This window comes from Puntigrus tetrazona, chromosome 21, assembly GCF_018831695.1.
Source record: "Puntigrus tetrazona isolate hp1 chromosome 21, ASM1883169v1, whole genome shotgun sequence".
In the NCBI taxonomy this organism is placed as follows: domain Eukaryota; kingdom Metazoa; phylum Chordata; class Actinopteri; order Cypriniformes; family Cyprinidae; genus Puntigrus; species Puntigrus tetrazona.
This window is the reverse complement of record NC_056719.1, coordinates 5,432,738-5,537,797: the sequence shown is the minus strand read 5'-3', so window position 1 is coordinate 5,537,797 and position 105,060 is coordinate 5,432,738. Positions and strand designations below refer to the sequence as shown.

The 105,060-nt window shown below is 37.6% G+C and overlaps 13 protein-coding genes across 24 annotated transcripts; 4 read left to right on the top strand and 9 right to left on the bottom strand.

The window, feature by feature from the left end:
• Positions 1–7,594: 7,594 nt before the first annotated feature.
• Positions 7,595–13,218, bottom strand: rtn2b (reticulon 2b). Its single transcript, XM_043220917.1, has 7 exons — positions 13,103–13,218; positions 10,555–10,762; positions 10,026–10,164; positions 9,508–9,577; positions 9,288–9,334; positions 9,155–9,213; positions 7,595–8,332 (listed from the first exon to the last, which is right to left on the bottom strand). Exons 1-7 carry the CDS (start codon positions 13,113–13,115, stop codon positions 8,236–8,238), a joined length of 633 nt encoding a protein of 210 aa, XP_043076852.1. The 5' UTR covers positions 13,116–13,218; the 3' UTR covers positions 7,595–8,235.
• Positions 13,219–14,675: 1,457 nt separating this feature from the next.
• Positions 14,676–21,126, top strand: ppm1nb (protein phosphatase, Mg2+/Mn2+ dependent, 1Nb (putative)). The gene is made up of 6 exons (XM_043220718.1): positions 14,676–15,397; positions 16,869–17,440; positions 18,711–18,828; positions 19,002–19,116; positions 19,849–19,912; positions 20,092–21,126. The coding sequence occupies exons 1-6, from the start codon at positions 14,986–14,988 to the stop codon at positions 20,116–20,118; spliced, it is 1,308 nt and encodes a 435-aa protein (XP_043076653.1). The 5' UTR covers positions 14,676–14,985; the 3' UTR covers positions 20,119–21,126.
• kcnk12l (potassium channel, subfamily K, member 12 like) lies at positions 20,255–25,842 on the bottom strand. The gene is made up of 3 exons (XM_043220717.1): positions 25,329–25,842; positions 24,158–24,951; positions 20,255–23,680 (listed from the first exon to the last, which is right to left on the bottom strand). Exons 2-3 carry the CDS (start codon positions 24,501–24,503, stop codon positions 22,671–22,673), a joined length of 1,356 nt encoding a protein of 451 aa, XP_043076652.1. The 5' UTR covers positions 24,504–24,951; positions 25,329–25,842; the 3' UTR covers positions 20,255–22,670.
• A 3,562-nt stretch (positions 25,843–29,404) lies between these two features.
• sdhaf1 (succinate dehydrogenase complex assembly factor 1) lies at positions 29,405–31,252 on the bottom strand. The gene is made up of 2 exons (XM_043221725.1): positions 31,110–31,252; positions 29,405–30,213 (listed from the first exon to the last, which is right to left on the bottom strand). Exon 2 carries the CDS (start codon positions 30,180–30,182, stop codon positions 29,916–29,918), a length of 267 nt encoding a protein of 88 aa, XP_043077660.1. The 5' UTR covers positions 30,183–30,213; positions 31,110–31,252; the 3' UTR covers positions 29,405–29,915.
• A 112-nt stretch (positions 31,253–31,364) lies between these two features.
• On the bottom strand, positions 31,365–36,695 carry qpctlb (glutaminyl-peptide cyclotransferase-like b). Of its 3 annotated transcripts, none has more exons than XM_043220934.1 (8): positions 36,430–36,694; positions 35,830–36,042; positions 34,817–34,963; positions 34,422–34,715; positions 33,749–33,910; positions 33,358–33,457; positions 32,715–32,831; positions 31,365–32,609 (listed from the first exon to the last, which is right to left on the bottom strand). In XM_043220934.1, exons 1-8 carry the CDS (start codon positions 36,571–36,573, stop codon positions 32,464–32,466), a joined length of 1,323 nt encoding a protein of 440 aa, XP_043076869.1. In that variant the 5' UTR covers positions 36,574–36,694; the 3' UTR covers positions 31,365–32,463. The 3 variants fall into 3 exon arrangements, 2 of the variants coding, with proteins under 2 accessions (XP_043076869.1, XP_043076870.1); XM_043220935.1 differs by having other exon boundaries at positions 35,830–36,076; positions 36,430–36,693; XR_006247443.1 differs by having other exon boundaries at positions 32,574–32,609; positions 32,715–32,826; positions 36,430–36,695.
• Positions 36,696–37,863: 1,168 nt separating this feature from the next.
• Positions 37,864–40,404, top strand: LOC122326961 (meiosis initiator protein-like). Its single transcript, XM_043222187.1, has 9 exons — positions 37,864–37,945; positions 38,053–38,154; positions 38,257–38,475; positions 38,569–38,668; positions 38,750–38,967; positions 39,369–39,451; positions 39,753–39,985; positions 40,096–40,185; positions 40,260–40,404. The coding sequence occupies exons 1-9, from the start codon at positions 37,864–37,866 to the stop codon at positions 40,402–40,404; spliced, it is 1,272 nt and encodes a 423-aa protein (XP_043078122.1).
• LOC122326433 lies at positions 38,205–47,920 on the bottom strand. 4 transcript variants are annotated; one of them, XM_043221311.1, is made up of 11 exons: positions 46,533–47,920; positions 46,357–46,460; positions 46,121–46,233; positions 45,119–45,414; positions 44,108–44,656; positions 43,053–43,215; positions 42,748–42,901; positions 42,502–42,642; positions 41,895–42,015; positions 41,456–41,537; positions 38,205–41,354 (listed from the first exon to the last, which is right to left on the bottom strand). In XM_043221311.1, the coding sequence occupies exons 1-11, from the start codon at positions 46,616–46,618 to the stop codon at positions 41,208–41,210; spliced, it is 1,956 nt and encodes a 651-aa protein (XP_043077246.1). In that variant the 5' UTR covers positions 46,619–47,920; the 3' UTR covers positions 38,205–41,207. The 4 variants fall into 4 exon arrangements, with proteins under 4 accessions (XP_043077246.1, XP_043077247.1, XP_043077250.1 ...); XM_043221312.1 differs by having other exon boundaries at positions 41,456–41,534; XM_043221315.1 differs by lacking the exon at positions 46,357–46,460.
• Positions 47,921–48,035: 115 nt separating this feature from the next.
• On the bottom strand, positions 48,036–55,311 carry itpkca (inositol-trisphosphate 3-kinase Ca). Of its 3 annotated transcripts, none has more exons than XM_043221318.1 (8): positions 54,607–55,311; positions 53,396–53,515; positions 52,260–52,359; positions 51,548–51,761; positions 50,093–50,297; positions 49,856–49,957; positions 49,353–49,424; positions 48,036–49,245 (listed from the first exon to the last, which is right to left on the bottom strand). In XM_043221318.1, the coding sequence occupies exons 1-8, from the start codon at positions 54,955–54,957 to the stop codon at positions 49,039–49,041; spliced, it is 1,371 nt and encodes a 456-aa protein (XP_043077253.1). In that variant the 5' UTR covers positions 54,958–55,311; the 3' UTR covers positions 48,036–49,038. The 3 variants fall into 3 exon arrangements, with proteins under 3 accessions (XP_043077253.1, XP_043077254.1, XP_043077255.1); XM_043221319.1 differs by having other exon boundaries at positions 53,396–53,512; XM_043221320.1 differs by lacking the exon at positions 53,396–53,515 and having other exon boundaries at positions 54,607–55,310.
• Positions 55,312–56,016: 705 nt separating this feature from the next.
• ccdc61 (coiled-coil domain containing 61) lies at positions 56,017–62,564 on the bottom strand. 2 transcript variants are annotated; one of them, XM_043221317.1, is made up of 13 exons: positions 62,263–62,564; positions 61,542–61,706; positions 61,362–61,444; positions 60,527–60,687; positions 60,290–60,442; positions 59,595–59,796; positions 59,407–59,489; positions 59,100–59,323; positions 58,938–59,016; positions 58,450–58,656; positions 56,809–56,842; positions 56,662–56,728; positions 56,017–56,573 (listed from the first exon to the last, which is right to left on the bottom strand). In XM_043221317.1, exons 2-13 carry the CDS (start codon positions 61,687–61,689, stop codon positions 56,479–56,481), a joined length of 1,536 nt encoding a protein of 511 aa, XP_043077252.1. In that variant the 5' UTR covers positions 61,690–61,706; positions 62,263–62,564; the 3' UTR covers positions 56,017–56,478. The 2 variants fall into 2 exon arrangements, with proteins under 2 accessions (XP_043077252.1, XP_043077251.1); XM_043221316.1 differs by having other exon boundaries at positions 62,384–62,564.
• An 824-nt stretch (positions 62,565–63,388) lies between these two features.
• Positions 63,389–71,284, bottom strand: lifrb (LIF receptor subunit alpha b). Its single transcript, XM_043221227.1, has 18 exons — positions 70,767–71,284; positions 69,040–69,163; positions 68,235–68,419; positions 68,004–68,154; positions 67,655–67,909; positions 67,366–67,492; positions 66,877–67,001; positions 66,647–66,786; positions 66,383–66,536; positions 65,961–66,022; positions 65,653–65,863; positions 65,387–65,578; positions 65,152–65,253; positions 64,891–65,058; positions 64,676–64,783; positions 64,456–64,549; positions 64,306–64,369; positions 63,389–63,991 (listed from the first exon to the last, which is right to left on the bottom strand). The coding sequence occupies exons 2-18, from the start codon at positions 69,098–69,100 to the stop codon at positions 63,554–63,556; spliced, it is 2,637 nt and encodes an 878-aa protein (XP_043077162.1). The 5' UTR covers positions 69,101–69,163; positions 70,767–71,284; the 3' UTR covers positions 63,389–63,553.
• A 126-nt stretch (positions 71,285–71,410) lies between these two features.
• Positions 71,411–94,687, bottom strand: rictorb (RPTOR independent companion of MTOR, complex 2b). Of its 3 annotated transcripts, XM_043221223.1 has the most exons (39): positions 94,604–94,687; positions 94,431–94,478; positions 92,610–92,707; positions 91,361–91,425; positions 90,762–90,893; positions 90,294–90,357; positions 89,733–89,859; positions 89,487–89,656; positions 88,379–88,446; positions 86,606–86,673; positions 86,295–86,377; positions 85,567–85,654; positions 85,364–85,454; positions 85,172–85,238; positions 84,822–84,902; positions 84,631–84,731; positions 84,355–84,517; positions 84,178–84,279; positions 83,422–83,468; positions 83,198–83,333; positions 82,852–83,051; positions 82,634–82,760; positions 82,374–82,538; positions 82,020–82,096; positions 81,420–81,498; positions 81,161–81,270; positions 80,960–81,047; positions 80,786–80,878; positions 80,499–80,605; positions 79,630–79,901; positions 77,652–78,687; positions 77,095–77,166; positions 76,285–76,462; positions 75,613–75,697; positions 75,321–75,524; positions 75,020–75,172; positions 74,784–74,907; positions 74,456–74,594; positions 71,411–74,230 (listed from the first exon to the last, which is right to left on the bottom strand). In XM_043221223.1, the coding sequence occupies exons 1-39, from the start codon at positions 94,665–94,667 to the stop codon at positions 74,156–74,158; spliced, it is 5,247 nt and encodes a 1,748-aa protein (XP_043077158.1). In that variant the 5' UTR covers positions 94,668–94,687; the 3' UTR covers positions 71,411–74,155. The 3 variants fall into 3 exon arrangements, with proteins under 3 accessions (XP_043077158.1, XP_043077159.1, XP_043077160.1); XM_043221224.1 differs by lacking the exon at positions 77,095–77,166; XM_043221225.1 differs by lacking the exons at positions 92,610–92,707; positions 94,431–94,478; positions 94,604–94,687 and adding an exon at positions 91,597–91,615.
• Positions 94,688–95,619: 932 nt separating this feature from the next.
• Positions 95,620–99,411, top strand: ftsj1 (FtsJ RNA 2'-O-methyltransferase 1). Its single transcript, XM_043220719.1, has 11 exons — positions 95,620–95,767; positions 95,920–96,060; positions 96,193–96,262; positions 96,387–96,486; positions 96,939–97,017; positions 97,112–97,164; positions 98,102–98,155; positions 98,296–98,398; positions 98,495–98,578; positions 98,696–98,799; positions 98,887–99,411. Exons 2-11 carry the CDS (start codon positions 95,940–95,942, stop codon positions 99,085–99,087), a joined length of 969 nt encoding a protein of 322 aa, XP_043076654.1. The 5' UTR covers positions 95,620–95,767; positions 95,920–95,939; the 3' UTR covers positions 99,088–99,411.
• Positions 99,412–99,545: 134 nt separating this feature from the next.
• LOC122326052 lies at positions 99,546–103,753 on the top strand. 2 transcript variants are annotated; one of them, XM_043220720.1, is made up of 8 exons: positions 99,546–100,052; positions 100,140–100,169; positions 102,039–102,305; positions 102,398–102,508; positions 102,745–102,772; positions 102,848–102,867; positions 103,009–103,061; positions 103,259–103,753. In XM_043220720.1, the coding sequence occupies exons 1-8, from the start codon at positions 100,031–100,033 to the stop codon at positions 103,373–103,375; spliced, it is 648 nt and encodes a 215-aa protein (XP_043076655.1). In that variant the 5' UTR covers positions 99,546–100,030; the 3' UTR covers positions 103,376–103,753. The 2 variants fall into 2 exon arrangements, with proteins under 2 accessions (XP_043076655.1, XP_043076656.1); XM_043220721.1 differs by lacking the exon at positions 100,140–100,169.
• The last annotated feature ends 1,307 nt before the right edge of the window (positions 103,754–105,060 follow it).

Here is a 105,060-nt window from a genome sequence, read left to right as displayed (position 1 = left end):
ATCTGCTGGGCAACTGGATGGGCAAGGCCATTACACAGCGGGCTTTTAATGAGGTGGTGGCCACCAGGGAGCAATCTATACTATTCTGGCCCCATCGTTCGGGGAAATGTCAGCCAGTGGACCCCCAAACACTCAATGAGAGCATTGTTTATTGCACCGGTGAGTCACCTTTCTGGAATGCATCCACCATCGCTATATAAAAATATGTCAGTTCCACAGTAAAGTGTAAGGTTGGACTCATCCAGGATTAATCCATTTAGACTAATAAAGGTACGCGTCTAAGTCCAAATGTATTACTGAGCATGCAATAACATAACAGACTTCTCATCACTTAATACAAACCAGAGACATGCCATGCTTTAATATACACACTCTTCTGCCGTTTCTTGACAGAGCTTGTATATCCTTTCGAGTTTTATCTCCTGATCTCTTGTTTGTGTGTCTGACCTGCGGTGGATCTGATATTTCACCACATTAAGAAGCCATCTGAGGGATTTGAGGTGCTGAGGTCTATAATTTTCACGTGAGAGATTTCGTGTTTGTTCTGGACGAGCAAATGTTCTCTCGTTCCAGCAAAGGTCTCGGTTTTGCAAGACTCTAGACACAATGTGGAATGCTGCATAAATATTTTTCCAATAGTATCTTCGGAGAACGAAACCTTTGGGAGCTTTATAATATGTAGATATTGAGCTCCTCTCTACTTTCCAGCAAGCATGAAACATTTTTTGGTTAACTGCAATGTAAAGCAATAACTTAAACAAGTGTTCACACAAGAATTTAAATTATTAGATAATTTATTCACTGTCATCATGCCAGTTCATTGTTTATCACAACAACATCCAATTTGTGAACAAATCTTTCTTTTGAGTTGGATCATTATGAGTAAATTGGTCCGAAATTTTTCTTTATTGATTGTTGAGTCCACATTTTCTCACACTAAGATAACTGGCAGCTTCAGAAGACCTAGTATTAAGCCATATAAACTGCATTTACGATCCTTTTAAAACAGTGGTTCTCAGCCTTTTTGGCTCAAAAAGCCCCAAGGGAAAATATTTCATCCAGTTATTTCTGCTATAATTATGACAAACTGTTAATTCGTCTTTTTTTTCAATAAACAGAAATAAACAGTAAATAATATTCATTTATTTAATGTATTTATTAGCATTTTAATTAGTTATAATTATTTTTTATGGATCAATAAAAATATTACTATTAATTTTATTAATAATATATTGATCTGAATAGCTTTGTCATATTGTGCCCCCTTTTTTGAGAACCACTGTTTTAAGGTGCTTTTCTGTCCTTTTTGGATCTTTAAAGCATTAGTCTTTCATTTTAATTAATTTACATTTTTTGAGTGAACTAACTCTTTAAACTGTACAGACCACTTTAAGTTTACATATAGGGTCTGCTTTACATTATCCTACTAATCCAGAATATCTCTGTGAATTCCAAAAACCAGCAGGGAATGCTGGAAAATTTCTTCTAGTTGCTTGTGAAAAGTCATTTGTCATTTTAGATTAACGCGGGCCATCGCTGGCGTAATGCTGAAGTATAAAGTAGGGCCATAAAGTGTCTCTTAACACAGCAAAGCACATCCAGAATTTCTGTCCTGCAACTGTTATCAGGAGACCGGTTAAGTTTATTACAACTGGAACAATCTGTAATGTCCCAAACCCTGACTGTCTGTCTGCATCTCTCCTTCTCTTGTATTCTGAACCTACCTTCAATGCTGACTCGTAATGGAGATGCAGTCAACGGCAGCCATATTGGACACCTGCCACGCTTTACGGCCATTAAACTATTAAGTCAGGCTGGCCCCAGAGTGACCGTCCAGTGCAGATTTACAACCCCATAGAAGACAAGGGAGAAGAGGATAGGAGGACAGTGGGGGATGGTTAGCATAGTCCAACATTACAGATTTATGACGATAGAGCAGGAGGTGGGCCTCCTCCTCTTCTTCTCTTCTCTCCTTCAGAGCTGAAAGTCACCTCGTTGTCTTTAAAAGACAGAGCTGACGTAAGGAACAGGAATAGCTGAGGTAACTCTGAGCTCAGGTTAGGACTGGGATACAGTGTTCTTAGGCAAATTGTCAAACAAAGGAATATCAAACGTGTCTCGTAACTGGTGTAATGACTCTGTGGTAGTCTGAATTGTGAGAAACAATGTCAGAATTTAGATATAAACACACAGAATAAAAAATTCTATTAGCATACCTCTTAGAAAATTGCAATTACCTTTTTCTATAGGAAAGTAAACTGTTTGTAAAGCAATTTGGGCAAGAACCCATTGCGTTTATGTACATGATAGTAGGGCCTACATTAAAATAGTGATGTCAGTTTACAATAAAAAGGCAAAAACAACCTTGTTTTTGTACTGGTAAAATAACTAAAATTAATGCTATTGTGTTTTAGCCCTAGTATGCTGGTTGGGTAATCATGTCGGTTCTTTGCTAGTTTATGCTAATCATGTGCTGCCAAAGGCCGAGCATAAACCAACAAAGATCCAGCATAATTAACCAACTTAAACTAGCACCCCGGCTTCAAAACATACCTAACCAGCATATGCTGTTTTTTTTCAACAAAAAATGTCAGCACAACAACACATTGGTTACAAATGGATAGTGGACGTGCCCGCTTTTACGTTAAAAATAACGTGGCTAGAAGCAAGCTATATCAGAATTATCCAGTAGATGGCGATGCGTGCTGAATCACTCACTTGTCTAATGCAAACAACAGTCGTTCAAAAACAATCAGTTGTTCAGAGACGCACAGCGATTCATTCTGCTGTGGTTTTGCTGTGATCAAATTGAGCTCACGGGTCAGAACAGACACTAGCATGATCTTCCACGACACCGGAAGTGATAACAGCCCATGAAGCGAAGACACCTGAGAGCCAAGCAACTACCCCGCGATGCTAATGGATGGCTTTCTCCAGGTACATTATACTTCGTTGATACGGTTTTACAAAGACTTCATCAATCACATCTACATTGGGCCCATTTCAGTGGACAGTGAAATAACATTCCTCTTTTTTGCTGACTCATATTTTTTGCTGTCTAATAAGATATCAGATGAAGATAGATGAAAAGATATGCCGAGCCATTCATTCATCCATTGATTTGCGTCAGTATATGGGACACTGAGGTTCATCATAACTTCCTAAAGAGATTATAAAGAGGAGCCAGACAGCTGCAGCAGAACTTAAAATCATCCTCATATATCTCACGTCTAGATAAAAAACAGCTGTTTATAAAGCCTGTCACCATTAAGTGCCTGTTGTCTTTTGGCAATAAAAATGCAATAATGGAGAGACACAATAATTCTGCTTATGGCTGTGAGTGTGTTATTATTAAAGTGTAAAGTGTTTCTCAAGCTGCTGGGTTGAGAGTCGAAAAGTGATGGAATGACTCTCATGAACAAGTTCTTTTATTTAGTCAACGTAAATGATTCACCAAACAGACTCATTCTCACTCAGAATGCTCTTGTCTACTTATTCCCTGTAAAAAGAACACATTTATAAATGTATGTTCAGTAGTCTATAAGAGATGACACTACTGTATTTAATTGTGGTGCTTCTAATTAGGCTTTATTAGGTTTCACTGTCATTCATAAATCATCTCCTGTGGCCTCTTGGGATAGTAAAGTGTTCTTTGGATGCACACTTCAGAATTAATGGGACATGTGGAAGCTTTTTGTGTACAGTTTTCTGAATATGCTGTATTTGGACATATTTCTCTTTTCACATACTGGATTTTGCCCTCTATAGAGTAGGGGAGGTATGCAGTTACAGAGGCAGCCATGAAGGACATTGACCTGTGTTTTTCAGACCTATATACCAAGATAGTTTGAAACTTGCTTCCTGTGGCTTACATGTGTAGTCAAGTGTCCAAGATGTCTCACCCAATGAATCATTCCTATCCTTCACCGAGAGATATTTCAAAACGAAACATCTCACTGTTTCCTAAGTTCCTCTTGACAGTGCGGAATTAAAGATTCAGACACGTAACATACTGTAGTGGTATAGTAAAAACAATATTAAGAGTTTAAACATTGACGTCTGGCTGCAAGGCCGACAAATTATTTATTTAAACAGAAAGAAATACTCTTATGAAATAATTATTCATGTAGTGCAAAAAGGAACAGAATCACTTGAACGGCATAATCAAACTAGAAAATAGAATTGTACAAACAGAAAAACACAATGTTATATCTGAGGAAAAAAACGAAGCAAAACCACTGCAGTGACTTGGCTGTATACGAATCAATACAAAATGTTGTTCTTTACAATATAACATGTCTTTCTTATCCAGATACCCTTGTGATTTCTTCTCTGTTAAACCAAGTTATGTCGGGCACTGACCTTATTGGATTGAAACTGTGAGACTGTTTCACCCAACTTCTCTTCCTTTCTAATCATTATTTATGAGTTTTTTCTCTGTTCCATTCTGGCCGTTAGAAGAGAGAGGCCTTCTTTTTTTCTTCTCATTTTTTTTTTTTATACAGGATCCCAAAAATAGCATACATTTTTCTTTGTTAGTGAATGTCGAGGCAATTCAGGCCCAGACACCAAGCTTGTGGAGGATACATCTGGTGTTATAAAGGAGAGTATGTGTATGCAAGTGTTTTGTTAACACCGGAGGGATCAAGGTGCCCTACGGAGGGGGATGGTCACATGAACGATTGATTCTGCTCAATGTCTCAATACGTCATCCCCTTTCTCTCTCTCTCTCTTCCCTGCTCTCTCTTTCTCTCAATTGTTCTGCTATTTCTCCATTTGTCCATCCATTCCCTAAAGATTGCACAGGCCTCTCCAGTTGTTTTTTTCTGACTATTTTCACAGCTTCCTCAGCAATCTGGATTGCGTATCTGTGATCTGACCTTTAGCTCAATTATGCCAGACCACCTAATGGGACATCTTGAAGTAAAGATAGATCAATAAAGTCACAACAAAATATATTTCTAGCACTGTGAATGGAAAAAAAATGGGAACGTGACAGCTGCTCCATACAGCCGCAGTATGATTGAGACATTAGTGAACCTACTGTATCCCTGCTGATAGCTACATAATCCCAACACTATTCAGCCTGTAGCGTTCCGGACGGATGTATCCGCAGGGACAGCTGAAATAGTCCGAGACATTCCCTGTTTACAGTGCCTTCCCTTCTTGTTCCGGATAGCCAACCATAGCCATCTCGACTCACTCCTTGAATAATTTCCCTCTCTCAGGAACAAAGAGATTCTCTCTCAGTCTGTCCCAGTGATTATCTAGGGCCATTGTGGCATTTCAGCTCAGTGAATGAGATCATTCAAGCAGCTTTCACAAAGCCAAAAGAACTGCGAGAAACAGCCTAACTCTTAATTGAAAAGGCTCGCTATACAATTACAAGTCAAGGAGGTCAGTAGTTTGAGAAGTATGAAAACCTCTATTTGCGTTTCATGTCCCCCGTCTAAGTGAGATGGGTGCTGTAAATGTACAAGAGCTCTCTGCGAAAGAGCGCACGTCAATATAGAGAGAAAACAACATTGGAGTGTATGATCAATGAACGGGCATTTGTAGCGAAGCGAGGATCCATTTAGACAATCAATAATATTAAACAATGCAATGAATGATTGTTGTTATTATGAAGTGAATTAGTTATGTCATTCATTTCATTTCACCCATTGTGGTAAAAATATGCCCAAATCTGAGTTTCCTGACCTATAAAAAGAGATTTCTGTGACTCACCTTGCAATGATCTCTCCATGACGCAGTTCTTGCTGTGAAAGCACTTTCTCTAAAACTCAATTACCGCTTCTTTGCCAGACAGCCTCATGTAAGACTAGTGAGAATGACCAGCACTCAAATGTAGTGCACTACTTCCACTTCTTTCCCATAATGCCGCTGGGCAAATCCTGCTGTGAGATCATGTTCTATCAATTGAGAATACAAAGCTTAGTGTAGTTTAATGGGCTCAAGGTGTGTATCCGTGTCTGATTCAGCTGGAAACTTGTGTTGTTTGGGTCTGATGGCTGCTGATGAATTGCACGGACAATCGATTCTTCATTTCACGTCTCTTTAAGGCATTTTGAGTTATTTTCTGTTTAGTTATTTATTTCGTTTCGTTGCAGATGTTTCTGGTCAAGTGCGAGAAGTAGAGCTCATTCATGCTGACGTACTTGAGATAGTATTTCCCTCCGTCGCTTTCATACAACCGCAATCCCAAAATGTGTTGGCAGAATCATCTGTGAGGATGTCATCATGGACAAAATTACAGCTTATTATCCTTCTTATTTCTTTGCTTTATGATCGGGGGGTTGAAAAAAAAATGGATCCTGTTTGTGAAGAAAGAATTTACGTTTTGGGGGCAATTTTAAATCTTCACTCACATTAGGATTGTGTGAGAATATTGCTTGTCAAACAATTATAGTAAATTACAAGCTTTAGCTTTGTGTTTTCCCTATTGTTCCATATATTATATCTATTTACTAAGCCAAGTGTATTTAAGGATTCAGTATCAGTAAGATGAAGAGTAAAAAAAATGCAACTGATAAATTGCTCAACAAGAAGGATGGCTTGATGATGTAAAAAAAAAAAAAAAAAAAAAAAGTTTTGAGGGAGTCTGTTCGTTTATATTTATGTGCTTTTATATCTTGCACAATTAACATCTTTGCCCCTAGGTTATCTGACTGCAGATCATTTTTTTTAAAATTATGGTCAGGTCATGATATTATATATTTTTTCCAATTAAAAAGGTGTTTTGGAGTTCTGGAGTTCATTTACATGATTATAGTTGCATAATTAGCAGATATTATTGAAAAATAGATGCCAAATCTTTTCCATTCCACATATAATATAAATATACACACAGTTTTTTTTTTTACAAAAATATGTAGATAAAACTACAAACAGTCATAAAAAAGTAATAGACAATAAGACATAGACAATTCAGCTGTGACCCAGCAAGACACAGCATTTAATAAATTTGAGTAGCTTAATAAAGTGAACCTTCTAAAATGAACATTTTCCTCGTCTCCTCATTATAGATTTCCCACTACTGCCATATAACAAACAGTGACACACAGGGGCAGTTTAAAGCAGAAGTAAATCTGAAGTAGGTTATTTAAAACAGCAATGAATACAAAATGTTCCTCTGAGTGCCACTGTTCTTGTCAGTGGAGCATTGCTGTTTTTCCTTGCATCCCAGAGTGTCCTGCAGTGCGTATGAAACTGTCTTCCCGTACTGTGCGAGATGTTCTTTTCGTGCTTTCTAAACAGTCCCCTCCATAAATTTTAAAGCAGTGTCATTTTATGGATGGTACAGATACTCCTTTAAGACTGCATAGACAATTACCAGATTTTGTTTATCGCCATTCTGGCATGGAAGTATTTGAACATCAAAAGGCATCCTATATTTGTTTCTGTTCAGCATTAGAATGTCATCTGCAAACAGTATGTAACTGAACGTTTTGAAATCGCCGTTCCTGGGACTCTTCTCGAAGGAGTCTGCATCCCTGGCAGCTGCTTGTTTACCACAGAAGAAGCGTTTCTGTGTAAGGCCGAATATATATGATGTGATGTTTTGTATTTTGTCAGATACGACAAAAGAGGCAAATAAAATTGAAAACAAGTGTTTACTGGGGGTCATGTTGCACAAAAGACGTACAAAGCCAGGCAGGCAAAACATGACAAAGTGACTTATAAATTAGTTTTGAATTGCTCTGTAATTTGAAACATTAAGTATTAAATAATAAAACCCAAATTATATGCACAGCCCCACTGGGAATTGTCATTTCAAAACAAATTTACTTGACAGAGTTTCTGCAACATGCTGTCCTGACCCAGATCTGCTGTGATTGTACGGTCTCATTATACCCTCTAGTGGACTAAAATGTACTAGCAACTGTAACTAGGTTCAACTTTTTCTATGAAAATCAGTAGAAAAAAAGCCTCGTCAGGCAAAATGAACCAATAATTATAAATAATACACAGCCGTTTGACAGTTTGAGTTAAATGAACACATTAGACGTACACCTAGACTTCTCTTGACTGAAGAAGCCCGTTTAATTCTTTTCAGAAGACCTATTGAAGAATCTCCTAGCACCGTAAGAAACGTACTGTAAAACATAACGCTCATTCATAACCCCCAAACCCCCGACCCTGCTGAACTCACAGGGCTACAGCTGCAGCGTAAGACTTTGTTTGTTCAGTGTACTCCACATTACTTCTCCTCACCCCCATCTCTCTCCCTCCTCTTCATTTAGTCTTCTGTTTATGTTTTGCTGTGGGGGCAGGGGAAGGTGCTGGGGCTGGGGCTGGTGGAGGTTTGGCCAGTGAAATCACAAGATCAACTCTAGAAAACAGAAGTGGAGAGCATATGGTAAATTCAAGAGAGTTTAACGTAGTTGTTTTTGTTAACTGAAGCCATAACGAAGGTGGTTTGACTATCATTTGTGTCTTTGCGTAAAGAAATTAAACATTTAAAGGAAGGTATCACCCATTCTGGCTACTGAAGATGTAGATGTGTTCGTTTCTTCATTGGAACAAATTTGGATGCATTTAGAATTATGTCACTAATAGATCCCTTGCGGTGAATGGGTGCCGCCATAATGAGAGTCCAAGCAAGCTCTATGACTCAAGTTCATCTTGTGTAGGGAATAGGTGTGTAATAAATCCATCATAATGATGTTTTTAGCTTCAAAATGTTGTTTCCAGCTAAAATATGACTTTGCTATTTATAATATTGCTTTGTATGCTGAAAGTAATTACTTAGTAATTACTAATTAGGAGATAAATATGTACAGTTCAAACACCATTTACTAGTGAAAACAGTCCAAAACGGTTCTGGACAAATATGATTTTAAAGAGATTTTAATGTCCAACAGGAGTGGACATGCAACTTTTCACTTCACAAGACATTAATTGATTGACTGGAGTCTGGATTATTATAATGTTTTTATCAGCAGTTTGGACTCTCGTTCTTACGGCACCCATTCACCCACTACAGAGGATCCATTGCTGAGCAAATCATGTAATGCTACTTTTTTCCAAATCTTGGATGGCCTTCAGCAATTTTTCATTTTTGGGTGAACTACTCCTTTAAGATATAGGCTTTTTTTTTCCTGGCTCGCTTTGAATCGTTTTCATTATGTCTCATATCGGAATGAAGACTTACATTTCGGTGCCTTTTTCTACAAGTGTTTTGACTGCTTTGACAATCTTGTCGATCCTTTCCTGATAAAAATGGAAACAAAAAAAAATAAGTGCTGATTTTAAAGTAGCCTATATGGTTATATGTGCACACTTACCTGTTGAAGTCTGTACAACAATGGCAAAGAGAAGGCACATATCACACCTGTTCAAAGGTGATAAATTACTACGCATTAATATTTATCACAAAAAACAGTAATACTTGATAAGGCATGATCCATGCACTCCGACACTGTTTAGTTACTGACATTAGGTCAAAATTGTGTCAGCTGCGATATGAATCCATAATTAATCAATTTTTCAACAGGATATGCTTACCACTCATCAACAGCGTGAGACCGTTGGCTTGGATCCCCACATAAGTCAACAGATACAGGAACACAACAAACTACACAAACAAATAAAATACAATCATTCAGATGGAAGCATTATGGTTTTTTACTTTAGATTTTCTAATCATATTTACATTTAGATTTCTGTATTCAAAGAGCTTGAAGGCTTGAACAGTGCATTGAAGGTAGCCTATATATATTTTTTTATAGGTATTTGTGTTTCGTGGGAATTTGAATCCCTGTCTAGCACCCTGCTGTACCAAGAACATTATGTTCTTATCATAATAAAGGTTTCCAAACACGAATTTCTTTACTTTCACACGTGCTTATTCTCACAGAACCTTTGCCTTTGGGAATGAAAGCACATGGTAATAGTTCATATCAGGACTAATTACGTAAGTGAGTAGTATCCCCTGATGTGGTGAAAGTAGGCCATAAATCGCAGTGAAAGCGTGAAAACCGCTCGGTGTAACTGAGGTGAGATATTTAAGACGCGTGTGAGACCTTCGCTGAGTCCATGATGCTATCGATGAAGAACAGCCTCTTCAACTCGGTGACAGCCGTAGCAATCAGCAGAACGATTTGTTCCGCTACGCGAACTGTGTCCTCATCTGTCAGCGTACCGTCCTCATCCAAATATGACCTTTTTAATAAAGAAAAGTGGACCAGCTGAGAAAGATTACATGTATTAATCCAGACTTATTTGAGTTGCTTTCCCCTGCCAAATCATTCAGTATTTGTTTTAAATCTGCACATCTGTTATGCATCTCAAGTATTCATATTTTAACCCGTGATCAGCTTGATATGTGAGCGAACTCAACTCATCCGTTGAAACCAACACGCAGATAGTGGAAACTGTAAATATAACGCAAACGAGCGTTTTCATAGCACACCACAACTGCACTCGTTTCGTCCTTGAATGAATTTTAAACGTAGACTTCTGCTGCTGCTCCATGTACCGTAAACAGCAGAATTATTTGCTTCTTTAAGGTTAAATCAGTGTAAAAACGTATTTGTTTTATAGCATACGCACTGAAAAGGATGAGATCCATCATTGAGGCGGACCAGCGTCATGGCTTTGTAGAGCAAGCACACAGGGAGAGTGAAGGCCATGATGCCTAAACCAAGGTTGGAGAGGACCGTGATGGCACTGAGCTGGAACAAACAAGCCAAACCCACAACCAAACCTGTAAACACCAGCCCGGTGGTCCCCACATCTCTCCAGTATAACAGATCCAACACTAGAGAGGGGAAGAAAAATTGATGCGTGAAATGTCAGGGAAATAAACAATAAATGCAATGACCATGCAGCACTGCTTTGAAGTCGGTCTTAAAGAGGGATGCAGGGGGGCATGTGTGGTGGAGTATTTGGGTGGTCAGATATGCACAGGGTGTCTGGGTTTTTTTTTGTGGTCAAACAGACTATCAAATTTCGAATGTAGATTTTCTTCCGATCTCTGATTTAATCTACAAACTAGGAATAGTTCACCCAAAAAATGAAAATTGTGTCATCGTTTACTCAACCTCGAGTAGTTCCAAATCTGTATGATTCTCTTTGTCCTGCAACACAAAGGAATATATTTTGGGGGGAAAAAATTGTAACCAGGCTGTTTTGGGTCAGCATTGATGTCCATAGTATTTTTTTTTCCTACTATAAAAAGTAAATGGTGACCCAAATAAGTTAATGGTGGTTACAAACGTTTTTCAAATTATTATCTTTTGTGAGATATTCATACACATTTGTAACTCCTCGAGGGTGAGTAAATGATGATAGAATTATGGGTGAGCTATTCTTTAAGCTGAATTAATTAGTATAATAACATATCATAATTTTGTGTCTTTTCTAGTCTAAATTTAAATTCAGTTATTTTGGAAAATGAATAACTTTAAATTCAGAATGAAAAAAATAGCCTATGCCTCACTCTGGGCTTTTAATTTGATAAATGAAGTCCATTTGCATATAAATGTTGTTTTCTTATATTGTTATGTCCAAGCACTATGTTATGATAATGATACATTAATTATTGATTTTCCTTTGCCCCATTAATTTTGTGCCAACCTATTTAAATAATGTGACATCATTCATAAGAAGAAGACAGCAAATAAGTTTCTCTTTTTCCTTAATGTGTATTCTGGTTATTTATCATGTTTGACAAAGGGAAAAAATATAAGAGCGAAATTGATGTGATATTTGAATATGCAAATATCTGCAAACTTTATTTAGTTTAGTAAATTTTAGTTAGCTTTGGCAAAGAGTTGTCATCTCCCATTTGTTGAGAGTCATGCAAATAACCTGGATGTATTTAGAAATCATTATCCAATTATTATTTATTTATAATTGGCTATTTTAATTTCTAACTTTGTGTAGAATTGCTATACCAGTAATAGAAGGGGCAGAGTACAAATTGAGTATCTAAAAACAAAATATTTTGTATTGAACTGTCATTATTTTTGTTTTGAATATCGGGCAATGTGAAGTAGGGTTAAAACTATTGAACAGCAAAATCAGAGGACTGAGGAAGACTCAGTGGAATATAAAAACAACACTGCAAAAAGACAGAAAAGAAAAGGTGGAATTCAAATGCACTGAAACGGCCTTAAAGCGGTCAAGGACTTGAAATTTAGTTTTAAAACTTCAATTTAGCCAGAGGTTTTAGCATTAATTATAAGCACAAGCAAGAAGATGTGATCTTCAAGGCCATCTTTGCCAGAAACACTCGATGAAACCACATTATCCAACAAAGCCTAGTCACATTATACAAACGTGTATATATCTATAAACACATTCAACAGCTAATCTGCACCAAAAGTGAATCCAAAGAATTTGCGCGTTATTTTGTACAATTGCTGTAATTTAGCGCAAGTGTTACATACGAGACAAACATATGACATAAATGGACAAGAAGCCTTCATGTCAGAGAGTGCATGGACACAAACACAGTGTAACAGCTAATGGCAGTGTGCATTTACACGCCCCTTCCCCTGTGAAGCCAATAGACCCCAACAGCTGTTGATTCTGATTATCCTCCAAACGCAGGTGCAAATCTGTGCTGTGGCACACACTGGTGCAAAGCTGAACGAGTCGTTATCAGATCAATCCAAACCCTCTGAAATCTTCTCTGCGTAAAATCTTCCGTGCGGCCTTCGCTCCTGCTAAAACACTTTATTGCAGTCAAACATGGCTGGGTCAGATTGAATCTCTCCGGGGAGACGTCTGCCAGCACTGCCAAAATAAGACTGAGCGAAGATCTCGCCTCCTTCATTCAGACTTCAATGCCTTCTTCTTTTTTGCCTCAAAATCCTAGAGTCATGCATCGGTCGGATCCTGTAGGCAGTCCATCCATCAGATTCCCATCGGCCTGCCAAGCTCCCATTGAGAAGTCCAATGTGATGTGCTGAGCAGTCAGCAGTATTACTATACCTCTAGTGTACACCGCACAATCTGATCTCCTAACAACCCCCCCGCCCCCCTCAACACCTCACTTAGTTTCTGCCAACCTGCTATTCACGTACCGGCACATTACACGTGTAAACAATATAGCCCAGGAGAGCTGGATCCCAGCGCAGTGGAAGACTCTCACCTTTGCTGGCCATTTCTGCTGCTTCCACACCAAACCCCCTCTCCTCCCAGCACTCCACGAACCCTCTGGGCTTTTTTTGGCCATCCTGGCGTTGTCAGCGGGAAGGGGTTGGTCTGACCTAATAATATCTCAACCACTTGGACACCCCATCTTTATAAACACACACACACACACAGCTATCCTCCCTCATGGCCCGTTCAGAGCTTAAGGAACCTGAGACGTCAGCATGTGCCTGTGTGTAGTCAAGTCTTCATCTCGAGGGAGATGGCTAACCTTAGATACGAGCAAATTATTCAGACGTTCCTCAAAGAGTGCTGTGCTTTATCTTCTCGCATGCTGTGAAAAGTGCTGGCCTTTAACACCCAGATGAAGATGAATGTGTGTGTGTGTGTGTGTGTGTGTGCTGGTATTCACTACATTATGGGGACCAAACGTGTCCACAAATTTAGTAATGCCAATGAAAAAAATGTAAGTTACCCTGAAGAAGCAAGCTTATAAATCATACAGAATGAAGTGTTTTAAAAATGTAAAAACGTAGAAAGTTTCATGTGAGGTGTAGGTTTATGTGTAGGGTTAGGGTAAGGTGATAGAAAATACAGAATAAAACCAGTATGGCTATGGAATGTCCCCATAATGATAGGAATACAAGTGTGTGTGTGTATTTGTGTGTTTGTGTGTGTACAAATATATGTACAGTTCTGTACTAATATAAATGATAATTTCAGTATATAAAAAAATGCATTTGAAAAATGTAAAATTTATGATAATAATAAGCATAATAGTAAGTAGAATGTATTACTAGTAATACAAATTATATAAAAACTTATATTTAAAAAAAGTATTGATGAGTATTGATTTTAAGTCTAAACTTCATTATTATTTTTGTAATCATGATAATAATATGATTGTTATTATCAATTTATTTCAGGCTGCTTGGCCCAGCAAATGAGTCAGTACTACAAGCATCTGATGTAATGATCATTCTGCCATCAAACACATTTATTCATGAGCCATTTTTGTTTGCGTCATTCCACAGACTTGCAAAAAAGAGTTAAAAAGACAAAAATAGCCCGTTATGTAATAATGTTTATGAATGCGTTTTTGATTTACATAATCCACTAATCTGTCTGAATCAACCTCTGTTAGAGTCTCCCAAACTCATATTTAAATATGCCATTCATGAATTCCGCTGTAGGCGAACCATGTTCTTTAATATGGATCACTGAATCTCTTTCACATAACATTTTTAAGGAGAGCGTACTTTGTGCCTTCTTTCTCAGCGATTCTCTTTTACTGGGCTGCTGTGAAAACCTGTCATGCACATTAATCTCTGCATGTTAGGTAATCCAAAATTATCAAACGTTCAGCAGAGATGATTAACAGAGGGAGTTCAAGAAGAGAAACTGAGGGAGGGAGGCAGAGAGAGAGGCATTGAACATGTGAAAGAGAGAGAGCCACTCTGCAAAAGGATTGCATGTCGGTGTGTACAACAAGAGGGAGGACCCTGCGAGATGATTGGTGCACAGAAATAGCTCAGCCAATCAGAGCGATGACAGGAAAATAAGGGGCTCAGACAGAGAGAAAGCTTAGAGAGAGGGAATATCACTGACATATAGAGGAGGAAGGCAACAAAAGTGGATCAAATTGGAAAGAGTCACTATGACTACAGATAGATTAGATCTCAGTGAGATGTCTAGCAATGGATAGAGAGACGAAAACGAAAATCAACCGTTCTACATCAGATCATTTGAGGATGCTTCAAGGTGCAGAATCAACCTCTCGGGAGATAATGCTGTGAAGGCCCTGAGCAACCAAAGCCAGCAAGCTATAGCACAGGGTGGAGGCCGTGAACGCATTTGAACGAGCAAAAGAAAAAAAAAATCATGAGGACATCCAGGAAAGGAAGCGTGGAAATGCCTGCTTTTGTAAGGCAGCTGGTGAAGGAGACCGAGAAAAGGGTCACCTCCTTTTTTAAAGGGGGACGAGGGGGAGGTGCAGGGGAGCTGTCTGAAAGTGAAGAGGGAGGAGAGGAGGAAGGGGTCATCCCTAGCCCCTACCTGGACCGACCGGTTCTGGACAAGCACATGCAAGAGGGCTGTGCCTCCTGGGGGCTTACCTACGCCCTGGCCAGCATGCAGGGTTGGAGAGCGCACATGGAAGATTTCCACAACTGCTTCCCTCAGCTGGGAGGGGAACTGGCCCACTGGGGGTTCTTCGCGGTGTATGATGGGCACGCAGGGAGCGCGGTGGCCCAACACTGCTCCCGAAATCTGCTGGACCACATCCTGGGCACAGGTGAGCAACAAGCTGTCCTACAAACAGCAGGGCTTCTTGCATCTTTTTGGCTTGTACTCGGTGTTGGGAAGGTTTTGGAAATGTAATAGGTAACAGATTACAAATTACCCCGTTTAATATGTAAGTAAAAGTACAACTATTTCAGTTACTGTAAGTAATGTAACCGATTACATTCTCAAACATTCAAAGCAGGCAGGGTTAACCTTACAGTTGTATTCAACACTAATTACAGTCAGACGTCTCTATCCTTCCTTTAATTAAGATTATAATAATTTAATTAAATAATGACATGATTTCAGCCCCTTTTTACTTTGTGATTGTTCTAAGGTTAACAAGACATAGTTTAATAGCTATGATACTGCTTTCAAAACTGAATCTTTGCAAAGATATGACAGGAAACTGGTATCTAATAATACAACTAATAACTAACGAAATAAAACAGTTATCAAATAAGCATGTGTTTTATTCTGTGTATTAAACATTTTAATGCAATTTGGGGAAAAAAACAATCAAATCTGTAAATATTCAGATGTAATGCCCTTTGTCGTTGTTAACATTTTCATAAGTAATTATTTTCATAACTAATTTAATTACACATTTCTTAATTTCTTCACATTTGTAACAGATTACAGTTTAATTTTATTTTGTAATTAAATTACAGAATTTTGTTGCATGTAACTAGTTACTCAACATTGTTCATACTACACTGTAAAAAGAAATCTGTACAATTTTAGCTTTACGGTTTTAAGTCAAATTTACAGTTAAATACTGTAATATCATTAACTTAATATACCAGCCTATTCAAATACTGAAATCAGGTGATGATGAGAAAGTTACATAATGAACCAAAGCCCAGTACAAGCTTTTAAATATAAACATATATAAAGTAGGTACTAAGTCTCATTCACACTGAACACAATCATGGTTCATTAAACTGAAATCAACAACATGTAACATACAACCCTAATAAACATAACTAAGAAGAAACATAGTTATTTCAAAGAATAAACAACACTGTGCGAATGTCAGTTTATGTTTTTTTTTTCCCTGTAAATTTTACATTAATTTACCAGCCTTTTATTTTACAGTTTTTTACCATCACAGTAAATTTTACAGCGTACATCAGTAACAAACATAATAACTGAGTGGCTTTTGATGAGAAACAGAAATTATCTCACGTGGGAATGCGTCTTGATCTCTTTAGATTAGATCCAAGAGGATCACATCAGATTGGATTAATTTGTAGACCTACTGTACATCCAAAGCCAATTGGCAACAATATTACCCAATTAAGTCGTGATCTAACAAGGTAACTGTGGTGTACAACACGTTCCTAAAGCAATTAGAAGTCGCATAATGGTTGATCCTTGCAATCTTCTCTAATGAAGCCTTTAGGCTTGTCTTTGCGATTTGTTTGAAGTCACCAAAAGGCCTTGTCGGTTACTTAGTGACGCAAGCTATTCTCCCTCAGGAAAGATCCGAGCAGATGAGGATGTTGTAAGGGTCACTGAGGGCATCAAGGAGGGCTTCTTTCTCATGGACAAGCACCTTCATGCCATGGCCTGCCGTGAGGGTTGGGAACGCGGAGGGACGACTGTCATTGCCACCGCTATCACTCCACACCACATCTACTTCGTGAACTGCGGGGACTCTCGGGCGGTCTTGTGCCGCGCTGGACGGGTGGCCTTCTCGACGGAAGACCACAAGCCCTTCAGCCCCAGCGAGAGGGAGAGGATAGAGAGCGCTGGAGGATCGGTGACTCTGCAGCGCGTCAACGGCTCGCTGGCGGTCTCCCGAGCGTTGGGGGACTTCAGTTACAAGACAGCCGAGTGGCGGCCGGTCACCGAACAGATGGTATCGCCAGAGCCGGAAGTGTCTGCTGTGGAGCGCTCTCCAGCAGATGAGTTTCTGGTTCTGGCCTGCGATGGTGTGTGGGACACTGTCACTAATGAAGAGCTCTGTGCCTTCATACACAGCCGACTGCGTGTCTGCACAGACCTGAGAGAGGTCTGCTCCCAGGTCATAGACCTTTGCCTCTATAAGGTTAGTACAAGCAGAAGATTTTTTTGGGACATTTCTGAATGTCATAGATTTCCAAAGTACTAATGACAGACTCATTCAGACACAAGGCCATATAGAATTTTTTATCTTTTTTTACTAGTGGGACCAATGCAACCTTTTTACCAAAGACTGAACAAAATTAAACAAGTAATTTTTGGTTGATTGTAATACATTACATACCTTTTTTTTGACATTATCAATATGAATTTGTTTTGACACATTTTAACTCTCACAGTTCTTGTCATATTTTATGACCATTTTTTAAATGCCATGGCAGCTTTCGTTGGCCAATGCCCACCCATGATGCCACTTAACCAATATATCAAGCAACCAATCACAGTTTGTTTTGTTCAGTGTCACGTTTGGTGATGGAAATGTTGCCACAATAACAGACTGGTGTATTCTAAGGATTCAAACTTTAAATATTTCACATAAATCTAATGTTTAAGCTTTAAAGAACACGACGCACATGTCTCCTGGAAATCCTGTAGAATTCAGCCAATTGGATGGCAACTTCGAAAAGTGTTTCCACTTTTGTGTCTCATATTTTTTTTATAAAGAAAAATATATTAATACACATTCCTGTGATGCAAAGCCGAAATTTCCACATCCACTACACTCCAGTCTTTATTGTCACACGCTTCTTCTGAAATCAAATATAAAATCCATTTTAGAATTTAAATCTTAAATATGAACTGTCTTGGCTGTGGCATCTAGAGCTGATTTCAGCCAGACTGTTACGTTACGTAAGAGAAATACAGAATGGCCTTTAGGCTGCAGAAAAGGATGTGCTGACCTGAAAATGTCAACATCTTTCTCTCTGCAGTAAGCCAGATCTCTGCTCTGTCAGGACTGCACTTTCGACCACCATCTCAAAGTGAGGCTGTATTCAGCCACTAAGCTGCATCGGGATAAACTACTTTTAGCCTTGGTGTGAGGAGATTACAGCGTTCTGCCTAGCATTGTGCCACGTAGGGATAGACAACCAACAACATCCCTTAGAAATGAAGGATAAGTTCTGTGTTCGCGTCACCGATTACAATCTACTTAATCATCAACGTGAGGTAGTTGTCCTTAGAACAAAAGCCTCAAGACCGGCTGATAGCATCACGCTAGTGCCTGCCTATCTGAAGAAACATCAGAGGAAAACGATTCTGCCGATTTTAGCTATTAAATCATTGAGCAGACACGTAATTTGCACATCTAACTTTGGCTTCCTTTCTTTTTTGTTTCATCTGCATGTATCTAACAGGGGAGCCTTGATAACATCAGCATCATTCTAGTATGTTTTCCCGGCGCCCCCCAGCTGTCACCTGAAGCACTGCACCAGGAGGCTGAGCTGGAGGACTTTCTGGAGTCCAAAGTAGCTGGTAAACCATCTGATTAAATGTGGCTTCTTTTGATGTTGCTCTTTAGATTTACATGACTAAAGATCGCAATCCTTGCAATCATGTTGAGTCATATAATGGTTAAAGTAAACGGTCCTCTAGTGGCCTGCTTAAGGATTTAAATCATAGTCACGCATGTTTTTTTTTCTTGACAGAGATATTTGAGGAGCTGAGCGCAAGAGGTGATGAGCCTGATCTGCTGTCAGTTCTGACAGTGCTGGCTTCTACAGTGATTCCTGGACTTCCACCAGGGGGCGGCCTTCAGAGCAAGTAAGTTCATGTCCAACACCATGCATTAAAGCTGCTCAAAATAGCAGTCAATTATGCCAGAGAGGTGTGAAAACCAATTTCACACACTGTGACATGAACATTTTTAGGCACAGCTGTTGCATGAAATAGATAAATCATAGTTCCAGTGCTTTAAAGTGATTTATACAAATATTAAATTTGATTAGCATTTTTATTCATCTTTATGTCAGTTTTATGTTAATGTTGTTGTTGCTGTTCTTTTATAATTTCATTTTTTTTATAATTGATACTGGTAGATATTTAATTATTAGTAGGATTGATTGATTTATTTATTGCTATATATTTAATATAATACTTTTAAGCATTTATAGTATTACAATATTTTATTAATAATATATATATATATATATATATATATATATATATATATATATATATATATAATATACCAGTTTTTCTGACTGGCTTTACAGACCAACAATTTATAAATTAAAATAGTCTTTTGAAATGTTTAATTGCATAATTATTAATAAAATACAGGGTTTTTTCAAATATTGAGTTAATATATTCTTCTATAATGTCCAGGTACACTAGGTACATGTAGCTTTTCTCAGATTCAAGTGTCTGCTTGGTACAAGCACTTTCTCTAAAGCACCAGTCAGCTCTACAAGTAGAGCTCAAACGATATGTAGCTGTTTGCCAAAAGAACAGATGACTGAACTTTTAAATATCATATTTTCTTGACATTTACAGGCGGAACTGTATTATTTCAGCCTACTATCAGCAGAAAGAGGCAAGGCGATGTAGATTAGCCCAGGTAAGCTTCTGCACAGAACTATCCGTTTTATATATAGAAAATATATAATCAACAAAATTGCACACACCGTACGACACAGTCAGATTTTAATTTGTGAACTACCCATATACTTTTTGCTTAACCGTTTTTGTCGTTTATGCACATTAACTTTATTTTCCCTGTCATTTGTATCTTTTCAGGAACTCAGTCCTACAGATGCCAACTAGAGTCTATCTTACGTACACACTTAATGGATGTGCTAGACTGAGAAAGACGTAATCAGTTTACTGTATTTTCAAATCAAAAAATGAAAAAGATCTTTTTGGACAGCAAAAAAAAAACAAAAAACATTTTACTTCCTTCTTTTTGTATGTTTCACGAATGACAAAACTTACAAAAAGCAATGCTGTGCCACAATGCAGGACAATAATGACTGTATATAATTTTGACTCTTTAGATTGTGATACGTTCAGTATTTTCCTTACCAAATGTATTAAGTGAGTCTTACAATCAATAATACTCAGGTAATGTGTTCAAGCAGTGACGGCAAACCTTTGAGATTCTCTTCAGGCTTGGCATATAATGAGGTTTTTAAATGAATACGATAAAAAAAAGACAGAACTCTTTGAAGAACAAGATAACGCTGGTGCAGTAAAGGAATAGTTCACCCAAAAATGAAATACTTGCCTTTAATGCTTAGTTCTTTTTGAAGCATGACATGGCATTGTTTGTTTAGAAAAAATAAAATATTTTTTGTGTTTGATAATAATAATAAAACATCAGTAAAAATATAAAAAAACCAGCATACGGATCTGGAAAAACATGAGAGGGTTTTCGTTTTTGTGTCAACTATTCCTTTAGGAATGAAAGAAATGCTAAAATATCTAAAAAGCCAATTCTATTAATACAAGCACTTTTACATGTTGGTTTATACATGCTCATAATCTGGTCACACTCACAGAGTTCAACTTTTCCTGTTCTCGAGTAGTTGTTTCCTGTAATGCGCTCTACTCTGTTTGCATGATCTGTACTGTGTTGCCTTACTGACCTCTTCGAAATTATGCCAATCTATAAGCGTGTGATATTTACCGAGATATTTCCTAATGACTAGCAAATTAACTGATGCAGTGCTGTATCATGTCGTGTAATGATCTTTGTGCACATTTTACAGATCTTGTGCAATATTTGTGCTAACATAAAGGTTCGAGGTTGAGTAATAAAAATAGACAGATCAAGCGATTGGTGAGATTTCAGTTTATTCAAATCCGTCCTGCTACTTAAAGACACTTTATGGCCTTTATGTAATTATAGACATGCATTTTGTGAGTGTGTTTTAGCTTTTATTTCCGCAACGCCGTCAAGCGGTACCACTGTCGTCCGAAAGGGGGCAGTAGAGACCCGCTTTCCTTATTTAACACCGTCTGCCGTTTGCAAACCCTGCATTTATGTCACACTCAGAAATATTTAAAAGCTCTATTAATGACGACGGGCGGCTGTTACGTGGATATAAAGGACGCGAGTATAGCTATTACATCTGATACACGTAAATCCTGACACCAAAATAAATAACAAAGAAGTTATATTTGTGTTTACAGCATACAGAATCTATACACATGGTTTGTTTCTTTAAGGAGCGATGATACTATCACATTACAAGTCTATTTGTATGCATTTTAGATCATTTGTTCCTTAAGACCATCAACACTGGCGGCAGCTTGATAGAAACGATTAAACAATGAATATTACTGACCATTTCCCTTTGATTTGACACTTGTATTTCTTCCTCCCGAGACTGTCTCTCTGTAAGTGCCATGGCTACATCTGCCTGGCTCTTGAAAATCAGTCCGTTTTTTTTGAAGAGCCGTTAAAGGATCTCTCCACAGGCGCAGTGTGATTGCTCACCACACCGGCCAATCACTTCAGCACCAAAGTGACTCTGAGAAGTGATGTTACCATTAAAATCACATGGTTTGTTTATAATGGTGTAAAAAAAGAGGAAAGAAAACACTGAGAGCCATCTTCTCTTCAGAGCGAAGTCATTCATAAATGCTAGCATTCACCGTCCTTGTGCTCTACAGAGGTAAACTGTCTGATTTAACTTGATCTAATTTGCTCTGCGCTGCGTGTTACAATAGCGTATGTACAGTTTACATCTTTATTGCATGCAATAAATGCTGAAACCCCTGCTAACTTTTCCAGAGTACTGAACTGAGTCACGGCTGGGAAAAATTCAGAACTGAAGAACAGGCTGTTGTTTAGTTAGCGAGTGTGAGTCTTAATTAAACTATCCAAACAGTTGAATGGGAATTTGGTTTGCAATGAATTTATGAGAGGTTGAATGAAAGAGAGGACACTGCACTTGATTGTCGGTACAGCGAACTCATTTTTGGGAAAAGTCTTAATACAACCCCCTACTTGAAACCTTTGAGATTTCTGTCCCTCCGTTAAAAGTGACCAAAAGTTTTCAGTGAGTGAACACTATCCATGAGAATCGAGTGAATAAATCCGAGTCTCCTGAAGTGATACGATCGCTTTTATTTAATGAGCAGGTTTACTCATGAACAAATTTAAACTTTGCTTATCTAGTTAAAAATGTGTTGTATACATTTCTTTGAATTCCGATTCATTTTGAATCCCATTTGCTACCGCAGATTTAAATGCAAGTCAAATTCAGGAATTCTAAAGCCCTTCTCAGTTCAGTTCTGAATAGAACACAACCCTCTATAAAGTCATCTTTCTGATAATGTGCAATATCCAGTGCCATCTTTGTATAATCGAGCTACCTGTCGACACTTGTCTCCTGAAGGCGGTTATTCATGATAGCAAAGGCACCCACTCCACCGGAGAAGCCGTTCTGGCGAACGTGGCTCTGTCTTGGATTACCGTGAGCGGTCTCTGAGAGTTGCTTCTGTAGAATGGCCAGAGAAACCTTGTTGGCCATAAAGTCATTGACTGAGATCATTTCTCCAGACAGTCTGCGCCCTGTCAGATAACCTCCATCTGGTCCTAAGCCAGCATCAGTCTCACTATCACAAACTGTTTCCACTGATGCATTAGTGAAGCGCTTTCCTGTTGCTTCGTTCGTCGGCGCAGGGTGCACAGCATTGCGTTTTTGAGCCCTCTGCCGGGAATGTCCTGGCGGAGGGTGGTGGTTGTGCCTCTGGTTGGGAATTCGTGGAAAGCAGCAGCAACAGCAGGCCCGACCTCGTCTTCTGTACGGACGGCCGCGACAGGGACACTGAGCCTTGCTGCAGTCCAGTTTCCCGAGGATCCAGTTGAGCGTCTGCTTGATAATGATGGAAATGACATTGAACAGGGAATAAATGCAACACACACCCATGAGGATGAAGAGGCAGTTGCCGAGACGGTAGGCCTCTTGAGCTTTATAGCTTTCCCGTTGGCTGCTCACCACATCCCCAAAGCCTATGGTGCTGAAGGCCACAAAGCAGAAGTACAAGGACTCGAAGTAGTCCCAGTCCTCCATGGCAGAGTACAACGCAGATGCACTGCATGCAATCAGCAGGGCTGCGATGCCCAGAATAAGCATTACGTAGTAGACTGATGGTTTCCAGCCCTCCAGACTGTCGTCCTCGCTCCTGGCCTCCTCTCCTCCCACGCCGGAGCGGCGTAGTTGGCGCTCGTGACACCAACGCATGATGTAGGCCAACATCGTGATGATGCGCTCCAGGAAGAGGTTGAAGAAGAGGATTGTTGCTGCGCAGCCAAGGAGTCCATAGAATATGAGAAAGATCTTACCTGCAACGGTGACAGGAGTGGTCATGCCAAAGCCTGGGAGGAGAAAAGAAACCCGTTTTGCTGATGTATTTCTAATGAATTCATTTCTATTAAAAAACATCATGTCACTCCAAACTGCTATGGTTTTATGTCTTCTGTGCAACACAAAGAAAATTTTTTAATCTACTTTTTTATTGAAGATTTTCGGTATCCTTTTTGATCAAATTATTTAAAAATGCTCTGTTATCATTTACTGTATTTGCCCTCACATGGCTTTTAACGATTTTTTAAATCATTTTAACTTTTGTGATGCATAAAAAAACGTGCATTCAAACTAACAATTCCATGGTCTCCCATTTGATTCCCAGCAAATGTATGAATAGCAGAAATATATATAATTGCAATACCATTTAAGGCACTTTATTTACTCAGTGTAAAATATGACTTCTGTAAATTCTCTTTTTTTGGCGTATTTATTTACATTTACACTTACACAAATATGAATGCATATATGATGTTGTATGAACTCACCAATAGTAGAGACCACTGTAGCAACAAAGTAGAAGGCTCCTGAGAAATCCCAGCGAGGTCTAAGTTTGTCCACACGGATCCCTGCCGCAAAGGCTTCCTCATATTGCTTTAGCAGGACATGTAGAGATTTCAGGTTTATGCTGTTTTGCTCTGTGAAGTTGGCCAGCTGTTGATCCCAGCGCCGGTGAGCCTGCACCTCAGAGGGATGCTCGAGTGCGGAGAACACCACCGCCCCACACAGCAGGTAGAGAAGGATGAAGGCCGCCAACAAGCCAAAACGGGCATTGTCTTCATTCAGGTGAAGTGGGAGGCAACAGCTGTTGCTGACACCTCTTCCACGTGGCATGACTTGATCACCAGCAGGGGATGACAAGAACAGGCAAACATAGACGGCCACTAACACAGGACACTCACAATAATAAACACAACCATGCACTAGGGCTTTAGAAGACGTATAGAGTCACATGAAAGCTCTATGTTGCCCTTGATTTCAGATACGGTTCAAAAATGAAGGTCAAGAGTTTCCCGGGCAAAGTTCTTCATGTCATTAACATTCTTCTGGACTCATAACCGCATCGCTTTCTCTAATGGCACCATCGTAAAAAGCAAGGTTATCAGGTAAAATGACACATGGTCCAGGAAATAAGACCTCCAGATACACCTTTTGGGTTAGCAGGTAACAGTAGGCAGGCAAGTGCAAGATTGTTATCTTTTCCCATCTCGCTGTCCAAGTATAGCTGGTGCCGCACCAGTCGGTAATAATGCGGTGGTCTTTATGTGAAACCATCCTTGAGCTGATTCAAAACAAAACAAAACAAACAACACACATTGCTACTTTAGTCAAAAGAATTAAATATAATGTATTTAAGCTGCAAGTGCAGTGCATTAGTATCATAAAAGATCACTAGATCTTATGCAGAAGTTAGCATGCACACGTTACTACAAAACAGAACGTTGTTTTATTACACACATGTTATACGTTTTTATTTCTGTTTGTTTTACAGCATTATTATTAAGACAAATTCCAAAAAAAAATGGATTAGATCACCGATTACTATCAACACACATGGTTGGCTATTATTAGAAAGCGTCATTCACATTTCCCTAAATTTAGGTGATAATGAATGATTTATCACAAACAAACTTTTAGAGTGGTGAAAAGGTTACCTACCTGATTTAACATTTAATATTTGATGAAGAGCGCCGTTGATGTCACTTTAGTACTGCAGACCATATTGCTTTGTTAATGGAGCGAGTTAAAAGAAGCAAAAGTGCTGAAAACATTTAGTTAAACTTAATAGGCGCCGTTTATTCCTGGCAAGCGTGAATCCTTGGCAGTGCGTGATTGAACGATGCAGCTGAGTAGTGTGTGTGTGTGTGTGTGTGTGTGTAAGAGAGAGAGAGAGAGAGAGAGAGAGAGAGAGAGAGAGAGAGAGAGAGAGCGCGAGCGAGAGAGAGAGTAATGTATCGAGCAACTGAGCAATCTATACAGATATTAGTTACTTATTTTTATACATTGCACTGATTCAAATCCTTAGAATCCCATAAAAATTATTTTAATTCATTCGGTGTTTTGAATTATGAACCACTACATTTTTTTTATCGATTAAAAATAACGTACTATTTTTATACTACCAGCTAACTATTTTATGAATATTTGTTTGGTTTACTATTGTCTTTTTTTGTGGGGAAAAAAGTATAGATGAATAGGCATACAGGCCTATTATATAAGGTCAAGCGATGAGAGCAGTAAAAATTTATTTGCTTTTTAAATGATTCACTAGAAAATTCATTTATAAACGAAACACTTTTTTTTGGTAAAAAAAAAAAAAATTAAATAAGGTCTAATCGTCCTTATTACCTAGCAAGGCTGTCTAGGTAGGCAGCTTTCTAGGTTTTAAACACTCTTAAAGTGCCCATATTGATTGATAGCTTGAAGCCTTGAACCTTACAATCTTCAGAGAGCCAACATAGACATTAAAATGCGAACTCAATTTACATTTATTTTCGAGAGTTGCTGATGGAAAGCCATTTTTACTGCAATACATTTTATGAAAACACCAGTGGCCTATTGGCATTTTCATGCAAATTATAGCGACTGTTGTAATTTCGTATGGGCTGTCACGATAAATACCTAAACACTCACAAATCACCCCCTACCCCATTATAATCATCTCTCTCTCAAAATGCAACTTCAAGGACATCCAGCAAGTACAATTTAAAAGCTTTAAACAACTGGCAGACCACCATTTGCCTGTTGCTTCGCTGACATTAAAATATTGCTTTGTTTGATGTTGACAGACAAAAATATAGCCACGGTACTCTCTTTCTATTGTGAGATGCGCTTAGATGGCTGAGACGATATTGCTTTGTTCTCTCTGACCAGCCCACCCTTGCCTTTCATCTTGGTTGCCAGCTCACAAGACTGTATTCCCCCATCATTAGAGTACCGGTCATTGCTTGTAAGTGCCCAGGTGCGGCGGTAGACAGACGGGCGCTATATCAAAAGAGTGTGCGGTATTTTATTCATAAACTTTGTCCTCATCAGAAGACAAGTGTTTTGGCAACTGCCGCCGTGAAACCCGAAAAGACGGCGAAAGCCATGTCTTGCGTTTCTATTATTCCGAACACAGCAGCGTTAATCATGGGTTCGGGCTCCGAGTGCTACACTGTCTTTAAAGTCATCAAGAGATCTGAGAAGTGTGATCTGCATAATGTAATTCATCACAGGTGCTGGGCGATGAATATAGTGATCGCTCCAAAAGCTCATTACGGAGTCCGTCTCTTTCCTCGTATTTCTCCTCTCTTTTCTCTTCATCCACCTGAGCGCCCGCTTTGTCTTTCTTTGTTGTCGACGTGTTAAAATCAGCGCTCTCCAAACCGGCCTGCTGTAAACGAACGCGACGTCGTTCAACGTTATATGTGTATGACGCACTTTAATCACACAAGACTGGACATGATTGGATACGAGCACTTTTATTTCAGGTTTGAAATCTAAGATTAAAATCTTATAGTTTAAACATAGGTGAAAATATGTATAAAAAAAAAGTACATGAAAAACAAGGCAGGCGTGTTGAATTATTCACGATTATTAAGAAAACATGATCGGTGTATTATGTCAGCATACAAAAAAGGCTTACAGAAATGATAAGGAGATGTATATTTTGGTCAGTGGCTGGCGTCTAGTGCCTGAACTCTTGAGGCAAACAGCAGCACGTTCTTCTCAACCTCGGCATTGAGCTCTCGCTGAGAAGCCCTGGGATTCTTCTTCACATAGTCAGCTATGCTCTGGATACATTCCCTCTGGAAGCAGAACATCGTACGTCACAAACGTTTGTCTGAAAGGTTTTCTGTGGTACTTTCTGTAACTGGAATTCTAATTTAATGGTTTAGGGTTTAATGGATTGACTGGTTTGAGTGCGATGTAGCATTCACAACACGTTTGTCAGCGAATTATTTCTGTAACATTAACGTGAAAAGACAATATAAATTCAGTATAGTGTAACTGTGAAGTATATATAGAGGTGAAAACATTAAAAGGTGAAAGTATAGGGTTATGGTTAGGATACATTTTTTGTTTGTTTGTTTTAAAGACATTTTATGCTCAGTATGATGACATTTTTTGGATCAAAAATGATATTACTACAATTTAAAAAAGAATCATTGCTAATAGGTTAATAAAAATAATAACTGTTATTTTATTTTTTAAAAATGGAGTTTATTCCTGTGATGGCAAAGCTAAATTTAGCAGCCATTACTGTTCAGTGATTCTTCCAACATTATTATTATGAAGTGCGTAAAAAAAAATTTAATCACATTTTAGTGTGATCATTTTTTCATGGTCTTTTGATGAATAGATCAAAAGCAGCACTGGTAATAAATCTCAGTGACAAACCTTTGTTTTCTATAATAAAGAAATAAAATATTGGTTCCAAAACGTCTGAACGGTACATATTTGTAAACGATCAAATAATTTACATTTATTCATCGCTCATTTCATTATTTAAACTTAACCTACTATTTTCTGAAAAGTCCTTGAAAAAATAACAATTTTATTTACAAAGTTTGTGAAGAATTGTGAAATGTTCTATTAATAGACTTAATAGATATAATTAATAGATATATGTAAACAAACAAATGTATATATCCACTTATAAACACATTTTACTAATATATCTTAAACTTAAACATACTTTCAATAACGTTCATGTTCATTATGCACTTTAAAGACTACATTTGTCAACTCTTACAATGTCTGTCTTATAACTACTATTACAATTGTATCGTATGCATTAGATATTGTTAGTATGAGTTTATATATAGTCGAGCATCTCGTTCCCATAGTACAGATAACTCTGTGAATCAGCTGGAATGGTGTTTTGGTTTTTAGAAATGTATTTTTCCTAGGGCTGCTCTACATTCAAACGCCACCGTGCTGTGCAAACGCAATACTTTTTGTAAAGTCGACAAAAAAACAGCAGGTCTTACCTTGTAAGCGTCTACCTGGCTTTGCCCGGACAGTCTGTCCAGAAGCTCCCGGGCCACCTGCATCCCAGTGAGGGCAGCGAGCAGCTCCTTACACTGAACACTGTCCGTCTTCAGCCAGCCCAGGAGAGCCAGCTGCAACCCCGCACACAGGCTGTTAGACCGCGGCGCAACTACAACCACGGGTGGTGCTACGCTTCTGCTTTCGTACTTATTAATTCATATTTCACAAAGCAAATTAGGTTTCATAATAATAATAATAAATAAAAAACAGGAATTGAACCTGTTTGACACCAACCTTCTGAATCAACTGGGCATCCGTCATCCCGTTGGCCTCCGCCATATTCGTTGTAGAATAAATTGAACGCGTGTAACTATCGTGCGAGATTATTGTTATTAACAAGCAAACTATGAATTTAAACGCTCATTTTCGTTGTTTGCTTTTGACACAGCACTGGCAAGGTCTTCCTGTTTACATAGCTTGTTCTTCCTCCCAGGAAGTAAGCGTTTATTTCGCACTAGCGCCCGCTTCTGGACGGGCAAGTCATGCCTTGAAGATTTTTTTCCCTTCAGTTAACATAAAACTGAATACAGTTTCAATACAACAAAAAACATAACTAATTATAACTAATAACTAAACCTAATAAAGATTCCTTCTGGATATGAGAGAGGATGTGGGATGTGTAAAACAATCGAACAAAATATGAAAATGAGTACATCTGGATGAAAATAATTTTGGGTATAAATAAAAAATCAGTTTTCTAATGTTTTTTTTTTCCTTTTACTTTTTCAACTTTTTTTAGTGTACATTAATGTATTTTATATGTATGAGCAATCATGTGCAAGCACTAAGACAAGTCCCAAGCTTTATTACACATTATTTTGACGTCATAATATTTCTTATAATTTTACCACAGTGTGAACCCATAGACAGAGTACAACTGGTAACGTAATTTTAACAGGAGAGCACTATAGTAAAAAAAAAAAAAAGTTAAATAAGCAGACATACTTGTCACTTGAAAAACTACAAAAAATGAGAACACTCATATAGCAGCCAAAAAATATAGGTCTGTCAGTAAATGTACACAAATAACATTTAAAACTTCAATGGGTTTATCTTACTTAGCTTCAACTCCCAAAACACTTCAAGTTTCCCTGAGGAGAGAGAAAGTCTCATTGATGAGCCATGGAGGTGATTTCCCAGAAAACAATGTGCATTTATCAGCTTTTGTTCTTTGACACATGTGTGAATACAGTAATGATTATACTGTTGCTATGAACCGTCCTCTTTAGACTTGCTGAATGTTCCAAGTTGTTTAGTGTTCACATCTTTGAGCAGTTCGAGTTGGCGTTGGCCTCGCCGATAAAGATATTCTATATGCATCACGTCGGATTTCTTGATGGCAGCATTGCCACGGAATTCATCGCGTATTCTCGGTACGAAGCCCGGCTTGTCCTGAGCGGCGCGCAGAAACTGCCTGTACAGGGATAAGACCTGTTTCTGGAGCTTGCTATGGCGTGCCATAGTGTGCAGGATCATAAACAGCAGTCTTGACAGCGATTTCCTCAGCCTGCGACCAAACATATAGCGCTTTGAATTATGTTTCATAAGAACTTAAATGAAAGATTATTAAAAACTAAAGAATTAAAAATCATAACAAATTAAATTAAGAAAATAAACTGTTTGTTCCAAGCTAATTTAAGAATCTACAGACAAAGCCGCTATTTCTTCAGCACTAGAAACTTTTTATAATGTTAAGCTTTATCTATTTGCCTCTGTAGATTTCAGTGTTTTTTTTTCTCATGCACCGAGACAGAATCTCCACAGACCAGTTTTATCCTCATTGATATTCTGAAGGTTCTACATATCATTCAAATGATTTATGATGGAAAATAAGTTTTACCTTTTACAAAATGTATTTTCGTATTTATTGTATTTTTGGAGGCTGACTGTATTTCTTTGGGCAATAGAAAGTTATTCAATGTCAACAATCAACAGGTTTTGAACTTGGTCTTATTCAATGTTTTTCTCTGTTGTTGTTTTGTTTAGTTTTTCTAGTATATATATATATATATATATATATATATATATATATATATATATATATATATATATATATAAAGCATATTTAATTCGATGATTCCTGACTTGCATAGTTAACATAATATTTCAGAAAATGTCAGATACAAAGCAACTGGCTAAATGTACTTGTTTAATAAACTGTGGAAGTATTACTTAAAATGTAAGGTGACTAAAATGGCATCTAAAGTATATGTATACATTGTTAAGATTTTATCTAAATCCTAAACGGTCGCGTTGTGAGAGGCGCATTTTACAAAAACACGCATTTTCTGTGTAGGTTTCGGCAAACGTGAAATCTGCAGCAAACCACACTTCTGGACCACTTACACAAATTGAAAGAAATAAGAAAAGACTGAGAGAAAAAAAATGACAGCAACCCCCTACCTGGTTATTTACGGCAAGTAATGTCATTGGTAATTGTTATAACTGCCAGACTCATGGTAGCCGTTGATTATTTCTTGTAAGTTATAAAACGCCTCGACAGTGACAGCAGTCATATAGACTGTGCCTGTAGTTCTCGACTTGACCTGAGCTGCGTGTTTTCTGACCGGAGGGCTGACGTCATGAAACGCTGCCGGCGCCGGACACACTGCCACCTGGTGTCCAGGATGTATAGCGACACAACAACACGAGGCCGGCGAGATTTCATGTTCCTTCTTTATTTAGACATCGAATATAAGACCCGTCCATACCATATCTACAACTGAAAAATTCTGAAAATCAATGAATAAAACAGACGCGTTCACATATTCGAATCTTTTTTCACTAGTCTTTTTTCTTGAGTCTTTCAAGGTCAAGTTTAAGTCTCAAGTCTACAGTACGTCCTTTTGTTAGAGTCCATGTTCTGATTTAAACACTTTTTACATGCTGTGGTTTAGTTTGTTTAGCACAATTTACACATTTTAAATGACAAATTACATACTTTATTCTGAAAGTATACCGGGTTTCACATGACAAAGGACATCTTTTATGCAACTTACTGTATTCACTACAAGAGATATGTTGTTTTTCTGTAATGCCCACTGAGAAATTAGTATTCATTTTTTTATCTAAAAAAAATGTTGCTTCTTTTCTGAGACAATAATAATAATAATAATAATTTTGTAGATCTAAATAGTTTCTCATTTGGAAAAGTCTGAAGTCATTTGCTTACCAGTCTAGTCAAGTAAGAATTTTTTGCCATTTAAGTGTGCATTTCATTCTCTGTAAAAAAAAAAAAAAAAAAATCATATTATCTAGACTAACATGTGATTGAACATTTAGCTACTAGAGATTACAGACTGCTTACTTGAGAAAATTATTGCGAGATTAAATAGAGGTTTATCAGAACTGTTGTAGCATTATAGAGCTTGACTGTGGTGCATAGTTTAATAATCTCTTACATAGCATCAGGTTCACATCCATTCCTGAGCTTGAAGTATCTACTTTGCATTCTATTGATTTTATTGCACAGTTATTATATATACGACTAAACATATGTAAACCTTTTTTTGGCACAGATAATATTATTTTGTCTATACAGTGCAGTACTAAATAGCACAATTATCTGAAGGCACGATACCGATTGACTAACATGTCCAACGGTAAGCATATGTCAGGATATAGAATGGCAGCCTGAGAGTATACAGTACGTTATGTATCTCTGAGAACAGTCACTGATATTAGATATCCTAAAGCAGTGCAGCTGAGGTATAGACCGATCCACAATGGATGTGGTTGGATGTAATATTATAGCATCCTAGAGCCGTAGATACTCAGCCAGGAAGACCACAAGGACTTTGGTGAGATTCTCCACAGTGTGACTGTGAACCTTGTCCCCTGTGTCCTCCAATGTGTGCAGGAAAGAAGGGAATGGTGTAGCGATTATGTGCAGCACTGGAACTCCTGCAGTCAAAGAAGAAACAAAGAACAAATCCGAAAAAGATTAATAATGGCGATATGCGTGTATGCATAGATATTAGTGCTTGTCAAAGCGATATATGGTCTTACCTCTCTCAAGGAAAGGAGTGTGATCATCTTCAACTGGACCCATATTCACATTCTTCATGAAATATGTCTGCTCTTTGGGATGGGAAGACAGGAGCCCCAAATTATGAAGTCTCTTCTCTTGGAAAAAGCAGAAATATAAATCGGGGAATCAGAGGGTGGATATAAACTGCCTATCACTGGGTCTATGTTTAGGTCTATGGGATTCATTATCATCTTAAATCGTGTTAAATATCGCTAATTAATCAGTGAACTTCACTGATATTGTTTTCTTTATCTTTTAATCAGTCAATCAGTCAGTTATTTCTTCACAAAGTCAGAATACTGAAGCTTTAACCTCCACTGACGTCCAACAAAAAAAACAACACAAATAACATAATAATTACAATTTATTAACCATAAGCTGTCAAATTGGCTAGGGAGTTCATATGTGATTTTCGATCGCATTTGGCAGGTGTTCATTTCAAGCACCGCATATAGACATAGATAACTCAATACATGGCACTTCCCTTTACAGTAAGTAGTTTACAGTGTGTCTACTCTAAATTAAGCCACTGCAGATCAAACATTAGTTTTAAGAGTCTTTATGGCCATGAATGATTAACCAGGATGCCTTAGTATTAATGGAAAGTCAAATCAGTCTCACCAGCAGCGATAAGGCGGTCAAACCAGCGCGCTGTGTTCTTAAAGTGATTCACAAACATGGGATCAGGAGCACCAATAAGGTCCAAAAGAACGAGGAGATCCTGCAAATATCACAAATTTATGATTCAGAAATACTTAAAGGGACAGTTTAACCAAAAATAGTAGAATATAACCACTGTAGAATATAATAGACATTCTGAAGTATGCTTTGGTTTATACAATGTAAGTAATTTTTGGACCCCATTTATTTTCAACGTACGGGCTTAATATGTGTTTCACAAACAAAAAGCCAAAGAGACATGAGGTTAGTAAATGATGACAATTTACATTTTTGGGTGAACTCTCTCTTTAAAAGCTCATCAACGCACACATACACAAGGATCCCGACTTACCACAGCATTCAGCAGTGTGGTTTGTTCAGAACCCGGTGGGTGAGGAATGTGAGACATGGAGTCTGCAAGGTGGCGTGAACCATATAGCGAGTCTGTCTGAGACCACTGCTCGAAAGCTTCTCCTCCATCGAAGAACACTAACTGCAGGGTCACCCTGGACATCTTCATTAAAAAAAGAACGTGAACAGTCAACCAAATGCCCCAAAAATCAATCATTCCAATCCTAGAGCTGTTGCTGTGGGATTCTGTTTACTAAGGATGTAGATTCACTTCAAACATTGGCAATCTTCTTACCACCTGGCCTGCACTGGAAGATACTTCGTTCTGTGCAAAAAAAAAAATCAATTGCGCGCCCCCAAGGATGAGAAAATCAAGAAATCTGGTATTCTGCAGCTGCTACAGTATGTAGGTTGTGAGGATCTTCTCTTCTTATCTAAACCCCTTCCAGTCATGCAGCGTTTTGTAGCTCTTGGCTCTATAACAATTTAAACAACAGAACTGACTTCTACAGCACTGCGGCTATTCACAAGTCTGAAAAAAGCTTAAATGACCTCCTCAGAGACATGAACCAGTCTCTTCATCTCAGAACAGCGTGTATTTTTGAGGCGGTGGTGCTATATATCTCCAAACTTGGTAAACGAACGACCTCGGAAGCTGTAACACTTTGTCTTACCAGCTGCTTGTGCTTTTTGAGGTGTGGATCCAAAGCGGTGACCAGTTCCAGCATCATAGCACAAGGCACGGCCGAATCACTGGCGCCCACAAACACCTTCTTTGGTTCACTAGGATCTGAAGGTATAAACTTGGAGTCATAGTGACAAGCCAGTAGCAGTCGGCGAGGAGCCATTGGGTCCAACACGGCCAGGACATTAGAGAAGCTAACAGGGCCACGAGGGGTTTCGGAGATGAAGGAGTCCACCTCTACAGACCAGCCCGCCGAAAGAGAATCCAGACGAGAAAAGATGTGCTGGGATCACAGAATAAATCAGATTATAGCATATATAGCAAGATCTGAGATTTAAGTGGACTAAAATCCAGGCTGACGGGGCCAAAACGAATGTGTCTCACTTTTCGAACGGACCGACTGCCACGGCTTCCTGGCTGGCGTTCAGTGAGAATGGGACGCAGATGGGAATACCATAGTCTTTCCCAATTCACCTGGGAGATGAGCCACTTCACTTGGGCAACAGTGGGTTTACCTGGCTGGTGATTCAGCTATTAAAGGATGAAGGTACATGTGGAAGGTGAATGATAAGGGAAAATGTCGTTAGTTGTATGCAAATGTAATATAAAATTGCAACAAAATTAAAAAGCTGGGTTTTGGACTGTGGTAACCAAATAAAGTTTATCTATATTCTTAAAAAGTAAAGGTTTCAAATAAGAGTTTAGAGATGCTATAGAAAAAGCTTTTTGGGTTCCTGAGAACAGTGATATTTTCACCAGCTAAATAATGGTACAACATCTGTTATTTCTGTCCCAGTTTATTCTGTTTCTTCGATCAGATCTCTGTGTGGAGCACTGGCTGTGGTTAGACTACTTCAGCAAACAAAAACCTCACTGGATTATTACAATTAATGGCAAAATGATGTTTGGACATGTAAACTTATACTACTGACATACTACAGAAGACTAAAGATAGAAATAACTGACTTAAAATCATATTTTAGCTGGTGAAAATATTAGTGTTTTTATAATATTAGCCACCACTGCAAAAATAATTCTTAAAATAACCTTTTTTTTTCATTTGTGTGATGAAAATTCTACTAATCTAAAATGCTTGTTTTTAAAGAATAAAATAAATAAATTCAGTTTCGTGGAATAAAAAGGTTCCATGGATATGAAATGTTTTTTTTTATTTTATTTTTTTTATGAAACCTAATGAAAATCCTTAGTTTTAATAGTATAAGTTAATTATTAGCTAATATAACTGTGGACCATCAAAAAAGGTGGTAGCTGGTCAAAAAACTCAGCTTTAAAAAAGGCTGTTATGTTCTAAAAAAAAAAAAAAAAAAAAAAACAGTTACAAATAGACTGAAAAGGAAATAAAAGAGATTAAAACTGAATGCCAGTAGACGTCTTACCTTGTCTTTGAATAGGTCAGGGGGTTTAGGAGACAAATCATACTCTATGGTTTGGTGGTTAGATAGTGACACTGCCAGTGTTAATGTCATCGCCACCATCACGCACAAGCACAGCAGCAGCAGGCGCAGGCGGCACATGCGCGCGTGGTCACAGCGCGCGACGGAACAGTTCCACCTGACAGTCGCCGCTTTGTACCGTATGCTGTTCATCTTCTGTTTACAAAGAGGTGTCAATTTAGGATTAAACCTGCATGGAACGGAAATGTAACAAGCAGTTAAAAATCACAAAGCTGACTTAATTAGACAAAACAAACTAAACTGCGATTAGTCACTGTTGCGATTTGGTGCATTTAGACTGGATCTAATTTATTTTTATTTTTTTTCAGTTCATGCATGCATGCAGTTGTAATAACTGATAAACTAAAACACTTGATACGTGCCATAAAATAATACAATTACCACACCGATGCATAATGCATAGCGCCTGCTTGATTCGCGCAAACGGCGAAATTAAATGGCGAAGCACTTAACTTGTTAGTGCCCGCAAAAGAAGCACAGCCTAAAAAAGCAAAGCAGGTTGTGCCTGTAAGACACGCTCACCAGCAGCAGTCCGGGACTGGCACAGGCACTCCGCCGCTCTGTCAGATAAATGAACAGAAACGAGCAGCTCATAGTGCTGATCGACGAGAGCACTGAGTCTGGGGAACATTCATCACGAACGCCGCTCTGTTTCGTCCTTGACATGCATCTTGACGATGCAGCCTGTAAATAATCGTATTCTCAGTTCTGCAGTCGATGTTATTGAGACAGAGCAGGACAGCGATCTGCGCAGCTCGCTCTGGCGGGTCCCTTCTGTACTTACTTACTTTCGGCGGTATTACAGGACAATAAATATGACATATTTCACATTCGCATGCATTTGAACACAATCCTATATGCATGATGCTATGCGTATTCGACGTTTAATAATAAGCTTAGCATATTGAAATATCTATTAATTGTTTATTTTGGCAGACAACTATTCTATTTATTTTTTATTATTAACTTTCGCTCAGGTTTGAGTAATTTATACAGTCCACCCCTAGTGTCAGCTATAAAGAATGACAAAAAAAATAATTTTGAACAAGTTAAGGTAATATTTTGAGGTAACTCGCAGGGGTTTAACATAATTATTATGTATATGGATCAAATAACTCGACGGGGATCTTCCTTTAGGAGACAGCCACGCCTCCACATCGCATCATTGGTTGGGAAATGTTGCTATGTCATTCTGGTCCTCTTGATTTTCAAACACAGAGCTACGGAGACATCGTTTTAAAATCATACAAAATCTGAATACAAATTAATTGGTTGAAACTGAAAAAATTGAATAGTAACTAAAAATACATAAGTTTTAAAGTGTAATAAAAAAAAAAGTGCACGAACACCCCAGTAACCAATTGTCACGAGGTCTGTGTAAAGGACCTACCAGGGAAACCCGATGCTCCTTGTTATCCAATCCGCGTAAGCGCTGCAGCTGATTGGCTCTTCTCTTGACCAATGTCAGATTTAAGTTGGAGGAAATTTAATTTACCTTAATAGCCGCAGTATATTGTGCGTTACATAGAGAGTAATTGAGGTAAGCCAACCATCCATGCACAAGTAAATATGCATGCATTAAAAAATTAAAATAAAAGCGACATATCAGATATCGAAAAAGAACTCGAAGCTGTTTACACACAGCACAAATTACGACCCATTACAAAATATTTTAAAATAATTGAATAGTGCGCGAAATGAACGCACTGATAATCAGTCAGCTGTGTTAAAAATGTATTTTAAATTATATTGTTAACAGTGTTTATAATACGTGTGTTGTATAATGTGTGTTTCTCTGGGTATTAAAATAAACACACATAAAATAAATGTTATTTGCTACATAGTATGTATAATGCATATACTTATATCATAACTATATATTATAATTTACATATATATTATAATTTTTTTAAACCAACATAATTGATGTATTCACAGGTGACCCTGATAAGCATAATGCAGTGCTTTGAGTTAAACCAGAGTCACGTCCATAGTCTGAAGAATCACCCTGACCTGCTATCTGAAAACAATGAGAGAAGTCTGCTGCTTTATTATTTAGGCTTAATCCAAATTTTGTATGCATATGTTTTGAAAGGGACATGTGATATATATACTAAAATCTACGGCCTGTGTTTGTGTCTGCAGAATCAGAGCCAGAAATTGAAGACACTCCATTATCTTGCACACCGCCACAGTTCCTTAAAGTCAAGAACATGTACACCTATGGTCGCATAGACAAATACACAGGTGAAGTTTTGGTATTTAAAGAATTAAAAGAAAAAAATCTCACATTGTATAAAACGGTATTTATTTTCACTTACACTACTGCGTACATACATTCACAAACAGTACGATTAAGTGACAAAAAGGGGGACCCACAGAGCAAAAACTCTGAGAGGTTTATCGTAAATGCCGTGGAGGAGCAAGAACACAAGCTTGTGTGTGACAGACAGAGCAGTTTGTCAGAAGTTCAAACTGCAGAGGAGAAGGACTCGTGGCCTGTTGATGACAGCGAGCCATCACAAAGCTCTATAGACTCCAACTCCACAACTTCCTCTTTCAATACAGGTGAAAAAAAATCTTGCCTTTTTTGGGGGTTAGATATCAATTAAATCCATATTCCGAAACTTAAAGGATACTCAGGGTTATTTTTGTTATCAGGGAGCACTGAGGCTGAATCTAGTTGTAGTTTCTGTGAAGACCAGACAGGAAGTGAAGATGGAAGCCCAGGGCGAAATATACAGGATACGCCTCCATCCAGGTTTGTATATTGAATATTTGTTTTATGATTATGAACAGAGAAATGACAGCTTGAGAGGTAGCTGTTTTACTATGTCTTCAGATCAGGAATTCTTCTGAAAGACCCCATGCTTGGAGCTTTTCCGGCTGCATGGAAAAAGCATTTTCCTTTCAGCCCAACGCTGCCAAAAACGCCAGTAGTGCCTTTGCGTCCAACTCTTCGGGAAGCAGAGAGCCTGACCCTCAACCCATCTCTGATCTTATCACCATCTCAAGGCCTGAGCCGTTCTCTCCATCCAGAAGGACGAGAGGCGCTACAAAGTAAAAATAACTATGCATACTGTATATTATTTGCTTAATTCGATGCTAATTATAGACTAGCAAGTATACTACAATCTCATTAAAAAGGTACAAAAGCTGTCACTTTAAAAAGTACACCTTTGTACCTAATTTACTCTTTGGTGAGTTACATATTAGTACATCAAGTGTACATATTTGCACCAAATTGGTACATATCAGTGCCTTTTAAAATGGTACCACCTCATTGACAACTTTTGTACCTGTTTTCTGATCATGTATGTATTAAATAGATGCATTAGTTGTTTTATGAATAATGTATTATTTAAAACTTAGGAGGTTAGGCAAAATCAGCTTGGAGCCAAATGTGCACCGTGTGAAATTACAAACAACTGCTGACTGAACAATATTTTTTACCCTAACAGCATTATTCGAGGACGTGTGGGTCACCCCAGAATCTACCGTCTTAAAAAGCCCCAGTTTGCCGGGCGGCTTTTCAAATGAATCAGTAGGCCATATTTTTGGATTCTTTTTTTACCTGCATATACAGATCCCAATGAAAATCCGAGATTAACCCTCAGAGACCCAAATTTGCAACCCTAAATACCAACCAACATTTAAATTCTGTCTAAAAATGGTTTCATTAAGACATTTTGAATATATAATACATCGTGAAAATGCTTGGGTCTTTGAGGGTTAAACTGTTTTACAAAACAAACAAAGTATAAGCATTTTGGCTAATTGACTTTTGGACCCCTATTGTATATTAGATTCGAGCAATTTTAATGATCTCTTCTCCAAATTGGCAGATTGTCATGAGTGCTGGAAGCGGCAGCAATCTGTCCTTCAAGAGCGAGGAAGAGAACAACAGCTACGAAGATGAGACCCCAAACCAACTGGCTCCTCTGAAGAGAGCAAGAAAAGTCTGTTCACACAGGCGTACTTCAAGAAGAGGACATGTTGCGACAAAGCCAAACCCCAAGAAGAAATGTGTGAACGGCTTCATTATGTTTTGCCGAATTAACAGAAAATTATATATCAGGTGTGTATGAGTATTATTTCATATTTTCTTTCGATGATGAAACAGCTATTAGACCCATTTAAATATATTCAAATATATAATGGCAGACTTCTGATGTTATTTCGGAACAGATCCTATCCTGGCATCCCGTCCACTACGGTCACCAAAGAGTTAGCCAGTCTGTGGCACATCTTGCCCAAGAAGGAGAGACGTTTGTACTGGTAGGTATTCTCCAACCTTCATTCAGACTTGTCTGTTGCAATGAAACTTTACATAAACCTCTCTCTGCTTTTAGCTTGAAAGCCTGGAGCTTCAGTTGCCAGCAGAACCGCAATGTACGCGCTCAAAAACACGAGGCAGAAATGAAGGCAGAACGCTTTGTGCCCAGTCCACTGCACATGTTACTGGCCTATAGAGACAAGTACGCAGCTGTCAAATGAAGGTCTTCACATCTCGAATACATACTGCACTGAGAACACGCTTGAAAGAGAAGCAAACCACATAGACTATTAGTGTTTAAACCACTGCACTGTATAGTTCAATACAGTTTTATTAAGGTTAATCACTGTTGTGATTTAACACAATTGCATCTCAGGGATTTTAAAATAACTAATTTATTGTGTTTTAAGTATATTTTTTATTGTTCTACTGTTTTTTAACATCATAGAGCATATTTACATTTTAGAGTTTACAGCATTTTTCACTGTGACTTTACATTGTTAGATTAAACTTTTGGATTTTTATGACTTATTTATAACAAATGGCAACTGTTATCTATCTTCATATATTTATATATTTATTATAATGTTAATATTAAGCTTTCTATCAGTTTTTTTTATATAGTCTTAAATTATTCAGTACAAGCCTTGGAGGACCCCTAACATGTTTCCCAAGAGAATTACCAACCTCATGAAAGTTGTTCTGGTTTGTGCTGTGCTGTTAATAAACCTTAAATGAGTTCAGTTTGTTTGGGTTTTCAAGCTGCACCAGTTAAAGGTTCGAAAGAACTCAAACATTGTCATTTGCAGGCTGCTTCATGCGTTACTACGTAACCTCCGCCCCTAAACGCGTTTGTTCATTACATAGTTTGGATAAATTTGACAAAACGTTCAGTCAGCAATAGCTTCATGTATCACGTCTTTACACGTTTACATCCGTTCTGCAGACTTTTACCTCCCAAATCAGCGCAAAAAAAGAAAAAAAGCAGATATCCAGACTTGTAGACTTTGCTCGCAACCCTGCATTACTCCATCTCTCCAGGTGTCGTGTTTAAAATTTTGCTGATTTTGTGTAGCTGGGCAACTGCACAAAGGGACTCTTCTCTTAGATGCTGGTTGCTAATGCGAAGCTTCAACACCTCTGCCAGAAGAGCCACCTTGTCTCTCTTCTCCTGAATCAAAGGGCAAAGTAACACATGGTGCTCGTGAGCGTTGCTTGTCCTCTATGAGAGCATACAGTACACTCATTTATTAACTGCTAAATGAGCCTCACCTTCAGCAGATCACTGCTCAGTCGCCTAAGCATCCCTTCCAGGTGAGAGAGTTGGTCAGGAAAGTCAATAAATATATCACTGCTAAAAATAACCATGCAAGGCAATTAACATTCATGTACACTCTTAAAAATAAAGGTCAAAGATAAACCATTTTAGTTTCACATATGTCCTTTCAGTGAACGGTTCTTTTCAGTATCCTGAACATATTTTTTAATAATCTAAAGAGTGTTTTTTTACATTTAAATAAACTTGAAATCAAACGGTTCCTCGTGTAGTTCTCTATGGAACTATAGACGCTAATAAAGAAACTATTTTTAACAGTGTATGTTTTAAGGTGCGCTATTACTCATAACTCAAATAATGAACTTCGCAACAGTTTCAAAATTAAAATGTTCAATCTAAAACAGTATTAAAATGATACAAATGTGTCCAGCTCACTCCATATCTTCTCCACTGCAGTAGGCACTGGATTGGTGGATCTTGTAGGTTCCATTGGATGGTGTGTCTGGTCTGCTTGATACGGGACTCATTTCTGACAAAAGGGTTGCCATCCTTTGTGCTGGAAATATATAGAAACCACGGCATTATCCATTTTTACTATTAAGTCATTGAATGAAACTAATTGTAAAGACAGGTATTTAACGTATATCATTGTATGCAGTTATAAGTGAATGTATTAGTCATTAAATTATTCCTTCATTAATTTTAAATTATTTAATCATAAATGAACCACCGTTGAAAATTTCTGATTCATTCAGGAATGAAGCACCACAGCTGTGTGCTGCTCGGAGGCACGTTATTCTGGTTTATACAATATTTGCTAAAAGAAAAAAAGAGCAAACATCTAGCAATTTGGTATCTAAAAAATCAGTATTAAAATGTATTGCTTTCTGAACTGTTGCATTCAAATAATATTACAATTTAGCTACAGTATATTGCAGATGCTGCTTATACATTCAAAATTGTGTCTTTTGTCAAAATCATTGGGACCACAGTATACTGTATATTCAGTCTTAAATCAACATATTTGTCCAATGATACTTGCTCTCATATTCTTGGGCTGCTTGAACTAAACTATTCCAGTCTAGATCACAAGCTGCGTCTGGCAGGGGCAAGAGTTCAGGATCAGCATGTTGATCTCCGTCCCAAAGGTCAGATTCAGCTTGCTCAGGCAATGCTACGCATTCTAGGAAAAGACAACCAGTGAGTGCCGAAGTGAACTAGAAACATCCAGAGGAAATACCAGTTAAAATGCGATTGATAATTGCCTCGTAGAATGAATAACTCTTGCCTGTTTGATGTGTTTGCTGGTGGAGATGGATGGGTGTGAGCTGGGGAGACTCTGGGTATGATTGGTGAGCTTGACCGAATAACGGCGAACTTGCGCATGAACTTGACATTTGCGAACCGCTGCAAAGCCTTGCCTCTTTTTGTTGAGGAGATGACTAGAAAGAGACAATCAACGCATTGCAACAAGGCAACACTGTTCACATACCAATACTCAGCAAAACAATACCTGCTTTTTCACATTATTGTCCTAAGCTGTCAGGTTGTTTAGGGTCATACGGTTAAATTTGAGAAGAATAAATCACATACTGAATCGCCCCGAGCGCTGTCCTCTGTGTCATCCATCACAATGAGTTTTTTCAGTTCCTCCACCACTGAGCTCTTGCGAACGGGCCGCGGGGAACATGCTGCTCGCAGTGATGCAATCACCCGAGGCTGACCAAACACATTCCTTGAGCTCACATCCACCTGACTGAAAAATGTATGTTAAACCACCGCAAAACAAGCTACTAACAAACTTAAGTTTCATTTGATTTATCAGTTTTTGACACATCACAAAAATGCAGCTCAAGATAAAATTAATTTTTAAATAACTTTTTTAAAGCTTAAATAAAGTTAAGCTCTCTTGGTCTTGCATTTTGTTTTGCTATCCATTCCATGAGCAGAATGATACATAGTGTTGCTTTGAACAAAATAAATATATATCTTGACACTAAATGCTTCAGATAACCAATCAGAATCAATTATTCCAGTGAGATGCACAGAAACCTAACAAAATGAACAAAAGGATACTGATTTGTGCTTGTGGAAACAGCAATTTGAAAGGGACAGTTCACTAAAAAATGAAAATTCTGTCATTAATTACTCACCCTCATATCACTCCAACCCATAAGACCTTTGTCCATTGTCTTTGGAACACAAATGATAATATTTATGATAAAATCTGAAAGCTTTCTGATTGTTAAAATCATCCATGTGGCATCGGTTTTTCAACAGTAATGTTATGAAGGTGCGAGAAAACTTTTAATAAAATTAGTTGGAGGTTGAAAGGTTGAAAGGTTGAAACACTGATGTCACATGGACTATTTTAACAATGTCCTTACTACCTTTCTGGGTCTTAAACGTGTCAGTTACATTGTTGTCTATGAAGTGTTTCCTAAATATATCTTAATTTGTGTTCTGATGAACATCTTATGGGTTTAAAACAACATGAGAGTAATTAATAACAGAATTTTCATTTTTGGGGTAAACTATCTCTTTAAATGCATTTTACTACTATTATTATTTGCAACAAGACAGTAAGCTAGTATTATAATAAATAGCACATTAAAAATAATAAGAACATCCTTTAGAGACCTGCCTACCTTTTTACACGGTTGTGTTCATTGTTTCTGACGTCACTGGTTTCTCTATGTTGTGTGTACGGTGTCTTCTTTTGTTTTGGGTTGCAGTCATGTTTAGCTTGGCTGGCTTTAAGTTGACCTGACCGGTCAGGGTCACCTTGAGATAAGTTAATGTCAGTGTCAACACTCCAGGTAAATCTCTCATGACTTCCCTTTTCCAGTTCTGGACAAAGGGTCGCAGGCTGGTTTGCTATAAACTGGCGTTCAGGGAACAGATGTAATGTGTTAATAGAGAGACGATCCTTGGTAGAAATTTCCTCAGTGAACAAATTCTGACTCTGACTCCAGACAGGCTGGTCGTTTCTGAGAGATCTCCTATTGGGTTCCTGCAGACTGAACAAACTGCAGTCCTGGCGCTTGATGAGATGTTCCTCTCTCGGCTGGAGGTGGCTGAAGAGCTCTTTGTCAGGTGGATTTGAGGTCGGCGAAGTTTGCGAAACCACAGCTCTCATCAAAGGCGGCTTTTCCACCACAAAAGTTTTAACTTTTTGTGGTTTGGAACACAAAGGGCTGACAGAAATAAAACACAAAGACCACAGACACACGCATATCGTAGACACATAAAAACAAAGAATGAGGTAAGCAGTCCATATATTGCAAAAGGAGATACACTGTAAGCACAAAGATAGACACATTTTAAAATCATAAAAGTAATTTCATTCCATTTTGAATGTCCTTTTTTCTTTGTGATGTTGGTAATTTCCAGCAATACAGCAAATCAGACTCAGAACGTCTGGGACGGATAAAATGATTGAATTTAGGGTCAGGGAACTCTAATGCGATGTGGTGGGAATGTCCCACTTTTTACTGATGCCCCACCCCTCCCCGTGGGATCTCATGGGTGGGAGAGAAAGGAGGGGCACAATAATATTACAAGTACTGAATCCTGGCTCACAAGCAATTGTGGGCCATCATAGAAATTCAACATAAATTGCACATACTGTTCAGCATGATGTGATCTATGCATCTCACCTGGCTTCAAGGACAGCTGTTTTGGAGCACGGAAGAGGCAAAGAGAGAGCAAAGAACTCCTTCAAGTTGTTCGTAGAAGAAGATCCTTTTAAAGACGTTTTTGTGGACTGTGCAGCTTCACAGTGTTTTGATCGTGGGATTTTTGGACTGTAGAAGCCCGGCTGTGTCAGCGGGTGCAGCTTACGACCGCTCCTGGGGGACTCAGCAATGTTCTTGGCATCTCTACCATTCAAGCAGAAGTCATTAGCATAGGGTGAAAAAGCACTTGATTCTCTATTTGGCTGGAGGAAATGCGCCTACAAAACAAAAAGAATGATAAATCGTCATGGTTAAATGCCCTGAATTAACTGATTGTTACTTATCTTTTATCCTTTAGTTGTCAAGAGCCAAAAGCAATGGTAAGCAGTAACAGTAATTTCTCTTCATGTAAGTTTTTCAAGCAGGACATTTTTTGCCACATTTTAATTTTTATGAGAATTTCTACATTCCTATGCCCAAATGACTTAATACACAGCATTTCAGAAAAACACAATTTCTTGTTTATTTTCAACACCTTTTCAACAACTAAACTTTGCCCCATGGCCTATTCAAATTATTTAATTGATTATGTCAATAAAAGTGCTGATTGCCTAGAAAACACTAAAACAAAGGGATATTTACCAGTGCCTAGCATTTCGTAGCAAATCCAGGTATATAGAATTAATGACTGCTGCAATAATATCAGTCCTCGATTTTTCTAAACTGAACTGAATCAATAAAGCATGACTTGACGAATTAAATTGGCTATGCTTCGTGCTTAACTGGGGGAAGGGGTGGCCAAATCTTTGGGGAAGTGTTAATAAAATTCATTATTTTCAATCAATCAATTGCATTGCATGATTTATTTGTGTTTTTAACTAATCCAATATTAACACTTAATTAAGTTCTAATCTACAAAAGAGTACAGTAGACATAAGACTCATCTTTTTAAACAGATATTATGAGAAAGGAATACAATCTTACTCTTGGCAGGCTGTTGTAAGGCACTCTCTGCTGGTCCTGTAAACCCTCCCTTTGGCCTCTTCTTTCCCTGCCAAGCAATGAGCGAGTGGCTGTTACCATATGCCATTCTCCTTCTGAAATGTATGATGAAATTGCAGAGGCAAATCACACTAATTGAAACGCAATACAGACTAAACGCTATCACAAAAACGTATGTCAACAACAGCACGCAAAACCTGCTATCAGACCCGTCTTGCCTTTAGTTCTGGAGGGGTTTAATCTCGTCAGCTCCACTTGCTCACTTGAAGGCCAGTCTAAACTGTCTTGCATGGGAGAGCTACACCGAGAACGATCGTAGAAACTAAAAAAGATGGTCATTTTTACCAGGTCAAAGTGTAATGGTTATCATATATCGTAAAAGAACGCATCTTACCTCACAGGGCTAGAATGGCTGATGTGTAGAGCTGGTGTCTGTGGAGGAGTTGTAGCATAATCCAGGTCCCAGAACCATGCGGCCATCTTTCCCGGATTCCAAGTTTTTCTGAATGTCCCTACACATGAAACTAAGATATATGCAGCAGCAGCCAAGATGATAGCATACAAATCTTCCTTCCTGATGCGTTTAAGTCATCTGAAATGTTTCTGTGGCTGTGGAAGACCAAATGATGGTACAGACTGCTCCGATTCAACCGAGCTTGAGGAGGAAGCAGGGGAAGAGCTGTGTGGGCTCTTCAGCAGCTGAATGGAACAGAGGATGGGATTGTGTTGTCTGGTCTGTTGGCTGTTGTTAGTACTGTGCTTGTTTGCTCCAGGCAACATGATGCTGTTATGTGAACTGCAATAAACTGAAAATAAAAGATTCACTTTCTGTATGGCGGCTTACAGAACTTTAGCTAAAAATCCTTCTGCTCAATCTCAACCGCGTGTTTCAATGGCAATTTAATTGCAAGTTTTAATCAAACGTCTTAAAAACTTATTTCATGAATGAATTCAGGCCCTTGTCGGTTATTCACATTTGAAAGAAATGTTTTTAAAAAAAATGGCTCTTTCATCAAAATATCCTGTTGCTTAATCGTACCAAGTTTTGTGAAGTTTGGATGATGCTTTCAAAAGATAGATATTTAGTCACTATAGTTTGGTATATATTACCAAAATATATTACTCAAAAATATATGGGTTAAACCATAGGACTACTTAAAAATCTGATCAGTTTATATTCTTTACAAATTAGCCTACTTTCTTTAATGTGCAAAACATAAAATATATTTTTTGTCAAAGGCCAATGTGTTTTGGAAGCCACCCCCACCGTTATAAATTAAATTAAATTATCGTAAATTATCTTTATTTGCTAATTTATTTGTAAATCGTTTTCAATAAAATTCCTACTGAATATTGTGTGTACAGTAGTGTTGGAAATCTTGCTACATTAGTCCAAAGATGGATTTAGTTTATACTTATTTCATTTGATTTTAAACAGCCAGTGTGCTATCATTCTGATAAAAAAAAAAAAATGCACATACGAATCTCACCTTAGGTTAAAAGATAATGTCCTGGATTGCTTTTGAGCTCGTTACGTGTAATCAAACTACCACAAAGGTAAAACTAAACCAACTGTAAGCGTTTACCTTGAAATATTAATTTACAAAATCATTCTGATTGTACATTATTGACTTGACTTGACTTTCTCCTCGTTCCTCCCAAACATCTGGAATATTTGAAAAATGGGTACAAAATGGTGCATGAAAAAAAAAAAAATGCATGTGTACAGCAGCACACTGTAATTAGGACATCAGTATATTTGCGATGGTTCTACTCACTTAAATGTAGGGGGCTCCAGAGGCGCACGAAACCACATAATTTTGACAAGCTCTCCTTAACATATAGCCCCATTTATACCTTTGTATGGTTTTGAATAAAGGGGCGAAAAACAATCCCATCATGTTCATATTTATTGTGCTGACAGTCAAACACCTTTACAAAAATAACAAGATAATGTAGGTAACGTCACAGAACCCATAAACCAGAACTTCAAAACTACAGCCAGGACAACAAAGCTCCCAACATAGCGATCACAAGTGATTTACTATTATACAGTACAAAACCTCAATGAAGTGATTTCTAATTAACAGTGCAAACAGTGAATTTGTGCATAAGGAGAACTGGCTCAAATATCCCACAAAAAAACCCGGCAGTCAGTAGTATATTTGCTATTGACGGGCTACTTAGCAGTTCGTGCTTGCATGCAAAAACCACACAACATGGGAATGTAAAGCATTAAGAGTTTAACGCACTGTGCTTGATGTGAATTAATATAGTGCTTGACCCAAAACAGAACACATTTTCCAAATTTTGTTGTTATTAAAACGAGTTCTTTGTTGTTCTGTGATTTGATCCAGCTTCAGTTTATGGGACCGTTAACAGTGTGCACTTCAATTCAGTTCATCCCCAAAAGACATTTGGTCACAAATATTGGGTAAAATACAGGAAAAATATCTGGCAACTATCACAGAAAGACTACAAAGGTCTAGATTTTCATTAGTATTCAAAAGCATGGCTGTTTTTGCATCCTTAACACATCAAAACAACACAACTGTAATGATTTTCATCTGCGGGGTTAATGTTCATAAAACTAAGCTAATCTTTCACTCATCAACCCCCAAGAGCAAACCGCTTAAATAAAAATCTATTTACAGTGTAAAAATACGTACAGCTTTTCGAAAGTAGTGAAAACGTCAACACAGAGAGGGGGCTACAGCAGGTAAATGCACAGGCTTAGATGTTCATCAGTAGCACTTGTAGTAAAAGTCGAGGCCAGTCAGTCCATCCCATCAGTTCATTCTCTCCTACCTTCGTCTATTCTCCATGAAGGAAAAAAAAAAATAGAGGGAAATCAAAGAGTCCGTTCAGAAAACGACGATTCTGAAGATCCACGATGCCTTTCATTTCTCCGGAAGCATGTTGGTCAGAATGTCAATAAAATTGTCCAGGCCCCAGAGGTAGCCGTCCTCTCGGTTGCCCTCCACCCACGGGCTGCGGTGGTCCAGGGTCAGAGGGGGCGGCATAGGCACAGTCTTTCCAAAGTCTATCATCCAGATTCCGGCCTTGCCGGTCACATCATGGACAAATAATAAGGAGCTGCCCACCACCTGCAGGGAAACACAGCAAGATCTTTCTTATCAGAGCCTGCTTTTAAACGTCAGCAGTGCAGAATGAAGAACAAAGTGGGTCTGGAAAACAAAGACGCATCTCACACCTCATGTGCTTTGAAGAAATCTGATTTTTCCAGCACAGCTCGTAGTTCCTTCAGGCGCTGTTGGTAGCTTCTCTGCGTAAACAGGAAGAGCCAAACAATTAACTTGTTTACATAATGGTTAAACGGATTAATGGTTAAACGAGGCACAGGCAGATGAGACATTATTTCAAATCAAGCAGCCATTATTAAAACTAGATTCTAAAGGTTTTTCATTCGTACTTCATAAAAAAATATTTAATTTTTATTATATGCACAAATATAATTTTTTTTTTTTAATAAGAAAAACCAACATCAAACAAGTATGTTATTCTAAAGAAGATTCATTATTTCAATATCTAAAAACATTAACCATTTAAATTTTAATTACATTATATCATAAAAACTATTATATATTGCTCAATTGAAACAAATTTGTGCTGATATTTTAATTGTTTCATTACTGACAGACAGCAATAAATGAATAAATAATATACAGTATTTGCTGAATATTGCACACTTCTAACCAAAATTAGCATGTTGCTGTCCACAAAGTCCTCCAGGGCTTGGATGACCTCATCTTTGTACTTTGTTCTCTTGAAGTTGGTGTTACAAGTGCCATCTGATTTCTAAAAAAAACAGATATCAAACGTGTCAAAACATTATATAGAAGGCCAAAAATAGATCAAATAAGACACTGATTTCTAATCAGTGTTAGATAAAGAGGTCTGTGTAAATTCGGAGGGTTCCTGAATCATGTCTACCTTGATGCCCTCGATGCGAAAGCCCAGTGTTGCTGTCGAGCTGAGGGTTTCTCTCCACTGCATGTATCTGGTTTTGAGCACCGCCTGCTGGACCCGTTCCTCCTCATCGGGGGCGTCTGGGTCCACCGCTATCATTTTTTCGTACATGTCTTTACGTGGCTGAGGGCTCTCGCGGGCCTTCCTCAATTCTTCCTCAAGGTAAGTCCTGAAAGCATTTATACAGCTCAACATTACCAAGGGAATGACTATTTATTATGAAAACATTATCAAACTGGCATAACAGGACCAGTCCATTACGACGTGAATAGAGCTGTTGGCATTAGTGATCATATTTCCTCCACTGTTGTTTGGACGCTGCCGTCTAACTGTATTAGTTTTAGCCACAGATGCCACACCCATAGAAAGCCCAGAGTCCAGATATTGACAGCAATGAATGATGAAAGGTACAAGCTGCAGTCTGAATGCCTGACTGAAGCACAATTTCCGAAGTACACCAGCACAAGATTTTATCAGTTGATATCAGTGTTGATAAAGATAATAAGTGCACAGATATTTTACTGATATGCTGTCAATTATTTTCATGTTAAAGATGATAAATGTTGTATATTACAATTTAATACTACATTATTTATGAAAAAAAGGATTGCCGTTTAAGATTTCATGTGTGTTTTTGATGGTGGCAAAGGTAAGATACCTGTTAAAAATAACGAAATGTGCACGAACAATTAAATATATAATACATCTACAGATGCTGATAAGTTAAACAAATCTAGAATTATCTGCTGATAGCTTATGAGGAAGAGTATGTTTTGTAATTAAATAGCTATAAGTAAAACTACGACTCCCAATTTGTTTTCCCAGTATTAATCCTTGTTATTGTTTAATTTCAGAATACAAATAGAGATTAATCATTTCTAGAGATGCGCCATATTTTTCAGCTGTCAAAAGCATGAATTTTTATTATTTGTTTATACTGTGCACATAACATGATACGGTAAATATATCATCAGTGAGGAGGAGTCTGTGGCCAAAATTACGCTCGAGTAGCATCATGGAAAATTTATCATGACAAGTTTAAACTAAACTATCAGAACAACCTGAACAGTATAGCTCAGTTACACAATTTTGCCTAAATTGTCCAGTTTTCTGCTAAATGAAATTGTTATATTCATTTTTTGTCAAAAAAAACATTACTAATGGCTTTTACACGTAATCACATGTAAAGACTACTGTGCCATGACTAAAACTTATTTTTGGCATGTCAGTGCATTAATTTAGCAACACACGACAAAAAAACAAAAATAGATTGCGGTCGGTCACTTTGCATGCTGGTTAGATTGTCGCTTCCTTTTCGAATAGAGTTTCTTGGCTAAAATTAGCTGCAATTTGTACCAGTTTTACCAGTTGCCAAAAAAAGCACCGAATTGCTGTATTCACAAATCGCGACATCCTCACCGGCTCCCCATTTTGCAGTCCATGATGCAGGGAGAGTCAAAGTCAGCGAGGAGGTCGTCCATGAGGTTGTAATCCTGCTCGTCACGCTGAGTCACGCCATAGTACCCGGGAACGAAGGGCCGCAGCGAGTCACTCATGAGCTGCAGAAAACACTGCTGCTCGCTCTCGCAGTACTTCTTCAGCAGCCTTCCGTCACTCCCTGTCTGAAAGTTTCCTAAAAGAACACACAAAAACACGCAGAGTCACAAACATTAGCTTTATATCCATTTCACGTGACTTTACAACAAGGCTTAAATGTGACCCTGGACCAGAAATATAATTAAATTAAGGTGTATTGTACAACATCTGTAAGCTGAATGAATAAGCTTTCCATTGATGCGTGTTTGTTCGGATAGAAATACAATCATTTGAAAATATGGAATCTGAGGGTACAAAAAACCCCCAAATGTTGATATTTAAGAACTCTAAAAAATATATTTAATCGAACATGATCTTTACTTAAGATGCTAATGATTATTGGCATAAAAAATATCATTTTGACCCATGCAATATATTTTTGGCTATTGCTACTAAAAAAAAAAAAAATGTGCTGCTCAATTGCAGGGTCACAAAGGTAAAAATATTATCCTTTCAGACGTTTAGGAGGAAAAAAACAAAAAACAAAAAAAAAAAACACAAAAGTATCATTAAAAACAAAGATGAAGACGCAAACCTGCATGGCCGACTACCTGCACCCAGGGTGAGCGCTTTTTCACCGTCACTGGAAGTGGAGACCAGTTCACCATATTCTTTGACTTCTTCCACTGATCAGTCTTCGAAGAGAAGATATCAAAGAAACAAACAAATGAATAAGACTCACATGTCATTTAACACCCTACGACTACAAGCCACCACACACACACACACACACACACACACACACACACACACACACACACACACACACACACACACACACACACACACACACACACACACACACACACACACACACACACACACACACACACACACACACACACACAGGGTTTACAGGGTTTGTTACTAAAGACTTTCCTCGTCTGTTCTCATTCTCCTATACAGTGAGCCGCACTGGGGCACTGAGTGCATTTAGTCAACCTCGGACTCCAACGGACAACTCCCTCTCCTCTATTAACCATAGGTCGAGTTTTTCCCCGTGTGGCAAATCATTGACGACAATCTCGGACTAAACAAAGTCATCAAGCAATACCAAGTGGCTGTGATTAAGAAATAGCTAATCTTAGAAGGACGTTCATGAAACATTTACAGACAGCAGTTGTTTTGCTGCCAGATAAAATGAAGGAGCCAGTGTGCCACTCATGTACATAAGATAAAAATGTCTTCTTTTTTTTTCTTTTTTTTTTAGGCATACATTTTTTTCATGAAATAATAACTCATAACCGTCAATGCATTTTTGACAGTTTGATGTTGCCAAAAAAAGTCAACAAGACCCACTTCAGCGGACGTATCATAAACCTACTTTACACAATAACCTATACCACTGTAACACATGACCGTATGCGTTGTGACTACGTACAGTAACGGATGCGATAATCACAGTCTCTTGAGCGCAAAGATCTCCCAAGCTCTCCGTGTTAACCTTCAAACACGTTCTCTCCGCTCTCAAAGCTCAAACTCTCCAAAACCAGTCAGACAAGAATGGCATTCTCCAGAACAAAGCAGGTGAGGCCCACCACACAGCGCTGGAGGTGCATCCTCTGCTGACCTTATAAATTCAGCTTCAATGGACTATTTACTCGCTATTGTGAGTTTCTCAATGGCCATTTTTTGTACCTTGCATGATCCGTGAAATCAAATCCCATTTACCTTCAAAAGGACTGGAAACTCCAAAGATCCCAATAAAGAGTGTTCCCTGCTGATTTTATGACGTGTCCTTGAATCTGCATATGACTCGCTGTTATCGCAGTGATGTTGGTGAATGGCCTTCTAGAGAGATATTCGTACTAATTAGATGCACTTCTATACAAATCTCTGACTCCGGCACCATCAGAACATGAGAGGAAGGAAAGCGGTTTAGGAAAACGTGTGGAATTATTCCCTTCATTTACAAACGATGATCTTATGACCTGATGCCCATAACGTTAATCAGTTATAATGAGGATTACTTAATAACCGCACAGGCCTATTTCGATCTGCAGCACGCACCTGTGCGCACGCTTGTATTCAATGCGCCTGCAATCAAAAACTTACCATAGTAACTACAGTTTCCACTTAAACGTCACTTAATGTTTCTTTTTTTCAAGGTTCTATTTGTTAAAAAGCATCTAACCGTTTACTTAACATCTTAGTTTGTTCCCAAATTTACTTTTAATCTGTTCTGTTAATATTATTTAATGAACCTGAAGTCACAAGAACAAACAATGAACGATTGTATTTTTATTACCTTAACGAAGATGAATAAATACTGCAGCAAGGTACAGTAGTTAGTATTATTAACTGGTTACCCAACAGGGCAGTTAGTAACTATTAACTAGACATTTTTGCGTAGTCCTAAGTGACTAGCTGGTAGCATGTTACTAGCAATTTTACAAATAGATTGACTAAACTACAAAGTAGCCGCTGTATATAATAATTAAAACGACAACAGTATCAAATTAGTTAAAATGTTACAAACATTAGGTCCATGTCTCATGTAATATTTATGTCTCATGTAAAAAGGTAAAATTACCTGAAGTAAACATTATTCAAACACAGCACCTATTAGTTATAAAGTGAATAAAAGTCAAATATATCTACATTTAACTCTACATAGGTGTTAAAAAATAGCTTTAGCTTTTTAAGTAGACTTAATTTAACAATTTTAGTAAAGTAAGAATTCCTCAAAGTAATACTTCAGTATCCTACAATAGTAAAGTACTAGGAACTACTGAATAACGTTAGTGCCTTATCTAATGAACAGTTGCGAGTAAATTGTAAATCTATTCTGGTTCCCACTGGATTATTTACTATAAATAACAAAGGCTAGTGACATAAAGTCGATACCTGTTCAAATAGATAATCTCAGTCTCGATTCTCACCGTGTGCGGTTCACCTGAAGACTGGTTATATTCGCCGTAGCCCATTAAATCCTCCTCGCACTCCTCGAAAGACGACGCTGGCGAGAGGGCGGTCGAGGACGAGTTGGACAGTTTCCTCAGCGCCAGGGACGAGGCGGGAGAGCCGCTGAGCCCGCTGTCCGAGCAGATTGATTCCTCGTCGGGGTGTGGAGAGCCCGAGCAGGGTCCGCAATCAGTGGCGCACGGCTCGCAGGTAACGACCAGCTCGGGAACGGCAACGCGAACGAGTCTGGAGAGATGCTCCGCCGGCTCCTCGGGGTGGATATCACCCATACCCGCGCAGGGTGCCGGGGCATCGGGCGTTTTAGTCATCGCGCTGCTTCTGATCTACAAGATCATTGAGGCTGTTGATGGGTTTATCCAGATTAGGGCCAAACCCAACGCGTAACCGGCTCGCGCTGGGCACTGCCGCACCTTACGTGACGCGTCGCGCTGCTGCAGAATAAAAGCAATATTGGGCCACTCTCAACGCTGAGGACGCCGTGATCACATTCTTTTAGTCACTGAGAACAAACAATAATCACAGGGGATTTAAAGAACCCGCAAATATTCACGTACAAACAACGTCGACGCGTCTTTCAATAGTTTAAAGTGCATTATTTGCCCAATGCATAGGCGTGTTGTTAAAAGCGTTAGGTTAACACACTTCACATTTTGCCCCGCCCCCTTTTTTTTTTTTTAAAGCTACAGAGCCGAAAATGAACTGGCCAAAACACAATAAATCAGATTTACAGCGCCACCTAACCTGTGGTTGACAACGCAGGTTATAAACCTGAATGTACAAATGCACTTTTTTTTCACATGCTGATCATTTGGATAAAGTACTTAAAGGCACCATTCACTATATATTTTTTAAATGTTTGACCAGGCTGAAATCTTCATAATGTCATATTCCGGAACTAACATTTTATTTTAGTCAAACTGATGCGTAGTATAATTATATAATCTATAGATAATCGTGTTATTTTATGTATCTAGAAAGCTTTTAAAATTATGGCCTCATTACAATTAAAGACAAATTTAATTCATTTGATTTTCTGCATACAAGATTTTGCAGGGGTCACATTAAAAATAAGGGACACAGACTTTGTGAGAAATGGCAAAAATTATTAAATGGCCACAAGTGAAGCAACGTTATATGCCAAAAGACATTGTTTCTGCAGCGTGTACATTTATGCATTTGGCAGATGCTTACTAAGCAACTTCATCAGTACCTTGGAATGAAATCTATAACTGTAGTGTTGCTAATGCCATGCTTTATCAGTTTACGTATGGGAACAATAACCTGTATAATAAAAAAAATAAAATAAAAATAATAATATCACATTATGGTCAGTGATATAATTCCAGAGTATCTGTGAAGAATGGACATGTACTGCAAAATCCTTTTATGTATGTATATAGAAAAAAAGCTTTGTTTTTCAGTTTCTCACGACAACAAAATATGAGAGCATCTAAAATGGACATAAAACAGACACTAACACATATTAAAAAAACCCCAAAACAAAATAACAATGGCCAAACAAACACTAATTAATAAAAATGTACACAGGAATGTGTTAAAAATGGTATATCCTGAGGTCATACTTTGGGACACTTCTGGTTTACTTCAAGTCTGATATGGCAACGGTCTCAAGAACCCCCTTCACAAAACCACTGTAACTGCATTTTGAGTCAAGCCCAAAAGTTACATTTGGGGTAAAGGAAACAAAGTCTCATTAGTATGAATGACTACGATACAGACACATCTGTACACAGTGTTTAAAAGAAATGATTGTCCAAGTTTTCAGTCTTTGTGCAAAAAGCCTAGATCAACAGTTGAATCCACCGAGATTAACGTCCAGTGTCAAGATCCCGCATGTAGTCCTGCAGGGCCTGGAGTCGAGCGTCAATCTCTGACAGGTCAGCACCCGTCTCAATAGATGTGTCTGAGTAGGAAAAATAAAGTTGACTTGCATGTATACGCTATTGGTTACAGACTCATTAATAATAAATCAAACTGAAATTATGTGGTACCTGCCCCTCTCATCCTCTGGGCTGGGGTGCTACACATTGGCTTTTTGTTTATGTGGCGTCCTCTGGCCTACATAGGGAAAATAAATGATTATAATGATCTGAGATCTAATATTTTTCAGACGCTAAACAACCTAATGTTTTACTTACCACAGCTGGACCATTGTATGCCAGTTTCCTTCCTCTGCAAAAAACAAACCAATACATATAAATAACAACAATAATATCAGTTAAAAAGTTAATTAGCTAAATCAACAGAAAATTCTATTTTGTTATTTACAGTTGCTTACGGTCATCAAGGCAATGTTTATTTAATCAAAACCGTAAAAGAGTTTAACAATATAACAATGTATCAACTATTAACACATGAATCAGCAGCCATTACTCCAGTCTTCAGTGTCACATGATCATTCTAATATGTTGATTTTATAATCAAATGTTGACAACAATTGTGTTGCTTAAGTTTTGTGAAAACCATAATAAATGTAAGGATTCTTCCAGGAAATACATTATTATGTTGTAATATATTTTTTGAATAAAAGTGAACAGGCCAGATTTAAATGCATTTTCAAATAGTGGGTAGAAAATGCTCGTGAACCTAATATAATATTATAGGCAAACTGCAAAAATGCTGTAAAAGTACAGTAGTGAGAAAAAGTGCTGACCCCCTTCCTGATTTTTTGGGGCTTTTTTGTATGCATCACACTTTAATGTTTCAGACCAAACAAATGTAAATATTAAAATCAAAGATGACAAGTAAACACAACATACAGTTTTTAAATTAAGAAATGAACAAAATCCAAACCCACATGGTAACTGTGGTTTGTCCCACCTGAATTCAATTTCTCTGGCCACACCCAGAACTGATTACTGCCTCACCTGTTTGCAATCAACAAATCACTTAAATAGGACCTGCCTGACAAAATGAAGTACACCAAAAGATCCTCAAAAGCTACACGGGTTGATAGTGATGTTGAAATTTTGGAACAAATGAGAGAGAAAGTAATTACAATCCGTCAGTCTGGATATGGTTTAAAAAAAAAAAAAAAAAAAAAAATAAAACTTTTTTTTTTTAAAGCTTTGGGACTCTGGTGAACCACAGTGAGAGTCATTGACCACAAATGACAAAAACATGGAACAGTGGCTGACCAAAATTACCCCAAGAGCACAGAAACGTGTCATCCAAGGAGTCACAAAAGACCCCCACAACATCCAAAGAACTGCAGGCGTCACATACCTCAGTTAAGGTCAGCGCTCACCTCTGAATGGCTGAAGAAAAACAAAAATGAAGACTCTGGAGTGGCCTAGTCAAAGTCCTGACCTGAATCCTATTGAGACGCTGTGGCATGACCTTAAAGGCGGTTCGTGCTTAAACCCTCCAATGCAGCTGAATTACAACAATTCTGCAATGATGAGTGGTCTAAAATCCCTCCACAGCACTTTAACAGACTCCTTGCAAGTTATTGCAAATGCATGATTGCAGTCGTGGCTAAGTGTGGCCCAACTAGTTAGGGGCCAAACACCTTTTCACGCAGGGCCACGTGGGTTTAGATTTTGCTTCCCGTTTATAATAAAAAGCTTAATTTAAAAGCTGCATGTTGTTTACTTTTATCTTTGACATTTAAATTTTGTTTGAGCTGAAAGTGACATGTTTTAATAAATAAAAATTAAAGGGGGCAACACTTTTACACCACTGTATATGCTCATCAAAACCTTGTTATCCAGCCAGCTGACATCACATTTAACCTGGCCAGTGCTTGGATAACACACCTGTTTTGTTTATTGACTTGCCTGCTATTTAGAGGCTTAGCAAGCTCCTCAAACTCAGCTACTGATCCTTCTGAAGAGCACCGACTCCTCCTGCTCTCCACAGACACACTCCTCCCCCTGCCAGCGCTTCCTGCTCTCATCAGCTGAGGAACAGGCTCCCTGGAGCGTGAACGGCCTCTTTCCATCAGAGACGGTGAAGCCAACATGTCCCTTCTAATCTTCCTCTGACTGTTGGGAATAAAAGCAGACTTCATGTATATCTGTGGAAGCAGGAAATGAGTCCAGCTGCCTACAAATAAATTCTACCAGATTAAAACAAGTCAAACAGAAGACTCTCATTCTCTTATCAGACTCATGCCAGAACTGGTGAGGGATCAACGGTTTGAGAAAATAAATTCATGCAACGGACCAAAATAGCATATAGTTTACACTTTTCAAAGTAAAACAAAACGGTAGAAGAGCAAAAGAACAGATAAGAACTTGAAGATCAAAAGGGGAAAGTGTCTTACTTCTTTATCTCGGCCTCTTTTTGGCGACGTTGTCGATCTTGAATGTAGGCCGTAGGGTCAAACCGAGGCACCCGCGACCCTGACATCATGAGAAAACAAAACATTTAGTAAAAACAGGGCCTCTGCCTGTGATCATGAAGATCATGTCTTCACAGATTTCACCTGTTGGAGATGGCGAGGGTCTTGTGATGCAATTTCGAGACCCTGAAGAGTCTGCCCTCCTAATTCTCTCCTCTGATCTCCGAGTCCTGTCCTCCATCCTCTCCCTCGACCCCGAGCGCGCTCTTACCCCCACACGGGTCAGACTGCGCTCTCTGGATAAAGACCGATGAACTTCTCCATCACCTCTGAGACTACTTCGGCCAGACATGACTGGAGTCGCTCGACTGTCAAAATAGGAAGAATAAGATTAACATTTGCTCAAAAAATGTAAACGTATACAATGAATGTAATCAGGTATTAAGCTCACCCGCGTCGCAACAAGGCCAGCTCAGTGGTCAGACTTTTAACACGTATCCGTAAAGCCCGTTCTGATGCTTTGAGTTCCTCCAACTACCAACACGAGTGAAACTGAACAGTTAAGTGGGTGCATAACTATGTACAAGTGTTTACATTGTCAGCCTCATGGCTACACAACACTAATTTGCTTAGATGCACCTGTTCCAGAAGGAGGCGCTGTTCTTGGCTCCTCTTGCTTGCAGAGCGCTGGCTTTTTGCCCTTTCCTTCAACAGCTGTTCTTCCAGGCTGCGCACTGCCTCTCTAAGCCCACGAGACCCAGGAGCGGAACCAGGCCCCACCATCTGTAGATGATCCAGAGCCTTGGCTAAGGCTTCCTTTTCATCTCTCGCCAAAGCCAACCTGATAAAACAGAAGGAAAAACATGTAAAAACAACATTCACTTTTTACTCATTGTGGGCAAAATATTATGACATGAATAATTAAAGCGATAGTTCACTTAAAAATGAAAACTGTCATTAATTACTTACTATTATGTTGTTACAAACCCAGATCATCTTCATAATACAAATTAAGATATTTTGGTGAAATCCAAGAGCTTTCTGACCCTCTATAGACAGCAAGGGTAGTAAGTGCATTAAAGGACATTATTAATGCATACTAAGTCTTTATTATTTTTTTCTTTGAAATATCTTAAATTTGTGTTCTAAAGATGAACATATTTTATTTTGGGGTGAACCATCCCTTTAAGAAAATTCACAAGATACAGCAACGTATAAGATTTTTCGTTCTTCTACTGTGTTGACTCTCCTGTGCACCTGCCAGCAACTAAACAGGTGTGCAAAAAGTGAATTGAAAATGATATCAGCAACATATTTGATTAGGAAAGACTGACTCTGCACGGAGCTTGCGTGTTTCTTGGTCAGACACTTTGTAGTCTCCTCTCAGCCCCAGTGTTTTCAGCTCGCCCCTCAGAGCTCTGATCTCTTTTTGAAGCTCTGCAGGATCAGGTTTGCCCAGATATGGAAGTGGAAGTGGATAATGTATCCTACAAAAATAAAACTTTTTTTTAAAAAAACGGACCCATTTAAGAGCCGATTCAAACAGACAGAGTAATCAAAACTACACAGACCTGTCAAACTCCACAGTGTAGATGAGGATGAGGTATCGTTTAGCGCTGAGGGCAGGAGACTGTGGCTGAGCACGAGGTCGGCCAACGACACCTGCCTTTCTGTTCCGCAGAAGCTCGAGGTCGGAATAGGTCAAGAGGTCAAGGGTCACTGATTCACTGGACTGCAAAAGACATTTAAGAAAAATATATTTAGATATTAACATAAAAGACTGGTTAATCACTTTGTTATGTTTTTTCTTGTATTAATAAAGTACAAATTAATCAAAATACACCTGAAAATGCAAAATTGATCAAAGAAAATAAATATAATAAACAAATATGCAGTGCATATCTGTTGCTTGAACTCTAATTTGCATAAAGCGTGGACATTAAAGATATCAATATCTATCAATATCATTGAAGATTGAAAATATACCAACAAACAAGCAGCTTTTCTTCATTTGAAAATTAAGAATGTTAACATTTTACAGCTGTAAAAATTATTCTAGTAATTATAATTTTTCCTAAACTGTACTGATATTATTTTGCATTGAAATATTACAACATTTATTTTATATTTATTAATTTTATTTAGTAATACAGGAATAATAATAATAATAATAATAATAATAATAATAATAACAACAATAATTATTCTTAATATTTTATAGTCATACTGATATGTAATAAGTCTAAAATGTGCAGCTGCAGAAACAAATAAGAAAAATGAATAGATAAAATAAAAAATAAATATAGAGGTGCTATTTTAATCCCAAAGTATGCAGCCCTGGTTATTGCCTTTAATAAAGACTCCATATTAAATAGACTTTTTATGGATTTTATTCTTTGGACCCACCTTGTTGACAGCAGACTCAAGCATGCTGCAGAATACTGGAAACTGTTTAAAATTCCCAGTTTTCCGGGTCAGGTCTTCAATATCTAATTACAAAAAAATAATGAAATAAAAGTTGTAATGACATGAAACAACATTTCATTTAAGCAATAACTATATGTCTGCTTTAAAATCTCAACTCACAGGCAGGATCAAACTCTCCTCTCCACTGGTCTGCTGTAACAACATCTGAAATCTCTACGATTAGTAGCCGCTCCACCAGCTCGACCTTGACAGCGAATTCAGCCCCCCGAAATTTCATTTCTTCTTGCACAACTGTGCCAACCTCCATCGCTTGCCACTGGCAGCCTATAGAAATCATTGCACGGTCAATGCAGTTCAAGCTGGAATATGCATTTCACGATTACAGCCATGTTACACGTAAATAGACAAGTACTGAAGATAGATATACAGACGTGCTTTGCATTGAAAACAAAGCCTGAAAATAATCAAACTGTGTTATCAGATCAGAACAGTCACTTTAAAAAGACAGTTTTCGCTATGAAGGTTTGCAGGGATTATTTTAGAGCTGTTCGTGTCAAACACACACTGAGCTGTCCTTTACAAATGTCAACTTCTTCACAGCCGTGACACAAGCAGGATTTGGGTCATGGACCATTTCAATGAATGAGACTCTTATTTCTTTACACTTGACTGAATTTCTTCTGTATTGTAGATAAACAGAGGCTGTAACCTAATTTATTCACGAATCAGTACTCGGCATAAGATGCAAACTAACAAACATCTCAGCTAAATATTGATGAAGGTTTGCTAAACCTGAAGATTTACCAGAAGACTTTCAACGCAGGGACAGTAACGCAATAACACTATAAAATCAATCGCATGAATAATAAAGACATCTTACGTTATGGTTTTGAGTGCTACAGACGAAGATGAGATTACAGATGGTGATGATAAATGTGGGTAAGTTACTGTTACGATAGATGAATCTCAGACCAAACACAACTAGCACGCTAGCAACATACCCGTTATTGGTGGAAATGTGTTAGGCAGGCACGAGCTGTTCGATTAAAACTCTACATTTAAAACGTCGATGAAATGGGTTTTTTTAAAAAAATAGAAAACAAATGCAAATCTCTATTAATTTATCGAAAGCATGTTCGGTAAACTCGTTACTGAGCTCGAACAACTGAAAACAGCGGCTCAATGACCGGGAATTTAAAACTCCCGCCCACAACTGTTTACATTGGTCAACTCGTGTAGATGTTGGTATTCTATTGGCTGTTCTATCTGTCAATCAAAAGGAAAGCTTTTCATTGTTGCAACGCCCTTAGGCAAGCTTTCACGCCCATAAAAGTGATTTTAGGGGCGTCAGTTTAAACTTTCTTTCGCGGTGTATATATTTTACCATGTCAAGCATTTTTTTAATGTAATTATTTGACACATACTACCCTTTTTTAATGAAATTACACGCCATTTAGTTAGTAATTTCTTCAGTTTTAAAGTAAAGATTTGATTGTCAAGAATGTTTAATCTGTCTATATGCATAGACTCTTTTGGTTTATATTAATAATAAAAAAATACGTTTTTGCATATATTTGAATTATTGTTTACTGGAAAATGTCAAACCCACACGTTGTTAATACCTGTAAAGCACACTTTAATGCATGTAAGCACAACCAGAATTGTATTTAGGTACAATCTCCCGTTTATTAATAAGAAAGCGATCAAATCATTTGCAATATGTACGCTTGTTTGATCTTTATTCTTCATAACTGTTCACCATGGCCTTTAGTCTTCATATTTTATCGTAGTTTTAGGCCACAAGAGGGAACTATTGCACGATTGGAGCATAATGCTAGTCAAAGCTGTCGAGAGTAGCCTGTGTTAAATGAACACATGTGGTTAACACTTTATTAGGAATTTACTAGGGGAAATTAGGAATTTACTAGGGGAAGTAGTAAATATATTTGTCTTCCAATAAATGCAAATAAATAGCACAATTCAATGCCAATATACAGAGACAGTTCGGTGGTCACAGCTTTTATTTTTCCTCACAGTATTTACAAACATGCATTTCATTACTTATTTTACAAGAGACAGTGAAGAGAAAACAGTACAGTACTTTTTTAAATAGCATGAATTCACTGGCATTTACATCGGAAAATGCATCTCTAGAAGAAGTTGCCTGGGGCTTATACTTTTTTAGGTAGCATGAATTCACTGGCATTTACATCGAAAAATGCATCTGTAGAAGAAGTTGACTGGGGTTTATAGCCATCTGAGCCTTTGACAACAAAATTATTTTGAACAAAGTTAGGGGCTGGGAGGTAATCATCCTGCATTTCCAGTGTAAGATCAGATATCTGAGCAACACCAACTGGTTCTGGTATGGTCATATTATAAGAAGGGTTTTCAATAATTGAGGTAAGTTTACCCACAGGACAGTACGAGAGATCAGCACGAGATTCAGACATGTTCTGGTAGAAATGTTGTGCAGGAACCACTTTGGAGTTAGAGCTGATGAGGTCAAGGCCATGTAGACTTTCTGAGATTGCAGGATGCTCTAAACTGTGGACTTCTTGGACCTCACACTTTATGTACCCCTCAGTCATCTGGGTGCAATAAATACCCTGGAAACAACAAATAAACATGGCAGAAAAGCATTTATTAAGACATGATTCACCACACAAAATAAGTGTCTGTGTTGCAGTTGAACTATAATTATTCTGGCTTGGGTCATAACTTATTTAGTCTTGCATAGTTTTTGAGTATATGGTTATGTCAGGAATTTTGTTATGATTGCTATAAACAAGTGTATGGTTTGTTGTATTATACTCTTTAACATAGCATGCATTGGCTTGCAACTCACCTATGCAGATTATAATAATTACAATAAAAACATCTGTTACGAAAGTTCTCAGTTACAAGGAAGCTGATGACACACCTTTTTGATCCATTTCCCTGCAAGTTTTGGTTCAGGAATATCTGGATACAACAGCTTCTTTAACCTGAAGGATTTTTTAGAGTGACATTTTAACTGCAGCTGAAAACAGAAAATGCTGGGATTTGATAAATGCTGGCAAATTGCCATTACCATTTCCGTTTTCTGTAGCAAAGGAATGTGATGACAATGAAGACAAGAGTTGCTGCACTGCAACCCACAATAGTGGCTGCAATCATCCGGTCAGCTATAAACGGATCCCACGCACAATGTTACCAACATTTTAATCAATGCTATTTATATTTGCTTATTAAATGTAATAAATGTAATGAATTATCTTTAATATTATTAAAGTATATAACAAAATGCTTACAGGGGTTTTGTAGGTTTGTTCCGTGTGCAACGTAGTCACCATTCCCTACAGATGTAAAGGCACTAACGTAGAAGGTATAGGAGCCTGGATCTAATTCACCTAATTCAACTTTGGTTTGTAAAATTAAAACAGAAAGTCAGTCCATTTATAATGTAATTATACATATATATATTTTTTTTTAAAAAAAGTGGACGTCAATTAGATAATAAACTTACCCTTGTTCACTGTTGTGTTAATAATCTTTTGAGAACCAGAAGGCAATATTATTATGACCTTGTAGCCTCGTATGGTGCCGTTTTGCTGTTCTAAGGGAACTTCAGCCCAGGAGAGCTCAATATTTCTTCCTTTATGTACATCTTTTAAATTCTTAACTTTCCCTGGTTCTGAGAATAGAAATAGCAGAATGAAACATAAGCAAGACAAGGCCATCATTTTTGGGTTAGCTTTTCTTTAAATATTGAATCTTGTCCGCTTACTTGTCTCTGTTGCATAACCTTCACTCCTCTTGAGAAGCTTTGGAGAAGCTTTTGTGCAGGCATAGAGGGAGATGGTGTATCTCACTCCTGGCTTAAAAATACCTGCGAGAAATGGAACAATATAGCCGTCATCCTAAGTTTCTAAACATGACCACAGCTCAATGAACCACTGATGAATCATGCACAAATTCGGTATCAGAACAAAAACAGATTCATTGTTATGTGAGCAACTGACCGGATCGATTCCATGCGTTGCAGACACCACTGTTACATTCTGCGATCTTCTCCCATTCTACAGCACATTGCCTCTTTTTGTATGTTGGAAACCACTCAACAACGTAGCCACAAGTAGAATACGAGGATTCTTCCCAAGACATTTCAAAGCCACCATTACCGCCACTGATATAGCTTATATCGACTTCACTGTCTGCGAAAAGAATGATAAAAACTTAATTTAAACACAACCTTTTCAACAAATGTAAACAGCATTTAGAATCTCACCAGGATAACTTGGCACAATGATGGTAGAAGGAGGAGAAAGACCAGCAGAGTTTTTTGCAGAGACTTTGATGATTCGATCACTTCTTTCATTTCCGGAGGTGATATTGTAGCACAGCTGTTCTTTGTCAATTTTTATGCTCTCACGTTTGGGGTCTCCAATGGTAATTTCATACTCTGTAATTTTCCCATGGCTTTGATGTTCATTTAGAGGCTTTAAAACATTAAAGGGAGCCATTTTTATTTGACTGCAGCCACAAAAGGTGCAGAGAAATGCTAAAGATAGCAGTGCAAAATCCAACTGCTCTTACCTTCCACAAAACAGACGCGTTTTGTTCTGAATAATGAATCCAAACATCTACTGCTTCTGGAACTGAAGAGAGACTATTAGTCGCTGAATCACTCTTACTCATCTGATTATTTAAAAAAAACAATGCTTTCCGAAAGCAAACTGCATGTTGGTCAGAAAAAAAATATATAGACAGCAGTTGTGTTACTCAATACTCAATAATTCTTAACACAGAAGCAAGCTATTTTCATTCAATGTGCGAGACCTCAGATTCATTAGCAGATAAATAACTAAAAGACACAGCAGCTGTTCTTATGTTAAAAATAAGGCAGATATTAAAGTGTTGTTTAAAAGCGCACTCACAAAAGTACATATAAAATGAAAATCAGAAAAAATATCTTAATGACACAACATTTCGTATATGTTGGTCTCCTGAATACTTACTGTCCTCTTCAGTGGAGAACTTAGTCATTTCACTCCAGTCGCCCCATTTGTAGAAGTGCTCATGAGAGCCACATCTTACTTGAGCTGTGTATTTAACAGAGGGCTGCAGGTTTATAAGGACAGCTGACGAAAGTCCCTCTCCACTGAAGGTCGTCTTTGAGAAAGATGAAAATGTTTGGACATTTGTGAGAACGGCTTGCAAGTGCACAGATAAAAGAGAACGCTTATCAATTTTAAAGCAAGATAAAATCAGATGACACCAACATTGTAAATCCTTCCACTGAGCTTCACTTGACAAATCATCCAAAACGTAGCGTAGTTTTCCTCGTTCCAGCTCCACCGAAGAGAGACATTTCTTGCATTAGCAACATGGGATATGTTGCTCATGGGCGCTCTCAACCATACTGTGCAAGAAAACCGCCCCCCAGATGATTAAATTCCAATTACGTGTTGTGGTCACGCAATGTTTATAAAATATTCCGAATACGTTTTACCTCTCTGCGTAGGGTCAGCTGTATCGGAGAGAGTCTTCACACCTACAGGATTTTCAGCAACCAGGGTCCAGTTTGTCTCCTGGTTTTTCACCGCATGTATGACACATTTTCCAAATGAACAAACTCTGGCAAAAGCAAAACAAGTAGCATCAGAGAATTGAATCCAGTATGATGAAAGCAACCGTGCATTATTCACACGGTACATCAAAGGAATAGTTCACTCAAAAATTCTGTCACCATTTACTCACCCTCGAGCAGTTCCAAACCTTTATGAATTTTTTTTTTTGTTCTGCTGAGCATAAAGGATGATCGTTTGAAAAGAGTATACATCAGGCTGTTTTGGGTCACCATTGACTTCCATAGAAGGAAAAAAATACTTATAGGTTTGAAAGTACTGGAGGTTGAGTAAATGATGACAGAATTTTCATTTTTGGGTGAACTACTCCTTTGAGACAGACATTAATTTTGCTGTTATAGCTGTGTGGTTACCTTCCATTAAGAGCATAACGTGTCTGTTTTATACCAGTCAGATGGGTTTCTCGACCCCTTTCCCAGTGACACTCCACGGATTTGAGATCTCTTGTTATACATGTAAGATTCTGGTCATCTGGGGGATCTGTAGCATCCAGTGAAATGAAACACTTCAATATTTAAAAAGCTCTGACTAATCATCAACTGAAATGAATTGAAAATGAAGTCCAGCCGCCTATGATTAATTCAAATAAATCCTTTCCAGACAGACGAGTTCTTATTATATATAGGATGTGTTTATACTTACAGCCAATAAATACTGTAATGCCAGAATAGCTTTTCTCAACCTCACAAAGTATGTTGGCTTTTTCTGGTCTTTCAAATGGAACTGGTTTTGTGATGTATGTCCTGTTGCTGATGCGAATTAGAAATTCAAATCTTTCATCGTTCTTCAGTGGAACCTCATCTGTTCCCACAATGCAACAGAACGTGATGTTACTCCCAACCTTGAAAACTTGTTCGCCAGGATAGAGAGTTGTTTTTGCGGCGTTTAGATCTTTTCCTGTTATTTTATAGGCAAAACAGTTGTTGTTCAGTTGTCTTCCTCGTTTGCATTACAGGTGCAAAAAGCATAAGAACAACCCGTGGCTACAAACCTTTGTGTGAGTATAATGGCATCCATTCACCAGTGCGGTGCCCTATATAGCGTCTAAGTCTGACTAAATGGGAAGTGCACTGCAGAGGTATAGGTGAAGTCCATTTCCAATGAAAATAGGATGTTTTGTCTGCCATCACATTTATAGTTTCCTAAAACAGTTATTTGCCATTAAAAATGACTTAAAACATATTTCCATTGCTTTTGTAAAAAAAAAAAAAAAGTTACTTACAAAGTGAACAGTCTTCATCTGTTCAGTACGAAGGACCTCTATGTCGTATTTAACTTTCAACGTTTCATTATTTTCAGCAAACTTATCTCTCCATTTAATGTTCAACACCCATGCACCACATTCAGGAAGTACACAATAGGGTTCATCAAAAAACACTTCCACCTCTCCTATAGGAATTGGGTGTCCTGTTGATGCATACAGTAAATCAGTTTTTCTCTCAATGGTCTCAACTAAAGACAGTATTGTATTATTAAAGGAGTAGTTCATGTCTATCTGAAAATGAATATTTTATGAAAATGTACTCATCCTCAGGCCATCTAAGATAATATGTGCGTTTGTTTCTTTGGATAAATTTAAATTAAAATCACTTGCTCATCAATGGATCCTCTGCAGTGAATGTGTGCCATCAGAACTAGAGTCCTAACAGCTGATAGAAACATCACAATTTTACAAACGACTAATGTTATATTAAAATATGCGTGTTCGTGATTTAAGGCTATTTAAGGCTGTTTGCTTTTAAACAGTGCTTAATCTGTGTACATTTTTTTTCTTCACTAGAAAAATCAATGGATAGACGATTCATTGGAAGTTAAAGATGTGATGGATGTGTTCATCATGCAGCTTTTCGTATTTTTGTATTTCGTAATTTTTCTGACGGCACCCATTCACTGCAGAGCATCCAACGGTGAACAAATGAAACATTTCCCCAAACCCGTTCTGATGACTGAACCAAAACTCATCTGGGATGGCTTAAGGGTGAAAATATTTTAGATTTTAACAACAGTTTAATGCATTCGTGACTCACCATTCTGTTCTGTTTGGCCAGCCAGAGAAAAAAACAAAGCAAAAAAAAGCCAGACTGACATGATAGAGCTCAGGAGATTCTGGACAAGTAATGGCTCACCAGTTTCTCCATTAGCAATTTAGATCTGCAAAGGAAGCAAAATGGCTCAATTAACGGTGGCTGAATAACATCTTAATAAGGTAGGAAAAATGGAAACATGTAATCTTTCTTCCCTAATGGGTTTTATTTTACAGGACACAGAGATAGGAGAAAATGATTCAACACAAAATCTAATGCATTACCTTTAGTATGCGTATACCCACTGAAACACAGCCCAACCAGTTTCTTTTTCTTTCTTTCTTTTTTAAATAAAAATGTTATTTTGACACTAACCCTTCAACCCATTTGTGATTCAAATATATAAATAGTACATTTGTTTTATTCTGACGGAGAAACTCTGGAGAAGAAACTGCTGACATGAAGTATGAAAAGACTTTTGAAAAATGAAATGTTTTGCTCATAAGACCAGAAATAAATCAAAGCAATTAATAAAAATCTAGGACCCATTTTATATTAGGTGGCCTTAACTACTTAAATTAATAATTTGGTACAATGCACTTATTGCGTGAATACATGTATCTACATTGCACTTATATTTTATGTAATTACATCTGTAATTCATTTCTGTACTTACATTTATACGCCGCTTATAATTACACATTTATTAACCCAACCTGCTCCTAAACTTACCTGCATCCCACCTGAATTGCATCAAAAGTGTTTCGCATTACAATATGACCACAATTAGTATTGTACTTATTTTTTGACACAAGTACACAGTAGTTAAGGCCACCTAATATAATGTGTGACCAAAATCTATAATATAATTCATCAGGCCATCAAGAAGAAGCAAACCTGATGATTGGTGCATTGCTATTGGAAATTTGATTCTCGTAGTCTGTTGTAGATAAGATTATCATCATTTATGATCTGTGGCTATGTAAATGAGCAAACGGTAAACACAACACAGATCGTGACTGAACATACTTCTAAACAAATGCCCAAAATATCTAATGCTCTTCCGCTATGTTTGCCCGAGAACCAGTGAATATTACTGACAAAAGAAAGCTTTTTTTTTTTTTTCTTCTTCCCCACATCAACACACACATTCATTTGAAGCGCTCTGATTTTAGAGATCACTTCATATATGACTGGACATATTGTAGCGATATTCTTTTTATATGTAGTATTTTCATCTGGATATTTTCTTTTACACCCTATAAACACCACGTGCATTTATTTCTTAACATAATATGTATTGTTCGGCAGTTATTTTAATAGTTTACAGTTAATATTTTGCCACTCTGTTGGGAGTTCAGTTATTTAGAAGACTTTTTAGCTGCTAAATGACTGCATCTGTGTGTAAAGATCTACATGTTACTCCATAGATAATGCATTACTCATAAGACTTGGAAAAGTAAAGTCTGCGTTTTTATATAAAAAAAAGATGTTTTACAAGTGGCATTTCACGAACAATATTTTTTCTAAAAATGTATTTACCATTTAAAAGAATGGATTATGAACCGATAAATCACCTGAATCGTGTCGATAATCAAGCGCGCGATAAAACACATCCGGCTAGTTAACACGTCAACCGCTCTTATTATAGGAACACTGATTTGCGATAATAACCAACTTTACACAAAGACCCACTTTCATTAAAAGTAAAAAGAGTTACAAACACCCACCTGTGTGAAGTGCTGGCAGCCTTAAAGCCTCAAAAGCAACAAGCTGTTAAAAGTTGTCAGGGCTGAGTTTCAGAGCGCGACAGAATCGACTCGACGCTGGAGCGCGAGGAGGAACGCGTTGTGGGAGGATCTTGGTGGAAGCGTGCGGGAAATTACGAGATAATCACTGGAAAGCGAATCGAGAACAACAGGTTTATTAACCGCCGCGTTAACAACGATTCCCCGACACCGTCTCGAAGACGTTAAGCTATAATATCGACATTTCCCTGCGTACACTAAGGCGCAACTTTACTCGAGAGGCGAGAGCTCGGCAGGAAGTAAGACAGGAATGTGGAATAAACTGAATTTTACTCTGTCGTCGCTAACTGGAGAAATCAGTATGCATTGAGATGAGGTAAACTGTTATTAGAAGAGATCGGAATACTACAGTCATGTTAGCAGATGAAGGCAGTATCGTTTCGGACACAAAAAAGGCAAAAACGCCAGGGAGGGGATTGCTATACAATGATCAGCTGTTCTGTGGAAAGCAGCGGACGTTTTTCTGTGGAATTCTTCCTCGCGCAGCTGGTTCAGGCAGGAAAAATACCTTTATGATTTGAAAGGATCTTGATAAAGATCTGTCCCAAGCAAGAATGAAACACGAGTCAAGGAAACTGAGGTTCATTTTATTTTATCACGGACGTATCCCTTTCATTAAATTCTCAAGGCCCATCGCTAATGCCCCCCAAAACACATTAAATTATACAATTAAAGAAACATTTTAAGTATGTACAACTGTTTAAGATGCTTTTTCCCTTCAGGAAAAAAAAATATAAATAACACTTGCATCAGTCTCTGCAATCTCATTATTAAATGGTGCTTACATTTCATACAGTGCTCTGCAAAATCACGAGTGCACTTAAAAGAAAGACAAAATCAATGAAAGGTGCAGTTAAGGTTTAGTTGCACAATGAACAAATGTACATTTAAAATATATGCATTTCCTTTATACTCTTAGCATTGATGGCGATGGAGAAAACGACCCCTTTAAAATACTTGGAAATTGCTCCACGTATACAATTAACTCTGCAATAGTTGGCGCTCATTGTTATTTTTAAGGTTTTTAAAAACACCGGTACATGTTTTTTTTAGCATTTGAAAAATAACACCATTTTAAACAATTGGCTTGCAGTCATGGGCTGCACATAACCCCTAAGGAAAAATGGAAGCAAAAAACTGAAACATGATTTATCACTGGAAAAAGACCCAGCTATCCGGCATTCTGGGATACTTTCACCCACACACACACTAAACCACATGTGAAAATTATTTATCCAAAAACACTTCAGAAAGTATTATGGGCAGATTCCAGATTTATTTTGTTCATCGAGGAAATTTTATAAGTGGCTTCATTATTGTTCAATGTCCAGTCATTATATTATAAAAATGACTGCAACATATATACGCAATCCCAAACATCATCTGTTGCTTAGACCGTTGCTATTTTTCTATCATTATACCTCAGATAGGGGTTAGAATGCACATGCATTTTACAATTTCCTCAGAAGCCTAAAAGGAAATACTATATCAACAACTAGTATTATTGCTGGCCTTATCAGACTCGTTTTTGTACAATAAAAAAAAAAAAAATGGAAGTTGAAACCTGATGCTTAATTCAAAAGCCAAGGCAGGCAAAGGCAGATTTATTAGTTCCTATAATAAATAAAACAAGAAAAAAGGGCAAATTCATTAATTCTAAAAATTAAGGTTAAAGCTAATACAAATAAGGCAAAATAATTAAAGCTGCCTAAATAATATAAATGGTCCAGAAAATGAAGTGATCGTCTTATCTTCAATAAGTCATTTGTGCATACAGAATTAAGAGGCACATTGCATAGAAATAATTCAAATGAATCTCAAATTTACACTTACAAAGCGGGAACTATTTTTGGTGATGTTTTTCGTTTTTATGCAATGTTAAACTAGATTCGTTCTAACCCTGAAGACATTTTGAATGAAATGCCGAGAACCGCTGTTCGACAATGATAAAGAGTAGTGCTTTAAGGATGGCAATCAGTTTGAGCAGAACGTCATATATTAAGGATCATTCTCAATCATGTCTTGTCAGTTTAACCTTACTTTTTAACCCAATATCCCCCCCCCCGTTCAAAATCTCCGGACCACATTCAGGTAAAAAAAAAAGTATTACTATCAATCCGAAAGAGAGAATAAAGTACAAAATGTATTCTCATATACAAATAGTGTGAAATATGTTTGGCGAATATTCGATTTGTTGATGCTTCACTAATTAATTATATTTTCTACGGAAAGAAAAAAACTTTCTATGGGTTAGTTAAAATCTCTAAAACTACTTAAAATGGAGAAGAGTAAAACGGCAAAATAGCAGTGGTGAAATGCACTTTAACTTCCTCTTTTGAGGCCCGTTTTCTATAGATACACTGGCTGTCAGACGTAAATTTTCCACAGCCAGTTAATAGGCTAAAATAAAGTAAAAGGGACAGAGGAGCTGCTTGGACCAAACAATAAATAACTGAATAAATAAATAAATATCTTATTGATTCAAATGTCAGATTTTTTTTTTGGATGATGTTTCATAAGTCAGTTATCAAAGTTACACAATAATACAATGCAGTCACTATTGCGTTATTGTGTAACAACACCATCAGATACATTTACATACATTTAATCAGGGATTTCTATGTGCTACGCTAAGATAAAAACCAATAAGCAGTAAAGACCCTTTTATAAATCAGGTACAAAAGGGAAAAAAAAACATACCTGGCAGTTGCTGACAATTATTATTACTTAATGATGATTGTCTTACAAAGCAAATCACACCAGGACAAAGAGTGTTTGCTCAGTCTGGTTACGAAAGCCATTTCATATCTGAAACAACCAGAATTAGTAATAGAGAAATCCAAAGAAAACAGCTGGAATGTTGTAGTGTTGAAGGATCCACTCAGGGAAAAAAAATGCTTTTGTTACGTGCAATCATATGCCCAGGCCTTTAAAAAAAAGTTAATAATCTCCCTAGACAGTCTTGAAAGGTTTCTCTTGCTTGCGTTTGAAATACGATTTGTATTGACTCATAGATCAAATATTTGCATGTTTCACTTTCCATTCGGTTTACAAGGATTATTTGGTTACAACTTCCACTGTAGGTGTCTGTGTAGAGTATATTTGTTCAGGTAAAAACAGTTTGTTCTCTTAACGTACCGCTTTTTATGTGTCTGTGGAAATGTTCCCGGTGACTCTCTTAGTCCACCTATGTCTGTTCCATAGCCCTACTCTCTTATTGCGTATTTGTCTTAGTCGCATGGTCGGGCCAAGAAAGAGATCCATACTTGCGCAAATCGCAGAAGAGAACAGCGTGCAAAACACTTAAAGGATCACGGTTCTGATGGAAGATCTACTGTGGTAGACTTCTTGGGCATTGACAGAATGCTCTCAGCCTCCTCGTACATCTACAAATAAAAGGATTATGACATGTATGCTTAGTAAAGAAAAAGTAATGAAAAACAATCATTGTTTTGCAATTCTGTTAATCATTAACAGTGGCAGTCGCTAATAAAAAAGTTTTTTTTTTTTTACACAAACAATATCTGGGTTCTGGTGCAATCTAGACTGAAAAACAGATCTAACTGTTCTGTTTGAACTTGGGCTACGCTGTGAGAAGAGTTTCATATTACCGGAATGAATTGAACATCTTGAAAAAGCTCCTGAATGAAGCGCCGTGAAGCCAGTCTGAACATGCAGTGGGCCAACAAGTATGAAACTTCGGAATACAAGCAGATGTCATCAAACGCATAAGGAAACTTTTCCTTGATTCTGCAAGGTAACAAATCATGATGAAAGAAAACATAATGAACAAAAACATCTAAGCTTCACCTTTACGTTTCACTATATTAAAAGGACCAAATAATGCACAGAGAGCAATATTTAGCAAAACCTCTGTTGAAAAATGTATTTAGAAAGCATTTGTTAAAAATAAATTGTTGTGGATGAACATCTCCTTACGTGAGTAGTCCTGTTTCATTCCCTTTTGTCCCCACTGAGGAGCTCAGGTTAATGACTAGTCGAAGCACCTCCTTCCTCAGAAGAACACGGCAGGCTGGAGCATCCTCTGGAATATTTTTCACCCCTGGCAGAAAGACAGCACGGGCAGGCATACAATTAACAATTAACCTGTCTGAAACAAATGCTTGAGAATTGCCTGAATGGTCAGATTTTTGCCAGCCTGAAGAATTCCTCACCAAGAACAAGCTCTGTGCTGCGTGTGCTGCCACCAGATCCCTGAGAGACAGCGTCGCTGCAGCCAGACACTCCTGAGTACTTAGACTGAGGCATGACGTCCAGGTTGTGTAGGGACTGATTGCACCATTCTGAGAATGGAGCATCGGGATAGTCTAAAATGAGATTTAGGGAGTGTAAGAAGAAACTCAAAATGACTAACGATCTAACTGATCGCCCAATTAAAATAAAGTATTGCATGCATCTTCACAGCTTGTGATGTCACCTTTGTCCTGTGTTTGTTTAGATAAACGCGCAGCTTACCTGTGCGGTTTTGCGTAGGAGTGTTTAAATTACACCCAAGCACGTAGAGCCCTGCGCAGTAAAGACAGTTCTCCTCATTGTGCTCCTGCAGGCCGGTCTCCTCCGCACCTAGCAGCTGGTGCTGGTCTGAACGGCTCACCGCAATCAGCTCTGTTATACTAAGCTGAGATCGCAAAACAGAATGCCTGGATCCTTCAGTGGAACCTGAGAAAAGAAGAGCATACAGATTACTAAAAAAAGATAACGAGGCACTATTGCAATGGGAATAGTATACAATCATTTCAGTCTTTACCATCTGCATCTCCAGAGAAGAACTTTGCTGATCGGTCTTCTGATGGTGGACTTGTCCTCTTCTGGAAGTATGGTACGTCTTTAATCTAGTTAGCAACCAAATAAAAGAAAGTCAAGTTTTAGGTAAAAAATTTAGAGGGTGTTTTTGTAAAGACAGTTTATGATACAGTTTGACCAAGAAATATTTAATTGGCATGTTAAAGGCTTAGTTAACCCCAAAATTAAAATTGCCATTAATTACTGACGCTCATGCAATTCCAAACACATAAGACTTTTGTTCATCTTTAGGACACAAATTAAGAATTTCTGATGAAATCCGAGAGGTCTCTGACTCTGCATAGACAGAAATGAAACTAACTTAAGAATACTTTTTGTGCACAAAGAAAACAAACATACAGACTTTATTAAACATTCACAAGAAAATGGCGGAACAGAGCTCGACAGATTTGGTTAGAAAGCTCTTTAAGGTTTGAGCAAAAATAATATCTTAATTTGTGTTCTGAAAATGAACAAAGGTCTTACGAATTTGAAATCATGGGTGAAATACTTGGGTGAACCATTCCTTAGTGTCATGTATGAAGAACAACCTGCCCCAATAGACAAAATGGGATCAGATCAACAAAAATAGATGTTAGTACCAGATACAAAACAGGTTCATAGAGTAGTTAGTAACCTGGAACATGCTGTTGATGTTCATTGGTAGTGCAAGGCCAATGTAGTCATCGGAGTTGCCATATGTGGCACTGGACACCATTGAACGCACTGAGGAGGAGCGCTGCAGGGAGGTCTGACTGATAGGGCTCAGAAGATCCTCCTTATCCAGAGATGCAAAACTCAAAGCCTTCAGAAACCTGTACTCATACAAATTGGAAGAGATCAGAGAGAAGCGTTTGGGTGGAGGACAACATTGGGAGAGAAAACATTAAGAAAGAAGGTTTAGACATTTAGGAAACTACTTGTGATGATACTGCATTACTGAAATCTTGCTAGCAGATGATTGGTAGGTTTGTCAATGTGGGAACAGGCTGGTGAAGTGTATTCACATTTCAGATGAGCAGCTGTTTGTCATTAGCTGCATCATGCAAGTACTGTAGGTCAAAAACCTCTACATGCTTCTTGGATCAAATGTGGGATCAACTGCAGGAATCGGTTTCAGTTCTGTTCTGCAAACTACTTGAAAGAGTTTTGTGACAATGGAGACAGGGCGTAGGTTAGAAAGTCTTTTTTTAGCACTACATTCAATCAATGAGGAATGAGGAGAGTTTACTTTGTCCTACTGTGGGGAGGTAAATTTAAGGAGTCATGGTTGAAGAGAATCAGGTTAAGGTATGGGCTTGAGGGAGCGCTAATGAGAAATGAAAAGGAGGGCAAAGTACGACGAAAAAGAAGCTAAGGAGGCTGGGTTTTTGTATTGTAAAAATGGACTGAAGTGGACGTTCAGATTGAAATAGGGGAACGTCAGCCCTAGGGATGGACCACGCACCGTGGCAGCAGAGATCTGCGATGGGGCCTGCTTGAACCTTGGCCCAGACATCTGAAGCGCTTTTTAGTATACCTGAGAGGGACCATCAGAAACACACCACATTATTTCCAATGGGAGCAGTGCTTCCTAAGGGGCTTTTAGGGGTTTCATCTTCATATTGTGTGGACAGCAACACTAACAGGGAACTCTAGTGCTTATTTCTTGTCTGATTAACATTAATATTGCACGAATTGATAATTTTTTGATGCTATCAGGCTGATAACTGTAACAGCCACATCACGAAAATAAACAATATTAAAAGGGAAGTCTAAAAAAACAAAAAGAAAAAAAAGAAAGAACTTCCACTGTAATGTCATAACTCCTAATGACTCTTCTGAGAAAGTGACTCTTCATCTTGAAACCTTTGGGGGCCGATGATAAATGTTGATGCATTCTGGGAATGCTGTGAGACAATTGGGGTAAGTCTAAAATCTAACACGAAAGACACAGTAAAAGAAGGGTGACGTAATGACAGAAAGGGAAGACTTTCGCACCATCTGTTGGTCCATCTGCTTTACCTGCGTGGTGTGAGTCTGGAATCCAGGCTGCCAGTTTTCATAGTAATGGCATCGGTGAAGAGCACGTCTTTGGCAGGCGAGGCAAGTGCCTCGCTATGGGAAAGGGAAGGGTGAATGCGCTGCTGCTGTAGTCGCTTGAGGGTAGCGTATCCCAGTGCGTCCCGTGGGCTGGTATACATGAAGCTACAGTCAGTCAGGCTTGAAATGGTTGTGACAGAAGGCGATTTAAGGGACTGAGCCCTTCGAGGCAAAGTATGAGAAGAACCCGGTGGCATCAGCAGTACAGAGTTAGATTTGGACAGGGGAAGGTGGTTGGACTGGGGCGTGAGAGAGTGAAGTGTTTTGACAGTTTGAGTGCTAATGACCGTATTGAGGCTAACACAGTCCGTATCGATGGTGGAAGAGTCCACGCCACCCACCGTCTCTCTGGATGGGCTGGAGCTCATGGAGCTAATACCACTAGTGGTTGTGTCTGTGTTGAAACTCTGGCTGCGACTTTTAAACTGAGCCCCGCTCCCAGAGTTTGAGCCATCGCCTGCCAGCCTTTCCCGACTGGTCTGCTCTCGTTGGGCGTCTCCAACCCCGGAGCTCCGTTCTGCAGCTTTGTTCATACGAGTCTCAGGTTCTCCAATACTAGATGTGCTGCCCTGAGTTTCTGAAGTCTTGCTGCCTACAAAAGAGGTATCCAGACTAACGCTTGGGCTTTTCGGCAGATGTCCATCAGTAAATACAGGACTGAAGACATCTCCCTGAACTTGAGAGAATATAGAGGGCTCTGTAACTGTGCGTATCCTCCTTAGGCCTCCTAACGTGGGCTCGCCATGGAGTTTATTGCTGCTACCAGTGCCTTTGGGGTCACTGGTACTACGGAGTTTTTTTCCGGACAAGGAGATGAGGAAGCGGTTCCGGACAAGTCGACTGGAGGCTAGTATGGTGAAGGGGCTGCGGTCCTTTAGGAGTTTGGGTCTGAAGTACAGTGGCTGGTCCTCTGAAAGTTCAGAGCTTTCTAACTTATCGTCATCCAGGATGTACATGCCTGAAAAGGAATTTTTAGATGTTTTTAAAAAGAGCCCACTAGACTAAATGTCATAGTGTGTGCAGAAATGCAGTGTGTGGTTTTTAAAGTGTGTGCCAAGAAAAGCTTAAACTTAAACCTTTTTCAGTTTCTATTCTAATCAGGATGTCTGACTGTGCTTAGTCATCTAAAACCAGTCAGTGGGTAGCTCATGATTCATGACTCTTTCCAAGCATCATTAAGTCATGTGTGAAGCACCTCTCTATATAAATGTAAGCCCAACCATTCCATTAAGTAAGAAAGATACATTTTACAGCTAAATCTGACACATCAAGAGGTGCAATTTGAAAACAAACTGCTAATTTGCTGATGCTTACAAGTCTGGGAATTGCTTTAAAGATATTTCTATCTTTTTGAAGTGAAATCACTCTAAAATTCAATAGATCATTTATAAATAGAAAACATTTCACTCACAGTCAGTTTAGACAAGGTTGTCAGAAATTTAGCAAAGAACTGACAAAAAAGGGTCTACAAGCCTCGTCTTTTTTTCAATATCAAATTGCATGTGAAAGAAATTACACAACACAGTTACACAACTCTAATACAAGAATGAGAAGGAAAAAGCACCCCTAAATTTTGTAGAACAAAAGATTGCAAAGTATTTGTGGTGCAGGATAAGCACAATGTGTGATATGTGCTATGTCTTGATATATTACTATATACAGCAGTTAAAAAAAAAAGAGGCTAAAATGAAAAAATGAAACCATGTTAAAATCTAAAATTGAAACCAATGCAGTGATTTCTCAGATTCTAAGCCACTAATGATAAATATGAGATGACTATGCTTCAAATAAGAAAATATGGGGCCCATTTGAAAGGTGGTAAGAAAGATCTCCACCCTTAAACCACAGTGTTGTATTGTGAGCCATTAGTCATGTATGATTAGATGGGAGCAGCACTCACTAGGCTGAGTGGAGTCACTCTCGCTGTTATGTCTAGAGCTGGTGGACTCAGAGTTCAGGCTGAGGGTGCTGGGCGCTGAGGAAAGGTGGATGAGGGGTTGCTGCTGTTGTTGCTGCTGTTGCTGTTGTAGGTTTTGGCTCTGCTCCACTTCATCCGGCACTACAGGCCACAGCTGCCTGCGATTGTGCCTAACTGCATCCCAACCATGCAGTTTCAGAAGCTCACATCCCTGCTTAGTTTTAGAAATGAGTCCCAGAACATAAAGACATGTCCTGAGAGAAGGGAAAAAAACAACAAAAAGACAGCAAAGATCAGAGCATATGAAAAAAGAAAGAATGCAAGATTGCCTAATAGTCGTGGAGGAGGTATGATGCAATTCACAGAGTCATCTAAGCCCAGAAAAAACTGGTTTCTGAGAAAGTCATTTTGAAACTATGGAAGTGTCTAGAGGGGTCCATCATTAATTTTCGGTCACCACATGTATGGTCACCCAATTGGGTAAACTGTGAAATATCCCTGTGCAATAGAAACCAGTAAATGTTGCAATGCAAGTGTCTTATTTTTGTCATTTTGTTTCTGATAACTGAAACCACACTTTTTCTAAAACAAAAAGGCTGGCTATTTCTAATGTTATTTCCTATGTTAGCATTACAACTTTATCTACATCATTATTGTTTTTTTTCTGTTACGGTCACAAGATAAAAGTTTCAGACATCTTCTAATCATTTAGCTGAAAGGAGTGCCGGTGGGTAGTGAACAAGTGCACTAGCTGAATCCTTATTTGTGCGTTTGAATTAAATGCCATATCTAAATTTGTAAAATTTTCAGCCATATGCAGCCAGATTGATCCTGAAATCAAGAGCACATACCCTCTAATAGAGAGAACCTCACAGTCATGGGCAAGAGCGACGATGTCTGGAATTACATTCTCTTCCTGCAGAAGGTTTAGTCCCCAGTTAGATGTGCCAATGTTTCCCTTGAAAAAAATGAGAGTAAATAGTTTATATGCATTAATAAAATGAATGATGCTACTGACAATTAATACCACAAAAAGATAGTAGTGAAAAAAACTTCAACCTGTCTAAAATTAGAAAGTGTCCTCATAATCCGAGTTCTCTATTTACCCCCCCACACCCCCACCCACACAGCAGCTCACCAGGGCCCAAAGAGCAGCTTTAAGATGTTTGATGCCATCCCATTTGTCCAGCACTGGGCAGCGCACTGTATAGCTCAGATCTGAAACTACATTCTGTTAGAGGAAGAAAAGAAGCATTATATGAATAAACGCTTTACAATCAGGGCCTGTCAAAAAATGATTTTAAATACACACCTGAGCTTCCAGCAAATGACAGCCCGTCTTATCATGCACAAGTTGCCCATACAAATGCACAGGAAGAAAAACATTTGGTCTTTGTAACCTGTACGAAAGCAATTTTGACACCAAAAAAGTTATGGATGACTTCCTTTCAAATCATAATACAGGCTCCTGATGAATTAACAATTGAGTACAGTAACAATTTCCACAGAAAACCTTTGGTTGCTCCGTCGCACGTAGTTATCTCCATCCACTGGTTTACGGTAAGTAGTGAGTGCTTCATTAAGCTGTTCCTCTATGAGGTCCACATACTTGAGGTTGTATTCCTACAGGGGAACAAAAGTAAATCGGACAGAATAGGTATGGTAATTCAAGTATTATTGACAAAATATAAATAAAAATGTATATTTCATGGATGTATATACTGTGAACAACCTAAAACGCTGCAGTGCAGAATAATGATAAAATACATTACCTTCTGCCACTTTTCCAGTTGTTTAGTGACATAGCCCCTTTCATTTAGATAGGAGAACCCCTTTGGAATGGACAAAAATCTGGAAATGGATGTAAAAGGAGCCTTATTATGCAAATAAAACCCTTTTTAACTTTACTGTGTCAGTTAAGGAATTTATATTCATATTTACACACACTATACACTTTAAAAGATGAAAGTGGCACAACACAATGCAAAATGCACTGACTAGTGTTCTTAATCTCACATATTAACCGTCTAAAATTCAGACATATTTTGAGAGTTTTAGATTTTTTTCCAAGTGTGTGCTAATTCACTTAAAAGACTGCTCTGTATGTGATCTCAAAATTATCACAAAGACTTCTTTTAGTCAGCAAAGATGCTTTAAATTGTAAGTCATGGCATTTCTGTTGTCAATAATTATTTTGGTCACAAATTAATGTTGTTCATCAACTGTTTTCTGTGTGAAGAAGAAAGAGAAGGAGAAGAAGGAGAAGCAGAAGAACAAGAAGAAGGTTTCCAAAGGATCACATGACACTACTGGAGTAATAATGGTGAAAATTATGATGAATCTGTGCGTTAAATGGAGTAGTAAGTCTTTACCGTAGCAGCAACAGCACACCCTTGTCTCCCAGGTGAGTTAGCGCTGGCTTCATCTGAATCAGAGCGTGCAGGTTTGCCTAAGATGAGCGATGGAAAAAACAACAGTCTTGTTATTAGACATGTCACTATGTAACTGTTAATTCTGACCTAGTTTCTGGCTGTTTACAGACCTCCGTGACAGATTCCTGGAACAGAGCTTAACAGCGTAATCAATTCACAAGTTACCTCCAACATCAACACATTTTTTATATTGCCTAGACCAAGCTCCACTAAATAACACGACTTTCTGCCAAGATAAACTTCTCGATGTCATTCACACCCTCCCTTTTGCCCTTATGTGTTAAATGACTTCACCTTGTCTTCACAGGCCTCATCCAATATGTCCAAAGCCTCTACTGAGATGGCCTTGTTGCGGTCGTGTAGCTGAGTCACCAGCAGTTCAATACCCCAGTTGCTGAAGAACTCCACGTTAGCTCGAAGTAGCACCCGCAGATGCTTGGTGGCGTACAGCCTGCAGTTCTGTGCCAAAATAACATTCAAGAGATCTGTTAGCATAGGGAAATGCTCTTACCTAGGTTGAAGTGTAAATGGGGTCAAATGGTGGCAGGTCTTACGTCAGTGGCAGCAGTGAGGATCTTGGAGAGGATGACTCGTGCTAAGCCATCCCGGCTGTAGTCCAGTGTGGAAACGATCAGCTTCAAAAGATGGTCCTGGTTCTTCAAGGAGCACAGGTTCAGCAGGCTGTCAAAACACATTGAGAAAAAAGGCTAATATTGGAAGATACCGATATATAGGGTCTCTCTATATTGCTCCTGCTAAGTCCCAGACTAACCACTGGAAGACGCTGCACTTCTCAAGCATCTTAACACCCTGTGGGTGGGCAGAGAGAGTGCCGAGGAAGAGGAAGTAGTGCTGGCTGAGAGTGGTGAGGAGGCCGTTGCTCTGTAGACTACGGTCTGGTTTCAGGCCAGAGGACGAGGACAGCCACTGGACAATGTCCTTCACCAGGTCCTCCAGATACACCTGACCGTCCTAAGACAACAAAAAAATAGCCCAAAATTGTTGTTTTTTCTTCTGTGAAAAACACTTTGAGAAACTGAATTGGAAGAAAGGGCTACAGGTACATGAAAGTGAGTAAATAATCGTAGGCTCAGTTCTTTGATATCTTTTCTTCTCACCTCATCTGACTCCAGCAGGAACTCAATGAACTGACAGCCCACCACCGTTAACTGCCTGGCCTTGCTGTGGTCCAGCTCCAGGCTAGCATACAGCTTACTGCTAGGCTTGTAGAAAAACAGCAGCCTTCGCACAAACCTGAGAGAGAAAGTGTAGGACTTACACCAATGAATGGGTATTAAGTATTAAGAAGGTTTCTAAGAACAGAAAACTGATCTCTGCTTACTTGTGCATCTGTTCCTCTTTGTTGTTCCGAAGGTTAGCATTTGGCCACTGAAACAATTCAAAAAGAGACACCACACTTCATATTGTAACAAAATTTTTACACTTCACACACAAGGTCTCCTCTCATTTTTAGCCTTGTCCTGGGAACATGCAGTAGCTTTGATTTCATAGATCTGAACAATCTTGACAAGGCATGGGGCTTTAACAACTCTTAAGTAAAGAGGGGACAGATTGTGAAGAGATTTAAAAGCAAACAGTAGGATTGTAAAATCAATTTTATACTTTACAGGAAGCCAATGAAATGAGATTGAAGCGGGCGTAATGCCACACTTTAAAGGCATGTAAACTGAGAATAATACTTGACCAAGAATTGATCTTAAAATGATAAGGCTGTGGCTTAAATGATAGTGAAGACTTTTACACAGTTACAAAGCAAATATACTTCAGTTAAATTTCAAATCATGGTTTCCAAACAGATACACTGATATAAGAAAATGTTTCTTAAGCACCTAATCAGCATAATTTAATGATATCAGCTTTGTAATAAGAAAAAATACATTAAACTGTGGTATTATAGTATAGTATTTCTAAATAATAGTGTTTTTACTGTATTTTTCATGAATGCAGCCTTGGTGAACATAAGAGAGTTTGAAAAACAAAAAACCTTACTGAGCCCAAATGTTTGAATGATTTTTAACAAACTGTGGTTCATGGTTATGACATTGTGCATAAAAAAAAGCAGGACAAGAACTCATACCTTGAGTATGGTACTGATCAGGACCCAGTTCCATTCCAAATTCTGTTTATGATTGAGAATCTGACTGTCTCTGAGGTTCATCATCAGGGCCTCCTCGGTGTCCTTAAAACACAACAGAAATGTAGATCACATACTGAAACACCAAAGAAATTATCTCCTTCAGTCACCAGCTCATACCTTAATGACAAAAATGTCCCTCTGGGGCCTCTGCTGGTCTCGACAGTAATGAGCAGCCAGCGATTTGCGAATAATATGGTCCAAATAAAGACTATTGGGTTTGGGGCCTCGTTTCTTCTTCTCATGAAATCGCTTTAAGTAATTGACTGCAGCACTCGCCCGTCTACAAAACACAACCAAAGTGCTCCATCAAATAATATAACAATAAAACAATCAAGTAGCTTTCTCACTGTGCTAATTGTGTTTCCAGCTATGTAGGACAAGACAGCAACTCACAGTCTTTTCTCCTGAGGAATGTCAAAAGAAGCAGCCATGTTCATAAGAGTGGGCAGGCAGTGCAGGTGGTGACTATGGGAGTGGGGAAGAATGGTGTTGGCCTGAAAATAAAATTAAGGTTATTTCAAATTTAAGGTTTGAGATATAGCTGTATTTAAGCAGTTACTGTTGCAGTAAATTGAACATAATACCATATGCAGGAGCTCTCCTAAAAGGATGGTTGCACGCACTGAAACACTATCATCACTGCTAGTGATTACTTCAACCAGTCCCTGAAAAGAAATAACATGTCTTCAGAACCTTTTTGGAGCTTGACAATCTTTGTATGCTTTACTGAATGGAAAAGAGCAGCTATTTTCTTCAAAAAATAAATAAATAAAAAAATTAAAATCTCCTTTTGAGACCCATGTAAGAAATTAAGATGCATACGAGTTTGAAACTAAAGGTTGAATAAAAAAAATTACTGCAGCTTCTTTTCTTCAAGAATGGTTCATCAATGATTTAAAAATCAGGAGACTTATAATTTTACATGGTAAATTACCTCTAAAAGTCCACTGTGGATGAATGCACAAAGTAGCAAGGCGAGATAGTTATCCATCAAATCTGGTCTGGGTGGACAAAGAACACAAACACATGTCAAGACTTTGAGGCTAAATGCACTCAAGGCTGATCTGCTGAGGCTCCACTACTTAGCTCAGTTTCAGGGTTAATTAAGCCCAGCAAATGCTCTTACCTGGACCGTGCCCTATGTGGAAGAATTATTTTTGCTTCTGAGGCTACAAAGCCATCTGACAGTCTCCAGCTGTCCTGAAACCTACTGGGGTCTGGAAAAGGGACAGAGGACATTTTTCCTATCAGTGTGAGTTGACTTCTGATGTGGTAGATGTCTGGAAACAAATATGTTAATCAGTGCAAGCAGACAGCAGACGCACTCACCCACACTGAGAAGAGCTTCTATAAAATCATGTGTCACCACGGGAACAGGGAGTCTGAATATATCATACATCACCTCCAGAAGACCTCGCTGAGAAGAGAGTGACAGAGTGTGATGAAGTACCTCACAATGAGGCTTGAGAACTGACTCAGTAATCACTGTGGTTAATATGTACATCTCATTGTATAATATTTAGGTTGTTTTAGCCTAGAATATTTTAGCTTTTAAATAATTTTGTATCACTACATACCAATAATATTAAAATAATTATAATTGTATTTTTTTATCATTGAATATGATTCTATTTATTATAAAACAAAATATTTAACTGATTGATATCATTAATTAAACAATATTTTGTATGCACTCTAGGAACACTAAATAAGTAATTTAATAGGTTACAAAATATGTGTGGACTCATTGAAAACTATTAAAAAAAAAATAATACTACTACTAATAATAATAATGCAACCAACAGATTCTATATTTTTGAAACTGTTTCACTGAACATGTAAGAAATACAAAGCTGCAATAATTCAACAAAATAACTCCACTTAACATAACGTATATAAAATATATAAACTGTAAATATTAAATACACAATTAATGTTTTAAAAACACAAAATATGTACCAAATATAGAGCAGTAGCTTTTGAAATCAAAAGAACTGATTGCTTGATTTGCATAATGTGTGTTTTGCAAGCTTTCTAATTATATCCTTTAACCATACCCTCACTTCCATATTTGGTATACACAGCAAACCAATGAGAGACTGGATTCCAGAGTTTCCTGATTTGCAGAGATTAATGATGCCTGGAGGTAAAGTAAGACAAAACAACAGGTTTGGACTTAAGTGCACTCACGAGAAAATTCAATTTAAAAAAGGCATGATGAAATACAATAATCATTCCAACATTTTTTGATGCACCATCCTAATATATGCACTGCAATCAACCTTAAGCATTGACTGAAATTTGTGACTACAAGGACTCCAGAGAAAGCACCGCTGTGTTCAACAAGAATTTAAGCGGCATTGCTTACCTGACCAAGAACGAAGGGAAGCAACAATTGACATCTTACTGGCAAGAAATCGAGCCTCCCTGTCTTCCCTGTAGAAAGAAATAGGGTAGGTGTACCCATTAAGCACATGTCCACTTTCAACTTTGACATCAAATAAAAAAAAAAAAAAAAAAAGATAATATTTTATGTTGATCATTATTTTAACCAATCCAATAATTTGTTAGTTACCAAACCAAGTGAATGATGTCTCACACAAAAGACAATAATACATAGTCAACAGTATATTTAAGTTTCATGAATGTAATTGAAAAAGTAACTTACATTTTAAAGCAAACTTTTGTCTTTTTTCACCATTACACACTGCGGAACCATTTAAGCCCACTTTATCTTTTTAATGAGGAAATTGCCTGATTAAATATCTTTAATAACAGTGCTTTATGTGCTTTTATCTTACTGACCTTTTACCTTAAATTATTATGAAGAAGTCTACATATTACACTGTTTAGCACCATCATTTAAATGTACATGCTTATGTCTATCATTTGTTTTCAGCAAGAAAATGACAAAAAAATACTACAGCACCTGTCCAAAAAACAATCTAATAAGCATGTCGCCTGTACCATGAGGCCACAGTAGAAACGTTTTTTGTCAATACTAGCAAAACAGTTTGGAGTGGACTGAAAGTCTGTGAGGGAGAGAGAGAAGATTTTTTTTTTTCAATACTTCACTCACACATAACTGTATATTGATGTTTTACTACTTTAAAATCAATAAATGTTAATATAGCTGTGAATCATTTGGAAAATGTGCAGGCTTAAATGATACCAAAGTACCAATTAAGCCCATGCCAGACTTTTGACTTTATTCATAAAATATGTAAGAGATAATCAACGGCTAGTCGTGCATTAAAGGATTTAAAATGCACGAAATGGCAAGTTAAAGCAGTGCATTAATACAGAACAGTGGATACAGTGAACCTGTGCATTAAACGGTTTTACTGCACACCTGCCAGCCAATCAGAATCGAGACAGTGTTTCCCCTGCCATTATTTGAAAAGATTTTTTTTCTTTAAGCGCTAGATGACAACAGAAGTCATTTGAAGTTGCCTTTTCTATAGAAGAGGTCTACATCTTGTTCTTTTATTAAACACACTAAATAACCTTATGTTATTCATATTACATTTTATACTGATATACTAAATATTAAGTCACAAAAAGGCTGTTTTTAATTGTGTTCGTCTGTGACTGGCTGTGAATGAATAGTGCAGACACGAGGTATAGTGCAGTGCTACTACTGAAGCCTGCGAGTCTTGTGGTGATATTAAAGTCTGCCCCCTCAGTAAATGAGGACAAAAATACATAAAGCATTTGACGGTTTCATCGGAGTAAAACTATCCTCATACCATACACACTGTAGCACGTCAAAATAAAAGTTATTGAAGTCATTGTGGGAGAAAAAGCCTACATTACTATTGTTCAGTAAAAAGTACGCAGGCTACTAAACTTATTAAAACCTTGACAATATTTATTCAAATGTTTTTAATTGTAATATTAAATCCTGTTTATTTTTTATTAATAATTTTATTTTCATTAATAGACAAGTTAATGCATTATGCCCTAAAAGTTTTACAAATATACAACACAGAATTTCTGAGGATAAACTAAAAAAATGCCTAAACTTAATGCTTAATGGGTACACTTACCCCACACATCCATACATGCAGTCAATAAAAGTGGCATGCTTGTGTTACCAATGGCAAAATCTACTTCAAAGACCTTAAAGCAGCACACTCACTTGAGCTGACCCTCTGCGGTGTCTGGATTGTGTCTATAGTGAAAGTCGGTGTAAGGTGCCAGGATTTGCTGAAATAAAAAGCAAGCAAAACTTTACTAAACAACCTTGTAAAGATGTTTTGACCATATCTGAATGAAACCTATTAATGTCATATAGTAATAAAGAAATTAAAGAAAAACTAACAGGCCTAAAAGAATTAATAAAGATTGCAGCAATATTATTTAATTAAGATTAATTACTTAGGATAACATTTTATGAAACAAAAAATATAACTAAAATAATGCTCATAATAGGGCTGTGCGAAACAGATCGTCTGCGACAATATCGTGATTGTTGTTTTAACAATGCGTGATTTTACATTATCAAGTATTTTGTACAAACCATTTAAAAACACCTCTATAGAGTATATGCACACATTACGTATGGTCTAGATAAGTGTGTGTATTTAGAGTGTGTTCTTTCACTGCATGATTCAATCTGTGATATTACAAATGCGATATGGAATTTTTCAGTTCAGTAAACAAGAAGTTAATTAAGAGACAATAGTTCCTGTCTTTGCGCTATTCTATAACAAAAAAATAATTCCAAACACAACCGCAGCATTATTTTGGCGGCTCTGAGCAACATAATAGTGACTCGCTCCTGAATGAATCAACCATTTAAACGATTCTGTTCAGTCAGAATGACTCTTAATTACAGTGACTTACTGCCACCTACTGGCGGTTTTAATTTCACATTCAGAGTATCCTTCATCATTAAAATAGTTCAATTATCAATATATTTCAAATACTAGTATTCAGAATTTACATTTTTAGAAAAAAAGGCTTAAAAGTAAAAATGCCCATAAAAAGTCTGTTAAAAATTATTGGAAAAGATTCTACTCTATCAGTGTGAACTGACCAGTACACAGAATAACTTCAGGAGTCCACAGCAGTCCTTAAGACACCAGCACAATAACAAACTCAGCAAATCACCATCTATTTATTGTTATAGCAAAAATCCCAGAAAATATCCCAGAAGATTTTCTTTTTTCAATATCGCACACCCCTACCTGTAATATGAAATAATACAATTAATGATGGGTTAATTGTTGAAGACGAATCCATACCTCGAGCTCGACATCAGAGCGCACGTACTGCCGTGTATGAGGGTGATTGAGCAGGTGCAGGATGGTGGTCATCAGAGCCTCATTGATGCGACTGAGCTGGCAGTCGATTACATTCTTCAGGATGGTGCTGAGGCCTCCCCTCTTGGCCACAATCTCAGGGTTCTCCAGTGCTGCAGAGACAAACGTGGACATGCGTGAGGTCACGGACTAATGTGTTACAGTTCAAAGATTGGTCTGCAAGCCTACCAAGTTCACAGATAATGGCGATGCAGGCACGAACCATCCGGTCCCGCTCCTGCGGTCCATCGTTACCCACAGCAATAAGTGAGTTTGTGATTGAGCTTGGGAAGAGCAGGGCGTTCACAGTGATCATCTGGTAAAAAAAATCATAGCAAAAATACTTATACCAAAATATAATAACAGAATGAGATTATGAGATATATATTTATATATATATAAAAAAATTTAACTAATAATTATAATTCCAGCTTTTTTTTTTGTTCAAAAATATGTAGGTTGGTTATTGGAATTTGTACAAGAGAATAGCTGCAGGATAAAATAAAACAAAAAACAGAAAAAAAGAAAACAAATCTAATACAGAGATTCAAATAAATTAAAAGGGTCATATGACGATGCTAAAAATATCATTTTGTGTATTTGGTGTAATCCAATGCGTTTACTGGGTTAAGGTTAAAAAAAATATATAATATATTTTCCACAAACAGTACATTACTATTGGTTTCATTATTTCTATTTTTTTTTTATTATTAAATGAACATAAAACAGCGGGAAGTGTTCAAATCTCACCTTTCTCACTAGTCTGAGTGCTTGTGTGCGTTCCACCTCATTACTCTGCTGGATGTCAATGCACCTACAGGTCAAAAGGTCATATTAGTCAACATTAGTAATCAATGCTGTGCTTCTCCAACCATAACAACAGCTGCACTGGGGAAACTGAGTATTACCTCTAACTGCTCTAATTTATTCTGACTCGCTGGGTGCTCAGACAGGGCAGAGGAAGTAACACATCATTACAGTACTACCACTTCAAAATGACCTTAACTGGATTTGACTAGCTCTTCACATGAATGCTTCCCTCTCTCTTTCTCTGTCTGTCAGATGCTAACAAAAGATGATCCACAACTCACTATGAATTAAAATCAAGTCTTGTTTCTGATGGAAACGGTTAGTATTTCTCCCACAATCTCTAGCTCGGAACTGAACTGCTGAAATCACTGGCCTGCATACAGTACTATAAAAACACGTCACACAGACCTGGCAATCAGGTAATCCACCTGCAGCCGGAGCACTTTCTGAAGGATATTACTGTCTCGGATGAGGTAGCGGAGAGCACGTAAACCTGCCGCACGGACCTCCTTAGCCTCATTAAGCAGCGCCAACCTGAGGCTGTGAAAAAAACAGCATGACACATGAATCATTTAGCTTAAAGGAACAGTTTACCCAAAAATGAACTCTGTCAGCATTTGGTCACCCTCGAGTAGTTCCAAACTTTTTTTCCCCTACTATGAAAGTCAATGATGACTCATATTTCTTCCTTTGTGTTCATTCAGATTCAGAATTCATTCAGATTCAGATTCAGATTCAAAACTAAAATTTTGGGGTAAAGTAAAACAGGACATTCAATGAAAAATCATGTTTTATAGATTTTTACTGCTCAGACATAAGATGAGAAATTACAGAGGTGCACAGAATCATCTTTATCTTAAATATATATTATTTAGTTTAAAATCAAATTTTATTAATTTTTTAAAACACTTGTATGAATTAAATTAATCTCAGATTAAATGATCATAACACCTTTGCTTCAACCTTGCAACTTTAATGTAATGCTTTTTTCATTCTCTATTACTCACCATATGATCATTTCTTCATAGGTAAAGCCAAACCTTTCCTCCGAGAGCCCGACATTGCAGAGCAGCTATTTGGAGACATGAACAAGCACTTAATTCATTTGACTTGGTCACTCGTAAAGACGTTGGTGACTCTACTTTTATTCAAAAACTCAAAGTACTTCTGACCAGACAAAACTTGTTCGGCTGATCGTCTGCTGAAATATTACAATGCTGTCAGCAAACTAATAATTCTTCACCTGAACTGGTGATTATGATCCAGTTATGGCCATCAAATAGTTTTCCAATTTTTCTACAGTCAGTGGCACCTGTGGCAGGTCAACCAGAAACTATATAAAACAGTCTATAAAATAAATGAAGTGAATGGCATTTTTTACACTTTCCATACTGGCAATCATTATATAAACCTCTTTTCAAAATCATTCAAGTACATATGAAACTCTCTTTGGCTGTGAACCACAAAACATGCACATATCCACAGCATGACTCCTTCAATCTCGTACTGGTTCTGCGGCAGCTGGCAGGCATCAGACTGAACTTGCACAATCTGGAAAAGATTACATTCACACTGGCACCCTTACCCTGTTTGTTTTCAAAACGCAAAACTGATCCAGATTCAGCACTTCAATGCTTTAAGATCACCTGAGCCTTAGGTCTGCTCAGATGCTTTTATTTTAGGCCAGATCCTGTAAGTGTGGGGCAGAAATGCCCTCAGGCCTCAACTGATGGAAACCATAAAGTAGTCTGTTTACTTCATCTTACCAAACACCAGTAAGTATTCACATGCAGGACTCCTGTGTTGTAATACCAAACAGATGTACCAGATTCAGCTGGCTGCTATGCATTAGGGGTAGGCAGCATTTTCGTCAATTGTTTTTCCAACAATTGACTAGTTGATTAGAAAGTAATTACTTAAAGGAATAGTTCACAGAAAATTTAAAATTCAGTCGTCATTTGCTCACCCTTGAGTAGTGTCATATCTATTAAATTTAAATATCGTGATAATACCATATACTGTGATAAGAGCATTAGCAATTAATCTTAACAGGAAAATTTGATATCAGCATATGCCTAGTTGTACCCAAACAGTTTTAGTTTTTATTGATTTCAACTGTATTATATATTTTTGTGTTCCACAGATCTCTTATACAGTTTTGGAATGATACGAGGTTGACAGATCACTTATCCCTTAACAAAAGTGCACTAACCATTTAGACAACCTAACACTGTGTGCGCTTTTAAGATGACGAACCTTGATGAAGTTGTTCAGGTGGCCGAGTTTGCGCATATTCGAGACTCCTTGCTGTTTGGCCACATTCTGGAGGATCTCTCGCATGTTCTCAGAGGGGTCTGGAAGAAAACATGATTGAAGAGATGCGAGGTCATCAGAGAAACAGGGTTGGGAAAACAAAGATATAATGTTCTCCTTGTAACAGCGTGACATAAGTAACCGCACCATTTCCATTATTGTTGTGCTACAACCACAAAAAGCAGAGAAGTGCTTTATGGGATGAAATCAAGCTCAGATCAGTTAAATTCGTAAGCACACAAAAGCAGAGTGTTTTTGCACACTGGGACTTCCTGACATCATTTCACCTAACTAATTCTCATAAATATCACCCTGTGCTCAGTTTGGAAAGGAAGTCTTAGCAATCAAAAAAGGGTGATACATTTTAAAAACCGCAAATTAACAGCAGAGAGCTGGCGTCTCAAGACAACTAAATATGTGTGTGTGTGTGTGTGTGTGTGTGTGTGTGCATGTATCCCTAATAATAGAAAAGAGGTATTTGCTCCTCTCATAAAGTTGCATAATAAAATGAATATTAGATTTTAATATTGTGCAAAACCAGCTTGCATAAAAGACAGACACTCAAAGATACTACTACACAGGTTCAGTCATCTGTACCAAAACAAAACAAAACAAAATACACAAATATTGCACAGACGTTCATACGGGAAACAAAAACTCAGGCCTTGTCTAAATACAGGTAGGCTGCCATTCGAAGCTTTCGGGTCAATAAAATTGTGACACTGAAGACTCTTACTTAAAATAAAAGTACTTATTAAATATATTAAAACAGAAGTTATTTTCAGTTGTAATAATATTTCACAATTTTACAGTTTGCTTTGTTTTGTTTAATTGACCTCAAACTTTTAATGCTGGGTTTTAGCAGGAGCTCCAACCAGGAATTCATTTCTGGAATAAAACTGGATTACTATCTGAGCTCAGCAAAACAGAGCAACCTGACTCAAGTTACAAAATCTAGTCATTTTAACACTAACAACCAGAGGTCATAAGGGGAAAACATATGGTAAACAGAAGGTTAACCTATCAGCAATGACAGCACGCAATCATGGCACTGCAACAGCTAATGAGCTACTTTCCCTCTAGCCTTATTACTAAATAATAATTCTGATCTTGTAAAAAAAAAATGCAACAATATTAACAGATGCCTTTTTAAAATAAAGTATTAGCAAAAGTCCAAATTAACATTAACTAAGAATAATAAATGCTGCAAAAGTTTTTTTTTTCCCCTCATTGCTAGTCATGGTAACTGTTACCAAATGAAAAGTCTTATTCAATTTAAAAAAAAAAACAAACAAAAAAAAATCATAAATAATTTAGTAGTATAACTACATTAAATTGGACGTCAGCTGATATATTATTTAAAAAAATAAACAAAATGCATTACATTTTTTTATTTCTTGCTGCAGCATATTGTTGTTTTGGTCCCTACACCCTTTGGACCCTACAGTCCTGCAATGATGGACTGAAGAGATACATATTTCATGCAACCATTAAACAATACAAAAAGCATTCGAGACCTCTAACACCACTTTTTTTTTCTTTGTTTTTAAGTATTGCATACCTGGCATACAAAAGCAATGTGTACGGACATACATATATGTTGCATGCTGCCTTGGTTTAAGGCTGTGTCTCAAAAACAAGTGCAGCAAGCATTTTGTGGCATCGTAGCTGGGTTTGGCACCAGCTATGCTGACATTTCAAACAAGCCTACGATGCCCAGAAATGCTGTCTAGGTAGGGAGTACACTAGGTTCATCTGACTTACCTCTTGTGAGATCGAGAGGTACATTTTCCTCCCCACTGTCATTCCGACCTGTATATGTAAGATAAAATAAGACATTGAGAAATGCATGCTTGGGCAAGTGCAGCTGATGAAGACTGCTTCATATTCTCTTGACGGATCTGTTAATCGTCCTAGCAGGGCAGTCTTAATCTCACCTCGCATCCGTATACTTCGGATAGGACGGCCTCGGATGCTGACCGCCATCTTTAGCAGACACATTCACAACACCGGAAACCTCGCGAAATATCGCGAGAACAGGGCTTTTGACCAGACTGTTGTGTCTGCACTTCTACACGTCTGTCTGACTGGATCATAAATAAAACTGCAAATTAATAAATGATGTATTAATTTTTTTCTAGACACAATGCATAAAGAAATTATAATAGGGATGCAAATTTAACCAAAAAGGGCCAACCAGTGTAAATGAGCTATAAAAGCTGTGATTTGAATATATCTTTGATATTTTTCTTTCTTTTTTTTCCAAATCTGAAACGGTATTAACGTTAGTGAAACACTGAAACACTTTTGTATATAACAGATATACAAAAATTGGTGTGTTGTCCTTATAATCTTCTATAATAATCATAATAAAACCAAACTGCATTTATTTTCACATTGTATTTTCAGTTTTTTTTTATTATTATGGTGCGAGATACATAAATTTATCAATGGAAATAAGCTACTCAGTTCAACACCTCTCTCAGTTCAACACCTCTTTTTGGCTCAATCTCAAATATATATTTTATATATCAATTGATTATGTATATATATATATATATAAAATCAATTGAGCCAAAAATCTATTTTGAGAGAGTGAGAGAGATATATATATATATATATATATATATATATATATATATATATATATATATATATATATATATATATATATATATTTTTTTTTTTTTTTTTTTTTTTTTTTACTCTCTTGACAGTTTTAACTACGTTTTCACATTTTTATTACTTTTCTGTCTTGTTAAAGCATGCTGTATAATGTTCAATATTTGCAACTGAACCAAAGGGCACGTATGATGTTGATATTTAACGTGTTTCACGTGTAATAGCGCCTCACCTCCTGCAGGTGTCAGTGTTGTCTGCTGTCTCTATGGCTGCTACAGAATAAGAAGAAGAAGAAGTGTCACGTTGCGGCGAAAAGAGGTACATTTTATGAAATTACATTTTATTACACTAATGGTATTGGTTAGCGGATATTGTGGTAGTGTATAACAGCTAGCGTTAATAATTGTTACTAACTGAGCAACATAGGTGCTGTCGATAAAGCGCAGAAGCGATTCATTTTAATTAAGAACAGTTAACAGGTAAATAATACAAATAATAAGAATGTGTTCGCAGTCACGTTTAAAGTATCTGTTCTACTGCGAGGTAACATAGGTAAACATATGTAAAGGAAAAATGACCGTGGTTAATTTAGCTGGTCTAGATGTAAAATTGTGTCATTATTTGCCTACAGAATAAGTGAGTGAAGGAAAAATGGGGCGCTCATCCAAAGACAAACGCGATATCTACTACAGGCTGGCGAAGGAGGAGGGCTGGAGAGCGAGAAGTGCCTTCAAACTCCTGCAGCTGGATGAGGAGTTCAACCTTTTTAAAGGTAAGAGCTGCATGGGATAAAGTGGATGAGTCATCGTAGGATATGTCTCGAAAGCTTGTGAACTGCCTACATAGACGGCATCAAAGCAGGCTTTCATGTTCAAACGACCGTTCATGTCCTACCTACATACAGGTGTTAGTCGTGCTGTGGATCTGTGTGCTGCACCTGGCAGCTGGAGTCAAGTTCTGAGCCGCAAACTCCGGTTGGTTAAATGCATAATGCACTTGATCTATATTGAGTGATAAAGTGTAAACAGCACGTACAGATACTGTTCGGTAAAATGTTTTATTGTAATCTCAAAAAACAGCTTTTTTGTACAATTTCAGTGTAAAAGACAAGAGTGAAGACGTGAAGATTGTGGCGGTTGACCTTCAAGCAATGGCCCCTTTGCCAGGTGTCACGCAAATTCAAGGAGACATCACCAAGGTGCGGAAAGACTTTTACACTTAAATGTTTTGTTTTTTCAGCGTGCCATTATAGCATTTAAATCTATATGTTATTATGACATTAATCTATACATCTTAAAAGTCAGACACTCCAGGTGAACAGGGTAAATAAAAATACTAATAGATATCACCATATTTCTCCAGTGAAATTATTTGATAAAGACTTGCAAACATTATTACAAGTATAAAAAAAAAGTGTGTGTGTATATATATATATATATATATATATATATATATATATATATATATATATATTTATTTATTATTATTATTATTTATTTATTTTTTAAATATCCAAGTTATGCAATCATATATGCACTACCCTTACAGTCACACAGACCAAAATCAAAAATTTTCTTAATGCTTGATTAAATCATTTTTAAGCCTGTCGTGTCTCGCCTTAAACATTTTATTTGTTATCGCTTTTTATAGATTTCTACAGCACAGGAGATTATTCGACATTTTGCAGGACAGTCTGCAGACTTGGTTGTGTGTGACGGAGCCCCTGATGGTATGAATAACCTCGTGTGTTATTGCACTCGATGCTGCCGTCTCCTCTACTTAAGTAAAATCTTGAATTGAATGTTTTTTGTTTCTCTGTATAGTTACAGGTCTTCATGATGTAGATGAATACATTCAGGCACAGCTCCTGTTGGCGGTATGAATTCCTATTTTCCACAGCCCTTTTTTTGGACTTTACAATAAGGTCCCGTTGATTAATGTTAGTAAATATATGAACTCCCAATAAATTACATTGAGAAGTGCATTTGTAACAGTGATTATTTATTCATTTTTTTTTGTGTAGTTATATTTTTTATCATTAGTCCATTGTAGCTCGGATCCATTTAATGATACTGTAAACTCATAAACTCTGTTTCTCCCGAAATATACATGTGTAATGTTTAATGTGTTATTTATTATTAAGTTAGTTTTAATAGCATTAATAACTAAATACTAGTTTTTGGCTTCCAAAATTGGTATAGAAGACTGTGAAAATGTTCTGGTTCTGGGCCCATACGCACAAAACATTTTATCTTCCCACTAAGAGTTCTCCTAATTAGCAGTAAATGTTTTTAGCTAAGAGTTTTCGCTTAAAACCCATCCACACAGCTGTGAGACAAACGTTTACTAAGGAATAGAGAGAAGTCTTAAGCTAAGGGTATGGGCGGGGTTGATGGAGGATGTTGGCACACGTGTTAACTATGTACACCGTGATTGGCTGATAGGAGAGGGGGAGGAGTCTCTGTCCAGTCTGTCACTAATATAAATAAATAAATAAATAAATTTAGTGACCGCAAGAACATTAATTAATATGTTTACATAAGAACGTTAATTCTTGCCTAACTGGTTAAAAAGGATATAATCAAAGGAAAATTTGGAGTTGGAATAACCTCCAAACCCTATCTTATTAAAAGCTCAATATCGTCAACATTTTTTAAAATGACCTAGTTGTAGCTTTAAGATGTTTTGTGAATACGGGCCCTGGTATCAACTGCTGAAATATTGGTATCATGACAACACTAATAGTAGCCTAAATATAATTTCATTTGTTTGTTGAAGGTTTTGCTTGACGTTTTATGTTTTCATCCTGACAGGCTCTCAACATCACCACACATGTTCTCAAACCAGGTGGAAACTTTGTTGCAAAAGTAAGCCGTCCCATTATCATTCATACTCTTTATTACCATTAAGGTAATAGTAGATAAAGATAATGAAATTGATATAATGTTTTCTGTGAGAAATGTTCGCTTCGGTCTCGACTGATCTTTAATGTCCTTGTTATGTGTAGATCTTCAGGGGGAAAGATGTGACCCTGCTGTACTCCCAGCTTAAGATCTTCTTCAGCTCTGTAACCTGTGCCAAACCACGCAGCAGCCGCAACTCTAGCATAGGTGAGAGGAGAATTACACATGAAGAGGGAGTGCTAACATGTATTGAGAATACTGCACTTTGCCAGATATGAACCAGTGTGTGTTTTTGCCCTTCAGAGGCATTTGTGGTGTGTCAGAATTACTCTCCACCTGAAGGTTATGTCCCCAACATGTCTAATCCTTTACTGGATCACTCTTACGGTAACTTCAACTCAGTAGTTCTTTCATATCTGATTGCACTAATATATATATACATATATATATATCTCACTCCCAGTCTTCCTCTTCACAATATGAATGCATATTTGTCCCATCCAGATGTCGACTTCAACCAGCTAGAGGGGCCAAACCGAATAATAGTTCCTTTCCTTGCTTGTGGAGATCTCAGTGCCTTTGATTCGGATAGAACTTACCCACTTCAGGTGCTAATCAGCTTCTTTCAAATCACACATACGTGTTTACGAATGAGTAGTCTGACCTAATTCATGCTTTGCTTCATTCCCAAACAGCTCGATTCTAGTAAAGAGTACCAGTATTTACCGCCCACCCAACCTCCGATTCAGCCACCGTACCAGCAAGCCTGTCAGCTCCACAAGAATAACTTGTTAGCCAAAGAGGACTCGCCTTCTGGCGCTCTTGACTCCCTGTCTGCTTTAGATCTCAACAAAAGTCCAGATACAGACTCGGGCACATCAGGAACTTCCCATTAATTACTGATTTAAACATTTTCTGTTAAAATGGTTTTATTGTTTTATCAAGATTGATCAACTTCTATTTATAAGATGCTCCGAGACGATGAGACGTTTTGTACCTTTGTTTTAAAGTCATAAACTATTAAGAATGACCAACCGTCATACACTTAAAGGTACAATTTGTGTATATTTAGTTGAAAGTGTTGGTTGATTATAATGTAGTTTCTTTTATGTATTTTATTGGTTCTGTGACTTTTACAGCACAGAGAAACTACCTTGAGTTTGAACTTTTAACCACAGCTCCACATGTTAATAAAATGCACATAGCCAAATTTACCATGATGCAGAGTTTGATGGTTTTTATTTGTAGATGCACTGATTCAAATTAAGTTTCAATCCAATCTTGTATTTTTAAAACTGTTTTGGCTTTAAAAGCAGCATTTCAGATACAGATACAGGATTGTATGAATGCAGAATTAAAACACATTTTAAAACCTAAGAGTCAGAATGACTTGGCTCAAAGACCTGCAAAGGTTAAGTGCAGTTTAAAATGTTGTAAAGTAAAAAGATCTACCATCTGTTTCCTCTCATTCTCTTGCTCAATGGTCCATGCATTTTCTGGACGGTTTCATAACTAGTGTTTGTCACTGTTTAAGCATGTAGCCTAACCCAAAAGCATTCTGTTTTATTCTGCTTTAGTCCACTGATGAGGTCTTTTCTAAATTACTTTTGAATATAGCTATGAATATGTCATTGTCAGTCATGCAGAGTGAATCAGGCTTACAGAGATCTCGCCTTCTCAGAGTTTGGCAGGAAAACAGAAACCTGCATGCAAAAATGGCAACCGTACATCCGGTTTGTGCGCGTGTGTGAGTTTTTTTTTAAACAATGGCATTGTCATGCTAGATGTTGCATGAAGACCTTAGACAGTGTTGCTGTATCAACTTGAGCACATGAAATTATGATCCATCTGTGCGTATTCTGTAAGTGCTACATTTTAATTGTCTACATACGGAGTATTTGTTCGACCGATACTGTATGGCTCACACTTTACATTGCTTATTTTTCAGTGGGTCTTTTTACCAAATTAGCAAATGCAGGTACGTAGTTAATGTTTTGTTTCATGAATTGTATTTTAAATCATTAAATTATTTAATTCAAACTCAATAAGGATGTTTCAGATTACATCAACACTAGCAAAATGACAATTATTTATTTATTTTTTTACTTGAGAATGGTTAAATCTCTATTTCACGTAAATCTGTGTTGAAACTACAAGGGTTTGGACAAAAATAACTTAAACACCTGTATAGCCAATATTTCTTTTGGACAGTTCTTAGTGTTCCACAGTACCTTTCATTTACTTTTGATTTTCAGACTATTCTTTTATTGCAGATAATATCTTGCCATGCTTTGTGTATGCAGTCATAATCATAAAATTGTTCGTTCTTAAAACACTAAATTATTTGTGTAATATACCACTATAATTAATGAGTATTCACATTATTTCATCCAACAGCATTTTAACTTTTCAACTTGGAATATTTGTTTTCTACTACCTACAGTTCATTTTCTGAATACCCCACACAGCATTAGGAATACATTAGACCCCCAAAAAATTATATTTTCTGCCTCATGCATTAAAAGCCCTTTAATTATTTTCACTTTTTTTCTCAACCCGGACAAAATAGGATTGGTTTAAAAATGATTTTACACAAAACAAACATCTACCTGCTGCTCGTGTGTCCTTCATAGCAATTTAATGTAACATTTATCATATATTTCACATTTTCATAGGACTAAAGCTACGCTAAAAATACATAAATTGTGTGTCTCTCTATTTTTGTAAATATAGTCTTCCCTATATTTTTCCAAAAATATTAATGTGACATAATGTGATGGGGTTGAAGATCATAACGGCTTTGAAGGGATACGTTGCCTTCTTTCTCATATTGTCCCTTATTATGAGTCAACATATCTGCTGCAAATGTGGGATGCATGTTCAGTTTGTGAAAATAATACATCAAAAATTGATTACAAAAGTATGCCTTGTCATGATTTTGGAAAGTATATATTCACTGAAATCATGACTAGTTTTCCCCCTCTTTAAAATAGCTAACTTCAGTAAATAACTCAACCCTGTTACAAGTTTATAACTCTGTAACAATGAGAATTTTATTTTTGTGACGTGTTGAGTGTTGTTGGGGTTGTGGTTTTTCTCTCAAAATGGCCACTGTTTCTCATGTTGTGCAGGAAAGTACCATACACGGCAGCAATACATTGGTTTAAAATAAATGGTCTTTAATTCGAGGTTGAGTTGTTAAGCTTGACAATATACCACCCGTAACTATAATATTCATCAAAAATATGAATACAAAATGTAACATTCTACTAACCATTTTCTGCACCACTGTAAAAGAGTCCTGAATGATGTTATTTGTGATGTATTTGTGAGTGGTCTAAATTTGTATTTGGCATATAATGGTTAGTGTCACGGGTTGAGTTGAGGCGGAGAGACATTACTTTAAAGCCTGTTATTTTTATTTTTATTTTTTTTATTTTTAAATCTTTCAGTTTTTCAGGGAAATATTTTTTTCCACAGGAAAGAAACACAAATAAATGCTAACATCATTGCCAAAAATCACAGACGCCGTATGCACATTTCGCTTATTATTTTCAAAACTTTTTGTTTACGAAGCGACTTCACGGAATGCTCGCTTTAAGATAGATATGACTTTTTCATGCTAAACAACAAGCAAACAAACAAATACAATCGTTGTTTTTACTCGTTATAACGGGCATACCGGAGTTTTGCGAAAAGCAGACAGTTCATTTTGGTTGAACTGCCACTTTAGAAACCGGCGGACTGAAATATTATAGAATCGACCCACATCAGGTTAGTTGTTATTATGTGCGTGAAATGATGTGTTTGTTAACATTTTCACTCCCTCGTTCAACCCGCTACGCAGAAGATGCAGAATTCAACGTTACTCTCGGAGTGATGACTCTCAGTGACCGGATGGATCTGACATGCTGTCCTCGGGACCAGGCTATGTGCTTGTTCTATGCTGATTCAGCAGTGATTGGCAAGCAGAATTCCTCTGACAACTGCTGTAAACTTACTGTCAGCGGAGAGCAACTGTTACTGGGAAAGACTGGAACGGAGCTCCGAACAACAGTCACCGTCCGCTGTGACAAAATCAAGCAAAATGTCACCGTTACAGTGTGGAGGCTATGTAAATTGCTTTTTAAAATCATTGCAATGCACTTTATTTAGACAGAGGACGCGGATTTAACATTTAAACTGCTTATTTGTTTTCATCTTTAGCTGTTTCTGGTAAATATACTCTTATATTTCTGGTTATCCTGGGGACACTGATTCTGCTCTGTTTGCTCATCTCCATCAGCGTATGTATTATCTATGCGACCAAAAAAAAGGGTAAGAAACCACAAACACAACATTCTCTTGTGTATTTATGGTTATGCACGTCAAATAATTAATTCACACTTATATATTAGATATTTGAGTGCTTTATAACTACCAACCACTAAATAACTAACATATATACACATTTTTTTAATTACTGCCCAATGTGTTCAGTATTCTACAAAATGTATTTATTTATTAATTCACCTGTTTTTTGTTGTTGTTGTTGTTGTTGTTGTTGTTTCAAGGGTATAAACAAAAGTTTCATTCAGCTAGGTCAGTGCACATTATTCAGCTAATATTTAGTATAAACCTACAATTCTCTAAATGTTATGTTTTGTTTTCTTACAGAAATCAAGTAATGGACAATGGTGAGTGTTTTTTTTAATTTATCAGTAGAAATGCCTATAATCTTTGTAATGCTGGTACAAACTTGCATTGCACATCTCTAGGACTGGTATGACATTGACATTAAATTTTCACATATTCTCTCTCTCTCTCTTTTTTTGTAGACAACCAAGATGCTAATTCTGGTACTGCTGAAGTGCAGGAAGGGAAAACAGAGGTACATATATTTTTTTTATTTATTGATTTGCTTTTGAAATGAGAATCAAATCGGCATATGATTTTACATTCGCTCTGAATGTTTACAGGTAAACTACATATCGGTCAAAAATGCATTTCTCGGTTATGTATGTTTTTATGAAGGTGATGTTGCGAAATCCCCATTTGTAATGTTTCATCTCGACATGTTTTCCACAGATAGTAGAGGATGAGCTATTATATGCCACAGTGAATTATTTAGGTGCTGGTGAAAACTCTGCTCCTTCGGTGAAGTTTGAATCGGGAACCGATTACGCCACAGTGGTCCTACGCTGAACCCGTAGCAATGAATGGATTTTTGCTTCCTCTGGGATTTAAGCCACCGATATATGTGCCTTTTAAGCAAACCTCTTATGTTTCTCATGTCTTGGTTTTAGATATATATAATATATTCACCTGAAACATTTGATTAATACAAATCAGGAAGCGGTTAAATTAGTTTAGGCCCAGTGGAATTGACATTAGGTTTATTATATTGGCACTCTTTCCAGCAACCAGGGAAGTCTTGACACGACTTGAGGCCTACAGTTAACTTCAAACTGTTACTCTTCTATGTATTTTTTTCTAAGATTACAGATTCATTCTGTAGGCTAGGTTAGGCTAGGTTAGCACAAGACGATTAGCTTGTTTGCTAAATAAATTTGTTTTCAAATACTACGTCTCTGTTTTATCATTTTATATGATGTGTGGAAAAGTCCCCATCATATACTTATCGAAGACAGACTGACCGTGTAGAAATCGTGTCGTGCTGTATAAAGTCCGCTAGATGGCGACATCTGCCGTTGGCAAACTAAGATTACTCTTCACTGACAAAAATCAAGGTGTTAAATGTTGTCTCTGTCCTCATTAAGCTTGTTGTAGAAAGCCGGCATGTAGCGAAGACTTCCTGGGTTTTGTGAGTGCAATTAAATCTGAAGTATATTTACGTTATAGTGTAGTTATAGTATATAGTTATTGAATTGTGAACGTGTCAAAATGTAACGTGAGTTCTTTTATATGCATTATTATCTATATACAATGGTCACACAATTATTTTCGAGTATGTCATGTAGTTTTATACGTAGATAATACCATTGCGTACTTGCGTGAGATAAAGTTAAAAGTCACGAATATTAGCCATGTTAGCTGTTTTACCTATAGCACCTGTTGTTTGACACCATTTTAAAATAAATCAAATTATAGTTGACAATTATAGTAGTTATAGTAAATATCTCTACGACGGAATTAATAATGAAAACGTTTGCTTTTATGAGGAACGATATGCTATTAGGCGTATAAGTCAATAATAATTCCATGTAAGCTAGCGCAACATAAACCCTTTAGAAAACCTGAAGAAAGCTGTCTGTATTCTTCTTATTTTTTATTCTTAAACTAGTATTCTTATTCATCACTGTCAGCTGAAATCTGCCAGCTATGCTAATGCACAGCTTTTCTTTCCATGTGATTAATCATGTGAAATAGCAGGGATGTTAAAACACTGATGGATCCAATTCTGCAAAAAAAAAAAAAAGTAACTGGGAAATATCTGTTATTACACTATGTATTTATGCTGTCTGTGTTGATTTATATGCTAGTGCAACCCCAAAACATTAAAAGCATCCCAAACTAACCTAATTACCAAATTTCCCCCAAATGTGTCATGAATGCACCATATTATAAGTTTTTACAGTATGTGATGTAAACTAATCATAAGACTAATTACAAAGTTTTCCTCCTTTCCCAAAGGAAATCAGTAGATCATTTTGATTAGAGGAAGAGAAATCAAGCAGCTGAAGGATAATGTACAGCCTAGTGTCATGACTAGCATAAATAAATATGACTGATCTGTCACATGACTCAGAGGCAAACGCTTGTGCCTGCTTTTCTCTTCAGATAGGCTCTGAATTGTAATACACTGGAACCTTTTTACATAACCATTACTCGACAATCTGACATTTCGCACAGTATTGTAACATTAACCA

Bases quoted from the DNA above. Each gene is read 5' to 3' on its own strand.
- rtn2b (XM_043220917.1), bottom strand. The intron at 9,578-10,025 runs GTCTCACACGCG...TTGTTTGTGTAG, and splicing joins GCATCATGGACTCAGCGAAG to TTTGTTGTGTTCCTGTATCT. The intron at 8,333-9,154 runs GTAAGTCTTCAT...TCTGTTTTCTAG, and splicing joins GTAGAAAAAGGCACCGAAAT to AGTTGATCTTGTGATTTCAC.
- ppm1nb (XM_043220718.1), top strand. From the start codon at position 14,986: ATGAGGACATCCAGGAAAGGAAGCGTGGAAATGCCTGCTTTTGTAAGG. The intron at 17,441-18,710 runs GTTAGTACAAGC...TGTATCTAACAG, and splicing joins TAGACCTTTGCCTCTATAAG to GGGAGCCTTGATAACATCAG. The intron at 19,913-20,091 runs GTAAGCTTCTGC...GTATCTTTTCAG, and splicing joins GGCGATGTAGATTAGCCCAG to GAACTCAGTCCTACAGATGC.
- kcnk12l (XM_043220717.1), bottom strand. From the start codon at position 24,503: ATGCCACGTGGAAGAGGTGTCAGCAACAGCTGTTGCCTCCCACTTCAC. The intron at 23,681-24,157 runs GTGAGTTCATAC...TTCTCCTCCCAG, and splicing joins TACAGTGGTCTCTACTATTG to GCTTTGGCATGACCACTCCT.
- sdhaf1 (XM_043221725.1), bottom strand. From the start codon at position 30,182: ATGATCCTGCACACTATGGCACGCCATAGCAAGCTCCAGAAACAGGTC.
- qpctlb (XM_043220934.1), bottom strand. From the start codon at position 36,573: ATGTCAAGGACGAAACAGAGCGGCGTTCGTGATGAATGTTCCCCAGAC. The intron at 34,964-35,829 runs GTAAGACGTCTA...ATCCTTTAATAG, and splicing joins CTGACCTATTCAAAGACAAG to CTGAATCACCAGCCAGGTAA. The intron at 32,610-32,714 runs GTAAGACCATAT...CTTTGACTGCAG, and splicing joins CACTCCTTTCCTTGAGAGAG to GAGTTCCAGTGCTGCACATA.
- LOC122326961 (XM_043222187.1), top strand. From the start codon at position 37,864: ATGCAGTGCTTTGAGTTAAACCAGAGTCACGTCCATAGTCTGAAGAAT. The intron at 38,155-38,256 runs GTGAAGTTTTGG...ATTCACAAACAG, and splicing joins TCGCATAGACAAATACACAG to TACGATTAAGTGACAAAAAG. The intron at 38,669-38,749 runs GTTTGTATATTG...CTATGTCTTCAG, and splicing joins CAGGATACGCCTCCATCCAG to ATCAGGAATTCTTCTGAAAG.
- LOC122326433 (XM_043221311.1), bottom strand. From the start codon at position 46,618: ATGGCCGCATGGTTCTGGGACCTGGATTATGCTACAACTCCTCCACAG. The intron at 42,016-42,501 runs GCAAGTATCATT...ATATATTTCCAG, and splicing joins AGCAGCCCAAGAATATGAGA to CACAAAGGATGGCAACCCTT. The intron at 41,538-41,894 runs GTGAGCTGGACA...GGTTATTTTTAG, and splicing joins TGCAGTGGAGAAGATATGGA to CAGTGATATATTTATTGACT.
- itpkca (XM_043221318.1), bottom strand. From the start codon at position 54,957: ATGACTAAAACGCCCGATGCCCCGGCACCCTGCGCGGGTATGGGTGAT. The intron at 51,762-52,259 runs GTTTGCGTCTTC...GTGTTCTTTTAG, and splicing joins GCAGGTAGTCGGCCATGCAG to GAAACTTTCAGACAGGGAGT. The intron at 49,958-50,092 runs GTAGACATGATT...TGTTTTTTTTAG, and splicing joins TTCGCATCGAGGGCATCAAG to AAATCAGATGGCACTTGTAA.
- ccdc61 (XM_043221317.1), bottom strand. From the start codon at position 61,689: ATGGAGGTTGGCACAGTTGTGCAAGAAGAAATGAAATTTCGGGGGGCT. The intron at 59,324-59,406 runs GTGAGCTTAATA...CTATTTTGACAG, and splicing joins CTGGCCTTGTTGCGACGCGG to TCGAGCGACTCCAGTCATGT. The intron at 59,017-59,099 runs GTGAAATCTGTG...TCATGATGTCAG, and splicing joins ACCCTCGCCATCTCCAACAG to GGTCGCGGGTGCCTCGGTTT.
- lifrb (XM_043221227.1), bottom strand. From the start codon at position 69,100: ATGTCAGTCTGGCTTTTTTTTGCTTTGTTTTTTTCTCTGGCTGGCCAA. The intron at 66,787-66,876 runs GTAAAACGTATT...TTTCTTGCACAG, and splicing joins AGCTGACCCTACGCAGAGAG to TATGGTTGAGAGCGCCCATG. The intron at 63,992-64,305 runs GTGTGTCATCAG...TGTTGTTTCCAG, and splicing joins CAGGGAAATGGATCAAAAAG to GGTATTTATTGCACCCAGAT.
- rictorb (XM_043221223.1), bottom strand. From the start codon at position 94,667: ATGTGTCTGCTAAAGATGGCGGTCAGCATCCGAGGCCGTCCTATCCGA. The intron at 82,539-82,633 runs GTAAGACCTGCC...ATTTTGGCACAG, and splicing joins TCCTCACTGCTGCCACTGAC to AACTGCAGGCTGTACGCCAC. The intron at 74,595-74,783 runs GTAAGGAGATGT...GTTACCTTGCAG, and splicing joins AATGAAACAGGACTACTCAC to AATCAAGGAAAAGTTTCCTT.
- ftsj1 (XM_043220719.1), top strand. From the start codon at position 95,940: ATGGGGCGCTCATCCAAAGACAAACGCGATATCTACTACAGGCTGGCG. The intron at 97,165-98,101 runs GTATGAATTCCT...TCATCCTGACAG, and splicing joins AGGCACAGCTCCTGTTGGCG to GCTCTCAACATCACCACACA. The intron at 98,399-98,494 runs GTGAGAGGAGAA...TTTGCCCTTCAG, and splicing joins CAGCCGCAACTCTAGCATAG to AGGCATTTGTGGTGTGTCAG.
- LOC122326052 (XM_043220720.1), top strand. From the start codon at position 100,031: ATGATCCATCTGTGCGTATTCT. The intron at 100,053-100,139 runs GTAAGTGCTACA...CTTATTTTTCAG, and splicing joins GATCCATCTGTGCGTATTCT to TGGGTCTTTTTACCAAATTA. The intron at 102,306-102,397 runs GTAAATTGCTTT...TTTCATCTTTAG, and splicing joins CGTTACAGTGTGGAGGCTAT to CTGTTTCTGGTAAATATACT.